This window comes from Streptopelia decaocto, assembly GCF_964273445.1.
Source record: "Streptopelia decaocto genome assembly, chromosome: 7".
Taxonomy (NCBI): domain Eukaryota; kingdom Metazoa; phylum Chordata; class Aves; order Columbiformes; family Columbidae; genus Streptopelia; species Streptopelia decaocto.
The window spans coordinates 66787887-66928244 of NC_138661.1; the positions used below are offsets into that span (position 1 = coordinate 66787887).

Sequence of the window (140358 nt, forward strand, 5' to 3'; positions counted from 1 at the left end):
AATATTTGTCTGTGTGTATATATATATATAATTAATATTAATATTAGTCTGTATAAACGAGGCAGTAATGCCTCAGCCTTGTTTTTAACATCTATTAATATTAATCTATTAATGTCTATATAACATTTATTAATCTATTAATATACATAATATCATAGAATCATTGAATGATCCATTAATATATATATATATTTTATATATATATATATTTTTTTTTTTTTTTAACATATATTTTACTATCATACTTAAAGCCTTGCTTCTCAAGATACTATTCCTTTCCCAGGAATCTTCTGCTCCACAAGAATTGCAGTTCTGAAGAAGCAGCAGCAAAGGAAATGTTAATAATATCCCACAGATAACTAGACCTATGGATGGCACCTATCTGGACTCAGACATGGTCCCCTACACCATTGTGATCGAAGGCTGAGTTTTATCTCGCTGGCTGCCAGTGTGTCACAGCTTCTTACTGAAGGTATTTCCTTTTTTACTTATAAGTTGGTAAGGGCAGTGAAAAGAAGTAGTGAGTTAATAAAAAAGGATTACCAAGTACACTGAGAATCTCTCCTTCATTTTCACACACCCACAGCTCGCAGCTTTATCCATAGGGTTAAGCAGTTTACATCATCACCCCGTGCATTAAGCAAATTTGGGATGCTGCAATATTAAACTTCCAGCTCATGTCCCGCAGCTGACATTTAAAGCTATTCTAATCAGCATTGTTACGAGCTGGACGTGCCTGCTTTGCTTTGCTTTGCTCATTCGTGCTCATGGCTGATGTGTAAAAGCGTTTCTGATTCAGCAAATTGGGGCTTCGTGATGGTGTGTTGAAACGGGGCAGCAGAAATCCCAGCAGGCACTAACGCAAACTTCATCGTTCCAAAATGGGTTGACTCTGCTCGCCCTGACATAACAGGAATAACACAGGGAATCTTAGTTGGAAATCACTTTTTTAATGGCATAGCTCTCTATTTTTAAGCAAGCTCCTGCTGCGATATTATAGTTGAGTGTGCGTTATCTAAATATGCGAGAAGGAAAAATCACACAGAAACAAAGCAGTGATGATTTTTTGCATTGATATTTTTGTTCTCATGGTGTGTGTAGCTCTAGTGACCACTTCAACAAATGTTAAAAAATGAAGACAAATTTCAGCTTCTTGAGGAGCCGCAGCCTGGTAAATCCCCTTCTAGTGCAACAGTCTTAGGTTATTTCCTAATTCAAGAGGAATAGACGGTGAGACTAATACTTGGGACATCTGGCATGAGGGTGGGATTTCAAAGCCCCTAGTGGGAGTGGAATGAGTAATTCCTGAGAAAAGCTGCCCTTTAAATCACTGCCAGCAACAGCATCAGTGGCCAAAGCTGCTCTTATTTTTCTTCTCACATTGGATAAGTCATTGTGTATTCTGTCTGTATATGATAATAAAATAGACATTGTATTGAAATAAACATTCTATTAAAATAGACATTCCTATTGAACCTGGTTTTATATTGTTCTTCAGGCATCTATTTTTTGGACACCATGCTGGCTGGAATCTTGGATCTCACATGGTCTCTCTTGTGCCACCTCATGCCCATTTGTTGTTCCAGGGAGCCCCATAACTACAGGTAATTGAAGCTTTAATCAGCCTGTGTGACACTGATATAAGAGGTTGTAAATGGGGAGAAATGCCCATGTGAGCAAATCCCAGTTACATACTGAATGATACGCAATGGCCATACATAATTCTGTCCACAAAAATGGGATTAAGGGTCAGAGTGAAAATTAAGGTCACGTGGATTTCCGTAGGCAGCAATTCTTGCAGCGTATACAGCCCTTATTTACATAATTAGCAATAATAAAAAAAGGAAAGGAACAGTGCTAAAAAACTTGCCCTTTTTTTCATTTTGCTACTACAACCAGATTGACTTCTAACCCAGCCTGGATTAGAATAACAGCTCTAGTGAACACCCTTATGTCAACACCATTGAATTAATAAACTCGATTAACAGGCACAAAAAGATAGTATGGATCACTGTACATGCTTCCACCAGAACGCTTCCAACATTCTAGCTTTTCAACATATCACAAAAAGCAAAACCTCAAAGACAGCATATTTGCTTACATTAAGCATAACCACCCGGCTGCTAAAATATTTAGATAGTATAACCGGAATGGTAAATACGTTTAAGGACGGGACACTCAATAGGGAGAGATTTAGATCCCCTAGGAAACTAAACCATCCCCAAAACTGTATTTTCACATATATGTACGTGTGTTTTCAAATGTTAGTTGTTACTTCTAAGAAGAAATGGAGGGTTTTGGTTGGTTGGTTTGTTTGTTTCAGAGCATATTACCAGATTTAGTTTAGGGACCAATCAAATCAATAAATATTATTTCACTTGATTCTCATTTTTCCTCCTGTATCCTCAGCCATAGCATCTTTCTGATGTTTCTTATCATCTTAAGATGATGTTTCTTAACATCTTTCTTAACACCCTTAAGGGATCAAGAGTCCAAATGAGGAACATCTTCACAATTAAAAATACTTGAAGCAGAGTGATATAATTCATATTCTGATACAAAACTGCCACAACAGAAACCTCCAGTCCATGGAGGAGATGATGAGTAGAGTGGGAAACATTCTGTGTCTAATTAGAGGCAGCAGAAGTTCATTAGGCTCCCAGCTGGAAATGTTCTGCTGATTAACATTCAACCCGAGTCTTAAACTGTGGAACCAACTCGTCCTTGTTAGGAATTGCTTCATGATTTCTTACGAAGCTGCCAACCTTTTCCTGTGTTGTAATTGTTACTGTATTTATCATACTGGAGTTATTACAGTATTACTGACAGAATTCTGAAAGAATGTGTCTTTCTATTGTCTTATTCTCTTAATTATCCTGCTTGGTTTCCCCATTAAATCAACTTTGGATGAGGGGCAGCTGAGGTTGTGTTTTGTAAAGACCCAATTACTGCTATAGGTGAGACCCTACTTGGTTTAGTCATGAGGAAAGATCATCTCTGACTATTTCTCCCTTCCAAGCCTGGTTTTGCAAGCTATTTCTTGGGACAAAACCAAAGAATTCAAGCATTCAGACACCTTCTGAAAAGCAAGTACCGGTTCTTTTCTTTGCTTTTATTTTAGCAATATTTGTTGGTTTCTTTGATGTGCAAAATTTCAGTGGTGAAAGCAGGTTTTAACTTGCAAGAGCTGATTTAATTCATTTACTTTTTATTGTTATTTAGAACATTTTCTAAGCTCATGCTAAAGTGTTGAGGAAATAAGACCTGTGAGCATAGGTAGCTTTCAAAGAGAGCATATCTGACTTTATCTTTAGCTCTTCTTGTAGTTACATATATTAAGCACAGAGATTACGCTGTTCTTATAGAAGTGCATTTAGCAACACTGTGATGCACATTGTCAGTACAATAACCCTGCCAGTCCTAAAGGCAGGCCTATATGGTGTAGTAGATCGTGTTAACGTAGGACCACCACTCTGGCCTCTTCCCTACTTTATTCCCTGTGTCCAGGTGACCGCTTGACCTCAACAGTTCATTAAAGAACCCATTACTGGCTCTTGAAGATGCTACAAGGCAAAATTGGGCATATTCAGCTTGAAACACATTGTTGAGGAGCAGGGAATTAGCGTGTTGACTTAGTTCAGACTCTAACTTTAACTTGCAGAGTCTAATTCATGTGTGATTCCATCAGCACTGCATAGCAGAAGATATAATTTATTATACCATAATAGATGCTCCCAACAGCTCTTACAACAGCATTATGAAATTCACCACTTCATTTTGCACAAGCTTCTGCAGGCTCTCCAGTAATGTCTCTGGTTCTCATTCCCAGTTTGTCCTGGATTTCTGCTTGCAAATACTCGCCCTCTATTATTCAAGGCATATTATTGTGTTATTCCAGGTGGCAGTAATGAGTGTAGAAGGGGGTAGGAGATGCACTATCCTGGTCTTAAATTGCTTCTTCCTGGTACCCGAGACCCATCAAGGTGCTTCTCAGGCTGCAGTGTGTGCACAGGGCATGTCCCTTAATGGCAATTTCCTCAACAGGGATGGCAAAACCCAACATTTGAACAGTTGACTCAGTCCCGGCACAGCATCTTCTAGTCCCTTGTGGAGTTAGAGCAAGGACAGGCTTGGAAATACAACTTAAGGGCCCAGGTTGCCTAAGACAACAGCTTATATACTGTATCAGTCTTATAAATGCAATTACAATGCATGGAAAATGCTCTTGGAATCACAAGTAGCCACTGAATCTAAGGTGCAGAAAGCATCTAAAACCGGGATTCAATTCCTGCCCCAGAAGTATTCTGAGAACCAGACAAGAAATGCCATAAATGAGAGACCAGTTTTGGCAGTCTTGAGCTCTTTGTTGCACTGTGGGAGGGGAAAGTCTCCCCATCCTGTCCATATGTGGGTGAGAGGTGGGTATTACGGCTTTGAATCACTTTTGCTAGGGAGAAAAATTGAAGCTCAGCAACTACGCTGCCAAAACAACCATATTGGTGCAGTGACATGATCACTGTATTATGAAAAAGTGGAGGATCAACCTCTTCCAGCTCAATTTTATAATCGAAAGAAAACAAACATCAAGGTTCTCTGAAAAGCGCGGTCCTGTCCGTATGTCAAGCGTGTTCCTGTGGGATCAGACCCCTCGGGGGACGTGGCAGACAGGAAAACCCAATACACCCCACCCTTAGGTGGGTGATAAGATGTAAATTGCTCAGGCTGAGGCGGTTCTGTACATGCACGGCAGCACAGCTCAGCATTTAAACAGCTTTAGAATAATAGCAGAACACACCTATGGAGCCAGCTATAGGCAACACCTGAAGAAATGGCATTTTAGGTGGTAAGATGAAGTATAGTCACCTGTGTCATCGGTCTTCATTGTAGATATCATCTCTATTTCTGGTTGACTGTGTTAATGGATATGCATTATATAGATGCATCGTAATTGCCTTCATGTTGGTCGACAACAAGTTGACCATCAGTCGATTATTGAAGAGTTTATGTAATAACATTGAAGAACTCCAGCAAGTTTTTTGCAGGGGTGGGTGTTAAGAGGAATCAGTGAAAGAGTCTTTCATGGGAATAACTTTATTCTTTGGTGGAAGGAGAGAGGGCAGGTGGTAAACTGAGGTCCTGCCACAGAATGAGGCATCGCTAGAAAATTGAGTTGTTCTTTCCATTTCTAAATTCTTTCAGTCAGCTTCCGCCCACACCATCTTATCCAATTGCCTCCCTAAACACAGAAGCTGAGTGAAGAACAAAAGCAAAGATACAAATTTTGGAGAGGGAAATGTAACCTTACATGCCTCCCTTCATCATGAAATAAGCTTTGTTCAGCCAAGCTTATCCATAACCCCAAAGCTTCAGAATCCTTTTTGACTTGTGTAAGAATATATGCTGCAGCAGCATTGACATTACTTATCCATAGAAACAGCCACCAAGTCAGCATCACCCCAAAATTTCAGCAAACCTACAGGGTAAAAAGCCTGGAGTCCACGTAATCATGAGGAGAGAGGAAATATTGACTAGTTGAAGGTGGGAAAGAAGTTGATGGAAATGTCTTTGCAAAAGAGTTAAAGGGGCAATGATTAAAATTAGCCAAGGGGTGAGTGAGAGAAAAGCTGAGAGATGGGAGGAAAATACTGGAGTTGTGTAATATTAGAACAAAGAAGTGGAAGAAGAAATAACTGACTTATGGCGTTCTTCCTCCTTTTACTATAAATATTGGCTATATTTCTTATTAGAAAACCTAAACATCATCAGGTATGTAAAGTGTTTGATGATGGAGTGTCCATTACCAATTTGAGAGAGAAACTTGTGAGAAGTGACCCCGATAAGCCAATTAGAAAGAAGAGATTAAGGAAACAGTAGCTTGAAGAAGTGATTTGGTGTTTGGGATAGAAAGAGAAGGAATAAAAGTGATTTAGTTCCCTCTGCACATCAATTTTAAGAATCCTCTGGAATATTGCATTTCACTCTGGTCGTGTAAAACCAGACAGATTTCCAGACATATGATGTAGATCTTCAACCTGACTTGCACATTCTCAAATTTACTCCTATCTGTAAGATTATTGAAATGGAGGATCCAGGAGGGTGGTTTTGCTTTGATTTTCTTTCTTCAAGACTGTATTTTAGTAGAGGTTGGACTTTTAATTGTATTTATTTCTCAAAAGTCTCTTGAGCATTCAGAAAGGTAATGCCTTGAAACCAACATTTTTGTCTGATAGGCTGACTAACTATGAATTTAAAGTTACATTAAATCCCTGCTGTGAGGCAATGGAACCTTAAGGATGCAGATACAGTTGGGTGTATGAGCTGGACAAGATCAAGGGGTTTAGTTTCCATTATTTCAATTAGAATGAAACATTGAGTGACTGTGAGAAGCTGGGCGTAGGATCACAGCAGAATAAAAAGCATTCTGCATTACTACGTGTGACACGCTATTAATATATTTACATGAGCAGAATTCTATTCCAAATGACTGTCAGTGACTTTACCACATTTATTTTGCTCTTTTTGTAAAACCACTACTAACAGAATCTCAGTATAAAGTCCTGAAACAAGCAGGATTCTGCAAAGTATTTCCTTCTTTCTTCCAAGTATTCCAGATTGCCTATATTATATTTCAGGGAACATTACGGTTTTGAAAAACATGCAGTCTCCAGCTGACTGTTTAAGTACAAAGCCTGTATTTCAATGTTCTTAGTCTCTGCCATGTATGTTTCTGTTGAACAAGCATTCACTGGGCATGTTTTCTTCTCCTCCTATACCAGTGTTATAGTTAGGGCAATTTCCAATTATTATTCATTAAGATCAGGTTATTAGAGACCTCAGTATTAGTGCAAATGCAAAATGAAGTGGTTTGCCAACTTCTCATCAGGTGTTACCCTGAACCCTTGGAGTTCAAACAGTGTTAGAAGCAGATTAATTGTTAATAACCTTTATGAAATAGATAAAGAAATGAATATTAATGCAGAGGAATATTGAACCAACTAGAGAGTTAGAAACCTTTTAATTAAAACGAAGTTGCAAGAAGACAGACTTGATAAATTACTACATTCAAATGAGTAGAATGCAACAAGTAATCAGTTTGATTTATGCGACTGACACCAGAAAGGACCATTTTGTGTCAGTCTTGTATATAGAGGATTTCAGTGGGGCTCAGGATATAATCAGCACAGGTTTCAAGTCTCACCAGTAAAAAAATAGGAATCCTTAATATTTATATTACCTTCACTGAGATATGTCTCATATTACCAAATAGAGCATATAGAGAAATCCCTGCATTCACCTTAAGACATTTAAATGCTTATAAAATGTTATGACTGTTGCACATCATTGTGGATATCGCCATTCTAATCAACCTTGGATTTGGGAGCACAGAATTATTTCAGGTACTAGTTGGAAGGGATTTTCAAATTACATTCAAAGCGGTTTTTAATAACTACTTGTTTAATCAGCATCCGTTTCAATGACATCTGTCAGTTATTATTAGGAAATAGCTAGAACGGTGTTATTAGTACCTGCACTTACACATAAAATACAAATAAATAGATTAAAGGGGGATGTTCTTAAAAAAGGCAAAAATAAAAAGTTCAAACTCCTTCTGCCTTGTGCGTTGGGCTTGATAGAATTTGTTATCTAGAAGAGTGTTGTTGTCTGTAGCTTATAAAACCTGGAAGTTGCTCATCAGTGGGTTGCGGATGGGTCGTGTCATTCATGGGCCATGTTGTTCAAGGTGGTATCTCACTTCAAAACCTTTCACGTTTTCCTCCTTTGGGTGGTTTGTCCTGAAAGCTGGGGCAGAGTGTTCTGGATGTGAATGGTGGAGGAGAAGAACCACTTTTCTTCCACATGGTCTTTGCTTTCATAGGCAAATTATCTAGTTATTTGCCATTAATGCTGCCTTCATGGGTTTAGGTCAGTTAGCTGAATATAGTAGAAGTTTTGCCAGTATGGCTCAGCTGTCTCATAATGGACTATATTAACTATAAATGATTTTAGAAAATGTCATCATTGAATCATCATTCCTTTGCAAAATCAGGAAGATTAATCAGAGGTCATACACTCAATACTCAATACCTCAATACAGGTATTGACTTTCAATCTAAAAATCATGACAAGAAGCTTCATTGATATTTATTGATATTATTTCTCGGTTTGCTGTGTTCCGGTTTTTCCAAATAACCATGTTATCACCACTCAGCTTTTTTTCCCCTTCTTTTTTTTTCCTGCTGTTAATTGATACCCACACATCTCCTTGTTCTTTCACACATTCTCTATTCCTTCTGTCTGCTATTCTATGTTCATGTCTCCTCATTTACAGTTTACCTTTTCCATACAGTTTAAAGCACTTTCTTTGAAAATATCCTACTATAGGCCTACTCCTACCTTCTTCATTTTGTTGGCTCTCTCAAAACCCTATAGAGTTCTTGGAGAGCTCCTGTGCCTCTATACAGTTGGTCATTAGACTTTTCACTGACAAAAACTGTCCTTGACCATAAGCAGAGGGGGATTAGGTCCTTCTTGGGGCCAAACAGTTAAATTGCAGGTACAAAACTGGTTAGATGGAGTTCCAGGAAAGGAGCTGGTTCTCGGGGATGCTGGAAGAGAAAGCTTGCAAGGGTTGAAGTGGTCCATATGGGATGATAGAATTAGGTATGATTTATTTCATTTTCCAGATATAGGAACAGAGCCACTAATGTACTTTAGTTACTTAACAACCAACATGGATTCACAGGTCCCTGGAATCACTGGGAAGTAAGCATTTAGATAAAAATTAATATATAAAAAACCCAATAAAAGCAAGAGTACTTCCTCAGTGCCTTGGCTTCTCTGTCTTATTCATAGCTGGTCTACATCAGAAAGTGACTCAGACAGCACAGACACCACTCAATTAAAATACATACATATATTTATGCATATAAATAATACATGCTACACAGAGTCTCGGGACTGTATTCAAACCAGCTATTACAGGTGCAACACGTAGCATCTAGTTACCTGCCTCCCTATGCGATCCACGAACAGTGCACATACTTGCACAATAGTGTTGGGGACACACTCCAGGCCATCTTGTTCTTCACATACTTATGTTTTCTATTCTGGAATATCCCTTAAAGATCCTTCCTGTCCTAATGTGTCCTGAATTCCTTTAGTTTGCTTTGTCCTATCCCATTTTCATTGACCTGCTGAGCCAAAAACAGTAAGGAGGAGATCTTATTGGAGCCTTTCAGTACTTGAAAGATGGCTACAAGAAAGATGGAGAGAGACTTTTTACCAGGGCTTGTAGTGACAGGACAAGGGGCAACATTTTTAAACTGAATGAGGGTAGATTTAAATTAGATATAAGGAAGAAATTCTTTACTATGAAGGTGCTGAGATGCTTGAACTGGTTCCCCAGAGGAGTTGTAAATGCTTCATCTGTGGAAGTGTTCAAGGACCGGGTTGGATGGGACTTTGAGCAATGTGATCTGGTTGAAGATGTCCCTGCTCATGGTAAGGGGTTGAACTAGATGACCTTTAAGGTCCCTTCCAGCCCACACCAACCTATGATTCAGTCGTCTGGTGAAGAAGTTCCCTTGGAGAGTTGCCAGTGCCTACCCATGCAGATATGCTTCAAGCCAGTGCTCCCCAGAATCCTTCAGTGAACTGCAAGGACAGAAAGTTAAAACAATCACTTATGGGGAGACAGTGTTCACCTTCATGGCAAGTAAACTGTAGTTTAGATGCAAAAAGAAGTACATGGAAAAAATTGATTAAGAACTGCATGGACATCTCATAGCAAAGTCTGACTACAGAGAATGAGTTGAGATGATTTAAGGAAGAAAAACAAATCTTTGAAACGGAAATTTTTTAAAATTTCCAAGTAACTTTAGAAAAATGTAAATGAAGTCTTTGTATGTTCTCTCCATGGATGTTGATTTGAAATGGCTGCTTATGTTCCCCACACGTTATTACAATGCAAAACTATATTGTTAATTGATACTTACTGCAAAATATCTACAAAGGCTGTCAGTAAAGTTTTGCTTTTATACTCAATGCCATGCTTATCACAAAGGGATTTCACCAGAGGAGCTGCTTTCCAGTAGTTGTGTCGAGGCATCGTGGGGAAAAGGCTGCAAATTGAATGAGAGACTTATAGTTAGGCTTTGCTAGCACCAAAATATTTCCCTGCCCTCCCCAAGAACAAAGGGGCTCCTGAGATTGTTTCATGGGAAACCACATGGTCTTTCTCACTTTTAAGTGCCCCATGTTATTCCCACTCTTTTCCCCATAATCATACTCACTGGTGCTCAATTTGGAAGTTCAGGTGCCCGGTGAACCAGTCGTTGAACAAAGATTGGTTCACGTTGCACGTTGCATGGAGCTGAGAGGGGAAAAAAATAGAAGACCTAAGAAACACATGATTTAGCATCTGTCTTTCTGGAAGTCTGATAATTAAACCCCAGCAATTATTACCCACACTTGTACAGCATAAAAGACAGTTTAGTGTCAGGAATTATAGCCATCATTGCCTTGAATAATTAAACAAGGTCTAGATTGAAATGGGTTGTTGGGATATAAGTTAATTAAGTGACTTCTTCACTCATTTTTAGACTCATTTTTATCAGACCTAGCTTTTGCCAGTTTTCTCTTATCTGCAGTAAACCTATAACATATAGGGTAAAAAAATAAAGGTATCAGTCCCACTTTGCTTCTCTTTAGTTGGCATAAAGAGGAGATTGACTGTTAAGCCCTCAGTATTTTTTCATACCGTGAAGGGAAAAGTGGTGTCAAAAACGTCTCAAAACTCTTCAGTGAAAAAATGAGTTTTTTAAATCTAGATATCCCATTTTCCAACTAAAGTTTGAAGTGTTTTGACTACTACTGAATTGCATGCCTATTTAACGAACAGCAAGGATAAACCTCATTAACATACTGTGATACTGTGTAACATGGCATTAAAGCTAAGAGAAGAACAATGTCATCTTTACAGGACAGCAAACTCACTCTTGGAGAAGAAAGAAGGTTCTCACCTGTGTAGATACCCAGTCTTTGTTCTTATCATAATCAATGTGCATTGGAATGTGATTCATCTGTGTCACCCAAATAAACCAGTTACTCTCTAGGTACCTGGGCAGATAAACAGAAAATCACTTCTCATATCTCTAATCCCATCCAGATTTGCCATTAAAACACTTTACTGAGTCTCATCTTAAGTAAAAGAGCATTTTTACATAATTCAGGATTTTCTGTTCCTTTACCTCATAACTTTTGGAATTTCTTTTGAGAACTACTAAATTTGTAGCTGTGAATGGCCCTGAACAACCACCACCACTTCCCAAAATTATGCTCTTCCTTTTGGTCTGACTGCTTATTTCTGATAAAACTAGCAAATATGACCATTTTTCATTTATTCCCCTTAAAGCTGAATGTTGTTCACAAATATTAGCCCTGGGGACTCTGGGTGTGCTGCGTGTTACCTGGCCAGCCAGTAGTACACCATGAAATTGTTAAATCCCATCAAAGGAACATACATCAGACAGACTCGGATGTTGAACAACACTGTCAAAAACAGCTCCTGTAAAAACAAAAATAAAATAAACCAAAATCAGCCTCTGTTAATGAACTTCCTCCGCTTCCCTTTACTTGAACTGCAGCATAGAAAATGTTCTTATTTATTGATCTCTTATTTATGAAGAGAAAGCGCCACACCATCATTCTGCCCCAATTGAGTGTTATCTCTGAAATATTCCCACAGCCCTCACTTTACCATCAGTAACTACAGACCAGCAAACAGCCCTCCCACCTTCTATATCTGGCTCTGATAGCTTTCTATTAACTTTTATTAATATTCAGCTGCTACGAGGCTAAAAAGCCTCTCCCAAAGAAATTCACCCTGCACCCATTGATTGCATTCCTGCTGCAGCAAGCTTAGAATCAGTGTTTTCTGCCTTAAATTCCACAGTCACCTAAGGTGAAGGTAAATAAAGCCACAGCAAGGACATTTTTTGAGAGTCTAGCCAATAAAAGCGATGCTTACCAACCACTTTTTCCTCTTGATTGCAAAGTAGAATACAGAGAGCTGGAAGAAGGGTATCAGTGCAAGTGGGGCCAATACTGAAAATTGAAAACAAATACATTTATAACTTCGTTGCATTGTAAATCTTACAGTGGAATAAAAACATTGCCATCTTCCCTTTACACTAACTTTTCATGTGTCCACGTAATCTGTTGTTCTTTTCACCTCACCTCTCCTTCATTTCTTTCCCATCCCTTTCCTGCTCACACTTGATTCACCCCATCTAACCTAACATTACATAATCCTCACAGAGACAACAAGGGGTAATTCCTGCTCCTGTGATCCTCTTTAACATGAAGGAACCCTCCTGAAGCTGTGACTTCAATGGGAGCATCTACAAAACCTTGATTTTGGGGAGGAGATGCAGTCACGATTTTTAAGTGAAAATCCTACAGCGCTACGAGGAAATGGGGATACTCACAGAAGAAATATTTATGCTGGTAATTGTAAGGCATGAACTTCTTCTTCTTTTTTCCAAGCTGAAAAATGAGAAGATGTTGTAATGAGACAGTTGGAGACCTGAGATGCTTCATAAGATGCTTCTTATTGCTGCCTAATGATCACATCAAGAACTACCTCTTAATGTCTCTAATTCTAGAAATGTACAAGCAAGAACTCAAGAGAGTTCCAAAACAACAGAGAGAAGCAGAGATTTCATTTGAGCCCCTGTTCCCAGATAGCAACATTTTGCTGATGTCAGAACAGAGCCTTATTTTTCCAAGAGATCCCAAACTCACAGTAGGACACAAAAATGCTCACAAGTCATTAGAATTTTGTATGGGAAGTTTCCAGTGATGGCAATGAAAGTCCAGCCTAACCAATTCCACATATTCAACACAGAGTGCTGAGACTATTGGTGCTCAGGCAGGGACAGGTTATTAATATGAAAACTTATGACGAGAAACTTGATGGGTGATGAATGCAGGATGTGTTTGGTCTGAGTGCTACACCTGAATTCCTTTATCAGATGAGATATGATGCAAACATCCCAAATTTTTGCGTAATAGAGGAGACAGTGGCCAGAAATGACCTAAGCATTTGGATGCTATCCTAAAATGACTGCAAGATCCAAGTAGTAAATACACTATGAAGACATCTACCTTATTTGTTCCTGAATATTTTGCCTTCAAGTGCACAAAACAACAAGAGATGAAATATTCACAAAAAGAACAATACATTTAGTTCTTCACAGTGTATTTGTTCACTATTTGCACAGCAGAGTTCTTAGTATTATCTGCAAATTTTGTACTCATGATTCTCCAAAGGACAAGATAATAAGGAGGTAAAGCAAAGTATCTCCAGAGCTCCCTTATTACTGAGAAAAACAAAACACTTTTAACATCTCAAAGATATCTTCATTGGATCAAAATTGAAACAACAAAACAGATGAACTGGACTAAACGAAACCACTGAAATCCATTTTGCCAAGCCCCAGTGTCCCTGACTCTTTTCTGTTAAAATTAGGAGGACATGAGAACTCATTCCTACATTTTCATTTCTATCAAACCCAATATATCACAGCCAGCTCACTCTAGATGCTCCTGTTGATATATAATATTTATAATCTTTCAGAAGACCACCGACAAAATCCTTCCCAGTTGCAGCTAACAGTTTGCTATGAATAAGTATTTTGTATAAACGATCTTTACAGGTGTCTTTCTGAGACGGCAGAGCTGGAATTTTCCACATGCCTCAGAGAGCTGTAGTTTCTTTGTTTATTACCAGTTAAAAGAGAGATATTATTTTAAGGGGCTGGTTATCTAACAAAGAGGCCATTTCATCACCCCAGGAGCAAAATGCCAGGGAAAGACAAAGCAAAAGAGGTCTTATTTATCCTAATGATGGCAGAAGTCATCAGGGAGGGTCTGTTCATGGTTTTTATTTTTATGAAAGCCACAACATTTGTCATTAAGAAATAATGTGCTACGCTTGTGTTTCATGCATAGCAGCTATACTGGTCCTGAGGGATTTAGGTGCCAAACAGCTCCCGCAGCCAAAAGGCCCAAGAGGGAATGTCTGACTCACTGTCTATAGGATCACTAACAACATCTAGCACTCCTGCAAGTGGACTGACTCACTCTTTGGCCTTGCCTTCAAGGTGCTTACCCTGCTCTTCTAATGACACAGAGCGCTTAAGCACAGGTTTTAAGACTTTGCTTCTCAAGATTTGGCGCCTAAACACCATAATAACCAACTGGTACATGAGGCTTGCAGACCTTGTGTTAGAGAATAGAACACTTTGGGGATTATCATGAGTTCCATGCAGAATGGCATGGTCTGGGTTATTATTATACCTCACTACGTAGCTCTCTGTCAATAAAACCTTTGCTTCTCTGGATATCTCCATGCTTACCTCCACGGAGAGTGACTTTCCCAAGCTGAACAGGAGAGGGTGCATGTTGAGGTCGGGGTCTTTGCGGAAGCAGTTGGGTTTGGCGTGGTGCTGGTTGTGCAGGTGATTCCACCAGCTGGCTGGCGCTCCCTGTGGGAAAAGTTGAAGACCAGGGATTCAAACCAGAACAATAGCAATGATTACATCACTATTTCTCCACCATGGTTGCACTTACACTTCCCTCACAGGTGATACTGCATGAAGATAGAATCACTGAATAGTTTGGGTCGGAAGAGACCTTCAAAGTTATCCAGTGCCCCCCTGCCATGAGCAGGGACATCTTCACCAGCTCAGGTTGCTCAGAGCCCCGTCCAGCCTGGCCTGGGATGTCTCCAGGGATGGTTCAGCCACCACCTCTCTGGGCAACCTGGGCCAGGCTCTCCCCACCCTCAGTGTCAACAATTTCTTCCTTGTGTCCAGCCTGAATCTCCCATCCTTTAGTTTAAAACCATTACTCCTTGTCCTATTGCAACAAGTCCTGCTAAAAAGTCCATCCCCATCTTTCTTATCGGCCACTTTTAAGTATGGAACGGCCACAATAAGGTCTCCCTGGAGCCTTCTCTTCTCCAGGCTGAACAACCCCAACCCTCTCAGCCTGTCCTCATAGCAGAGGTGTTACCCCGATCATTTTTGTGTAGGGACACTCCCATTCATTGCATAGGCCAGATTAGCCCCAGAGAATATTCACACCATGAGTCAATCACCTTCAGAGCAGTTATCACAACGATCTGCAGCAATCGATTCCATCGAGGCTTCCTGAAGACAGAACAGTGCCCCAGATCATGTTGGAACCAGCCCATCTGGATCTGGAAGACAAAAGGATCACTGAGGAATCAGAATCACAGCAGCATTGCATCGATTTGCCTCAAAAGTCTCTGTAACTTCATGGTGTGAGTACATCTTTTGGTTTGGGGAAGAAACACTACGTGCTGAACACTGAGAACCTCCTTTCAGTCCTCTAAAACCACTCAATGTCAGATATTGATGTTATTGTAGCAGCTAAAGGGAAAGCGGTAAAGCATCATCACAATTAATTTGACTGTTACTGCATTTGCTCCCACCGCAAATACGTAATTTCCAAGGAACCAGCTAGAAAGCATAAGAATTTCCAAATCCATAGCTTTGTTGCATTTCATATTCTCATGGAAATACAAGGATTCTCTTTGAGGGGTATATGCTTTGCAGATATTAGGCAAATAGAACAGATAATTTTAAAATTGGTTTCTTTGTGCTTGTTCCATGGATGTCTGAGCAAACCCAAGATTCCAGTGCTACTAAAAATTCTTGCTTTCTTCCTCCCCTCACCCTCCAATTTCTCCCACCTAAGGGGCACAAAATCCTGTTCCCTCTTTCCCTATATCAACCCTGACATGTATTTTGCCCTTCTGTGGTTCAGTTTACTAAACCAGCAGATAGTTATTCAGGGTTAGTGAGTGTAACTGGCTCATAAAGGACCTGAAACACATTGGAGCCATCAGACAGTGAACAAAAGGAACATGGAGCCAGAAGTGGAGTAGATAATGAAATATTCTGTCTTTTGCTGGGGTAAGCGATTAGATCAGCTCATCCCATCTTGTGAAACTGCCAGCTCCACAACACCTCACCAACCCCAGGGAGCAGCTTGTCAGCAAAACTAGATTTGCTGGAGCCAACAAAAATCATGATGTGGAACGTGCTTGTTGCCTTCAGCCAGATAACAGGATCTAAGAAGAGGCAGTAGAGCAATGACTGAGATATGAACATGTCATCAGTCCTCTCCATCTGGAAGAACCAAATGCATCTGCAGTGTCAAACAGCTGTCAGCAGTTTACCTGAGCGATGGTGAAGAACGCAATGCCAACCACGAAAGGCACCAGGGATATCCCAAAGTACCAGACGACGAGCCAGGATGCAGCATCCAGTACCAGAAAGTGAAGGAAAATCAGGGAGAAAAAGATGTAATTTGGCATCAGAAGTCCCATCTTCTCAATGGTGCAGCGCAGCTCACGAAAATCCTCTAGAAGTGATTGCTGTGGGTAAAGTGAGTATTAATAGACTGTTTACTTTGAAAATGCAACATAGCAGACCCAGGAACTCCAGTGTTGCCACGGAACTCAGTGGAGATATTCTATCAGAGGGGTCTCTGTGCAAAATTGAGCACAAGATAACACATCTTGGTTATTTGCCACTGGAAAACAAGTTGCTGATAGGCTCTGCTAACTGAGACATCTCAGTGGGAAGAACTGAGCAGAATGTGGGGCTCTGGGGCTCATTCCTCACAGCCAGGTGTGGCTGTGGTGATTCTGGGACAGTGCATGTTTCCATGCGTGACTGCTACCAGCTGCCTCCCCAGCACCCAGCCTATGGCACAACGTCAGGCACGCTGGATCCAAAATTATTTCTGCTATGTCTCTTATCCATCTCCTCCCATGCCGAACCCCAAGCCATTCCCACAGCTGGATTGTAGGACACTCACTTTTTTATTAGACTCAAAGCTGGGTTGATCTGGTGCCAACTCCCCAATCAGCAGAGATTTCAAGTATTTTTTCACCAGGGACTTATCATTGTGAAATGCTATGAAGGCATCCTGAGAAACACACAAAGGAATGGGGTAAGAAAGGGTATGTAACTAAACACCAGATGCTGAGACTCTACTTTTTACAGGTCTTTGATATAATACATAACCCAGTTTCCTTTGTCCGGAGAGTTCTGGATTTTTGCCCCCTCGGTTGCTGCTGTAGTTCTTTGTCATCAGCTGGAGCTTGGCCCAAGGAAGCTGGAGAGGTTTCAAGAAACTAGATTTCATAAAAGTACCTGGGCGAGGCTGGTAACAAACATCAAAGTGTTTGATGAAAACTCTTTGCAGAGACAAACGTGCTCTTTCATCGGCTTGTTTCAGCACAGTCCTTCCCTAGAAGGCTCCAGCCAGCAGCCCTGCCCTATGGATGGGACCCAGGAGCAGCAAAACACATCAATGAATGAGGTTTGTCTTTGCTATGCTTTGGAGAAAAGGATTACGTTTTAAAATCCTGCATTTATTACACAAGGGCCATGGGAAATAAATGCCGAGGGTCCATACACAGAAGGACTAATTGGGCATCTCTTACATCCCTGTAAGTTTTCAGTCTGATGGATGTCTTGGGGAACCGGGTAACACTAGTGACACAAACAAGTCTGTCCAAGAACCATTCAAAATTAAATATCAACTCTGGAGTAAAGGATGAAACCCCAGAACCATCAAGACTCTCCTTTAGCTTATGTCCTCATTGAGTTTTCCAGAGGAAAGGTAAAGAGGCTGAATTACACTCTTTTGTCTCTCAGAAAGAGCAGATATAACAAAAACCTCAGTGTCGGAGCAGCGAAGTACTTGCTGATTTTGGCTTTGAAAATCAAGGTAGGTGATCATGACACACAAAAAAATTCTGCACACATCTGGACCGGATTAAGTCCCTGGAAGAGGACAGAGGACTTGCCTTGTGCAGTCTGACAGTCCTCTGGAGTCTCTCTTCGGACACAGTCTATCTCCGAGCACTTTGGTCTAGAGGAGCTCAGAGCCAAGGTGGCTTCTTGGACAGATGAGCTTTCTACAGGTATCTAGTGGCCCCTTGTCACAGTGACAAATCACTGTCTCTGTTCAGACACAGAACTGGGGAAACCTTTCCATGATGGTCCTGTGCCCCTCAGCCAACCATTTTCTATACATTTTTTACGTAGCTCCCTCTTGCCAGGAGCTCTAAAACTGACTCAAGTTGTAAATATCCATATTGCAGCTTAGAAACAGAAGCCAGAACCCTTTTGAACAGATTTCCTATCCACAATATCACTACCACAGATTTTTATCACAGAAACACAAGCCTCCCAGTCCTGCAACCTGGCCTTTCTCCTCCCTGCTACCTGATTATACCTTACAAGAGATTAACTTTAATGACCACCATCTGCAACATACCTAACATCCAATATTTGACATCACTGTAATGTTCTGCTATGCATATTGTCTATATTTACGATGTGATCCACACAGAAGCAGCAATTCTCATCATAAATATATAATTAAGCAGTCTAGAGGAAAAAAATTCTCACCATATTTATATAATTATGAGTTCTAGAGTAGTCAAGAGTACTTGGGGGAAAAAATGGTAAAGATTAGCAGAATAAAAATTGAGAGTAAGACAGAAGAATGTCATTATAATGCAACATAAACCCACAGTGTACCCACAATCTTGACTACCGCATGTAGTTCTGGTCCTTCTGTCTTCAAAGGGATGTGGTATAACTATATATAGCAAAAAAGAGAGTTCTGGCACAGGTTTCATGATAGAAGGCTGCCTTGGCAAAGAGGTAACAGCTTAAAGAGTTTTGAAAGATCATAAGTAGCATTGAGAAAATGATGGGAAAATTATTCATTGTTTTCATAACACAAGAATGAAATTATGAGGAAGTAGGTTGAAAATGTACAGAAGTAATAATGAAGCTTAATGAGGAAAAACAGATTGTAATATTATTGTAATAATAATAAAGACAACTAAGATCAAAGCTCATTCTTTCAGCTTATTCATACCAGACAAATTCACTGTGGTTAAAACTCCTCAGTGTCTATAAAGCACAATAGTCTAAACGCAATCTTGATCCAGAATTCCTTACACTGGTGGGTGCAGAAGCTGGGAGGACACAGCTTGGGGACAAATCATTCCATAAACTCTGTATTCCTTGACTCATTTCATAAAAGTCCAGTAATGGAAACTGCAGGAGATTATGGGCAGGATTAATGTCCCTTCTTCAATTATCTGTTTGCAACCTCACATCACATTATGTAGATACTACATAACGGACACACAACCCTCTCTTTACATCAAGGCTGTATCTACCAGTTAAAAACCTAGAGAAGAAAACCAGCAAGACTCAGAAAGGTTGTTTTCCTTCATTTGAGAACACCGGGTATTTTTCTGCCTCAGTTTCCAGTGGGGTGAAAGGAATGAAACATGAAAAATAACTCATCTGACCCATTTTGGGCTGTGCGTTGGGAAGTGTTACCCCATTTCACAAATTGAAACCTGAGAAATTAGGCAGGTTAAGCAACTTCCTTGAAGTCAAAAAGTCTTGTCGTGACAAGAATTAAATCGGCGTTTCCCGCATCACAAGCTCATGCCCTAATCTTGTTCACGTTTCCAATGCTCGTATTTCTGACTGTTCAGAAATCCAGGATCTGCTTACAGCAAATAGTCTGTGAGACCTGCTTAAAATTTATTACTTTTGTCAGCAAGCAACAAATTATTTTAGAGAAAATCTATAAATCAAAGAATTTTGCAGGAATCTCTGGAAAACCTATTTTCAAATAGCGATCATTTGTAGAATTTTCCCTCCTCTTCTGCATCCAAATGTCATATTGCTGCTTTCTCATTATTCCTGTATTTTATTTCTTCCCACCTCCTTTCAAATTGCCTTTTTGCTCAAGACCCCTTCTCCTCCATTTGCCTGTGGATATTACTGCTTACAACACGGTGTAACGAGCCCAGACAGAGCTTTACAATCTACATAACAGGTAACTCTGACCTTGACGGTAACCAGAAGATCAATTTTACGAACAGCACAGGCACATCCACCACATTATCTCATCAAGCGCAGTGCCAACTACCACCAGGACTCTCCACCGGAGTCCCACCATGTCATCCTGCCCTGACGACAGACCCACCTCTCTCCACCATCCTCCCACATCTTACCGTAGCATCTTGCCCAGCGTAGTGCTTGATAACTCGGCTGCCTCCAGGGTGTCGCTTGGCAAACTTGCTGACATCGTAAACCTTCCTGTCGATCACCAGCCATTGCTCCTGATCTTGGCCACGGCCGTTGTGGGTTCTGATCTCTTCCCAAGTGAAAAGCCGTGGAAAGGTGGAAACAGGTTGTGTCTCCTTTCCGGTGGAGCCAGTCTGTGGAGCCATTGGTTCCAGTAGGTGTGTAGTCAGCGCTGAGATTTGCTAGTCCAAGCTTGGCAGGTCTATGTCCAGACAGAGTGTGAGCCATCTCAGCCTACCCGTTATACCATCCTACTCCAAGCCACGCCCTGTGCTTCTAGGGCTGGTTGGCTCCCCTTGCCCGAACACACCCTTCCATAGCTCCCTCCTCTTCCACGTTGACATCAGACACTTCAACACACCCTTAAATAAAAGCCCTGGTCCTTCTTGGCTTTTCTGAGCTGCCTTTGGAAGGTCTGGTTACCTGTGAGAGCTGTTTCTTAACTTCAGTGAATACAAATATACATAAACAGAAAGAAAGACTTCGCAAGATCATCATTCGGTTAAATGAGATGGCAAAATGATGGAAAGGGCTAATAATTGAACAACTTAATAGGCCATTAGGAACTGTGTAAAGTAAGCTGTTAATTTGTGTCCACACCACTGAGTCAATATGGGGGTTATCCAGAAGAGAAACCCAAGGAAGGTTGTGGGCAGCTCTTCTGCAGCAAATATTCAGTGACTTTCTTAGAAAACGGTACCACTATCAGCATCCTGTGATCCTTTAATCAGTCATTAACCTCAGGAAATCGTGCATTTGCCATACAGTGGAGCTCAGTCATGTCCTGCAGTGCCAAAATATAAAGCTGTAAAGCGGCTTGAGAATAGAGCCAAGAGCTGCTATTAAATACATTTGCTAACGTCTCTCGTCAAGCTGTAATTCCTGCCTTCAAGTCATGGAGCCAACTCCTACTGTACCCCAGTGAAAACGGCAGAATGCTCCAGGGTCTGCGATCTCCCCATAAGGTTCATCCTCATGGTCCCATCACTACCCAAACTTCAGGTTGTCCTTGGTCCTTGAAATTTTCCACATTATCCCTGACACGCTAAATTCATGTGTTTTCTTAACTAAAAGCATCGTTGATCAAAATATCACCAAATCAAAGAAAGGAGACCTTAAGAAAACATCTCTCTCCAGTTAATTGACCTTGGACGTTGACAGTACTTTGCATACAGTTGTTTGCAGAGTTTTCTGTGTGTGCTCCACTCACTCAATCACCTCTTTGTTCAAGTAATTAATTCATAACTCAACAACAGTAATTAAAAGATATGGGGGTTGAGAATAATAATAATTAATAATAATAGTAATGACAATGACAACAACAACAACAACGTTAACACCAATTTTGGCTGTAGATTAGGAGCTTCTAAAACTATGTTTAATATCACGGCTTACATAACTAACCTTGCTTAAATATTAGTCTTGCAGAGCTGAAGTCAAAATATCTGCGCTGTTCAGAGAGGATCTGCTACAAAATAAAGAGGTTAGAGCCCTCAGCTGTAATAAATAGCAAAGATAAAGCAATGCCATGTTTCCTATGAAGTCACATCAATTTTGCGGGTGACCCAGAAAAGAAAATAAGCTGACATACATGAAATACTGTCCTACTTCACATATAGGATTCTCTTAATTTTTTCTTTTAATCCAAATTTACTAGCCCTGGGTACTTTTGAGGATGCTACAAGCAGCAGGCAGGTATGTTATAGTCTGTCCTCATTAGGTTTTCATCCTATCCCTTTATAAGGCAATACTGAGCTAAGTCCCTAATCACATGTTTTCCACCTTACCCCAATTTGTTCTTTTTGTTTATAAGCACGAATATTGGCAACAGCAGCACCCAGTCCCTGCCTAAAACCTGACAAGTTCTAGGTCTCAACTACCTCTGGTGACATGGAGTTTCACAGATAATTCCACATATTGTGATTCAAAGAAGACTGATGGTTGTGACGAGCTCCCAGTTCTGAGAAGCACTGAACAAAATGAATTTGCAGACTGCAGGGAAGGCAGAAAGATAAGAAAACTAAACTATGTTCTTGATCGAGGGTGAGGTGGAATACTGGCTGTTTTCCCTGCCTCCCGAGCACACGGCATGCAGGAAACTTAGGGAAGAGCTGATCAAAGCAGAGATGATCTGATAGGCCTCTGCATTGCGAGAAAAATACCCTTTCATTTACATACAACAACTTTATTTTTTAAAGTTTGTCCTTAAGGGACTCTGGAATGGAGTTTACATGGTACTCGTGCTATAAGCGATGATGAAGATTCTCAGCTTACCATTATGTTTTCTTAGCGCACTCTGCACAAGCCTCAGAACGCAAATACAGTCGAAACGTGGAGTTTTGGTGGTTTGTTTGGTTTGGTTTCTTTCTTCCTTGTGTTTCCCAGTGAGTTAACAGTAGCCTAAAAACCAGTTGGATAGAGACAGCTGCAATCCCTGCCTTGCCCTCAGACCTGCATGGAGTGGGCAGCCTTGCTGGCTGACAGAGAATTGTGAATTACGCAATTCTAATTAAATCGTGTAGCAGCATCTGGCAAATTAATCAGTCAAGCCCAAAACAACCGTTTAAAAGCTCCTGACATGTGGCAACGGTGGCACCACCCTAGGTAAAAGAGAAATGTGACTATTAGTATTCATTAAGAGGCAGTGATAAAAGAATGAGAGGAATAATTTTCACTGTGCTGTCACATTGCATTTCATAACCCTTTATCTTGCTCTAAATAAAAGTGAAGACTGTCGACAATAATGATGTGTTCGTGTTCTAGTGTGGAATATGTGTAGAGTCTTACATAAATCATGTTCAGTACTTAAGGTGGTTGTAATAAACTACGCAATAGTTGTTGCAAATTTCTGCATATGTGCATTTTCTATATATACACACAAAAAAATTCAAGTTACTCCAAAACTGGCTGAAAATACATGAAAACCTCCCACTGCCCTTTGTTTGGACTTGTAAATGTAGCAGCTACCTGGAGAGGAGTAGATAAAAATCTGGGTTTAGATTCTGATCTACAAAGACCTGGAGAATACAGAACCAGGAACATATTGGAGTGAATAAAGAAATAAATGCAGGATGTCTCTGCCTATGCACACAGTCAGTAATCACGATTTTCACTGGTAATACACATTGTGGGTGCCAGTATCCATCAAACCACTGTTATTAGTTAGGCAATTTGGGAACTCTAAGATACTTGACTTCCATATGAACAGCATGCATAGTATTTTATGTCTGAATTTATTGAGCATCCGGTCCCATCCAGAGGGTCCTGTAGTGCCAATTGATGTTACACTACATGAAAAAGCCTCAAGCAAGTCCTCTCCCAATCTGAAAGCAGAAGCTGCCTCTGTCTACATTATCCAGGTCACCCAACAAATCTCAGAATTACACAGAAAAGCCCAGGTAGGTAGTGAAAGCCACAGTCATAAAACATTGAGAAACCAGTCGCAGTTAATTTACACCATACCCGGCGTTCTGCAACAACTACCCACGCACCTGTCAAAATCCATGTTGTATGCCTCTGGGAGCTCGTACACGTGCATTGAGCTATTGTTCTACATAGTTGGTTTTGTGACTAAGATTTTCCTTGCACAGGCACTTGACGTAGTTTTCCAGTTTTCCAGAAAGCCAATATGTGACTACTGAACTGGTAGTTATTGCACCAAAGATTTTTCACCAGCATCACATTCAATGTTTGCAGTGCACCCTTAATCCACTGGCACTGCACAGAGTGGTCCAGAAAATAAATTTTAACAGATCTACTACTAAGACACACTGAAGTATCTTGTTACTTAGAAAACCTCTTGTTCCAAAGAAGTTCTCTGAGTAATTTTGTCATGCAGGATGCCACCCATGGTTCTCCTGGCCATTTCAGGCTCTGAGCAACCTGATCTGGGTGAAGATGTCCCTGCTCATGGCAGGGGCGTTGGACTGGATGATCTGTGAAGGTCCCTTCTAATCAAAACTATTCTATGATTCTACCATTCTACGATTTCTACAGAAACTAAACTTTGCATGGAGCGTGTCACACGTGCTCTGAGAATGCCTACCCAGTGAGGCTCCTGGGCAAGGCTGCATGAAGAACATCTAATTTATGAGCTGTACAGTCTCACCCAGAAGGAGAACTTAGATATAAGACAGATAACTATGGGTTGTACCCGTCTCCTGGGTTAGGTATCAACAGCACAGAGAGTTTGAGAAGTGTGAACTTGGAGATAGGCATCTACAATTCCAGTTGTGCTTATCTATGTAGACATACCTGAGTGTCTCTGCCCTGCCCTGGTTGGTCTGAAGCTGTGGTGGAACAGCACCTTACCTTAGTGGAAGGTTCATGGAGGATGTTCTGCCCTAAAGTGGCTCCGACATCTGGCAGGGACCTGACCTGCATCCATCTGCTCCCACTCCTGTGAACGAAGCTTCTTGTTCCTTCATGGATTTCATGGACCCTCCTCCAAGACTCTTTCTTCTGTGACTGTAACTCTTCCCAAACACAGTGAGGAAACTGAAATCATTAAAATTATTTTCTCCAAGGCACAAAACTTAATTTGGAATCCATAATTCAGGGCAAGGCTTGATTCTGAAACAGCCCCTCCATCTTTTCAAGACACACCAACTTTTGCAGACTGCAAAATCTTGTTTTGAAGACATATTTTGGAGAAAAAAACCAAACAACAGTAATTACTTGCTTGATAAGAACATTAAACAACACCATGTCAATCAGGAGGAGAACCAGGTTTTCCTTTTCTTTTAATATATTCTGAATAAACGAGATACCACCATGTATTTCAGATGGTGCCACTTTTCAGGAACATCATGTATTTTCAGAAATGGGATGAAAAACCAAAAGCAAAACCAAGCCGCCTTTTTTTCTATAGGGCACAGAGTCAAGTTTGCAATTGAAGCCTTTTTCACTATCTTGAGGAGTTTATTTTGCTCAGATATTCAAAGTCTTGATTAACTTTGTTTCATTCCTTAATCCAGATATCACTAGTAAGCCAACACATGGGGTTTTTTCCTCTGTGAAAGCAATCTTTATGACTTTTGTAAAAGAGGAAAAAACACATGTGAAATACTTCCATTTGGGTTGTGGCAGACGGTGCTTTCACTCCTAGTTTTAGGTGTCCTATTGTGGGTAAACAATAAAAAACAAAAGACAGATGCCATGTTAATTATAATGAGGTGTAAAATTAGGTTCTGTAATAAGCACTGTGAACCTCCTCACCTGAAACTTCCCATGGAACAATCAGTTGCATTAAGGCACTGAACTATATAATATAATTTTTTGGTACTTCTGAGTAAGTTACTAACACCCCGACACAGAAGATGCTGCACAACTTGACCCGAGTTGCTATTGTAATTCTGATGTGACCTTCTCATCCACACACCACCTGTAATTACACACCCTAAATTCTTTTTAAACAGGGCTGATATTAATCTCTTCAACATTCACCATGTACTTTTCTGTCCTGTGTATCTTATTTAACCTGCAATTTCTATGAAATACACCCTCCGACTTCACAGAAGTCAAAACCCCAGGTGCTCTTCTGTGGCTTTAAGATCTAAATTCAGTTGATCTAAATAAAACTATACATTTGCAATTTAATAGCTGTTAAAAAGCCCCTCTCTCAAGCACATGGACAGCATTGGATATTGTTACAAAGACTAAATAAGACACAGAATGATTCAAGCTAAAACTGTTAAATGCCTGTAACAAACCCATTTTGTTTTCCCACTGTCATATATTTGGGGCTGGGTTTTTCAGACTAGTCAGCATTTTTATAGCATTTTCTATGTTCAGTGCAGAGCACCCACAGATTGCAGATGCACTTCTGAAAGCTCTGGTTCTCTGCAATTGTGCATTTACAAGAGAAAAACTCTACAAAAGGTAACCAAGCTTGAAAGCTTTTTTTAAAATACACAGCTTGTGCAACACCAATTAGGAACAATGTGGCATAAGCTTGGATTAAACACCCACGGTGGTTCCACAGCCTACACACAGAACATCTCAGTTCTTCTGTCCTTCCTGTGGGTCTTGGGCCACCTTCCAACTTCTGCAATGCATGAGGCCCAGATCCTGCAACAACTTGTCTCCTGCACTTATTTGACCATAATTCAATTCTCTGCCCTTCACCATCTGCCTCCTACACCGTCCTTCCTCAGGCACATACTACAGGGTATATTCTATATGCATTTTGACTCAGAGGTGTGCATCAACCTTCAACTTCTACATCCTATCCTCTCCACAAGGAGGTCAGTCATATTTTTCACTCATATGGCTGAAGAAGACTTGATACTTGCTTTCATTTCTTTTGCAAAGCTTAATTTTCTGATTTTTGCAAAGTTGCTACCCATTTTAACCAAGACAACATCACACTACATCACATTTTAACTCTGAAACTAAAACACCCTTCCGTCAGGTAGTCAACATCCCAAGGACAGTTAACTCTACAGCCAATGGTTGCATGAGTCTTATTTATGCTGCAAAAGCATGAATAAGAATTTTACTCCCCTAAAAGGGTCTTTGAAGGCTGAGGCATCACCAAGGCAATCCTAATTTCTTCCCAGATTACACGAAGTCCCAGCTCCTTCTGCTCCTGGCTTGGTTCTTCCCGCAAAGTTCTTCACTGCCAGGTACAACAGGCTGGAGCATAACATGGCTACAGCTCCCCCAGTCCCAAAACCTTGAACAAACTAGGACAGAAGAGAATCCCAATGAGTCCTATTGCTCTGATATGACTTCAGTAATTCTGCAAAGTATCTCTTTTTTATTTTCAGAAAAAAAAAAAAATCCACACGTTCTGCCTGTAGTCTTGCATCTGATGACACAAAGTTTAGGAATCTATTCTAGTCTGTCTCTGCCTCGACATGTCCTGCCTCATAGCAGTTGTGGGTGGTGACTACCTTTGTTAAAGAGATGTTGTTCTCTCAGAAGAAAAGGTTTCTTCGAGAATTAGAAGTTGTCTATAAGACAGAGACTATAACATTGAACCAGCTACTCAGAATCTGAATTAAGACTCCAGCAGGCCTTTTCCCCTTATTTATTCCTCGGTTTCAGTAACTCTGGAATATTTGCTCAAGACAGGAATATTTGTAGCTTTGTAGCTTCAAATGAAGTCACACATTTCTGATCTTCCTCTTGGATGAGAGGAGAAGAGGGAATAAAATAGAGAGATCCTCAAAATGACCAAGACGTAACCTAAGCTTACTGGCAGCATCTTATTCACCTTTTCGTTTGCAACATCTAGCATTTATTACTTCATCTTGTTCCTTTTTCATAACTAACTGTAAGATAATCCTGGAGAGGAATTCAGACTCACTTGTTAGGACATTTGCACCTTTTCTTGCTAAAAGAAGTTATTCTATCTGGCCATGTATCCAAACGATTGTTGTAGAAGCACTCATGTTCATCCCAAAAGGTCTACGGTGCAGGGGGTGACCTAATTATGATAATACTGCCCAAAGGACTGCCCTGATCTCTTTCTGAGCCAAACCAAACAACAGCTACAGTTTACAAGGAATCATCTTCTAGAAAATTAAGTCATTAATGAATTATGATATTTTGCTTAGCAGACAATCTATCACTGCTCCTGCTATATTGAACTTTGGGCTAATTTACCTTGGTACTAGGAATCTGCACCATCTGCATAGCTTGAACTGATATTGATTCACATTTCAGCTGCTAAGTATTTCTTTATCACTCCCAAATTGAAGTACCCTATGCTATAAAACTTCTCATTTTATCATCAAGTCACCACCTCTTCTTTTATTTGGCTCAGGGAGCTCCAACAAATTTATTCTTCTACAATAAGAAACTTTCCTAAGGCTCTAGTTTCTCCTGCAGCTCTGCCCTATATTCTCTTTATCTCTTCAACAATGTTTTTGTATTGTAGATACCACACCCCAATAAAATATCCTGATAGCAGACATACCCATGTAGAAGGCAGGAACCCTTCTCCCATCCTTTCCCCTTATAGGTTTTGTACATACAGGTCTTTTTTCGGGTGTTTCAGAAAGCATCATTCAGCTGGGAGATCATGCACAACAGACAATATAAAATATAAAAAACTTCCATGTCTTTGAGATAATGAGAACAGAACAAACATGATTAGGAAGGGACAGAAAAGCAAAATGAATTACATTTCTTGGCAGTGGCTGGTTCTCCTTGAATCGAGTTTGAGATACCCATTAGAATGGGTATCTTGTTATTCTGTCTTTTAGGAGAAATAAAATGTTGTATTTCAGTAACAAGCCCTGCAGACAAGATTATTCATGGGGCCGCTCCAAGGAGACACAGACACTTCATTTACCTTTATGTGCTTTTGACCAGAGCCTGTGTCTGACGGCAAAATCCTGGTTCTTCCGTGGCTTGAGCCATGCGGGGAAACCAGCAGGTAATATCATGAAACAAGGGAGGTCTTGACCAGCTTTTTCCTTACAAAGATAATTAAGCTTCGGAAGATGCTGCCCAAAAAGCCTACAGGACCTGTGCTCCTGCGGGTTTTCAGGACTCAGCTGAACGAAGCCCTAAGCAATGGCCTGAATTCAGTATTTACTGAATTGAGCATGAGGTCAGGCTATATAACCCTGATATATGATATATAAATAAGTGATATCTTTGTTAACCTGAACAATGCTATGATTCATAGGTCCCGAGGCTCTGTCCAAAAAGTCACCGCCTTTGGCATCTGTACAAGACATATTTGGGATGTCCAGACCTCACCTTCAGTAGCTGTAGGAATTAGCAACATCTCTTATACACCAAGAAACATATTTCAGTGAAAACAATCTCCTTCCCATAGAATGGAGTTCTGGCAGCGATGGTCACCAAACCATAGCAGTTTAATACAAAGTGAGGCATCTAATCTGCACTGGTTGTGTACGTTCTTCCTATAGAGCCTGAAGAGCAGCAGGCACCTCCAGAGGCAATTCACTGTATTTATGCTAGTTTTTTAACCAAAACAGTGTCTGGAACAGCCCCCCTTTACCTCCAATGGCTGTAGAGGGATGTATGTATATATACATTAAAACCACAATCCCCCAAAAACCAAACCAAACAAACCACACACACACACAAATAAAACCCCACAAAACTGGCAGGACCCCGAATGATTAGCTGCAAAAATCAAAAAGCCAAGCTAGCTCGTATGGCCAAAGACAAGGTAAACTAAACTACTAGGGATCAATGAGACCTTTGGCAATGGCCTAACAGCTTCCTCTGTATCAGTGATTTCACTTCAATCTCTTGGCCTCTGGGGATCAAATGTTTTGCACTCAACAGGTGAGATGTTTTCCAGTTTTCCATCTCAACAAGACCTGAAAGACTTTGTTACTGACTGGCAAGCATCACCCATTTGCTACCATTGTCTTGCAGAACCCACGAAATGAGGCTTCCAACAGCAATTTTCACCATATGTCTCCACAGTATTCCTAGAACATCTACCGGAGACATCAGACACACGTAAACTTGAAGTTCTAAAGACTCTTCTGCCCTTAGACAAGTATTCCAGTGGTTAAAATTGCACTGTTAGAGGATATTTGATTTATTGTGGTATATTTATAAACTAATTTTCCTGAAAAAAAGGTGCATTGTGCCATTTGATCCTCCAGCTCTATAAAACTACTGCTTTTCACAGAAGAAACTATTTTGCCTAAAGGACACCATTGTAACCGGCCTTTCATACATCTGTATTTCATCCATCAGTGCACTATTTTTTACTGCTATTTCAAAACTTTCATTGTAGAAATTCCTCACCTTTTTTGCGGATATTTAGTATTAGTCTCTATAGCAGATGTAAATCGCACAGAAACCATGTTCATGCCAATGAACTCTCTTCCAGTCTCATGTAATCCTCTTTCTTTCCCCACCCAGGAGTAGCGTTGCATTAATACACCAGTCTTCTACACCTGACCTGTTAAGAAATCTCTTTATATTCCTTATAAAATAAACTATCCTGGGAAACAAGAAGTCAGGCTGCTCCTGAGCAGCTCAGCTGCCTCCATCATCTGTTCTGTTTGGATCTACAATCATCTAGATTTCTCCTTCTTTTCTAAAGATGGAGAAAACCCCATAAACAACACAGTTCACCTCTTGAGGAATTCAGGGTAATGGCAGCGAACACACGTGGGTTTGGCAAGGACTGCAAATCTGGATTATTAACAAGTCAAAACGAGTGGGTGCTGGGAAGGGCAAAACTAGGGCATTTTCCTCTACCAGTTGCCCCATTGCCCTTAACTGTTTTATAATAACATCACCCTAATGTTTTGATAATTCCAACCGCTCCATTGCTGAAAATGTTCCTCCCTGATTTAAAATAAAAAGTAATTTATTCTATTCTCTTTGTCCAATGATATCCCACTTAACTGGATGATCTTCAAAGCCTTGAGAACCTCAGCTTTTAAGACCCCGTGCAAACACCTGATTAATTTGTTCTCCTTTGAACATTTTTGAGGACTATATTTTCTGCCATCATCCAATTTTGTGCCACCATCTCCCATGGAGAGGCTGAAGACCAACAGGTTTCACCTTGGGCGTAAATGCCCTGTCTTTATCCCTAAATAAGCTTTGCTCCAGTGCTATGGGGTTTGTTTTTCTGTGTGTGTGTGTGGGAGGTGTTTTGTTTTTGTCATTGTTGTTTTGGTTTAAAAAAACAAAACCAAACCAAACCCAAACAAACAAGAACCCAAACAAACCAATTATCCTATTCATTTAATCCCTCCTTACACCACCTAACTCAAGTACTTAATTGCTTGACCTGCCGCAACTATGGCAGAAAAATAACGTCTCAGTCCAGGATATACAAACACAACACACAAAACTTCCGACTACCGTCTTAGTGGTCACCTGGCTTTGAACAATTACCCACAGCAGAAAATTAGTGTCCCCGCTACCTCGTGATCTGATTCACCGCAGAGATCTTCAGAGAATTAATTTTATTTATGTTTATTAAATCTCGACTAGATATTTAGCATCCCTTTCATTTCCTAGTGTTTAGGCTGAACTAAAAGACCCAAAAGCAAAAGGCCACACAAGCTACTCCTGCTTACAGGCAAATGCTATTTTAACACCATCTTACCTCTTAGAGAGGGTGAGATGGGCATATAAAGCTTTGGTTTAGAGAGTTTTAAAGAGCTCCATTCTCACATCAGCCAAAAGTCACTTTCAGCCCTGCATTAGTTTCATATTTACCTCCTTCAAGCAAAATTAAAGTAGGATAATAGCAAGACCAGAGCCTTTAAACCCTCGGGCTTCAGTTCCCAGTGAGGTTGGGATGTTCTTCCCTCCCGAGGCCCGACTGCCACCCTCTGGCTATTTCCTGATGTTCAGGTTCCATCTTTCAAGGCTGAACTGTAAAGCCAAAGGGCTTCCACTAAATGACAAATTTGAGGCCAGTGTTGTTCCAAAAAGGTTTATCCCAATGAACATTCAGAGAACCCAAAAGAGGTTTTGGACTTGGAATACAGCTGTAAAAATTCTGTAAGTCTCAGAGTAAGTTGCCACTGTGGACTCTAAACAGCCCAGAGTAATCCCCAAAAATGATGTTGCCATACATTTCATTTCTCCTCCTGAGCTGTCATATGCCTGGAGAACAAGCAAACTCAGCACACTCAGATCTGCTAATGTTAATTCAGGTCCCCTTTCGGTCTTACTCTTCAGGACTGTGAATCAGTTCATAGACATTATTTTTCCTGGTTATTCAGGCAATGGGTTTAGTGTATTGCACAGAAAACACAACAAGAGTCTCCGAAGTCTTAGGCACTAAAGCAGCACATCATTTTTTTCAAAACCATTAACTCCTAGATCATCCTGGCCCAGGGGGTAGCTCTGATTTATATGCATTTTCAAAATTAAACAGGCAGATAATGAATGTTTTTGACTCTGGGCATTCAAAAAAAATAAAAGCCACTTGTTCAGTACCAAGCACTTGAATGTTGCTGAAAATTTACAGCTCGTTTGACCTAAATGGTGTTTTTTCTACTTACCTCATTCGCCATAATCCACCCGGTAAGTACCTTCAAAGCTTCATGAACTGAAGTTCAGTCGTCTTCCCCCAAAACACAATGGAAGTATTTGCACTTTCATAGGATTTTCAGGACTCGAGCACTAGTATCTGTCAACCCGAGAAGCTCAGTTCCCTCTTTTGTCAGAGATGGCTAAAAACTCGTCCTGACAAAAGAAGAACGGCGCCTTTCTTGCCTGTTGAAACCATTCTACTTGCAGTAAAAAACAACCTTTAATTTAAGGTTCACTGGGCACAGCACATGGGAGCAAACTTTATTCTCAAAGCCAGCAATTATAGCCAAAACACGAGATGGAAGAATTCTTGCTACCGGGACAGTCTGTGTGGTTTTATCCAACAGACAAAATTCAGAGTTGTGAAGCTTAAGTTAAGGAGATGGAATGTCCCTGGAGAATTTCTGAAGACTTCCTTGCCTTCGGTGTTTTCTCTTGCCCACCTTAGGTAGTTCATCGCTTGCCCAGCTTTCTCCTGATGGACCTGAGATGCTCAATGACTCTCCTGACCAGCATAACAAGACTTCTGGCCCTTTGTGGAAGGCTATCAACCCTATCAAAGCTATCAATACCACCAAATTTCATCTGAGACCCAACTACCTGTTGAATTCAAGTCCTTACAGAACAGCTCTTGATTCCATCAAACATATGCACCTTCCTACATGTAAAGCAATATAACTTCCAGAAGTCAGGGGTACATTTTTTTCTCCTTTCCTCATTCTGGAGTTAAAAAAGAGTGTATTGTTTATTTTGGTAGGATTTTGGTTAATTGTTTATACTGTGTACTTCACGCAAGCCGATTCCCTTCCTCCAATATATGAATGCTGAGGTTTATGGCAGTTCTCTCTCCACATTTGTTCCACATTTCAGAGAGTGCAGACTCATGCGCAGACATATTTTACTCTGATGACAGCAATAATTGGTGAGATAAGGAATTTTATTATTAGACTTTCCTCCATCAACAATTCTAATAATAAGAGGGAAAGAAATGCAGGAAAAAAAAAACAAGGTAAAAGAGTAACTAAGGCCCATTTCTTTTATGGTTGTTATCAACAGGTATCAATGATTTAATGATTATCTTATTATTCCCATCACATTTTTACTCTGTGCTTAACAACACACTTGGCCTGAGAAGATGCGTTTCTTCCATTACCTCACGAGCCATCCTCCCTTTGGATATTAATCAGAAAAAGCACCATATATTCCCCAAAATCAACTCACCCCTTCTGGAGACTAAACCACCCATCACTGAGGTAACAGGGTGATGGAACCATCTTCATTAGCGCTACACCAGGTGCCATATCCTGGTTTGGCATCTGTAACGTTGGTGTGGTGAATGAAAAGACCCCAGGAAAATACTGTAAGGCTCATTCACACCCCAAAAATCACACAGCATGTGACCTTTTAGGGTGTGTTTTGAAGGCACATCATCCAAAGGAGAAAGACCAGCAACGTGTTGGTTGACATGTACCTACAGGGTTATGCAGCCTGCTGACTTCTGCTGGTTGAAGAGTTAAATGCATTTAACCAGCACCCTAACCCCTAGCACTTTGATATCTTCATTAAATTTGACTGCAGCTCGGATGGGAATACCTCCTGCTCCGTGGGCCAGAAGTCACGAGTTCTCTCTGCTTAACAAATCACTCAAAAAGAGTGAAGCTTCAGGTGACCCTTTTGCTGCCTTAATAACCCTTGTAGGGATCCCAGGCATGGACGTGCCATATTTCTGCCTCTTCTGTCTTTCAGGAACGGGTTCAATAACACCCAGAAGTGGAAACCACGTGCATAGACTCCATGGGAGGTTACAAATGGGCAAATAACCCGGAGGTCTTCACCACAGAGGAGATGTGGAGGGCAGCATTCGCACAGAACATGGCTGAGCTCTCACATCTACGCGCCTGGGGAAGAACCTCCTCTTTCCTGTTGATTAGGGCTCTAATTAGATCTCTTTCCCCATGATTATTTCCTACAGAACTGCTGCCAGCACCTTCTCCACCTCACCCACATATATACAGATTGGTTTGGGCTCTCACATGCTCCTCGCTGCCCCTTGGTTTTGCACTTCTATTGCCATTGTTAATTGGATATAGGTATTTGAACATACTGTACCTACACAACTCCCTATTGCTTCCACATTTCAATAATTGCCATGTGCTTTGATTTCATGCTGTCTCAACTTTCTTACTACATTCATCACGAGAGCCACCTCAGAAAAGTCTACGTTAGATAAGAGATTTCCCACCTATATACTCAGCAAATGAAGTATCAGCAGACAGAAAGGAATCTGCCCCCAGTTCCAAAGCTGCCTCCAGCCTGGTGGAACGTAAACTCCTCCATTCACCTTTTCCCCATAACTCAGCACCAGAGAAGAGGAATGAAAGAAGCACAAGAACTAAGAACATGTCGTTTTAAAAAAAAAAAAAAAAAAAAAAAAATCATATTAATCACATTCATCACTGGAATAAGCTGCACCACCTCCCCACCTCTGGCTTAGCCAGCTCTCTCCTCTGTGCTGTATCTTCATGGTGTTCCCCACAGGAGGCAACAAGGGTGGGGAATTCCTCTGTAAGGATCCACTGCTGCTTATTTATGTAGGTAGGCATCGAGCCAGAGCTCCCCTGAATCCTTCAAAGAGCTGCCAAGGGAAGAACGACATTTCCTTAGACACCAGGTAATAAAATACAGCATCCAGGAACAGAGCCTTGTGTGAAGAATTCCCATCTAGAGATTAAAGAGATGATAAAACCATGGAATGGTTTGGCTTGGAATGGACCTTTACAGCTCATCTAGTCTCAACGCCCCTGCAATAAGCAGGGACATCTTCAACCAGACTCGGTTGCCCAGAGATCTTCAGAGGCAAGGTAATGCAGACAAAGATGGAGAAGAACCACACCACCAGGGCTACCTCAAAGACTGGAAGGGTAAAGCAAACAACTTGATAAGAATGGAAACAAAAGGAGCGAGCACAGCAGAAGCGAACCACGTGACTTTTCAATGGAATAAGAAGTATCTGGGGGGCAAAGAGGCGAAGAAAGGAAGGAAAAAGAAAGAATAAATGACAGTTGAAGCTTAGGAAAACACCTCTTTCCCTGGAGCATAACTGGAGACAGAGGTGCCAGACCTGTCATCCTTCTGACCTCCAACTCTTCCAGGCTGAAGACAAGGAGCTCTCCATTGGGTCCTTCCTACTGACACCTCTGCCTTCTTAATTCACCTGCTACGACTGAAACCAGCCCCATAGCTGAACAGTGTTCCACTCGCTTTCACAGTCAACTGCACTATCTACAGCTCTTCACAGAAGTCCTGTGATCCAAGCTGGCTGCCTCTCCCCCATGTTCCTCACTTGTTCACCCCGTAATGTTGGAAACCCTCCACCCAGGGAAGGCCGGGGGTGGATACATACTGCACGATGTCCGCGAAGGCGGTGAACAACGGCTTGCACTGGTACTCGATGCCGTGTTTGGCACACAGGGACTTCACCAGCGGGGCCACCTTCCAGTAGTTGTGTCGAGGCATCGTAGGAAAAAGGCTGTGGAAAAAGCACGTGGTGATTCAATGGCATTTGTTGTCACCCCAGAGAATTCCTGGCCCTCTTCTGGGTCTAAACCCGAGAATGCCCAACCTCCCCTTGTGCCCGTGGCCATCGGCGCTCTGTCATGGTCCCTCTCGTGTCACTTTAGTCACCATCGTAATAAAAAGGAGGCTCATAGTTCTCACTCTGTGCCACGCTACTCATATCTGAAGTGGTGCTGGTGCTCACGGGCACTCCAAAAAGTTTCTTGGAGTTCCCGTTCCATCACCGTATAAAGAACAGAGAATTTATCCGTGTTATCTTTCGTTCTTGTATTAGCTGACAGAGAGACAGGGACCACGTAGGCACTTCAGACCTGGTGTAACTAGCACTTGAAATTCCCTCACACCCCCAACCCATACTCCAACTCACTGGTGCTCGATTTGGAAGTTCAGGTGTCCACTAAACCAGTCATTGAAAAAGGACTGATGAACGTTACACGTTGCCTGGAGCTGGGAGGAGAAAAAAAAGTGACATTTAAGTGTTGTTTTAGCAATGTCCCTTCTCTCACACGTGCCAAACACAACAGTAAGCAGGGACAAGATCCTCATCAGCACGTGTCTTCTGGCTGAATACAGCAACTCCAAGAGCTATCTCCAATCAACATGAGATGGCCGTGTTGTGATATATGATTGTTAGCAACAGAACTCAGAACAGACTTGAATTCCCCACTGAGATAAACCATAACAACCATAACTTTCAACTCTCTCACTTAAAAGCCTATGTAATGGCTTCAGAACTAAAATAAGACAGAGCACACAAGAGAGATCTGCATCCTCCACGCACGAAAAGCTCTTTTCTACCTGCAGAGCACTGTAGCATCTCTAATTATTTCATTTGAGGCATCTGTGCTCAGCATTTGAAGCCTCCAGCCCACTTCTGCACCTTCTTTCTTTGCACAGTGAGGACAAGGTCCTTCTGTTTTCCCCTCTCAGTTCCTATCATTTCTATGATCAGCTCTCATGGGTGTTACATACACAAAACGATAACTTTTCACCTCCAAAGTCACACAGAAAGATGGTCTCACCTGGGTGGAGAACCAGTCCACGTTCTTGTCATAATCAATGTGCATCGGGATGTGATTCATTTGTGTAACCCAGACAAACCAGTTACTCTCTATAAACCTGTGCATACAAAGACACACAAAGAACAATATCTCACACCTACGCTACAAAACACTCGTACACGTATAAGCTAGTAATTATTTGATAAAATGGATGCCAAGAACCCCGAACATCTGCTCAGAAGATCAAACCTATAGACTATTTTTATTCTCTACAAAGATACTTTCAACCTTCTAATGTGTCTTTAGACACAGTGGACAGGCAACCACGTCTGTCTTGTGGAAACGCATAAAGAGATAGAGGGATAGGGAGCAGATGAGAAAGATAACCGGAGGTTGAAGAAAAGCTGACACAAAAGATCAATAGGATATTGAGAATAGTAGAGAAATGGAGGAATTATAAGTTGAATGATACCTGACTAAGAGGTGAAGCCCCAGGATACCCTTCACCCCCAGCAAGGGCAAGTAGGTGAGAAAAAATCGGATGTAGAAGGTCAGCATCCAGGCCAGGTCCTGCAGTGCAGGGAACAGATACAACTTCATTAAGAGGAAGAATTATTGGCTTCTGAATCTGCCATCCACTCTACATGGCGCTCCTTTTAAAACCTCCCGTAATATCTTCTACTAACAGATTTACCCTCCCCAGCCCCATGACAAAGCAATCTGACACACAGACACAGACATTCCTGCGCTCAGGAATTATCCTGGTTTTATGAGCCAAGCACAGGACAAACACTAGAGAGGACATATTCTAAAGCATCACATTTTCCTCTGGCTACAAAGATAAAGCAAGCAGTGAGAAAAGCAAAAACCCAGGCAGTGAAAAGAATGAAGAGCTCTGCTTTACCTCCACCTCATCCTTTTTTGTCCCTCTTCACATTTCTTGGAATCTCTTATTCCCCTCATGTTTATTTTCTCCTGACTGTCCCACCTCCCAGGCAAGAATAAAGCAGCCAAGCCGCCTTGTCTCCAACCCCAACATCTCAAAACAAAGCCAGCTTTTGATGCATTTTTTTCTAAAGTCACTGGAGACCATGTTATTCCTCAAGGTCCTAAGTTTTCCCCTAACAAATCACATTCTTAACTCCAAAAGTCCGCTACACATCCCCTATTCCACTTCACACTGAACTGCAACCATTCAGCTTTAGCTCCCTGAAACCTTCTTGATTTTTAAGACATCATTTTTCAAAATGGAGGTGTACTTCATACTCCTCCAAACCCCCTTGAATTCTGCTACTTTTCCCCTTTTTCTGTGCCCAAAAGATTCTATTGTACTGCTTTTAGAAAACAAAAACCAATGGCCAGAATGAGCACTTCTCCTTTCAAATAGACACTCATGCCACCTGAAGGACAAGCTCTGTATGAACATCAAATCTGCAGAAGGAACGTTTCTAGACACTCACACACCCTGGACCGAGCCAGAACATGAGATATTATTTCCAAGATCATACATCGCCAACGAGACTCACAGCTCAGCGTTCCTTCCAGTAATTTCTTGCATTGAAAAGTATCCATTAAAGAAGGAGAAGCCACCGTTGGCAAAGCGCAGCCAACTTACCACCCACTGTTTCCGCTGGACCACAAAGTAGAAGACATACCACTGGAAGTAAAGAGGCACCAGAGCTGGAGGACCAACTAGAGTGGAAAAAGAGAGACATTAACCATGTCCTTTTACCCCAGGGAGGTGAACTGGGAAAGGAAAGGGTTGAGTCAATGCTGTCCATACAACCGCGAAAGGGTTGGGTTACTCACTGATGAAGAAGTACTTGTGCTGGTGGTTATAAGGCATGAATTTCTTCTTTTGCACACCAAGCTGTTAAAATAAGCAAATTACTCAGGTTGTGAAGACAGCTAGAGACACCCATGCATACACTCCTACTTATACTTGCAAAGAAACGCATGCTTAGATACCTTCTAACCTTTCAAAGAGATGTCCTACCAGACCACGCCAGCTTCCACCACACCACTGGTTTCATCATCCCCTGGAATTCCAGCCTCTGACTGCTACGATAAGTTCTCAGCCCTGCTTTAGGTGCACAAGAGGCTGGATAGTCCCTTGCACCGCAAAAAGCAGCGTGCACTGGAGGCCCTTTCCCTACAGAGGGCACAGTTGCTTAACACTTAAACCCAAACCCACGTAAGGCACTGAGAACAGTTTGCTGCCAATATAGCTTCAGAGAAAAGAAACACCTACAACGCTATAAATAAAGATAACGGTGTGCAGAACTCCCACCTACTTGCAATTAATCCCCAAAGCGGAGAAACGAGCATCTAGACACTAAACTATGTCCACAGGAACAGGGGTGAACAGATTATCCTCCTCCCGAGGCCACTAATTTGTCAATGTTTGCTGTATAAATATAACAGATCACGTCACTGGCTTCCTTGAGGAACTCCATTATATTCCTGTGCACGTCCAAACCATTTCCGAATCGCAGCCCTTCCTTAATTTCAATGCAAATCATAGCATGTAAGCCAGGTGACGCTATGAATTTATGTAACTATTTTTTTTAAAGGACCGGAAAATGCTAAAGCCATTCCATTAATTTCAGTGTTGTATCAGAAATAGAGTTGGACTCCGGTCTGACAGCCCCTGTCAAACTGAGACCCCTGAAATAGCTCTTTTGATCGGCAATTGTAAATATCACCCGCTGCTTCATTTCCCAAAACGTTACAATTACTCAAAGCTGATCTTGGCAAATACAATTTGGAACCTTATCTTTATGCAAATGTCTCTTCAGGGACATATGAACTTAGAACTGTGACAAATATTTCATCCTTATTTTAAAACACAGCAAAAGTAACTTCAGTTGAAATTTTAAGAAAAACCCCACAAGTATTGAAGTATAATTAAGGAATACTAGGGACTAGTAGAAAGTGAAGTAGCACTATATAAAATAGCAAATCAAACCATTTTCTGGATGTACTTCTCACTTTGCAGAAGCAGTTTTGGTGTTTTTCTTTAAAACTTCAGAATAAATTTGGATAATTGCAATCCACAGCAAGATTGTATTAAGGAAAAACAAACAAACAAAACAGTGTGACATGAAGTATATGGAAGCTAGTGATGCATCAGGATCTTTTTTTCTTCTTGTTTTTCGAAGGTCATTAATGCCACGCTGCACTTTCTCCAAATTCCTGAATTACCGAGAGATCTCATTGACCAAACCAACAAGTCTCCAAGCTCTCCACAGCTTTCCCAGTTTAAACCCTAATTCTGCACCCTCCCAACCTTCGCCAGCTCTCACCTCTACCGAGAGTGTTTTTCCCAAAGCAAAGAATAAGGGGTGCATGTTAACGTCGGGGTCCTTTCGGAAGCAGTTGGGTTTGGCGTGGTGTTGGAAGTGGAGGTGATTCCACCAGCTGGCTGGTGCTCCCTGGAGGAAGGAATGAGAAGAGAGTGTTGTAAAGAAGTTGTATCTTCTGCCCTTAGTCCTCCCACCCCAGTATTTCCTTGAATTTGGTTTCTTCTTGTTACTGAAGTTGGTTTTGACCGCAGAGCATCCCAGGCAAGGACTCGCAGTCCCTTTCAACACCCAATGCCCACCTTCAGATGGCCGATGACGAACTTGTGCACCCAGTGGTTCCACCTGGACTTGCTAAAGACTGAAAGGTGTCCAAAATCGTGCTGGAGCCAGCCAGCCTGGGCCTGCAATTAAACAATAGATTTAAAAAGATCAGCGCTGCTGGGGATAAAAAAGAAGAGTCAGGAGTCTCTGCATGTGAAAAGGGCTTTCAGTTCTCCCACTCCCACGCTCCTCACAACATAACCCTGGACAGCAAGGACATTTCCACTAATTTGCGCTAATTTCCACTAGAACCCAGTCCAAACACTTCTCTTTCACTATGTACCGCTGCAACCCAGACTTTGCCTAATGACTTTTAGTCCCAGATAGTTGTTTTCACGAGGAATCAAAAAATATCATTGCGGGGGGGACGGAAAAAAAAAGGTCATAGAGCTCAGAAACAGCATTTATTCTTTCACAAAACTGCACTGAAGTCGGCAACAAAGTCTCCTTTAAGGAGCAGCTTGCTGCTGCCTCCTCTGAGTACTTGTAATTCCAAGGGGATCGGGCGGGCAGGGAGGAATAGCCGGGGCTTTGAGAGCGGCTCTGCCGTCTCCTCTGACTCGCTGCGGGTTCCCATGGGAACTTTGGTGGCTTGGCCACAGCTTTGGAGTTCTGGCACCAGGGACCTCCGAGGCGTAGTGTGGCTCTCATTGTGGGAAGAAGGCTGGGAATAAGGAGGGCTTTGATGGGCTACGGGAAGGAAAAAGCAGGGCAAAGCCTGCTCTAGCAAAGGAGAGTGTCGTGGCACTGTCACTGTGCCCTTTGGGGAGAAGAAGGATTTGGGGAAGTCCACAAAGATCAGGTTTCTCCTGTGCTTATGGCAATGAGCATCTAAGTCTCAAAGGGTTGGCTCTTGGTGCTTCTATGGCTTCGTTTTCATAGAATGGTTTGGGTTGGAAGAGACATCTAAAGCTCCCCCAGTGCCCCCCCTGCCATGAGCAGGGACATCTTCACCAGCTCAGGGTGCTCAGAGCCCCGTCCAGCCTGGCCTGGGATGTCTCCAGGGATGGTTCATCCACCATCTCTTCGGCCAACCTGGGCCAGGCTCCCACCACCCTCAGGGCCAACAATTTCTTCCTCATGTCTCGCCTGCTTTTTTACCTGGACAGTGCCGAGGAGCAGCGCCGAGCAGAGGAAAGGCACCGTGGACGCTCCGAAATACCAGATGACGAGCCAAGCGGCAACATCCAACAGCAAGATGTGGCAGAGATACAGGATGAAAAAGGCAGGGTTGGGGCTGAGAAGCCCCATCTTCTCCACGGCTGCACGGAGTTCACGGAAATCTTCTACCAGCTTTTTCTGTGGGGAGACCCAAGAGTATCTGCTGGTGTGAAAATGGCTCGGGAACCCAAGGAGGAGCTCGGTTTCTCCTTTCAAGGAGCTTCTGTAGCAATGGGGAAAAGCTGAGGGTCATCTGGAGACAAATCTTCACTAAGACTATAAATAATGAGGTGAAGGGGAAGCTTCAGACCAACATAGTGATCCAGGAGATCCTGTCATTGTATGTACAGGGAATTCCAGCTGCCAGTAAGAGCAGTTAAATTGCACATTTTCATCCCAAATATCAAGCTTTTAAATACTTACATTCTTGCTGGGCTCAAAGCTGGGCTGATCCGGTGCCAGTTCCCCAATTAAGAGTGGGCCCATGTACTTTCTTACTAGTGTCTTGTCAAGATGAAACGCTATGAAAGGATCCTGAAATACAGATACAGGGACAGGCTGAAGACAAATGATCATTCAGGTGGCAGGAAAATAAATACATTTCATGATATCCGGGGCTCAGCAGAAAACAACCCTACTAATGGAGCTGAACCAGATCTTATTGCCACAAACCCTGCTGTTTTCTTCACACCATTTGAAGCTGAATTCTCTGTATAATTCCTTATCTGGATGCTGATAAGTGCATGTTCCCAAGAAATATGGGCTCACTTCCCTCTTCCGAGTCTGAAAATTACATCTCCTGTTGAATCACAAGATGTATTCTCAGCCACGTACTCCTCTGTTTTTATCTTTAGTTTCCATCTTATTTTTCCTCAGGCTCCATATCCTGAAATGAGAGTCTGACTGGGGAGAAGGGCAGGATATTAGCACAAAAACCTGGCCGAACTGGGAAAAATACCAGGAGAAGCAGGACACAGGTGACAGCAGCTCCCAGCGACTCTCTTAAAACCCCCATGTTTTCCCAAACACGCACCCTCAGCAACCTCCAATGCACACCCTGCCACATCTGCCTAGGATAGTTTTATTTCCTCCTGTTTTATTTTCTCTGACAATTCCAAAGATCCCTGTTAGAGAAATCAGTTACTTTTATCATTTCAATCTCACGGCAATCTCCATGGTGACCAGGCAGCCAGCTGAAAAAATCATTAGGTGTTGTTATCACTGTCAACCCTCCCACTATACTTAGATTACAAATCCCCTGAGCACACATGGCAGTTTGACATCTGCTTCCCAGCAAAGATCTCCCATTTACCTCCTTTTACATCTTTCTCTCCTGGCATCCAAACCAGCACGTATTTTACCATCTCCCCTGGCCTCAGGATGCTTTTTTTGAGACAATATTTGCCCACTGCACACCAGTTTGTACACTTCCCACACCACGCGCCATTCAGCGCTATAGTTACTAATTTATCATTGCATGCTTTAAAATAAATTGTCTTTTTGAAAGATCTCTACTGAAGAAAGGGGTTAAAAAAACAGCTGATGTTGCCAGCTCTGGGTCAGGCCTGTTGTATCTTAGTTGTAGCAGGTTTATGTGAATGAGGGGGACAGGAGAAGGGAATGTACATTTGCATTTTCTTATTGAAAAAGGAAGAACAAAATGGGGAGGAGTATGCGGGCCAATCAGAGGAGGATGGTACCACACGTTTAGACCAGTCTTTCCCATGGAGGCTGTAAAACCTTGCAGAGCAACGCTAAGGGGAGCTTAAGGGACCACCAATTGCACCTTCTAGAAATCACGGCGCTCTAGTGGCATTTAGCAAACTAAAGGTGTTCTTTCCTTACTTCTTTCTTTTTTCCTGGTTTTGGGAAGCCTGTTTTATTATTTTTTTTTTTCATTTCCAGGACAAAACTATGGGTAAAATGGGAATTGAGTTGGCTCAGGTTCCGGAGCGGTCAGCAGTTTGGCTGCAGCCTGAAAAATGCAGCTGGCTGCAATGTGACCATCTAACTGTGCTCAGCCCTACGTGCTGGTCACTGCCACCGGCTCGTTCCTGATCGCACAGCAACAGGGCTTCAAAAACGCCTCTGTGCATGAAATGGGTGCGAATTTGTATGTTATCTTCAGCTTTACATTATATGCGTATGATGAAGTGAAAGAAAGCGCTAGATCTTGAGGTCCATCCTTTCTGGGCAGGGACAAAACTGGCCTGAAACATCGCCCTTTAAAAACATTCTCGTGGTAGCTTCACCACCCCACACCTGCCCTTGGGTCTAAATATTTACATTTAGAAAAAAACACGTTTTCTTTTGCGAAAGACATAAGCAGACAAAGGAAGGAAACACAGCGACAAAATTACCCCACACCCTGCTTGTCAATTCAAACAATGTTTCCTCCGCATTGCAATAGTAATTGGCGTCCAGGCATGAATGATTTTTTCTATTATAAAGACTGAAATGCGATTTTCAGCAAGATTTTGCATCTCTTGGAAACGTGGTGCTGAGTTTTTAAAGTCAGAGGAAGCCGAATTCACCCAAATACTTGCAAAAAAGAAAATAGTAAGTCTATGTGCACACACAGTGTCACTACAAATACCTCATGTGTTTCTGTTCAGTTCCGGCCTGTGGCTCACCATGTAGAAAAACAAGAGAATTCCTATTTGCTACATGCATGCAAAAATTATTGTTGGTTGGGTTTTGTTGTTGTTGCTGCTGTTTTGTTTGTTTGTTTTTTCCCAGATTTACGGCCGTTTGCAGACGCGCTATTTGTGGGATGCTTTTGTTACTCCCGCAAAAATGTTTCCTTGTAAAAATCTACAAAATTCAGTAGATATCTTTGCACATACGAGGTCACACTATGTGCAGAACACAGCCCAGCGTCTCTTCATTGAGCAGCCCCTTGCTCGCCCCAACTTGCCACTCGCCCCCTGCTCGTGTTTTGGTCCCTGGTGATCCCCCCCACTCCACGCGTGTCCCCCCTCACGCGGCTTAGGGATAGGGGACAACGACACTTGTGCCCCTGCCCCGACCGTTCCTCCTCCATCCATCCCTCCCCGGGATGCCCCGAAAGAACCGGGGACGGACCCTCCTTGGGACGGAGCCCCCGGATACCGACACTCCAGGGACGGACACCCCGGCGGATGGAGCCCCGGGGACCGACCCTCCGGGAGATGGAGCCCCGGGGATGGAGCCCCCGGATACTGACACCCCAGGGACGGACACCCGGGGGATGGAGCCCTCGGTGGATGAAGCCCCGGGGGACGGACACCCCCCCGCCGCTCACCGTGGCGTCCTGCCCGGCGTAGTGGCTGATGACCCGGGATCCTCCCGGGTGCCTCCGGCAGAAATGGCTGATGTCGTACACCTTCCTCTCGATCACCAGCCACCGCTCCTGCGTCCCCGGCCCCCGCCCGTTCCGCTGCCCGATCTCCTCCCAGGTGAAGCGCCGCAGCCCCCGGCCCGGTTCGGAGTCCTCCATGCTTGGGCTGGGCTCGGTTCGGCTCCGCTTAGCTGGGCTCGGCTCGGCCCTCCTCGCTCCTTCCCAACCCCTTGAAAACCGGCCCGCTGGCTCGCCTCCTATTGGCTCCCCGCTCCCTCAAGCCCCGCCTCCCCCTCCATCACCGCATTCTCATTGGTCCTCGCTCGCGTTGCGCCCGCCCCCTGGAGGGACGCGCTATGGAGCGGGGCTCGGGGCTGCGGGAGCGCGGTTTGGTGGTGGAAATCGGGGAAAAGGAGGAAACTTCGGCCTCCAGCTTGGCATCTTCAGCTGTTCAGGCTGTAATAAATGATGGGCTGTGATATATTTAAAGTTTTGGTTTTTTTTTTTCCAATTGTTTTCACGTATATGATTGATACTTCAACCAAAACAATAGCAAAATACCAAAGCTTATGATAACACTGAGAGCTTAAAATCAACTTTCAGGTTTCTAATATTACAACCTTATATATTTGAGGTATCCACACACTGTGAGTTTAGCATTTAGAACACATTCTGAAGGCTTTTTCCCATAAAAACATAGCAAAAGCTACTTCCGATCCACCAAACAAATGGCCCCCGAAACGTCACATCAGAAATCAGGATCCGTAAAATGCCGACTGAAGTGACGTCAACAGACAAAAGTAGGAGGGAGGAAAACACAAAGACCCAAACAAACCCCCACTACAAAACACAGAAGCAGTAGCATCGACACTCAGAGTTATTCCACTGTTGCGCAAACCATTTTATTGCTAACAAAGACATTAATTTTAGAAGGAAGTATATAAGTTAATGAAATAACCTAATGAAATTTAACAAGTGTAGAGTCCTGCATCTGGGCAGGAACAACCCCAGGTTCCAGTATAGGTTGGGAAATTACATATTAGAGAGCAGTGTAGGGGAAAGGGACCTGGGGGTCCTGGGGACAGCAGGGTGACCATGAGCCAGCACTGTGCCCTTGTGGCCAGGAAGCCAATGGGACCTGGGGTGGATTAGAAGGGGGGTGGTTAGTAGATCGAGAGAGGTTCTCCTGACCCTCTGCTCTGCCCTGGTGAGACCCCATCTGGAATATTGTGTCCAGTTGTGGCCCCTCAGTTCCAGCAGGACAGGGAACTGCTGCAGAGAGTCCAGCGCAGGGCAACAAAGATGATGAAGGGAGTGGAGCATCTCCCGTGTGAGGAAAGGCTGAGGGAGCTGGGGCTCTTTAGTTTGGAGGAGACTGAGGGGTGACCTTATTAATGTTTATAAATACATAAAGGGTGAGTGCCACGAGGATGGAGCCAGGCTCTTCTCGGTGGCAAACAATGACAGGACAAGGGGTAATGGGATCAAGCTGGAATACAAGAGGTTCCACTTAAATTTGAGAAGAAACTTCTTCTCAGTGAGGGTGGCAGAGCCTGGCCCAGGCTGCCCAGGGGGGTTGTGGAGTCTCCTTCTCTGCAGACATTCAAACCCACCTGGACACCTTCCTGTGTAACCTCATCTGGGTGTTCGTGCTCTGGCAGGGGGATTGGACTGGATGATCTTCTGAGGTCCCTTCCAATCCCAAACATACTGTGATACTGTGACACTTGTGAGTCCCTCCCAACTCAGGATATTCTATAATTTTAGGATTCTATACCGTTGGTGCAGCCATAGGCACAGGATAAATTTATTTCAAACATATTTGAGGGCAACCGACAGCCCTCATCATCTTGGCTTGCTCATAAAGTAGCTGGTTACAAGACACATTCCTAAAGTTGTCGGTGCAGGTGCCAGAGTTATTTAAACGCCTTCGCTTCCTACCACGGGAAATGGGATAAATGCAGCTTTATATAGATTTGCTGATTGTATCACACTGTGGGTTTGATACACCGGAGGGCAAGAGAGATGGGCAGGCTGACAAGAACATCAAGTAGATCAGCTTGAGCAAGCGCCAAGTCCTGCTCTGAGGAGGTAAAGAACGCGGGAACGGGGTGAAAATATCGAGTGGCTGGTCCTAGATGACTTGTCATGTGGAAAGGACAGAGGCTTGGTGGTCAGTGTTATATGCCAGGTGAAAACACAGCCTGGAAAATTAGATTGTGAACCAGATATACGATTTGGAGGAAGCAGAAAAGCCCAAGGAACAAAAAAGCAGTGCAGTTCACACCCAAACTGCTTATTTCTAGACCAATTTACAACCTGTTTCTCTTCGCTTCTGGGCTGAGGATGCCTCATCTTCCCTGCCCTTGGCTTTTTTATCCCCTTTCCAACCAATTTCTCCCACTTTTCCATCTCTCCTGCCTCTCCCTCTCAGCTCCCACAGCATCTTTTGCTGCTGTGGCCACATGTGGCTGCTGCTGCCTGATGTGCAGCCAGAGGAAGGGAAGGTGGCACTGCAGGTAAATCACATTGTTGAGGGTGGTCTGCGGATTATCCTTACACTAGACCACAGAATAATGATATAAGAGCTAACGATGCTAAAACAGACAGATTCATCTGCGTGAGACTTCATACACATACATTAAACGTACTTTAAAATGCCTGTCTCCACCTTCTTGCTTTCCCTAGTAGCAAGAGTCTTCTCTCTGAGCTCTCGTCACCGGTTCCAAATTCCTTTGTTTTCATTCACACCTTCCAATCTGACCCAGTTCCAGCAATTCCGGTTGAATGTAACCATAGAAACAAAGAACCGCCAGACCAGGCTGCATCCCTTCTCGTTCTGAACATCACCTGATGCTACATCACATATCGCTGCATTGGAATTCTCTGAAACGCTGTATTGAACGTCTTTTATTTCCCTTCCTTTAGCAGAGCCACAGCTAATGCATCAAATCTCTGCTTAGACACATGGGCACCGTCACCCATGAAATTAAAGGTTTTCTCCTAATCTCAGCAAAAAAACCACAAATTGCTTTGTATTTTGACTGCTGGCCATCTCACAAACATAACTATAAAAGACATAAATAAATAATGTTTTGCATATTTTTTAATTTAACCGTAATTGTAACAATGCAGTAATTATTTCCATTTCTATTTTTTTTTCTGATTTTTGCACAAAAGAATAATTGTAATGAATTTAGTTGATATTTTTAGTTTGACTTTTCACCGTTGATACGAGAGGCACTGTTCAGGTTTCCTTTTCCTATGCACCACATTAAACCACACATTTGGAAACTTGTTTTAGGGGATGGTAACAAAAGCCAAAGAGCATCACTGAGCTTGCCAAACCACAGCCTTGTTCCCCTCATGATTTCACCAGGACCAGAAGCTATAAGGAACGTTAACACGTTATTAACATATTTCCCCAAACAAATTATACAACAGTCCTTGGAATTACCTTCAAAGCTGCTTCTGATGGAAAATCTGTGCTCTGTTCCTTTTCCTCTCAGTAGGTGATTTAACCCAGGGTAAAACATCACGGAGGCTCCTTGAATCACCCAATTCCAAGCAGAGAAGAATTTTCGTGTCCTGCTACAAGCCACCAGTTTTCAACACCAACTTCTCCTACACTCACCATCCTCAGGATCTCAATGGGTCTCACAGAGAACGAGATCTTTGTAATAAAGATTGCAAGGGGAAACAGCTGTTGTTATACGCTCACCACCACCCCACATCCAGCTGTGACCACTGCCGTTAACAGGGAGCGATCCTTGCTGGAAGACAATCAGCATAATTAGCTATTATAAAACCAGACCTGGCCGCTCTGCTCTTCCAACAGCATTTTTTCTTTGCAGTGTTTGACTCCTTGTTTTACCTCTAGTATTCCCGTGTCCATTTCTCTTTATTGTCGTGATCTGGCTGTGACCCAGCTTCCTAGATTAGCAAAAATCATCAAAAATCAGAGGAGAGATAAGAGGAGCTCTTTGATTCAGTCTTCTGATGCAGCTGCAATTCATTCTTAGCATCTGAGATGACTCGGGATCACCAAAAGTCAGAGAAAACATATTAGAGCTCCTTAGGTCACTACCATGATTGGGCTGTAACGTACTTTAAAATACATTAAGTGAGGTGGTGAGGGATCACTAAGTACCCAAGCACCTGGTGACCAAACCAGTAATAGAGGAGATGGGCTGAAAGGGGGGCAGCCTTTATTTTATCATCTTGAAGCAGGAGAAAATGAGTTAGAATAATGGATGGTGAAGTCTGAACCCACAGAAAATAGGAGATTTTAAAGAAAAACAAACACTGAAAAAAAAAACCCTAAACAAACAAACAACAAAACACAGTTTAAAACAGAGAAGTGTGAAAGAAGAAGCAGTTCTTGGCTTTTGTTCAGCTTCGGAGAAGCCTCAGATGCAGAGTGCATGGGAACTGCGGTGTGAGGATTTACAGGAGGATGTCACCAGTGCAATTAAAACCGTTTCGCTGAGGAAGCAAATGCAAGAGGAAACCACTAATTTTAGCTATTGCGAGCTCAGTTCCTAATCTCAGGTTTAGGAAGGTGTACTGGAAGGGTCAGCCTAACACCAGCAAAAGGAGTAGATACTAGAAATATTTCCTTTATTCTTATCAACTGTTGTGTTATTGGGAACGAGCTGTAATAGTTGAATAATTTAGACTAGACAAGTACCTGCAACTATTTAGGTTGCTAACACTTTAATTATACTGACTATAAATTCTTGGGTTTCCATATAAATGGTGTTTCTTTGGCCCACATTAACTGCATGGAGTATTTGCTCTTGTTCTCTGCCCTAACAACTGTCTGTTAAAATTTAGATGCAATAATTGTACTAGATGACAGATGGAAAGAATTAATATATTACGGGCTACTGGAGGAAGATGATTGTGATTTGGGAGGAGTTTACATCTTGCCAGAAAAAAACAAGAACACTGCACATAAGGGATGGAGTTGTTGAGATGAAAATAAATGTATTTTTTGGTATGCAAATTAAGATTAGTGACTTTTCATTACAAATTACTACAAATCAGATTATAGTGACAAGGCACCATTAAGAACAGAGCCTTTCCCTCCTTATTTTTATCCTGATGGGTGCTCACAATGTCTTCTCCTTTCTCTGCTAAACAAGTGGGATTATGTACTCGGGTTCCTTGGCATCCAGAGCAGTTTGTGCCCTGACCCTGATAATCCCACACAACCAACCCAAGACCCACTGTGGAATGTGCCATTCGTGCCAGCGACAGAAACACAATGGGAATCGCTGTTTGTTGGTTGGTTGGTTGCCTTGTAAAGTTAAGTCAGCTTTCCCATGAAACAGAAAAAGCGTCGCCAACTTCCTTCAAAATACCAGAATGTGTCAGGGGAAAATATCAAACTCATCCTCAATTTTAAATAGAGTTGAAATAGATCGATTAATTAGCCAGCTCTAGCAGCACATGTAACAGAGGAAGCAAAACGGCCAGTATTATACAGACTAACTGAAAACAAGATTTATCTTGAAAACTATGCTTTTCAATGGACATTTTTATGATTAAAGTTAGGAAATAAAAAGAGAACAAAGTTCGTGTCTGCCCTTGAGGGGTGGAGGAAAAGTTTACTTTGGTTATTAAAGTGATGCTCAATGACATCTCTACCCAACCACTGGGTTCCTCACCCCAGGCTCCCTTGCTCTCAGGATCTCATGTATCTATTTCCCATTGTATTTCAATTAATTATTCCCCCATCTCAACTAGCATCTGAAGCTCCTCAGCCTTTCCTTCTAGTGAACATCCAGAGCTCCTCAGCCTTTCCTTCTAGTGAACATCCAGAGCTCCTCAACCTTTCCTTCTAGTGAACGCAAGGGACACCCTGCGCTCCTTTCTCTCCTTACATGTGTTTGTCCTTAGCAGAGTAACTAAAGGGAGTTAAAAGCCTAAAGTGCTTGTTAAACTGGGGAGAAGGAGGATTTTCCCCACAGCTGAAGTGATTTCCATGTGCTGGTGCCAACCTGGGTGCTGCTATCAACGTCATCCAGGTATTAATGGAGACACTAATCCTTTCTAAAAGGCAAATTAAAATAATACTATGCTATCTTACCAGATTCCACAGGGAGAAGACAACAAACTCAAGAACTGTGATTTCTAACACATTTTTAAAACGCTTTTCTCGGGGTCTCATTTTTTTTTCTTTTACATTAACAAATCAATGCAGGACACAGAGTAAAGGTACCTGAACTACCAATTCTCCCTGTTTTTTCCCTGTTCCACACTAACCCAGCAAGATATCCTTCACTTAGCCCAAGTTATGGCACATATTTCATTTTGAGAGCAGACATACCCCCCTACAAAAACTCTCACACTTTGCACTTCTTTATATATATATCTACATATATACATATATATATATATATATATATCCCCTTTTCTGTGCTTTCTTTCCTGACATGTTTCTCACCTTTTTCGCCCCTCATCTCGTGACTACTCGATTCAACTCAGGACTTTTCTGTCCCTCACACAAGCTCTTTGTGCCGTTAAATCTACACCACGCAACAAGCGCAGCCTTTCACCTACTTGGCCACAGAAAAGAGTCTGTTCCTCTCTCATTGCCATGGCTGGGTTGCGCTGCAGGAGCCAAAAAAAACCTAGAAAAAGAGCCGCAGAAAGCCTTGACGGGATTACAGGCTGTGCTGCAAGAGAATAACGCTCTTCTTTTTATATAGGAACCTTTCAATGACTTGTCGTTAAGCTATTACACAATTCTCCATGTGAAATATCCAGATGAGGAGTTCTATGCGCAGCTTTTGCGTCTATCTTGCAGGTATAAGAGCCAATACCAAAGTTGATCCCTCTCTTCAACAGTTCGTTTCCCAGGAGGGAGGATTTGCTCAAGCAAATATACCATTGAAACCCAACGTTTGCATACGTAACCAGCCCTGCTTGGATTATCCGCTGCTTAAAGTCATCAGCTCTGAATTATGAACTTCCATGTGTACTAAATAACCCCCAAATTCAATAACACAAATACATTCCCTTTGTGGAGAAGTCGCCTGATGGACTAGGACTGTCAGCTAATACTGTGAGTTACCAATAATAGGTATTTTATCTCTACAGGACAAAAGAAGTCATGTATTTGACTCAGACAAGATGCTCTCAAATGCCTAAATTCACACTTCAGGCTCCTGTTCTCTTTCCTGATTTCTCAAGATGTGCTGCCAGCACACAGGCCAGGTTAACATGCCCACATCTTTATTATATATGTCATTACCCTGACATAGTTTTCTCTGTTTGATGTATTTCCTTTTATTAAACAGAAATATTCTGAGTATGGTAACGTCTAAATGCAAAATGAACACATCCGGGCTGCTCCTGTTTGTCCCTCTCATTCAGCTCCATTTTCAACCGACAAATTCCATCACTCTTTTTTTTTTTTTCTATTTTTTTAGCTAAATTAAAAGCTACAAGGCAAAGGGTAAAAACAATAGAGTAAGAAAGGATGATTCACTTACCCATGGCGATCAATATTTAATATATTGATTAGAATCATAGAATCGAATCATAGAATCATTTCAGTTGGAGGAGACCCTGAGGATCATTGAGTCCAACCAGAATCTAACTCTAGCACTAAATTACATATATATATTAGGAGAAACCAGGCATAATAGATAGAAAAACACATCCAAGTGCATCTCTGCAAGGCCCTGAGGATAAAGGGACTTGGGTACCACAGTAAAAGCACCGAGACAGCAGCTCCAGGTGAGTGGGTACAGATTAATGCAGGATATAGGGGGGACACCCTTGGCATTACAAAGTTTAGAGCATCCAACATGCTACACAGACATGCCAACAAGGTTGAAAATCCTGAAATGCAAAGAACTGAGCACAGAAAGTGTCACGGTGAACTTTTCCCACACCACGAGCAACGAGCTTCAGGTCCACCTTAATGGAGTGTCCTGCTGGCATTTATTATTATCCTTGTCGGAGGTCTATTTTGAACCGAACTAAATAAAACTAGCAAGTCTTAGGAAAACATTCCTTTCGTTTCTGACTTCCATCATCCCACACCACAGGGAAAGGCTGGTTACTAGCCTCAAGTCCTTGTGCAGCCATAAGACTGGGGAGAAACAGAGGAAACCTATAGCACCTATAGGACTGGAGGCATTTCTTCCTTTCACTGAAGGACATGGTCTCTTATCCCATGTATAACCCCCCTCCTTCAACAACGAGATAGCAAACAAGCATTGGGAATTAAAACATTTGATGGTAAACCATAGGGGTTCCTTCCCCAGGAGGTCAGAACACAGTGCTATGGAAAGATGAGATTAATAAAGGGCCGAGTTACGGGAAGGCAGTGTTGCTCCAATCTTAAATTGTTATCATACAACACAATTCTGTATTTTAGGGAGTGCAGTCTGCACCCTAAAACATTTGAACTGCTTGTCTATTGAATTTGCTCAGGCTCAGCCAGCGCCACTGCAGAACGGGTTAATAAACCTTCCACTTTTTAATGCAAAACGGTCACAAGAAAAGATACCCAGATACATCCCCAGGAAAGCTGTGGGTGACAGATACCCAGATACATCCCCAGGAAAGCTGTGGGTGACAGATACCCAGATACATCCCCAGGAAAGCTGTGGGTGACACATACCCTCAGGCACAGAGACACAGTGGTGAAAATGCTCTGCTATTGTTACGCGCTTGCACCACAACAATTTGCATAACTTAATGACGGGGATTATTTTATTATGAAGTGCCCCATGGCAAAGGGATGGTGGCACCATCCACCTGGGAAGAAAGCAAAAGCCTTGCCCTGTGGCTGAGCCCACTGGCAGACAAAGGGAACTGGTCAGGCTGACGGGGGGAGTTCAGCGGGACCAGATAGAGCAGAACTGGGCTCATCTCAGGCAGTGTCAAAATCTCCTTTCAAAACCCACCACTAAGAAGGGAAAGAGAAAATGATGAAAGGGGGGCGGGGGGGAAGGAAAAGAAAAAACAGGGGGGAATTTAAAAAGGAAAAAGGGGGAAAAAGAAACAGGCAAAAAAGGAAAAAGAAAGGGAAAAGGAAAAAAGGAAAAAGGAAAAAGGAAAAAGGAGAAAAAGGAAAAAGGAAAGAAGGAGAAAAAGAGAAAAGGAGAAAAGGAGAAAGAAGAGAAAAGGAGAAAAGGAGAAAAGGAGAAAAGGAGAAAAGGAGAAAAGGAGAAAAGGAGAAAAGGAGAAAAGGAGAAAAGGAGAAAAGGAGAAAAGGAGAAAAGGAGAAAAGGAGAAAATGAAAAGGGGGAAGAAAAATGAGAAAAAAATAAAAAAGAAAAAACGAGAAAAAAGGTGGAAAGGGGGGAAGATGAGGAAGGGAAAAAAAGAGAAGAAAAAAGGAAAAGGAGGTAAGTGGAGAAAGAGAAAAAAGGAGGGAAGGGATAGGAAAGGGGGGAAGTGGGAAAAGGGGGGGGAAGTGGGGAAAAAGGAGGCAAAAGGGGGAAGGAGGGGAAAAAGGGGGAAAGAGGAGAAAAAGGGGGAAAAGGCGGGAAAGGGGAGAAGGGAGGAAAAAGGGGAGGGGAAAAGGGAAAAAAGGAGGGAAAAGGGGGGGAAAGGGGAGGAAAGGGGAAAGAAGGGGGGAAATTAAAAAAAAAAAAGAGGAAAAAATAATAAAGGAGGAAGAAAAAAAAAAAAAGAGGGGGGGAGTGGAGCAGCTTTTGAAAGCAGGAGCCAAAGCGCCGAGGCCAAGGCACGGAGCCGGCGGGGCAGCCGAGGGGATGCCCGCCCGGAGCGGGCCCCGCGGCGGGGGGAGCGGGCGGAGCGGCGGCCCCGCCGGGCCCGGCTTTGCGCTTCGCAAGATCGCGGCGGCCCAATGGCAGCGGCCGTGGCGGCGGGGGGAGCGGCGGGATTGGTGCAGGAGCTCTGCTGATCCCGGCGGAAACCTCGGCGGGACTGAATGGAGGAGGATGCTGGGGGGGGGAGGATGCCGGGGGAGGGGGATGATGCTGGTGGGGGAGAGGGAGGGGTGGGAAGGGGCCGAGCTTCTCACAAAACAGGGTTATGTGCGTGGAGAAAATGCATCAGTGCGGGGAAAAACCAACCTAGGGGGCACTTCCGAGCAAGCGACGAAGCGATCGCAAGGGCCAGGCAGCGGGAGACAAAGAGAAGGGAGGACATGAGCGAAGGCAAAGGGATCAGCTGAGTTAAATCACGGAAATAAAAAAGCTCTTCCCCTCCGGCACATCCCGAAGAAGCGCAGCGACAGGTCCCCCCCTTCCCCTGCTTTGGGCAAGAAGACAAAGAAGCGAGTTGGCCCCATGGGGAAAGGGGGTGAGAAAGGAGGGGAGTCGGGGGAGCCGGAGGCGCAGATCCGCTTCTACACCTGGGAGGAGATCCAGAAGCACAACCTGAGGACGGACAAGTGGCTGGTGATAGAGCGCAAGGTGTATAATGTCACCACCTGGGCAAATAGACACCCGGGGGGTCAGCGAGTGATCAGCCACTGCGCCGGCGAAGATGCCACGGTAAGGACAGACACACAGACACACACTCACGCTGTCACCCAGCTCCCATCACCAACCTCTGGTGGCCCTGCTGGTTCCTGAGAAGCGAGCCAGCTTTTGGGCAGCCTCTCCCCATCTCTCTCTAACACCTGCTGCACACCCAGCTCTTTTTCAAAGAAAAAGGGTTGATCCAAATTTGATGCAGCTCCTTGGCGATCAATTCCATTGAGCCGTGGCAATTCGCGGCATCTGGAAGATGGGTTGGTGGAGACTGCTCGGCTTGAATCCCGCTGTTTTTTGTCTTTGTGTCTTGTTTGTGCTGTGCCTGGAGCTGCGAATCCATGGGCAAAGTGTCCCAAATCTTCCGTTGTGCAGCGTGTAGCTTGTGACACGTCCCAGCAGCCAAGCACAAGAAAGGGTTAACGAGAGGCCTCTCTGTGGTTCAAAGTTGCTTCTGTGAGGGGAGTGAGCCTGAGGCTTTAAAACAAGGAGCCTTTTAGCCTTTGGGTTTTTTTCTCTTCCCCCCAGGAGAGGATTCTCTAGAGAATTTAGTTACAGGTTGCTACAGAAAATTGAAACTAAAAAAGAAACCCAGTTGCTGCTGCTCCAGCTGCTCCCGCACTTCATAGCCGGTTCAGCTGCCGCTCATGTTTCAGCAGCTTTAAAATATAAATAAATAAACAAAAGAAGCAAAACCAAACCAAACCTCGAAAAAGGAACAAATTGCCTCGGAGATTGTTATCTGTAGTTTGTTATGTGCAGTTTCCCCCCAAGCCACCCTCTTCGGAAGCGCACCCAGAGAGCACGTTCTCACCCCCGGGGCATTAGCCCATAGTTAACAAATTTAAACCGCTTCAGAGCTTTTCCGAATATGTGCATGGGAAGAGGCAGGAGAGACCAAGCTGTAACTTTAACTCTTTGTCTCCCACGGCTTTTAACACCTTAGCGAGGAGGACGCTCTGCGTGTGGCACAGTCCCCTGGCAAGAATGACTAACCTTTCCTTTTCCATCCGTCTCCATTTGTCTGTGGGCTGTGGCTATTTTCCATTCCTTTCCTTGAAGCACTGAGCTGCGTTTTGGTGTTCCTGTCCCCTTCCAATAAATCCTCTGAATGAATAGCTTTCTCTGTCAAAAAGATGGGCCAGGTTTTACTTTTAGCTGCTTAAACACAGGCCAGAGGAACCAGAGGAATTTGACTCCTGTCCCAAAGAATTTAACTCAAATATTTCCACTAGAAACCAAAAAGCATCTGCTCTTGCATTTGTCTCGAATCTTTACAGGGGAGAGTGAAACGTGGGTTTGGGATTCTACTGCTTGTCCTCCTCCCACCTCCCATTGCATCCCACTATCCTCTTATGGACTTATCTCCATGAATGCTCTGAAATTGCTCATCACTGCTCTGAGCACTCAAACAGAATTGACATCTGGTTCCAGCTTCCCCTGTGGTGAATAGCAGTTTACTGCCAAAAATATCTCTCTCTCATTCAGGGTGAGAAAAGCCTCGGGCTTGACACTGTCAAGGTTTAACTACCACATTTTTGTATATCAACTGGGGGAGCTCAGGAGGAAAAGATGATGATAAAAATTCAGTTTAACATGTTTAGATTCCTAGTTTGCACGTGGCTTCCGTTTTTCTCAGGTTGTCCTTAGCACCACATGTATTTAGGAGCTCCAGCCCAGCAAATATGCACCGAAGGAACCTCAGCATCTTGTCCATTTATCCCGGACCAGTCCTTTAGAGGACCATGTGTGTCCATCTACCACCGCACTCCTCAGCTCTGCCAGGCCACTCTAAAGATACCTTCTTGGCCATGTGTGAGCTAATTCAGCTCAGGATGCTCACAAGACATCTAATTGAGAAGCTTCCACGACATCTGTTATGTTGAGCATGCTCAGCTCATCAGGTTAGGAGCACCCAGGCTTGCTGATGCACAAATTTTCCCCACAGGTTCTAACAATACTGAGCATTTATTAATTTTAGGCCATACTTTAACATGCTGAGACAACATCCTAGTCTGAGACAACCTGTTCTGGTGTCACATCATGCACAAAAATGTTGCAGAGATGTTCAAGGATGTGAAAGAACATCCTTGGCTAATGGCACTAAGCACTTCAATGATCAGATACTGCTCATGCCTCAGTAATACGAAGCTTTTTTCACCGAAAGCAGCTGGAATAATTCCCACTTGCCCAATCCCCATAGGACACTTCAGCCTATTTGGCCAGTAGGTGACAAAGCTGGGAGGTCAGGTGTGACTATCACACCATACATCCCATCTTTTGCCTTTTGCTTTTTATCTCTAATACAGAACTGAAGACGACTCCAAAATTCAGGCAGTATCTTACATTCAGGACCTATTAGTAAAGGAGATGCATAAGATATAGCTAATAAAATAATCCTTCTATTACTATAGCTTTCTGTGTGATGGTGGTAAGAGTATCCAGGAGATGTTATTCTCTCTGCTGCTTGGCAGTTATCCTGAAAAAAACATTCTCTACGTATGCCAATGACATATATATGTATTATTTCTCAAATGAAGGTAAAACTTCCCTGCTGCCAGTATTTCCTTCATGGCGCAGGCTTGTGGGAGCAGTGGAGTGGAAGACAGGTGGTGTGGGTTTTTAAGTAACAACCGTGTTTTGACATGTGTTTGCATTTCTGACCTGTTCCTACCTTTACTTTTTGTCCCATCCGGTAAGAAGTGAGGCTAATAAGTTCAGAAGCAGAGGACAACTCATGGAAAAGTCATTAAAAGCATGTTTAGAAAACAGAGAGGCTTCTGGCACGGAAGCCCCAGGTAGACGAAAATACCTTTTAGGTGACCAGGCAGAAGCTGCTGTTGTGAGTCACCCCCCAATTAATACAACACAAATCAGCGAGATCTCCAGCACGGTGGTACCCGGTCAGACCTCCAAAGACTTGTTTCCCCTATTAGTTTAAATAATATTGAGTTGATACTCAATACTCTTTGCTTCCCCACTCGTCCTGCTCTCCCCTCTTCTTTCACACCACCTGCAAATTGTGCGAGGGAAGGAAACTAGAAACCAGACCGAACATTTCAGGGACGCTTTTATGGGTCCAAGAGCAGAAAATGCTACAAAAACTAAAGCACCGGTAAAAAAGTTTTAAGACTGGTCTGCTACCAGTTCTGCTACAGCCCTCCACTGTAACCTTGGGCAAATCAGCTCTTTAGTGCATCCTTCCCTGTCTGTACAAGGGAAAGAATGGTATTTTTTAAGCTTAGGTGGGCTGGGAAGATAACATGAGAGAGGGTGAAGTATGCAGAAATCATAGTAAAGCAAATTCCTCAAATTAAGGAATGAAGAAATGACCTCTTTTCCCCACCCCCCTTACTTCTTCCCCTGTAGCCTCTGGCGTTTTATGGCTTTTATAATCTTCAAGTCATCCCACAGAGTTTTGTTTCTCTCCTGCGCCTGTAACTCTTCTCTCCCCCCAGCCCCTCTGCCAATGATGTATCTCTAACGTCTCACATATCATTTCTTTAAGTTAAATGGCTCAGATCAGCTTTCACTCTCCTTCTTTGCCTCCCACAGCAAAGCCTCTATGGTCAGAGTATTCCTTTGAAGCTCAATCCAAAGTCTTGGAATCAGGTGAAAGTTTGTGTTGATTCAGGTGGACTTTGGGGCCAAGGTTGTTGGCTGGTATTTTTGAACACCAGCACTAGACTTTTGATGCAGGTCAACTCCCAGAAGGGTCAGTGAGCACTTCCCAGCCTGCCCTTTCTGTTTGGGCCAGAAATGAGGTTTTAGTTGGTCCTTACCATTGTTAGGCAATGGGACAAAGGTGGAAAGGTTCAAGTATGGTACTCATGACTTCTATTTTTGACTATTCTTTCTCCGCCAGCCTTAGCACTTCATGTAATTATTTATATCTTTACAGCTCTCCCAGGTGATTTCCTAGAGTTAACTCCAGCTCTGTGCAGTAAGAAAAGGGCAAGGACAGAGTAAAAGTTCCTGACCTTTATCAACTTTCTGTCCCTACCACTATTTTGGGGTTAAAATTCAAGCCATGCCATGGAAAAGGAGGGGTGCGCAACATCCCAGCATCAAATATATGGTCCCACCAGGCATCTGTAGGACATGGGTAGAGAAAAACACGTGCAACAGGAAAGGAGTCCAGATAACAGTAAAGCCAGGCAAAGCCATGGGCGCCAGGATCAAAAAATATTCTACAAACGAGGCTTTGTCCTTCCTTATTGGAAAAAGGCTTGAAAATATGTAAGAAAATGATTATTCCAGATGGGTTTCCTGCTTTCCCAGCCTCAGGAGTGGATGCGATAGAGTCCGTTGCTGAAACTTAACAAGCTATTTATGTCTATTACCACATGTTTGAGAGGATACAGAAAATGTAGCCAATGCTCACAGCATGTACTGAACAAAAAAATACACAAACAAGCTCACAAAAGATTAATGGGCCTCTTACAAGGACAAGCAGCCACATAACACAATAGAAATGACCATTAGTCTTATCAGAGGTATTGGTAACTATCAGGTCTTGGAGGCTGTTAAACACAGTAGCATATTTCAGGGTAATGAATAAAGTTGGTTTTTGGTATAACTGCTTTTTTGGCCACTAGAGAGTTTGATAGTTAGCACTTCAAAGCAATTGCTTCAAGTTCTATTATACAACCCAGTTTTTGGTTTGGTTCCTTTCTAAGACATGTTTCCTGGACTTGCATGGAAGTAGAATTGCCTGGTTGTAGAATCAAGAAGTGTCAAGATAGCACTCAGTTAAAAAAAAAAAAGGAGAAACACAGTCTCCAAATGAAGAGTCACCACTTTCTGCCCAGCTGTGTTAGTGCTGGCATCTACAGGTCTGGCCAGAAGACCTATTTTTTGTATCTGCACTCATGTCCAGGTTCAGTCACCCCCTCTCCTGAACTGCCTCCAGCCAGCAGACTCCCAAAGGGTATTTATATCCTGCTGGGGATTTGCACAGACTCCTCTCTGCCTGCCTTCTAAGGGAATTAACAGGATTGGGGTATTTAGTTGCTTAGGAAAAAAGCATTTATTGAGGTGCCTTTCACCATATGTCTCAACAGCATCCCTCGTCTCACCATTCGCTTCCCATAGATTAAAAAAAGAAATCAAGATTCTCCAGTACTGACCAGTGACCGCGGAGATGGAAGTCAGGCTGGCACCCTCTTTCACAGCGACACGGGGGGACAAATACACAGAAGGACAGTGCTGGAGATGGATGGGAACAACCCAAGGAGCGGGAAGCAACAGTTTATTTCTGAATCTCACGCTGTTACTCGTATTTCCACTCCAGGATGCGTTCCAGGCCTTCCACATCAATCCCACCTTGGTGCAGAAGTTTCTCAAGCCGTTACTTATTGGGGAGCTTGCTCCAGGGGAACCCAGCCACGACCGAGATAAAAATGTGAGTATTTCTTTCTGAGTTGGGGCTTATGATGGGTATATCCCATCATTTTTTTCCCCTCTCGGGGTGACCTCCAGGCCACAGGGAGATTATAAAGGTCTCTTCACTTCTCCAAAGAGGGAGAAAAGTGCTCAGTGAGTGACCACCTCTGTCTAGCAATGTGCACATCCCAGTATAGATGAAAATGCATGTGGGATGGGGTGACACATTCAAACTGGCTGTACAAGCCTTTCCTTTCCCCCAGAGCCACCAACAGCTCTGTCATGGTCCTTGTGTCCCATCTCTAGCAGCCCATTCCATGTGCTCAGGATGGACGGGTCCCATCCTGGTGGGAAATGTCAACTGAGACACGTGGGCTGGGACCTGTGTCCCTCCTGCTATTCCTGCGCTGGTGACCAACCTCTAAAACACATCATCGCTTGTCTGTTGTGGGGGGAAGGAAAGGAGTAGGCGAAGAAGTCTGAATAGACTTCTGAACAAGTTCCTCACCACCTCAGCAAGACCTGAATCTCTTTCACTGCTCTGCAGCTTCCTTTGACAGATTAACTCCCAGGGAAAATTCCTCTTTGAGACTCAAACTGGCTTATCCTGCTAAGCCCAGTAGGAGCAAAGCTCTGGAGAGCAGTCACATTTGTGCCACGAGCAGTAGGTACCTATGGGCGAGGTGAACCAGATGTCTTGTTTTGGTGGCTGTATTTAAGGAGCAGCAACCCAACAAGTTCCTTTTCCACCTGCTCAGCATCCTCGGTGCAGCTCCGCATCCCTCCCAGACACTCCGCTCATCCATTATTCAGGCGCTGTGCACGGCATGACGAGATCTTGCCACGAAACTCAATCCCGTCCCGTTGTTTGTGCCTGGCCATGATTATGATATATCTGCCTCACTCACAATAGAGGAGATGACTCCAACCCGCATTAACCCAGGAATGCTCCTCGTGAATGATCGCACGGTAGCTGACCCAAGTATTAAATAGATGACGGGAGCTCTGGTATTGGGTGAGCTCCAGAATGATGCATAAGTAATAGGACTGAATTCTCTTTCTCCAGCTGCCTTTTTGATACCTGTAAAGCTCATTCAGAGGAGAGTCATCAGCTGATGTAACTCTCAGCGGAGCCAGGTCGTGCCGCTGATTCACAGCAGCGAGCTTGAATTACTCTCCTAGCTCAAGGTGCAAAAGGTCAGGACGTGGGCTCGGGATGTTTATTCATAGCAAAGTGCTATGAAAACGTGGAGGAATTTCTGGAGTGGTCAACTAATGCAAGAACTAGTATGGAACTTAACCTTCTTTCCTCAGACAGATTCAGACTCACGAGCTGCACGCTGTGTCTTGTGCACCTATTTTGCAGTCCCAGCTGGTGGAGGATTTCCGAACCCTGAGGAAGACGGTGGAGGACATGAACTTGTTCAGAGCAAGTCCTTTGTTCTTCTCTCTTTACCTGGGCCATATAATTGTAATGGAAGTTTTGGCTTGGCTGATGCTTTTGTACTTCGGTACCGGCTGGATCACAACTCTCATCCTCTCCTGCATCCTTACAACTTCCCAGGTAAGAGTGGTAGGCATGGAACGTACTGGCTACATAAATCACTTAGGAGAAGGCCAGTGTGTGCTAAACTTTTCATGTGACTTTAATTACCAGTACAAAACATTAATGTCAGTGAAAAATATTCATGACATACCTGCCACTGTGGTGCTTTCTGGCCACCCCTGCCCACTGCTGATTGTGGCTCATGTATTTTCCTCACCTCTTTGGCCTTTCCTTGGTGGATTTGGTAGTGTTAGGTTTGCAGTTGAACTCGATCTTGATGGTCTTTTCCAAACTAGATGATTCTAGGATTCTATGTTCCCCTCCCAGAATGAAAACAGAGATCTTCGCCTTCTCACTTCAATTAATTCCCTCTCTTCCTCACGCTCAGAATTTGCCTTCTATCTCCATTTCCTTTTGTGCCTAACTCTGATTTCAAACACCTTCCTAACTACTTTATTTCCCTTCATCCCAGGCGCAGGCAGGGTGGCTGCAACACGATTTTGGACACCTCTCTGTCTTCAAGAAGTCTTCTTGGAACCACATCCTCCACAAGTTTGTCATAGGACACCTGAAGGTAAAGGGGGTAATGGACCCAAGGCACTGTGGCAACTATGTCGACGTAGCAAACTGCAGCATTTCCACAGCGAGCAGATGCACAGAGGAGAAGTTAGTAGCCATTGCACATGGAGATGTTGTGCTGAAGAGAGCACAACCATAGCTGGTAGAGAACGCAGCAGTTCCGCAAGCTTCAGTGGAACCACGCCAGTTTATAGCAGCTGAGGACAAAGCTTATTAAATTGCATAAAACCCAATTTTCACATCACATTTTTGCCATGCCCTTCACCTCCTTCACACTGAGGTATATTAGTCTTTCAAATGTCCCATCCTGCTACATCCCATCCATTCAAGATGCCTTCAGAACTTCTATCCTGGGCAAGGTCCAGTGCAGTCCAGGCATCTCAGCATCCACCTGCAGTAGGAACTTATAGAGGTTGGGACATGACTTCATCCATTCTCCCAAATCCATTTCATCTTGCCTGCCTCCTTATGGGCACAGGTAGCAGATGCAAATTGCTATAATAATCAATAAAGCAGCAAGAGGGTTCAGGGATGGACCTGGTAGCGTTAGACTTGACAATCTTAAGAGTCTTTTTCAAGCTAAATGATTTTATGATTCAGCCACTAACAACTTCACATGTGGGAAGACATGGGGACATGCAACTCACTCAAGATATACTTATTCCCTGATCTTTCCATATGGATGATCTTCAGTGAAGGCAAACCAGCCCTCTGAAACCAGCAGTCTCATAGCAACCGACAGCTTACACACTTACTGCTCATCGCTATTTCAAAAGCAAATAACGGCTTGGCCATAATCAGAGTTTTGCTGGTTTAGTTTGTATAAATGAACGGGTGATCCTACCGTCAGAGGAACTGTACTTTTCCATGGGTTAACTCCTTATCCCTGTATCTGCCCAGGGTGCCTCTGCGAACTGGTGGAACCATCGTCACTTCCAACACCACGCCAAGCCCAACATATTCAAGAAGGACCCAGATGTGAACATGCTGCATGTGTTTGTCCTCGGAGATACGCAGCCTGTTGAGGTAAGGAAAAGTGGGGAAAATGTGGAAAACGGTTGTCCTAAAGGGCTTCAGAGAACACTTGTGAGAAAACAAGAGTTGGCTGTATTGGTAGACGGGAATTACACAGCCAAGACCTCCAGGAATGCTGAAAAAGGAAACGTTTCATGCAGGGATTTCATCTGTCTGTGTTGTCTGACAGGAGTTTGGCCATCACACCCTCCCAAATCTTGGGCTGCAGAGCAGGATTTGTTGTGTATTTCCCGATCCATTTGCTGTGTTGACCGCAGGAGAAAAGAATTTGGGGGTGGCTTGGGAAAAGCGATGAAGATGGGACTGGAAAGAAGGCAGAAAGCTGTTTATGACAACTTCATCCTACTGGCTTGAAATAGAAAGAGGAGAAAATATGGCATTCCTCAGTAATTCATCACAAACATTTCAAAACTGATCTTCTGTTTCCACTGAAAAATGTATTTCAACCTTAGTCCAGCTGTGCTCCAGATAACCTGGACAAGGTTCTCTCCACTGGAGCCCTTGCCGTGCAGTTGAGGGGATATTGCTCGCATAAGCAACACCTTTTTACATTATCTATATATTGTGATGCTGCACATGAAATACCAGGCTATGTTAAGGTATTTTAATTCAATCTGTCCTGCTAGAGCCAAAATATTTACTGTCTATTGTATAACCACCTACACAAAGGACATAAACCGTGCACCATCCTTGGTCTTTTTTACAAAGGAACAAGTAGTTCTAGTTTAATAATAATAATAATAATAATAATAATAATAATAATAATAATAATAAATATATATATAATCTGCAGTAAATACAGTATAGGGGAATACAACATTAAAAAGTTAATGGTTTCTCAGCCAGCTTTTGTGCCACTAAAAAGTAACTGCAGACACATGTAGGGGACATACATGCCGGTATATGCACATGTATAGACAACACCTTGCACACACAGAAGTTTCAAGAGGCAGAAGGGCTCTTATATTTGACTAAAGTGTAAACCTCCAGGAGTATAAAAAAGCCATTATCTAGAAGATATAAATCAATATCATGCTCTTCATTGCGGAAAATCTTCTGCCTGATGACTGAGTTTAAAAGCAGACAGTGGTCCTGCCACTTACAGGGAAAATTAAGAGTGTAGATATTTCTGACAACAAGGAAAACTGAATCTCCCTCCTCCAAAATATCTGAAATGTTAGGCCGGCATCAGTTTCTCTCAATCCTCATACACACTGGTATATAATCCTTTTCCGAGTGATGCTAAGCACAGTTTCAGAGCTCAGACCAGAGGGAATGATGTAGCTGATTTACTGGTGCTACAAGAGTTACCTTCATTGGGAAGTTGCTGTGGTAAAGGAAAAAATGCAAGTTCACAGCAATCCAGATTCCCCATGCGTTACCTCCCTGTGCGAACATTCCTGGAGCTCAAAAAGAAGACACTTGTGTACAGCTCTAGATATTTCACTAAGGAGATGAGGTTAAGGGACTGGGTGTTCTTGGCTCCTTTTCACTGAAAAGAAATGGGAACCTGCAAAAATGCAGCAACTCAAGGTCCAAACCTGTGTTTGGAGAAACTCCTCTGCATCTGCTGTAACAGGAATAGTAACACAGGAATCAGTGCAGAACAGCTCTCAAGTAATGGAAGTTATCTGAATATCAAGCAAGAAGACTCTAAAACAGAATTTACATGTAGCACAATTACAAAGTCAAGGCATTTAACCACACCAAAGCACTTTGTACCTCTACTGGTGAGGGAATTTAGTTAAAACTCCACAGGCAATAAATATTGCAGGGAATCTTCTCTTACATGTGAGTATCATAGTCCAAGCCTGAGCTTTCTCTGTGTCCTGCAGTACGGCAAGAAGAAGCTGAAGTACCTGCCCTACAACCACCAGCACGAGTACTTCTTCCTCAGTGAGTATCTGCCCTGCACGTTTCCTTTTTCCCTGAATGCCACTCAGCCTTTTCAGGAGTTCAGCTCCTTAAGTCTCAACTCATCCTCCCCTTCATCAGGACCACCAGCCCCTGTGCAAGCCCCAAAATCGGTTCCACAGATTCTTTCCCTAGAACCAGTCCTAAGTCGCTGGCTCCTCTTTCCAGCCCTCTGATGGCCAAAACGTTTCCCTTTGCTTTGCAGTCTTCCCGCCTCTGCTCATCCCCGTGTATTTCCAAATCCAAATTATCTCCACCATGATCAGGCGCAGGTTCTGGGCGGTGAGTGAAACGTTCCCTCAATCTTCATGGGGTCCGGCTGGCTCGTAAGAGTTCACACTTGAGCAGGGAGGGAGGGTGGGCAGGGGTCACACTTTGCTCTACCAGTTATCCAGCATCCCTAACACGACCAGCAAGGACACGTTCTATGAGACAGCCAAAGTGATGCCTGATGTCTCCTCTCTTCCCCTAGGACCTCGCCTGGGCCATCAGCTACTACATGCGTTACTTCATCACATACATCCCATTCTATGGCGTTCTGGGATCCCTGTCTCTCCTCACTTTCGTCAGGTAGGAGATAAAGGGCATCCCCATTGCTGTCCACTCCCTCCAGAGCCAGAGGAACCAAGCGTCAGCTTGGCCTTCCATCTTTTAGGTTCTCTGCAGTCATTGAGCTCATTGTGCGTTACCTTGGCTATTCCCACTGCTTCACTCTCCTCTGATCATCTCCCAGTTCCAGCTCCCTCTGCAGAGCTGGTTCTGGTGCTCAGCACCATCCCTGGCCCTGCTGATGGCTCAGCCAGGATCCTCCTTTCTTCCCTCATTCCCTGTTCTCACATGCTGCCTGATCCCAACACATTTATGCTTTTGTTTTTCCCACTTTGGTCAGTATTGGACCTTTTTTGCGCAAAAAGAAAAGGCATCAGACATACAAAAACCTTCACCATATTAGAACTTTTGCCTCCACAAAATTTAACGTTGCCGTTCCTTATTTCAGTTTGCATATTTTCAAAACACTTCGGACCTGAGGAAAACAGGAGATTCAAAAGACATATATTTGTCTAAGAGCCTAACCAACCTTTTCTGTCTGAAATCATGTTGAAAAACTTATAGAATCATAGAACAGTTTGGGTTGGAAGGGACCTTCAAAGGTCATCTAGTCCAAACCCCTTGCAATGAACAGGGACATCTCCAACTAGATCGGATTGCTCAGAACCCCAACAACCAACCTGTTATTTCCAACACTTCCATATATTAAACTAAAAGTGAAATAAGGCAAAATTGCAAATTCAGACCATCTGTTCTTTCAGAAAACAAGCCTAAAGGCTAGAGGGAGGATGCTTCTGCACAACTGCCTTGTCAACACCCATCTAAGTCTCAGCACAGAGAAACTACTTTGGGTAAATAAAGAGAAGAGAGTGAATTCCTGTAGGGTATCATACAGGTGCTGAAAATGCAGTTATACACCATAAGCAATAAATAAGCCACTCCAAAGCAATACCCAGCCCAGTGCAGAGTTGAGACTTATAGTAAAGGTACTGAGAAAGAGAGGTATTTAATTCCATACCTTGGAAAAATACTTTCCTCACAGGTTGCATCTCCTATTGCTCCTGGAAAATCTGAGTCTGTTCACCTCGTATCCCAATCTGCTGTATCAATTATTGCGCTTTTTACTTGTTTGTTTTTGCAGGTTTCTGGAGAGTCACTGGTTTGTGTGGGTCACCCAGATGAATCACATCCCAATGGAGATTGACTCTGAGAAGCACAGAGACTGGCTTAGCTCTCAGGTAACCTGGGAGGGAGAGAAAACCCCTGGCTCAGCCCCAAACCAATTACAAATTTACTTCAAGAGTGGGTCGGTTACCACTATCCCCAGGTATATGGTCTCTGTCCATGACCTTTCCCATAAAGACGTTCTCCCCAGAGCCAGCAATGCTGAGTTAAGATATGGAAGTCCAAACTCTGTTAATTAATTTTACAATAAAAAGATTTGTTCAGATTTGAGGCAGTATCAGGTTCAAGCTGCTTCTCCGTGTGATCTATTTTAGCTCATACGTACAAGCAAATAGAAGAACCCCAATGAAAATCAAAGCTGAAAAGAGAGCTTAATATATTTCTAAAGTTTATATTTCAGCAATAAGGACTGATATTAAAAAAAAAAAAGCTCCTTTCTACATCTTTTTAATGCCTGGTCAGACAAATCTGCCTTTTATTTACAGTGGTCCAACCCTAGAGGATAATGAGAGCAACTATGACACAGGCCATATGAATTTGGTATAACTGATCTGAGAGAAGAAATCATCTCGTGTTAATTAATATAATTAGTATCTGGAGTTGTAATGAGTCCTTGAAGTGAGCTTTCAAAGTCTGGTGGTCAATTTCTCTCCCTTTTGCTAAAAGCACAAAAGCACTTAAAAAAAAGTGCTAAAACCACGTCTTTGTGCTAAAAGCACTATCGGGAAAGCACCTGTTTTAAATGTAACACATGAATAGAGTCACTGAAGCCATGGGAGGGTTCAGATGTTCACCTTAAGCTTTTGCTTAAGCACTTTATGCAACTGGAATTTGTAGCCAGGGAGAGGTTGTGAGAATGAGAGAGTTGGGGAGGGGGATTATAAGAGATATATTGGGTGGGAGGGAGAGACAGAAGAAAATGTGTGTGATAAAGAGGTCAATCTCTTTGACACTGATGTGGTTTTATGATGCATCTTGAGGGGGTGAGGAGAGCGTCTCTCCTATGGTTACTATGCAGAAATCACAGTGGAAGGGGAGTTTAAGCAAGACTACCTAATTTTACAATTATCAATAGCAAGACTAGCTAAGAAATATTTCCAGAATATTCAGATCTTGCACTTCAGGCAAACCGGGCAACAACCGGGTGGGATGGGAAAAGCAGGTTTGCTCTGTCCGTACATTTTTCCTCCCCTATTTTCCACCTTGATACCATTGTTAACCACCTGATCTTCAACAGGAGAGCTGAGATTTAGTCTGTACTTGGACTGACATGTGACTTGTCACCAAATGTCCAAACTGCCTCCTTATATTGTCCCCTTAAGCCCTGAAGGAGGATTAAAGTTCCTTTTGGTGCAGCCACCCATCTCAGCGCAGCAGTTTTCCGCACGGTAGCGCAGTGAGATGCACATCGGCCCCAGCCAGCGGCAAGAGGAGCTTCGCTCTGATTTGTAGGGTGAGACTTAACTAATTGTCACCGCTGCTTTCCCTTCCCCACAGCTGGCAGCCACGTGCAATATCGAGCAGTCCTTTTTCAACGACTGGTTCACCGGGCACCTGAATTTCCAGATCGAGCACCAGTGAGTATGGACCCAGAATCATTTGGCTGTTACCAAGTTGTCACAAGACTGGACTTGGGGGCAGGGAAAGTTTCTAAGGGCACATGTGTAGGAGGGGGCAGGATTTTTGGAGCTCTACAATAAGGCTCCCAGACTACTGGGAGTCATAGTCTTGCTTCTACTACAGGCATGGCATCTCTCTTGCTACCAAATACTTCAGCTTTCACTCCCACAATTTTAACTTGGGGTTTAATTAGGAGTCAGTGGTACAAATCTACCAGTTACGATGGCTACAGACTCATATCCTCAGCTAACGACTTGAACTTGAGTAGCCATTGCAGAAGTCTCTCCCTGAAGCTCAGGACACTGTGTGGGTACCGTGTTCGAGGAAAGATATTAAAACCAGGGCCATATGGACCATTAGTTTTCAGTGACAACAAAAAATGTAGAAGAGGCTAAGGGGTAAAGCTGACTGGTTTGGAAGTCAGCTTAGGAAGCCTCCATGGAACAGCACAGGGCAAGGTGATCCCAAATTCTTCTTTACCTGCTTCGCTGTGTTCCCTGAGCTTCCAGAGATGGGAAATCAATGCGTTTTCACAAGCCTCCTAGAAGCAGAGGACTGTGAATCACAGACACCTCTCTGTGCCTCTCTTGCTTTTGTCTGCTTGTAGATCTTGAGGAGGAGGCTTCAATAATTAACCCCCGTGAGGAGGCAGACGGAGATGCTCATCCCTTGGGGTTAGTCTCCAGAGTTTTCTCAGGTTTGTTTTCTCTTCCCGTGCTCCAGCCTGTTTCCAACGATGCCACGGCACAATTTCTGGAAGGTGAAACCTTTGGTGAAGTCATTATGTGCCAAGTATGGAGTCCAATACGAAGAGAAGCCTCTTGGAAAAGCATTCGTAGACATCGTTGGGTAAGGCCTTCGTATCATCTGCGCCTTGCAATTCCTTGTTAGATGAACATCCTGTATTTTCTAGCACAGAGAATTCAGGATACTATAGACCCTTCAGGAATACCACGTCGATGCGTTGTCATCTGGTGTCACCACATTAATAATCTTCATGTCGCAGCCCAAGGAACACTTAGCGAGCACCTAGATGGGTACTAACTTGATCTAATAGGGACCTTTTTTATCGTACCTTTTTTAACATGCTCTATTTAAGATTACCTTTTTTGAATGCTGATGATTCTTGCTTTCAGGAGCTGGCAGCATAAATTCAGTCTGTAAACAGATACATCAAGAGAATGAGTCAGGTTGCAGCATGTGCGGTTTCCCATTTGAGCCCTGCCAGCAGAAAAAGGTTGTTCCCCGTGGGTTTAGTTGAAGACTGGTCTAATAATCCTTGTCAGGCAGCCTCTGCGTTAATGTTTCTGTCTCAGTTACTCCAAGGAGAATAATTCATGACAGGGAACATGAGAAAGTATTGTACAGTCAAGAGATCTCCACTCTCAAACCATCCTAAGCAAATGCAAATTAAAGCAGGTTTTCCCCAACATGCAGAAAAGGCTGAAAACTGGCTCAAAACCTCCTTTAGTCCTCTCAGCACAGGAAAATAAACGCAATACTGAGACCCAGGGCCCAACATCCCACCATGTGGTACCCATCATAAGTTCTCAGGAACCATCTTGGCAATTATTTGCCCTCTCAATAGAAGGATCATCTCCTGTAAACAATATAAAGCTCCAGATCATATTGTGTTTGTCAGGAGACTTTTGGGCCCAAAACCAGCTCAGATCTGACACAGAATATTTGGGGAGGTGATACAGATGGGGAAATTCTGCTTGAGAATTCCTGGGGGGGAAGTGGGGAGCCCAGGCAATTCTGCTCTGCTCTTTATTCATGGCCAGAGGGGCTACACAAGTGAAGTTCTCGCTCACTGAGTCTCAAACTGGTCACTTTGGGGGCTTAAAGAGCAAAATAGCTCTTGCTGTATTTACTATACCAGGGAAAGACACTCAGTGTCCTAAGGATTTGCATTGAAATTCAGTAGTGTGTTTCTGTATAGGAAAAAAATGACAGAGAGAAGATTCACAGCCAAAAAAAAGCCCCTTATGTTTATTTTCTTTCCACAGGTCCTTAAAGAAATCTGGAGATCTATGGCTGGATGCTTACCTCCATAAGTGAACGTGAATCTTAATGGGGAGGTGTGAGTGACAGGGAGGGACGGGTGGGTGCGCGGGGGGGAAATCACACGCGTGTCTTTTACTCTCAGATTTCAGTCTATACAGATTTCGGTCTCTATCTACGGGCACAGTTGGAGGGGACCTTCCTCTCTTGTCAACTGCTACTGGTATGGGCTCAGGCAACCTGTTAAATCCAGACAGATTTTCAATGTTCTTCTGAGGATGAGAAGCGATGCCAGTCTTGCACAAAACAGAAGGTTGGGAGAGGATGGAGAGGAGGAGTGTTTAAAAAAATGGGCATTAATATCCCACCTTGACCTTCTCTTCACAAGATTCAGTCTAGTCCTACCTAAACCCCTCAAGGCCCTGATTCCCAGACACAACAGACTTGTTAGGCTTCAGTGACTATTTACAATCCAAGGACACCCCAGTCGGTTTATGCCTTTTTCCCATGTTTGAGTTTCATTTTGTTATCAAGCAAAGAAATAACGTGGCTCCCTCCTTTCCCTCCCTCCTTCCTTTCTCTAGTCATAGCATCACTTTAGGAAAAGCTGTGATACTGACCCTGGACAACTAATGTGTAACCGCCTCTCAGGAGGGTTAATATAGCTGTATTTTTATGAGCAGCCCCTATTTCCAAGGGTCCGTGGAAGATCTTTGGGCTTAAAGAGCACAATGTCTCCTTTAGGAGAGGGTCTATTTTTAATGAGCAGCGGGTCTGGCATAGCAATGTGGTTGTCAGTAAATTCCACAAAAGACCAAAATAAGGCACATAAGCAAAACTTACTAATTGCTCGTGAGTGCTCCTGTGTAACCACAAACGGTCTTTCCAGCAGAGCGGTCGGGCCGCCTGCTGCAGGAAAATGGCATTTCTGCCTGTTTGCACACGCCTGGCAGAAACCAAACCTCTTTCTGTTTGTCGGAGGCCAGGAGCAATGGGACTGTTTACCCTTCTCTTGGGAACAATCAGCAAAGAAAAGGGGTTCTCCCTGCAAAAGGAGGAGCTGCCCGACCATTTGACTTGGTCCCCCGGCCCTTCGAGGGCGCAGCTGAAAACAGAATTAACCAGGCGGTGCTGGTGCTATGAAACCTTCTGGAGAACTCTCTTACAAGTTTTCTAAAACTCCATTTTTTCTGCCTAACACCTAATTACCGAAATCCATTAATGGCTTATCGGGAGATACGGTTGAACAGCTTCCAGGTGCTCCTGTATCAGGCAACCTGATCCCAAATAAATCAAGGGCTTTAGATTGAGTTGTAATACAACCGAAGAGACCTACCTACCTTTTAGTTCATGCTAAAGGGCTGTGGTTTCCAAAGCAGCCTCTGGTTCCAGCAGCTGCCTCGTTGCTCGCTCAGCACACTCAATACTCTGGTTATTAGGCAATGACTTTGCACGCCTTGTTACTCTGCTCCGAAACTGGATCCTCTCTGGAAAATCCTTGAATGCTCGTAGAATGTCACAGAACCAGCGAGGTTCTTCATGCACAGAGACAACCCTAGGACTTAGAAAAAATGAATGTATCCCACCACCCCACACCCTCTTTGGAGAATGAGAATGTTTCTTTGCTTACAGATGGGAAAGTCATAGGCAGGACTGTAGTTTAAGCCAGCGAGTAATACTTAAGGTTTGTAAAGGGCTTATTCTAGTGTTCGTGCCCATCATTAAGATGGCAACACCTGAATGTCACTATGAATGGTTAGGATGAAAAGCTACTATCTCCAGGGTGTCTGAAGCTCAAATGGACTTTGAGCAAATTTTATAGTTGGTTTCTAATAGCATAAAGAATAACATCCTTCCACCCAGGTAGTAGCGGGACTGTGGCTAACATTGTAAAACTGCCTTAATACGTGCATCTCTTTTTCTGACTCCTTGAATGTATCTGGCTGTCTCTGCTCCAGCAAGGACGACCACAAGCACTCAGTAGCATCAGCACTGCAACCTTTTCAATACCCAGCTTATTTTTCTGACAGTTTGTATATTTTCAGCCCTCCAGTTCTCATTTCCAGAGCAAATATTTCCTCAACTACAGATGCCTCTTCCTCCTTAGAGCTGTCCCCTCTTCTCTCTCTTACCTTTCATCTTGGGAAACTGTTTGCTTTTTAACACCTAGAGAAACTGCAGCAGACTGACAGCTCGGCCTAGGTAAATAGTCCAGGTTTAGCAGCTTGGCTTTCCTGCTTGCCACTGACCGGTCTACTGGAAGGACTGTTTTTCTGCTAAAAACCCAAAGTACTGCCAACACAACAGCCTGGCCTAACAGGAGGCAGCAGCTTCTACTGATGGTGAACTTGAAGCATTCAAGGAGAACAACCATGCTACAAGATCCGCAGAAGGAAAGACCAGCTCTTAGGCAAATGGGCATTTTTTCCCCAAGATCTTGGCAGAATATACAAAAGGGAAGAAAGGAAGGACAGGAGAGATCTTGATATTAACTCTTCCCCAGGGACTTGCTTCTTTCAGACTCCCAAAAAATTCCCTTTTCGTGAAAAATGTTCAGTTGCTCAAACCCAGAAATAAAAACTGTGCAATGCTGTAGTCAGAACCGATTTCCAAGTGTCATGCATTGTCCTTGCTGTTGCAAGGCAAAAAAGGTCTGTTCCGCAAAGAATAGGTCACCAGCCCTTCGTAACCTGCAGTGTATTTTTCTCACTCATTGTACTTCCATGCACAAAAAGTTTGCCTGGTGAAAATGTAAGACGCTGGTTACTTTTTCAGGCAAAGCCTCTCTGGTTCGTATAGTTTCTTCCCCTCCCTCCAAAAAATCCCAGCCCTCTATTTTGGAATTCAAACTGTTTCGTACACGCCTTGATGTACAAGTTCATCATTTAACCAGAGCAGGTCAAACAGATCCCTGAGAAAAAGCCCTCAAAGCCTGGAGCAATCTGTTACAATTTTAATTGCACTTTGGTGCTTCTTAGGTTTACAGGAGATATTCCAGAAGTTTCAGTAAAACTGTGAACTTAAGTGGATATAAAATTCACATGACCTTGCTTGGCCTTATCTCCAACCTGGTCAAAACGCAGCCAATCCATCACACATCAGCATCCCTTGCAGGTTACAATTAGCCATCAAAATAGTTCAGACACCAAAATTCAAGCAGAGCTTTGCCCAGCTTTCTGAGGACCGCAATTAACTAGTTTCTCTGAAAATAATGAGGTGAAATCTTGCATGCATTGCCTCTCAATAAAGGTCATTCATTTGCGCTGTATTGAGACACAAACACAGAAAAAAACAATCCGTAACATGCTGGGAGCCTGCCAGGGTTTATTTAACCCGGTGTCTAAACCACGTCATTGGCTCCGTGAGCACTTGGCAACAGCGAGAGGCCACGAGCTGGAAACACAGAAACACAGAGTTCGTTTCAGGCCAGATAATAAAACAATAGGCAGGAAAGTACCGGATTTGCTGCTTTTCAGTCATTTGTTATCGCAGACTGGAGTGAAAACTGGAGGACCAGGATGGGCAAAGAGAGTTGAGCTGAAGCGGGAGAGAGACGGGCATGTGTTTTGGGAGGAGTACAGAGATGGGAAAAACGTGAGAGCAGAACCAGCTGGGGAGGGATGGAGAAAAAATACCATTGGGGTGGAGAGAAGAAAAAGCAACTTGAAATCAGGTGTCCCATATTCTCCCCTTAATGGCTGTTATTAATATCTGCCTGGACAGCAGCTTATGCCAGAGACAGGAGGCAGGAAAGGGCAGAGCGTGGGCTCGAAGGTGATGGCTGAGGTTGGACACGTCCTGGGGAGCTGGATCTTGCGTTGAGCTGGACCTTGTGTTGAGCTGGACCTTTCGTTGAGCTGGACCTACCCAGCTCTGGGAGCAGGGACGGCGCAGGGTGACACACACAGTCCCCTTCAATAGAGCATCTCCACCCCCTGCAAAGCTCGTGCTGGTCCTGCTCGCTGGCTTAAGTAGGTTAAAGCTGCAGCCCAGACCTTCAGCAACAATTCACTGAAGGCCGTGGGTCTGTGCCAGGTTTGGGAGCTAACACGAAATCTAGCCCTGTGTTTCCAGGCAGAGGTACAACGGGAACTAGGGCATTTAAACATGGAGATTTTTTGCCTCTAAGCACAGATTTGAGGAGTCTAAGGTCCAAACTGCTCACTGAAATAGGGCCTGGGAAGCTCAGAGCATCAACAGAGCCTCATCAGGATGTCTCCTTGCTACAGGTGCTGATTACTGGCTGGATTTTAGGTCTTCATTAGGGCAAAGACACCCTTTTCTTTCTGTAACAAGTTGCCATGTCCTAGCCATGGCCTCTTCTACTAGATGCTTTCCTAAGAAAGCCTTCCTAACAGAGTCCTAACATGTCAAATGTTTCTAGGAGTTGCTAAAACATCAAAAACACATTCATTGTATGACAAGCTCCTGATTATCTCCTTCTTACTATATATATATATTTCAGTAACTCAGAAAGAACAGTTTTGTGTATTCTGCTGCTCAATAAAACCATAACTATTTGTTGACCATAAAAATGCTCTATGTATTTTTTCCAGTCACAATCAGAGCCACCATGGTGCTCAAAGAACCTGTTTCTCTTGGAGTATCTTCTGCAATGCAACTCCACTAGCAGGTAGCATGGAGAAGCCAACTAAGCTGTTATAGCGAGGACATGTCACCATCCAGGTCTGGCCCTGAGACCAAGAACAAGTGTTCAAATTCAGAATTCTTAAAGGATCAGGGTAAGATTTGGCAAAAAGGGTGACTCAAGTCTGAATTTCAGCTTTAGTCTTGGAATTGCTGCTCTCATCAGTTCCAAAATCAGATCCTATAGCAAGAACTGTAAGAACATAGTGGAAGAAGCTCTAGAAAAGGATTTGGGATGAGACTTGATGAAGCCTCTTAGAATTTGCCTAGACCTCAGTTTTCTGCCCATTTGTTGCTCATCCAGAGGTGTGGTGAGCAGTAGAAAAGCAGCAGCTTTTCTAACCAACAACTTGACCCAGCACTTCAGCGGGCTTGAGGTCACCAACACCAGTGGATTGAGGTCACCACCACCAGTGAAACTGAGGTCAGCCCAGAGGCTTTAACAGAGCCAGGAGAGTGTTAGCTCTGGCAAATAAACCCACTTGTCCCATATCACCAGTTAGAGGAGCACACAACAATGGACAGAGGCTGGGGGTGGGAAGCACATAGGCTGTCCCAGGTCAGCAGACAAAATGATAGTCAGGAAAGGCCGGTTGATGGTTATCTGGTACCTTAAACCAATACTACAGTTTTTCAGAGTACGCATTAATAGCTTCATAGGTGAAGTCATCCTGCACAGAAAATGCTCCATGAGAAGTCACAGAACAGAAAATGACCCTACCTTGCCCCATTATTAGGACTTTTATTTGATCCTAGAATAAACACATTCCCCTAATACAAACACAGGAAGCTCTTACACAAAAACAAACAGTTGGAAATTGATATATCACCTGGCTTCCTTCCCTGGGAGCACAACTCTTCCCAGAATATCTGAGCACCCAACGCACCGTGGTTCAAAAGGGAGGAAGGACCTGATAGTTCTGAGTCCACGTGGATTAAGATGCCAACGCTCCAGCCACATCTCACAGCTGTGCCGAAACACTCTGCTGGGAATCCGCAGGTATGAGTTGAAATGGGGCAAATCAGCCAGTTTTATCTTTCACAAGCTTAGGCTCAGCTTATCCAAAGTCCAGCTCATCCATTTTTTATTTACCTGACTTGAAGTCTGTCACCAGTCGTGACAGACTAAATCTCCCATGGGGTAGCTGAAATTAAGCCTTTTCAATTCCTTCCCTCCCTTGAAATTAGCACAAGGATGGCAAGGAATTTAAGGCATGAAAACAACATAAAATACACCTAATATTCTGATGTTAAATACTTATAGACTGGTCATGGAGCTCATCAGTTCCAACTCTATTTTTAGCTACTTAGTGGTCTAAAAAGTCAAGACTTCTGATTGGCAAGCTCTAGAAAGAAGCCTTCATCCATGAGCAATATTGCTTAAAAAAATGAAGAATATAAAATCTGTTTTACTTACTCTGCAATGGCCCAATTGCAGATGTCTCAGGAAACTCTGTGTTTCACAACACACCTGGATGCAGCATCAACATAATAGGAAAAGTGTTCATGGTGCTCATATAATACAGTTTTTCCCAGATAGTGCCAGAAAGTAGCTCCTTCCTTGCAACAGGGGTTTAAATTCTGTCCGGAAAAGTCAATGACAAGTTAAGCCTCTGAAAAAACTCAGTTTTTAGCTCAGTCTTTGAGCTGGGGTTACATCATATTATCTTATATTTTATTGGGCGGCTTGACAAATCTGTCTGAATTCCTCAAGCATAATATAGAAACATTTTCATAGTGCATCTTGCTTATACTGTCCCTCTCTCCTGGGACCTGCACCCTGTTCTACATTCATTATATTGATGTTCTATAGGGTACAGGTGAAGGTGCGAGCCTCTTGGAAAGCAGATATTTCATTCACATTCGCAGACAGAGAATCATCTGTTTGAAATGCAAGTTATAAACAGTATGAAGAGAATAATACAAAATTCCAGAAGTCAAAAGCAAGCCGGAAGGTGAATCATTCCCCCATGGCAACCCTAATGCTATCCTGGGGCAGATCTATTCATATTTAATAAAACATCATCTTCCTTTGCGTGGCAAGAAACACACCCAACCCTTCCAGCATCCCAGAAATGTCACTGTTCAAGCATCCTAAGGTCCAAAACAAAACAAAGACATTAAGATCCACCAGGATCTCCTGAAGTCACTTTTTGGTGAAAGCGGGTGATTTTAGAAGGACCGCAATGCCCGGGCAGTGCAGGAATCCAGCAATGGAAGGAGACGCCGTCTGAAGGACAAGACACACGAGGAATATTTTGCAGAATTCTGACCAGAGAAGAGGAAGCAAGAAGAGGAATTGAGAAGAGGAAACAAGAAGAGGAAGAGCGAAGAGGAAGAGAGAAGAAGAAGCAAGAAGAGGAAGAGAAAAGACATTACAAAGTCCTTTCAGAAAGGCCGTGAGAAGCCTTTCAAAGAACACAAGTTTTACGATGCTGCCCAGCCTCTTGTTGATGAATGAGATGGGGAGGAGGGGATAATGGTGAAAAGGTGTCCTTTGTGTACAGAAGTTATTATTTTCACAGTCCGCCTGCTGACAGAATTAGGATGGGTGTGGATTTTATTTCCCAAACACTGCCCAGAAACAACATGAAAACTATTATTCCAATCAGAGCTACAGAACGAGCTCATTTATTTCCCAGTTCAGACTGAGAAATCCACTGGGTCTGAATACAGATATTCTATGGAGGCTGCATATTTATATATCTTTCCTATAAAGAAATCTTTCCTACATGGATTATGGACTGGTTCATGAATTGTCTAAATTCACCTTATTTCTTTGAGCAACTCAAGCTGAGAATCGGAGAAAATAATTAATTTAAAACCAGTCTTCTGTAATTCCAAATAAAGATATGTAGCAGATAGATACCCATTTCAATGGGGGTTTATAGCAAAACACAGCGCTAGTAGCCCAAAAGTTCACAGATCCAGAAAAACAGCTTGAATATATTTACCACATACTTCTATTTTCCCTATAAATGTAAAGCAAAATGACCAAAGTGTCAGTCCAATTATTACTGTAGCGTATCAGTTATATTATAATAACCAACACATAAATCTACTTGTGAGCATTATCAAACAGGGTATTTTTTAAATGCATTTTTTGGATAAAGCTTCTCCAGCTCCTGGCAGAAGAACATTCAGCCCTGTGCTAAGAACCAGCGCTAGAAATATTGCTGCTGAACAGTAAAATTAACGCCTGGAAATGGGAACAGAGGCGGAAAAGCCTGTTGGCAAGGGAAACAAGCACCCAAGTGCATTCCAGCACAAACAAACCGCAAACACCCAGCTGTGACCAGCGAGATGAAATGCAGAGAAATCCTCAGCTCTGGGGTGCTATTCTATGATATACAGGGAATGATGTACCTGGAAACTTAAAGTTATTTCCTGACGTATCACGGTGCAAGTGGGGTGATTATGGATTGTGCATTATGGATTATTGATGATAAATTGAGTTTCATGGTAAGGAGTGTCGACAGCTATATCAAATTGAACCATTAAATTAAAATGTTTACACTTTTTACCTTCAAGGCGCTGTTTTTCTAGTCTCAGTGAGAGGATGGGCTCCTTGTCAACCAGGCATTAAATTCAAAGCCTCCTCTAGTTGCTGAACAAGTCCCGAATCACAGCTTTCCTCTGTATTAAAATGCCTTTTCTAGCACCCCAAGGAGACAAACTGTCCAGCAGCCCCCTGCAGAATTCATCAGCGTGCGGACCCAGTTCCAGATGTCTGGTGAGAAGCCCAGTTTTGTTGGGGAAATGTCTGCAGAAACTCGCAATATTTTCTCTTGCATTGCTTGGTCAGAATTAGCCAGTTGGTTTGGGATGAAAGGTGGGGTTGGTTTGGTTTGGAGTTGGGTTGGTTTGGGATTGGTTTGGTTTGGTTGTTTGGGTTTATTTCGGTTTGTGGTTTTTTGTATTAGTTTTCAGGTTTTTTTCAGCCTGGGTTAATTGTGAGCTACCAAAAGATACAGGCACCATATACTCAGGATGCCAACACAAATGGCAATATCCTGCTACAGCTACACTGATCCTGAGACAAATATGTAGTTTTTAGGCTGTACCTATACTTGGGGACACCACCCGAGCCAGCAAACTGTGTTATAAATAAAAGCGCTAATTAACCCCCATGGAGGTTGCAAATATGAGCCTCGCTGATGCTAATGACGACTTTTATTTTTTGTAAGAGAGCTCTTACAACTGGTATTTAAATATCACACACAGGTTACTCAGGTCAAGCCAAAAAAAACCAAACAAGCAAGAATTCAGCAGGAATTCCAAATTATCAGGAAATTAGTGGGGAAAAAAGTCAATGAGCAGGATCCTGGCATGGAAGCGCCACCCTTGCCCGAAGCATCGTTCTTAGCACAATTAGACAACTATGCAACTCATTGGCCAGGTGCTGAATTCGTAGATGACAATGAGAAGATTAATCACGGTAATTGCTTGTGACTGCACACATCCTAATTGAAATGGGTGGGGCTGGTTTCCTTGTCTGATTAATTTAATTCAATTATCTTGTGCTCAGATCTGTGTTCCTCTGCTGTATTAAGCAGTGACCCGTTTTATATAAACCACAGGAACCGACCTGCACTTTCTCCTCTGTGATTTTTCTCCTATTTTCACAATGACCAGCATAAAGCCAGAGCCCACACGCATGGGTCTAATTGTAAAGAATGCCTGAGAGTCTTTAGGTCCAGCTCAAATCAACTTTCTTCATGAGTTTCATGTCAGCCCTTGTTTGTGCCGTTTCACTGCCCTTCGACCAGATGTTGATATAGGAGTTTCGGAAAACGTTTCAGGTCCCTTCTGTTCCAAACAACATCCTGGGTCAGGAAAGGGTGTTTGGGAGATTTTGGGAGTCCCTGCCCATGAAAAGGTGAAAGTGTCAGACCAAAAGAACATGCCTAGCAGAGTAATTAAGCTGATGATAATACCATGAGAATTAGCCCTGAAAAAAAACCAACAACTTATTAAAAACAAAAACATCCTTACTTACAGATGCCTCAGAAAGCCTGAAAACTTGGTTTCTGAGTCTGCAGAAGATGCTGTTGGTTTCTCAACTGGAGCCAGTTCCTCCTCCTGCCTGGTCCTATGGGTAACTCCAGATCAATCACTTCCAGTTGCAATTATCACCTTTCACAAGTCAACTGACCTTTAGGCCACACTCATGGCCCCAAATGGACCTAACGAGCAAAACCTGTTCTTCACCATCACCCAGGAGGGAAAAGAAAATATCAAGCTTAATATAAACGAAGGTGTTGCTGCCAATACCAATTGCAGTCCCTTGCTCATTCTTGTCTCCCAGTCATGCTGAAACTCACAAAGTGCTAAAATTAAATATCTTATTTAGTAAAGGTATGTAACCGAAATGCAATCCAACATCACTAGAGGGCAAGGTATCGTTAGGATGACTTTAAGGCTATGATATTCGTGTTGTGTAGCAGCATTCCAACGTCATGATTCCTTTCACATCCCTGATAAAATAATCAACAATTTTTCTAATAACAAAATGTCTGGGCTTGAATATTACAACATGAGATTCTGTCTCTCATCTTGCACAAGTCAGGAACTAGAAGGTCTTTAAAAGTCCCTTCTAACCCAAATCATCCTATGACTCTATGAAATGTTATGTCTGCATAACTGAAAAAAATCCATAAATAAAAAGCAAAGAGAAGTTGCATCAGTCGGCTCTGTGATGCACAAATGAATCACACACAGAACGGGGGATAGAGATTAAGAAGCAATTTCCTTTCCAACGTCTCTGTAACCACCTCTGAGCAGAAAGGGGCAGATTTCAAGGTCTCAACTGAAATATTTTGTAAATGTACCCAAGTTTCAGATGTGCTGTTGCCAAGACAGTAAGAGGGCAAGTGGGAGTGTGGCAGCACATGTGCTGCAGTAAGAGGATTCAAGATATTTGTGCATTTTGAACGTGTAAAACCAGGCTTCTAAAAATCAGCATAATGAAGAGAAGCCAGTGACACAACTCCTGACAACAGCAAAGTTATTTCTGGATTTTCAAAAACGAGTCAGATAAGGCACTGACCAGCCTGAGCTCACATGTAGCCCAGGAAGTTGGACTAAATTACCTCCAGAGTTTTCTTCCTTCTTTGCAAATATCCTGTGGAATGAAATAACCATCAGTCATGGGCGCAGTAACACCAGCCCTAAGCCATGACATTTGGAGGACTATGAGCCACAAGGAAATTCCCATAACCTCACAGAGTCACTGAGGATTTTAAAGAGCTTGTTGTAGTGTCTGAGGTGTGCAAATGAGTTGTTAGACCAAGACACCCTCTGCAAACCAGGAGTGAAATTCATGGACGTGCAACGGTCTGGTCAGACCAACTTAAACAGGTGGTTAAACATGAGGTTTTCTCTCAGGTACATTCATATTTTAGTGCTAGACCAACACGATTTGGTCCTCGTGACCCCTCTGTTAGTGTTCCTAGCATAGAAAAGCCTTGGGTTTAATGCAAACCAGAGCTATCAGGCTTTTTGTGTGGTCCCAACACTTCACCAGCCCCAAAGAACTCACGTCATCGCCCCGTGGGACCATCGGGCACTGCTGCAATTCCCACCGAAATGTTATTTCTCAAGCCCAGTTTGACTGAAAGTTGGATTAAGGCTTCATTCCTTATCATCTTAATTGTCTGGCATTGAGCGGGTGGCAAAGGGGAAGGTCACCAAAGGCAATGGACAGGTCACCTCTCCCAGCCCCAGCTGCAATTCTGACGCAGGAAGAGCAAAGGTGTCTTTGAACCGTGACTGACATACATGTACATTGGCATGAGGCATCTCAACTTGACTCTAAGGTGATTAACAGGGCAGAATTAGCACAATGAGCCAGAGGAATTAAGGACGAAGAGCTGTCCTTGAGCCAATACTATGTCTATGTCTGCCAGAGGAAAACCTGCCGCTCCAGACTCAAATGGAAGCATAAATAGGAAAAATTTGAAGTGTCTGGTGTTGTACATCGAGTTAAAAAGCTCATGAGGTTCTGTGTGCCCAAACACGTATCACCAAAAGCTTTCAAAGCAGCACATGAATCAGTGCTAGAGCTTTCCCTGCAAAGCTTTCTAGAGACCACCTCCCATTTCTCTGTCAGCTTCCTTTTCACAGCCCCATAGGGAGCTGGTTTGTCACTTACTATTAATATAACTCCAGCACAAATTGCTGTGAACTGTGTTTCTATCACTGAAGTTACATGTGTGTAACCAGACATGTACCAATGACTCCACTTACCCTGCTCAGCTAACCCAGTCTGGTATCTCCTCCTCCAAGGTGAAGTGTTTCAAGTTCAACCTGGCCAAAAGGAAGTGAAGAATTACCTTTTCCTTCCCAAGCTTGCCCTGCTGTCTCTGCTCCATCATCCGAGCTAATGGTATCACATCTCCTGAGCCAAGGAATCACTGTCAATTCAGATTTGCCTTTCTTCCCCTCACATCCAGCCCACAACTAGACCAAGCCTCATTTTCTTTATGTTTTCTTTCCCTTCTAATCCACCCCCAAAGGAGCTCTTTCACTTCTCTCTTCTTCACGTTGTGCACTGCATACCTGTCATCTCACCAGTGAAATCATCCTGAGCCCCTCTGAATTGTCCCATCACCTCCTATCACACCAGCAATCCAGCACAAATTCCTCTCCAAGGGTCTGGGCCACTCAGTCTTCCTTCTTCTCTCCAATTTCATAGACCTAGTCGGAAGAGACCTTCAAGATCATGGAGTCCAACCATTAAACTAACACTGCCAAGTCCACCTCTACCTCATGTCCCTGAGAACCTCATCTCTGTCTGTCCAACCCTCCAGGGATGGTGACTCCAGCACTGCCCTGGGCAGCCTGTTCCAATGCCCCACAGCCCTTTGGGGAAGAAATTGTTCCCCAGATCCAACCTCAACCTCCCCTGGCGCGACTTGAGGCCATTTCTTCTCATCCCATCACTTGTTACTTGGGAGAAGAGACCAACACCCTCCTCACTACAACCTCCTTTCATAAGGAGATAAGGACTCCCCTCAGCTCCTGTTCTCCAGGCTGAACCCCCCAGGTCCCTCAGCCGCTCCCATCACACTTGACCTCAACGCGAAGTAGGCACTGACACCCCTTCTGCTCGGCTTAACCCCCAGCAACAGGTGCGCAACTATAGCGTTTCGCTGCTGGCCACAACTTGAAGGGTATCATCACAGCAGGGCTAGGAGGCACTTTGGTGTCTACCCAACTCATCTTGTGCAAGCAGGACTCCCTGGGGACCTGTCCTGGCTTCTGACAGTCCTGCAAACGTTACGTTGACCGGTACAAAGTCCACCCGCCTTAACAGACTGGCTAAAGTCAACGTTTCAGCTCCTTTCAGCTTGAGCCCGATCGCCCTCATACAAATGTGGAAATATTGACCTGATAAACAGCAAAATGGGCCACTTGGCTACCAGCACCGGTGGCACCACTGGGGCTGCTCCTATAAGGAACGTGCTGCCTTGGCAGAGCTGCCAAGCCCCAGCTCGCGGTGACACGTGCGCGTGGTGACTTGTGCCAGGACGTTGACTTGGTCCTGGCAGGGCCACGCTCCCCGAATTTCTGAAAGGGCTGGAATTTCCCCAGCGCTGCCTATGTGTCTCTTTGTGCGTGTGGGGGCAGCCTGACCAACTGTGCAAAGACAGCCTGATTTACAAACCTGTGCAGACCTGGAGTAACACTGAAGGCAGGGCAAAGGATGGGACCAGCAGACCCAGGGAATTGCCGTGAGCAACCAAATCTCTAGGTCCCTTATCCTGCTTTCTCTCTTCTTGCCATTCAAAGTCTCCTAGATTCTGCACTTAAACATCTATTAACATCTAAGTGTCTAAAATCTTCTCTGATGGTTTTGCTCATTGTCCTTCAGGCAAGACAAACACATCTAGGAAGGCAGATGTTTGAACCACCACCTCTTTGAAGCTCTTTTTTTGGCCTAGGACAAGCTAGCAGGCACTACCTTGTGGGACAAATCCATGGAGAAATGCTCTTCATCCAGAAGCACAGACCAAAAACCACGGAGAATCTGTTCAAAGAACACGGAGAGGTTCTGGAAACTGGACCATGGTTTATTGGTGAGAGGGAGGACAGCAGAAAAAGCTCTGGTGGCCAAGGTGGGCAGATGGTGATAATGGACAGGGCTGATGTCTTCTCAGACCATAGAAGCTTTGGAGCCAACAACATGGTTCTTTTACCAGCCACAGAGAAGCTTCTAAACCACAATCCCTATGGACAACAGTGAGGAGGTGACACCTACAGACCCAGACATGAGGAGACATTCACAGCCTCATCCCTCTGCAACGTTCCTCAGGCTTAACCAAGAATCCCTTCGAGAAATCCAAATCCTTCCTTTTCTTTCCACATCAGACCCATTCCCCAGTCGCCCAAGGAGACTGGTACCCATCTAACCCCAGTTCCCATTGCCTGCAGCGGTGGAGGCTGCAGAAACAGCCCTGCAAGGGGCTGCAGGAGCCAGGGCAGCTGTGACGCCAGGTAGGGGACCCTGGAGATGCTCCGTTCTCGCAGGGTGGACAGTCCCTGCCTGGTCTCTCTGTGCCCTCTTGTGGCTGCCAGACATGCTGCACAGGGCAGGATGAACCTGTGAAGAACTATTACGGGCTCTGTAGGGTCCTAAAGATACAAATAAAACTGACATCCCACTCCGGAGACAGCTCTCCAGACAAAATGTAGTTGCTTAGTGCAGGAAAACAGAGGAGCTGAAAAGCACAAAGCAACTTTAGACTCATCTGAGCACAGAAAGCAGCCGATGCCGGACGCACCAGGGAAGGGATATGGAGACAGAGGGGTGAGTTTGGCAGGTCACTCCTCAAGGTCCAACTTGTCCCAAGAAACACTTGGGATAAAACTCTGTTTGCTACCAAAACACCATCACTTAGTCCCCTGGCAAAGGCAGAGAGCTACAGAAGGGACAGACTGAGCAAGAAAAGCATTAAAAATCCATTAAAGCTTTAAAAACCCTTAGGACACGCAGTGGCAAGAGGAGCACGGTATCAAACTTTTCTCTTGGCTACTGAACCCACACCCCCCAACCAACCCAACCCCAGAACGGCAACCAGACCTTTGAAGAGGTTAATAACAAATGTTTATTTTCCTTTTAATAAAGAGCAGGGTGCAACCATCCCGCTGCTAACGGACTGACTCCATATTCACTTACAAATTGCTCTCTCTGCTTTGTTTGAAATGCAAGACGACCTTATACAACACACTTCTCTAATTCCTTCCATCTCAAAGTGCTTTACAAAGTGACACTGGGGCGGGGAAATAAAAACCCACAAACCGAACCATCTCATCCACAGAGAGACCATCTCATTCCCAGCGCTGCGATGCAGCCACCTCTGTTGTGCAATGTTGCAGCTGATGGCACAGGACATGTAGAGATCAGGGGGAACAGATACAAGGATAAACTGCCACAGAATCAAATTTACCTGAGCTGAAATTTGCAACTGGGCAAAGACACTTCTGTTTTCCCCTCTGGAAAAATTGGTGTCAAATTGCCACAATTCTGCAGCCACCACCACAAGAGATGCAGGTTTATCACCAGCTCAAGACCCAACCAGACTCTTACCCAAAGACTCATTGTGCAGGTTTTTACTCCCCATTGGAAACCTATTCCTTTGGTGAAAAGCAGCAGATGTACATACCTCTCTATTTAGGGGGAGCAGCATCACTGAGCTGTGGGAAGTAACGGCAGAACTGAGGTGTTAACGACTGGGACTCAGCCCTTTCTGAGGTGGATTCAAAGCTTTTGTGTCATCAGGAATGTGTTCTCCCAGCTCCGGGGATGATAACTCATACTTCACGTAGCTACTAACCCTCAGCAAACAATACCATGTGCCCATATAGCCATAAGGAAAGGATATTTTAAGTGTGCTCAGGGACAGAAAAGCTTGTGCTCATTGGGGTCTTCCACAGAAGGTTCTCAGATCTGCTGTGGAACTGTCCTTGTATCAGGTTCCCAACCAAAAACCTTTGTTTCCCCCATCTATTCCTCCCTCCCCTGGACAAGAACCCAGCAGCTCTGTTGGTTTCCTTCCACTGAAGACACAGAGCTCCTACTGCAGCATCTCCCAGGAGAAGATGAAACTTAATGGAGATGGTGATGGGGTTCTGGGCACTGACTTGCTAAGATGATGGCAGAGGGACAGGGTGACAGGCCAGTCAAGAGCACAGAAATGTCACACGAGGTCAAACCTCCAGGGTGGGTTGTGGCTGAGCTGGTTTCACAGGGGCTAAATTGGCTATAAAACACTGTCGTGGCTTTAACACAGTTTGGTAGAAAAGCCTGAGCCTGAGCTCAAGCTAGAGCTGACCTCAGCTTTAGGGACATCCTTCCCAGCGCATTTTGAAGCCGACAGGAACCACAGCAGCCCAGGAGACACTGGGTTTCCCAGCGGATGTGCATCTCTAGGTCTGGTCTAACACTGGGGAAGAAAAATCGGGGCTTTAAGACTGCCCAGCCTGGGCACGCTCCTTCTGGAGACAAAGGAGCCAGCCTGGGATCACGGTTTCTATCTAAACAGTCAGAACAATACTGTCCAAAGCTCCTTCGGAGCAGAAACAGCTCAGAAGCATCTGTTTGTGGGTGAGGTTTGGATGTGAGAGCACCACGGGGGATGCACCAAGGACTGTCGGAATCTCTAGACCAGGAGAAAACACCCTGCAGCCAGCTGTGAGTTTTGCAATATCCCCACTCATTTTCTTCTGCCCAAGGCCCCAGGTGCAAAGCTCCGACCTCTGCTCCGGCTGTTCCCCCGGCCTGGATTCCCCCAGTGCCAAATCGCAAGCTAAAAAACACAGAAACAAACCCCTCTTTGTGACTCGGTTGGCAGAAAGCTTCTCTTGCTGACTCCTTTAAAAGGAGCGAGTACCTGCAAACAGGCTGCTCATGTCTCTCCAGAAGATTATTGTGTTCTGCTGGTGATTAAAGGGTTGTTAGGGGAGTAAGGTGGCCAGCAGGACCTTGTGTATGGCTGGACAGACAGCCAGCGTCTGTCCTGAAAGAGTTGCTTACAAAGAGAAGGCTCCAGGACGCCTGCCTTGCACAGGGCTGGCCTCAGACTACGCCAAAGCAGAGTGCATATAAAAACAAAAGGTTTGAAAAAAGAATAAATGGATATACACTGCATATAGGAGACTCTGTAGAGCAGAGTCCATTGGCGGCCACCCCAGCGCATCCAGGCCAGCCCAGCTGCCAGGGCAGCTCCGGTCCAGTCACAGTTGGACAAGTGGGACAGCTGAAGGTGGAACTTGTGCTGCTTGCTCCTTCATCAGCGTCAGGCAGAGGGAGGATGAGGAGGGAGCGCAGCCCACGGCGGGAGAGGCGCCGCGTTCAGCTGCTTGGCAAACAGCCTTTGACCAGCCGTTCGTCCAGGAGCAGTTTCCCTCCACGCTTACATCTCGCTGGGATAAAACCCGAGTTTGGCCAAGGACATCTCCCTCCGGAGCCGCATGACCTCCCAGAACATCAGCTCCACTGCAAAACAAGAAGCGGGGAGAGAAGAAGAGGAGAAAAAAACCACAAAATAAAATGAATTGGTAAGCAAGGCGCAGCTGGACACCCCCTCATGTTGGGCTGTGCGCTCAGTGCAGCCCAGCCAGGTGCATCCCCAACTGGGGGAAACAGAGATAGAATTGCAGAATCATGGAATAGTTTGGCTTGAAGGGACCTTTAGAGCTCATCTATTTCATCTATTCCAACCCCTGCCATGAGCAGGGACATCTTCACCAGCTCAGGCTGCTCAGAGCCCCATCCAGCCTGGCCTGGGATGTCTCCAGGGATGGTTCATCCAACCTGGGCCAGGGCTTTTGTTCCAGTATTTTACCCTCATTGTGAAAAATTCACCCTCACTGTAAAAAATTTCTCATGTCTAGAGGAAGACACGGAGGGTCCAGCAGGACAAGCCCATCAGGTCACCCCTTACCAACTTCACCCCAGGGAAAAACCTCCCAACAGGCTGATAAGCAAAGAATAAGCGCATCAATTCATGCCTTTTTTTGTCATTTAACTGTTTCTCAAAGACACAGGGAATACCCCAAGCCTGTCATGTTGAACAGAACCTCTTAATTCCTCCCAAATGTCCCACAGAAAGCATCCCCTCTTACCATCCTGCCGCACCAAGCCCTGCTGGATATAGCGAATGTAGGTGAAGAAGTTGCACACCGCTGTGATCTGAGGGAGGGAAGGAAAATCAAGGAATCAGCAATATAACCTGCTTTGCCTGTCAAGAGGCTCCCACAGCACCCAGCAGGAGAGTTCAGCGTTCAGCACCCAAGAAATGAATTATTATAGTACCACATACCACCAGATGGAAAGAAACAGGAAGAAAGTGGGTTAAACATAATAAAAATCAAAGTTCTAGGCATCTGCAAGCCCATCGCAAGATATTACACGGCCCATGAGACACACTGTGGAAGAACTGCAGCCTAACGGAGATTTGAGATGTAAGTGATCACCACTAAATGTGGGAGCAAAGTCCATGGTCTTCCTTCAAGGAGCACAGTTCCCTGACTGCATTAAAGTCTCTGGAGTTAAAGGTTTGTGCAGAAAGTGTGTGTGCAGGGAGGTAAAAGGGTTCACGACACATTAGAGTAATTCGGTGCAAGTAGCAAAAATCAGTCAACTTAAGTTCATGCCTAAACCCAACTTTTTGTCTCAGAATAGTCACACGTTGCAGGATCAGCTCTTCTGATGTGCATCTGGGGAAAGAATAAGCTTCTACAATGCTCCATTGAATCAGAGCCCCAACAGCAACATTAACAGATCATTCGCCTTCTCCCTTCCCTCCAAAGAAAGGACAGCTTGTTCTCAGAGCCACCCGAGTTACTGATCTGTACTGGAACGTAACCAGAGCCAGCACTTAAAGAGCAGAAAATTACTGTGTTTTACAAAGGAGGGTTAAAAAAATAATAATAAAGCAAAACAATCAAAGCCCTGTACTGAATCGGACCATGGAAAGCGAACGCTCTGAAGGAACGTAAGGCAGAGCTGGAGATCATCAATGAAGAGTCACCTTGACTTCAGGAACAAACCCAAGTACCACAGGTCTCTGTGTGTTTGAGGGCTGACCCAAAGGCTCCTCCACCTCGGGGTTTGGGAATGATTTTGGGGGGTTGAGGCACCCTGGGAAGGTGGAAGACTCACCCTGGCCCTGCAGGATGGTGAAATGTAGTAGTAATTCCCCGAGTCCCCCAGCATGATGCGGTGCTTGCAGGTCCTGGGGAGGCCGCTCAGAGCACATTTCCTGCAGAAAACGGAAAGAAACACTTCAACCCTCAGCAATCTAATGACAGAGCAGAGCACAAGTGGTTCAACAACCTCAAGACTGTCCCCAAGAGATGGAAGGGGGACCTCAGAAGCCAGATGCTGTGTCATTTCAGCACGAAGAGGAAAAAACCTTGGCTTGTATGAGCTTCTTCTCAAAAGATCCCATACACGGCACATCTAGGAGACCTCAGGCTAAATATCTGGACCCAGTAATCACTCCATGCCCAAGCAAACCAAGGCTGTACCCTTTCCCTGACCAAACCTGGGCTCAAAACAGGTAAATCCAGCACCTGAGCAGATTTGCTGGCGCTGAGAGCTCAAACCAAGCCGCACTGCAGCCTTTTTAGGCTCCTATTAATTAATTTGAGCCTGATTTGAAGCTCACCTAGTTGAGGCCACATGGAGTGGCTTTGCACTGACTTCAGGGGGCTTTGGAGAAGTGCGGCAGCTCCTCAGAACCAACCCCTTTTTATGCAGACAGGGAAGAAATTTGGCTTCACAACTGTAAGGAGATTGAAGACAACAGACTTTTCAAGACAGCTCAGCCCCCAGGAAATCCACCAAAAGACATAATGAGTAAAGGGTGTGGCATGCCTCTCATTTCTTGCCATTTCCTTCCACTATTTGCAAGCCGAATAGTGCTTATTTTCCACTGTTACCAAGGCAAATATCAGCTAAGAGCGGAAGCACGGTCTGGAAGTGTTCAGATGCAAGAAGTAATCATTGCCCGAATGTTAACACACCTTACGGGGATCAAATCCTCAGAAGGTGCAGGATAAGCGATGCTTTTGTCAACAAGATGCCTTTAAGAGGTCCTGAATTTGAGTACACCGCAGAAAAACAGACTCCTGCTGGTTGCTCTTGGCTTGGTTGGTACCACTTGGTGTAACCCTAGTTATTACAACCATAGGTAGAAGTAATCCAAACCACAGTGCTTGGACACCTGCCCTCAACACTCAACATACCGCAGGGCACTCTTCCAGACATGTCATTGCGAATATCAGATGTCCCCAGCACCTCCTGGCCAGCATTTCGCTCTGATTCTCTATAGGTAACATCACTTAGCGGTCAACTCAGTCCCTGCCTGTCTAGAGTCCTCAAACTGTTGCAAAAATCATTGTTTTGCATCTGGGAAACAAGAAGGAGCAAATTCCTTTTGGGTCCTTTATTGCCAAGAGCAAGATTTCCTCACCATCCTGTCTGCGTGGGTTAAAAAGTTAGTCTAGTTCAGCTCTAGCCTCAAAGCTGCTGAATTATGCCAAGTTAGTAACTTGTTAATGGATTAGAGATCTTTGATCACTGACTGAAAAATAAATATCTCACTTACGTTACAATTTGTGACCGGAACCCACTGTGAAGACATAAAAAACAAATAAAAATCAAAAGGAAACTGGTAAGGATAAACACAGGATGGGTTGTTCTTGGAACAATCTGCCTAGAGATGAGACAAAATGCACAAGAAAGTGGTAGGAAACCTGTACGTGAGCAGCTTTTACTGTCATAGGAACACTGCTTAGAAGGTGCTCTGCTTGAAGGCAAGGGAGGAAGAACAAAGAGAGAAAACCCTGATTGAGCTTAAATTCAACAGCTGGATAAAATCCCCTGTCTTTATCTGGAATGTCACATCGCTCCTGCTTGTGCTCCTCATCTCTGAGGCCACCTCAAGTTGTCCGACAGCTCTGGAGCAGCGACAGCCCCGATTCTGATGGCAAAGTGACAGTGTGGGGTGGGGAAGGTGACACACAGCAGCAGGACATCCCTTCTGGCCTGGACTCAAACCCACCCGCTGCACCAGCAAGGTCGGCAGTGCAAGGTGAGCTTCCAAGCTGAAAGAACACGAGATAACGTGGCTCCGACTTAATCCTTTAACCTGGGTTATGTACAAACACACCTTCGGAGAACATTAAACAAGTTGCCACCTTGAGGGAGAAAGAAAAATAACAACCTTTCCAAGGCAGGCGCACTAACACATCACTGGGTTATTCCCCAAAATAATCAACCCTAGTGCATCAGCTGAGCTGAGCTAATTCCCCTTCTCAGCTAACGAGTTGAGCTGACCCAGCACAGGTCAGATGTTAAGAAAACGCTCAGCTAAGCCCCCGGAACAGTTCAACTCGACTAAGCGAGGCCTGGCTGAGCTCTGCCAGATGGTACAAGAACCAAAAGAGAGCAGAAATATGTATTGAATTAATTTAGAGGGGATTTGTAATCTTAATGATGACTCTGGAAATAAATTTAATTTATTAACTATATGACCAGAAGTATATAGTTAATATAGTCATTTCAGCACGAAGAGGAAAAAACCTTGGCTTGTATGAGCTTCTTCTCAAAAGATCCCATAAACGGCACATCTAGGAGACCTCAGGCTAAATATCTGGACCCAGTAATCACTCCATGCCCAAGCAAACCATATATAGTTATATATGCGGCAGGAATAAGGCTTCATGCACAGCACCTCTGCTCTTCTGGTGCTATTAGGATATCTACTGTGGTGTGAATAAGGCCGTAACAAGCTCTTTGCTTCCATTTCAATTCAGGTGAGACTGTTAATGGGTAACTGAAGCTGACTTTTGTATTCCAGAATCAGAAATGTCGATACATTTACAATAAAACTGGAATACATTGTTTCAGTTTTGAAAGCACCTTATTAGGTTATTCAACATAAACTATCCATAACCTGAATTTCTTGGCATTTGGTATAATGAATTGCTCAAATTTATAGATTGAGTCCATACTATTGAATTTACTCTAAGCACACCGCTTCTGGCTTTATGCTGCTCCAGTTTGATACACTCCCCAGTAAACAAGTAACACACGCAAAGCTTGAACTTGAATGGTTAATGTTTGTGTAGTGACGTATAGAGGTATTCTAGACATATCAAACTGGAATACTGTGAGCGCCTTACTTTGGTCCGCCGCACTCCTCTGCCGCCACCTTCGCCACAGGCAGCGCCTGGGAAGCCACCGGCTCGATGGTGAGCGTGTTCTGCTCCACGGCCACTCGCACCAGCTCCGACAGCTGCGGCAAACACAAATTATGATGGATATGCAAAGGTCACCTATAGAAAAGCGCGACTTGGGTGCTGCCAGACCGCGTGGGTTTGCGTCCTCTTTTTGCAGCGCTCACCTCCTGCTTAGTGAAGTCCAGACAAGGTCCTACGTCTTCTCGGTAAATTCTGTCCAGGAAAGAGCAGGATTTATCCAAAGTTGGAGATTCCTTCCAGGCTTGGAACTCGGCAAATAAAATGGAGTCGACCTGCAGCAAGAGGAGCGGGAAGAGGGAATGTAGGTGGAGGGAGAGATACTATATCAGAAAATATCTGATAGCCTAACCATGAAACATCTGGAAGGCTCAGACACCACAGAAGTGTCTGCGGGAAGCTGGCTCTCCAAGGACATTTCCTCTCCCACCCATAGCAGTTCTGTGCCACCGACACAGCCATTCTGGGCTCATTGTGCAAGGAAAGGATTGCTCCAAAATATGATGAATTGGAAAAAGCCACTAATAAATAGCCATCAATAAACAGCCAGCAGCAGAACTACCTTCAGCGAGCCCAAGTGTGAGCTCACAACATTACCCAGCCCGTTAAAACCCACTCCAAGCCCAGAACTCTGGTGTTTCACATTTTGTAAAGCGGGAAGATGTTTATTGGTTTAAAATGCCAAAGTACATATTAGGAAAGATATAAGAGAAGATTTTTATTAACCTGCATTGGAAAACATTCCATTTTGTTTCAGTGGGAAATAAAATCTTGTTTTTAAAACCTGGGGATTATGCCAGTTTAGGATAATTATTAAAAAAAAATCTATCTTTTTGGAACTAGCATATGGATTGTGACAAAGGAAGTTCTCAGAACAGCTTATAAGTGTTATCGTTTTCACTGTATAAAACAGTATACTGTTATTTTGCTGATTCTTCAAACTAAAAGAGCAACAGCTCTAGTAACTGGAGTTCTACTTATTTTGTAGGATGCTGCCTTTAAAGTCTAGTTGTGATCCGGTATGATTTAAGCGCAAATTCAAATTCACTATAAATAGGAATATAAGCGCAAATACAAAACCAGTTTTAGATAAACCTGATATAATAGAATTTACTAAACTTTTTTTTTTTTTTTTTAACTAGGCGAACTCAGAACCAGATGCAGCAATTGTAAAGAGAGCAAAAGGTGAAATGTATTCAGAGTAGCAGATGTAATGGAAGGCTGGGCAGCCCCACAGGCTTGCAGAGGTAAGGTGGGGTGAGGAAAGGAGGTCTCTCAAAGGGAACTCCAAGAGCAGGAACAGCCTTCCCTGTTAACAACATCTACTCATCTTCCCTGTTAACAACATCTACTCATCTACTTTTACAGCTGGGCACACAAGTGTTATCGCTGCTTGGCAAAAAGGGACTTGGGGACAGAGCTTGTTCCCATCCCTGAGCTCCCTCCATCCCCATCCGGCTGAAAATACTGCAGCCCTGGAGACTTAACAATTAAACCTGGATGGATCATTAGCCAAAGCACCAACCTGACTGATGGGGCATCTCCTGGTAAAGCTGCCGAAAGGAAAAAGAGAACTAAAAGAAACCCCCCGGAGCGACACAAAGAATGTGAGTGAAGGTTTGGGTTCAAGCTATGGAGACTGCTCACCTGGTACCGGGAGATGGCTTCAAGATGGGAAAACAAATTGAGAAAGAAAAAGGAAACCCACAAAACCAAAATAAATTAAGAAAGGGAGGTTAGCATAAAAGGAAGCCAGGACTGAAAGGCGGGGAGTGCGAGAGGCGGCCGGTCCCACCCCTCCCCGGTTACCTGCCGCAAGGAGGAGGAAGCGTCTGCCCCCACGTCCTGCCAGCCGGGTTCATAGGTGATGTGGATGGACTTCCCAGGGAGGAGACAGAGGAGCAGAGAGAGGAGAGCGGGGAACCCAGACTTGGAGGGCAGAGGAAGAGACAGACAGGGAAGGAAAAGGTTTAGAGAGACCAGCAAGAAAGGGAGGTAAAAAACCATGAGACAAAACAGAAGGTACAAAGAAAGGCCCAAGTCCTCCCTTGCAGGGAGCTAAACCTGCTGCTCAAGACATCCCAGGGCCACAAGCGACGCTTCAGCTTGAGGCGCAGAAAGGGAACAGAAATCCTGGCATTTTAGGCTCAGTTCAGGATGGGCACATTTTTTTCCACAGAGCACCAAGTCTCTAAACGCCAGGTTCCCTTTCATCACCTCCCACACAGGCCACTAAGGAATTCAAGGCGGAAATTAACAACTCAACCCTTGATAATATAAAATTACTGGTCATTTTGGAAGCCGTAGCCCCAGGATTTTAAGCCCTGGGATATCTGCACCCACACAAAGAAATGCCAGGTCCAACTCCTTAACAAGTGACTCACTTACAAGAGCCAGCGCTTCTCTAAAGATCGTCAACACGAGCTTTGCTGAGACTGAGCCCAGAACAGCAAAACGAGGGAAAGGTTTATTGTAGGCACAGGGTGACTTCTACAGGGTGGTCAGGGCTCCACCAAACCGGGTTCCCAGTCTGGATGAATGGTCAACGTTGGAGAGGTCACCTTAAAATGATCTAAACCTTTTTCTCCCTGGCCCTCAAAGCAGCTCCCAGCTGACCGCACTTGATTCCAACTTGCAGAGCATCTGGACTGTTCCCTGCTTGGCCAGGAGAAACCGGAGCACCAGGCCTTCCCGGATACTGATTTTTTCCTTTGGCTTTCTTTTTGACACATCCTTTGCTCCTCTCTGGCTGCAAACAGAGCTACACAACTTCATCTCTCGTCGCTGTTGCTGTCTCAGGACAATGGCTACAGCCAACATTGCCTGAAGCATTTGGTCCAAACTCTGGCAAGAAGAACACTGTGCAGAAGCTGACAAGGCACATTCATTGAATCCACCGCCAAAAGCAGATGTTACTGGTGTTTCCCGCACAGCCCTGTTCAGTCAGAGTATTAATCTCACAATTCCTGCATATGTTCTCACACAAGCCAAGTGACCAGGTACCTTCGTGTTCCCTCAATAATTCTTCATCACAGAGGCTGCAGCTCCCTGAAAAATCACTAGGGAGATGTATTCCCTCAGTCATTTTCATTCTTCCTGACCAAGTGCCATAAGCTCCTTCCTTTTTGCTCCCCAGGACAGCTGTGCACACATCTGGCACGGGGAATGTTCCCGGACAGAAAGGTTGTGCAAGCAGGGAGAAGCGGTTCTTACACCATGGTCACAGCACGTGGGGATATACCAAAAGATCAACCAAAGGGAATTAAGCAGGGTTTGTCTGAAAGATATTCAGAAACGCTCCGGGTGTTTCCCTGCCCAGTTCCCTCTGATGAAGAAGGAATTAAATGTAATTAATTAACCATGCGCTCTGCAAAAAGAACAAGAGGGGGAAAGGGACCTGGGGGTCCTGGTGGACAACGGGGTGACCATGAGCCAGCACTGTGCCCTTGTGGCCAGGAAGCCAATGGTACCTGGGGTGTATTAGAAGGGGGTGGCCAGTAGGTCAGAGAGGTTCTCCTGCCCCTCTACTCCTCCCTGGTGAGACCACACCTGGAATATTGTGTCCAGTTGTGGCCCCTCAGTTCCAGAAGGACAGGGAACTGCTGGAGAGAGTCCAGCGCAGGGCAATAAAGATGATTAAGGGAGTGGAGCATCTCCCTTATGAAGAAAGGCTGAGGGAGCTGGGGCTCTGGAGCTGGGAGGAGGCTAAGGGGTGACCTTATTAATGTCTATAAGTATATAAAAGGTGAGTGCCATAAGGACGGAGCCAGGCTCTTCTCAGTGGCAAACAATGATAGGACAAGGGGTAATGGGATGAAGATGGAACACAAGAGGTTCCACTTAAATTTGAGAAGAAACTTCTTCTCAGTGAGGGTGACGGAGCACTGGAACAGGCTGCCCAGGGGAGTGTGGAGTCTCCTTCCCTGGAGACATTCAAACCCACCTGGACATGTTCCTGTGTCACCTCACCTGGGTGTTCCTGCTCTGGCAGGGGGATTGGACTGGATGATCTTCTGAGGTCCCTTCCAATCCCAAACATACTGTGATACTGCGTAACAGCGACATGCCCAAGAACACAGAGCAAGTGACAGAGACTGCAGGTCCATGCGATGCCCTGGCGCCCAAGCCAAACCAGGCAGAGAGGAAAAAACCAACAGCAAATCACGCCAAGACTCAACTGCCAAGGTGCAGCAGAGAACCAGCTCCTGACACATCCACCCCCAGCACTCCCGGACCTGTCCATGCACCCCAGGGATCCCCCAACTGCTTCCTCTGGCCCTTGTCCTGACACGGCCTTCAATGTGCTCCCCAGAAACCCCCCCAAACGGAAACCCTCCAGCGCCTGCCTCAGCACAAATTTAGGGAACAAGCCACATCGCTGCACAAACAGCTTCTCCCAACGCTGAAACCTCAGAGCTCTCCAGGAAACCCAAGTCAGACTCAGCTCCCGGTGACGGTGGCGGCTCCAGGGCTGGTGCTGGGAACGGTGCTCACCCACCTCCTTGCGCTCGTGACTGACGGGCTCTGGGGTCACGTTCTGGCTGATGGCCGAGACCGTGGCGCTGCTGGTGCTCTTGTTTCGCCCGTGGCCCTTCCTGAAGACGGCTTTAGAAGGGCTCTGGAGCTGAGGGTGCAGCTCCCGGTTCGGGGAGGAAGGTGTGGATGTGATCACCAGTGTCTTCAGAGCCGTCACCTCTGCCTGCAGCATGTCGATCTGAGGAGACAAGGCCAGAGCCAACAGCGCCATCAGAACCTGCTGAGCTCGAGCTTGCTGCACCCCAAACACTAAAGCCATGGGGAACCAGCTGCAAGCGCAGTCATGAATCCTCCACCCCACTCTCCCAAACACCCACCATCACCCAGAATTTTAAACAGGGCTGAACAGCAGCTGTTTGGGAACCCGTCCCTCTGCTCCTCTGCCTGAGCACATTTTGCCCCAGGCTCCTTTTAGACCCCAAAACCCAGAGGAAATTCCTCTCTCCTCAAGAAGGAACCAGCTGAGCAGCCCTGTGACGCAGCCTCGCCAGGAAACCCCAGCTCTGCTCTATCCATCCCCACAACTGTGGCAATTAAACAGCGAATTGCTCCTCTACGGTTTCCCTGGCATCCACTTCTCAAAGGGGAGCTGGTTCAGATGCCTTTTCCCCCTCACTCAGTGTCCACTGGAGCGGGAACAGAGTGAACGCAGCATCATAGAGCGACCGAGCTGCAGGTGCTTTACCCTCCTCCAGCCACCACACAGCACCGGGGCCAGGCTGGGCAGGGATGGTACCCAATTAACACAAAAATAAAGTCACAGAAAGTGCATTTCTCACCTTCCCTCGTGCCTCCCTCAGCTGTTTCTCCGACGCCGCCTGTTTAGTGTTTGCTTCTCTCACCATCTTGTGCGCCTCCTGCACCAGAGAGAACTTCAGTTTGCCTGTTCCAGCACATCACTCCAGGCCAGAGCTCTGCCGAACCACGGGCTCCGGGCAGGGGGACAGACACCACTGCCACATCCCAGGGTTTAACTCTGCCAGCTGGGGAGAGCTTTCCCCCCAGGATTGCCCAGAGAAGGCTCTGAGCGCCAGAGCCTGGAGCGCATCCCCCTTCTAGGAGTGGAGTTGGCTACATTAAAGAGTTTAGCTGGCCAAGTCCAAGGTCACCTCTTCCACTGATAGGGGCTGCTATGGAGAAAGCCAGAAGCCAGGGCCTGCCTCTCCTTGCCCTTAGGAATCGCTTTAAAGCGGAGGTTTTAACACGAGCACCCACCTGTGCTATATCAAAGCGCTCAGTCCAACACCTCTGGACTCTGACCTCGACTCAGCCTCACTACGTTGCCTTCCCGACCTGACCTCAGTCCTGCGCTGTCGCTGCAGACTCGCTGGTTGATCACTGGACTGTTTTCTGACCCCTGTGGCAGAGATCCCGATGCAGACTTGCTCCCTGGCATCTTGGTTCCTCACCGCTGAGGTCACTGCTCTTGCCTGACTTTGTTATTGCACTTTGCTCCCACTTCCCTCGAGGAGCAGCCGGCCCTCCCTGTGACACAGCAGGAGCCGCAGCTCAGGCGGGGACCAAATGGTAGAGCCTGGCTTAAAAAATATCTCCCATGGAAGAGGGAAGCATGAGAGACCCAACTTGGGCCTCCCCGCAGCGCTGTCTGGAAACCATCTGCCCAAGGCCACCAAAGGAAGGGGACAGCCCTCGGCTGCGTTATCTCTAGGTTCAGCTTATCTTTGTACAGCCAAATCTCCAGGAGGGGGATGCTCTCTGGGCCCTGCAGGCACAGACGGCCTCTGGCTTTTCTCACTGCCCAGTGTGATCCAGACATCAGAGCTGCTGGTTAATGGGATTTTGCCAGGATAGAGTTTGGCAAGAATCACTTTAGGAAAAAAAACAAAACAAACAACCTTCTGAACACTCACTGGAGCAGAGGAGTATCCAGCTTGTTCCGACCCAAGGAAAGGCTGACACAAGCCAGGGAATCATCTCTATTACAGAGCTGGCATGGGAGAGGGACCGGGAGCTAAGCTTAGCTCCAGCTACAGGCATCCCCACATGTTTTTGCTGCCAGATGTGCAGACCCATAACTGCTGTGCTCTTTATGCCATCCCATGGCTGCTAAAGGGGAAAGAAAAGCACGTAAATTGCTCCCCAGGAGCAGGTACGAGCCCCTGCTCGCGGCTCTGCCTGCTACACTGCCCAGCTCTGCTTCTCCAGGGGGGAAAGAACAGGGAAAAGGAGGAAAATGTGGGAGGGGATGGCTGGAAGTTCAGGGAAAGCCTGTCTTAAAGGAGTTGGATGCAAGCTTAGCTTAAGAAAGGATGGGAAAAGGAAGAGGGTGGTACCTCAAACAGGCTGGCTGTTAACTCCTCGAGCTCCTGCTCCAGTTGTTCTCTGACTTTGGACAATCTCTCACATTCTTTGTCCTTCAGCTTCAGCTCCTGTTGAGGAAACGGAGAGGGACGCGTGAGCTCGGAGCAGACCCCCACCCGGCAATCACCACCTTTCCCCCCCATCACGGCACGGATCGTGTCACCAAAGCCATCCCTCCACAAGCTGCATCCGGCTTTTCAGGCTGGAATTGCTCATTTGCCATTAGCAAGGAGGCTTCACAGTAAGCAGTGATGCCTCAAGCCGTTTTGCTGCAGCGTTTCCAGGACTAATTTGGATGTTGACACATGTCTGGGTCAACCTAGCAAGCGATGTCCTGCTCCAAAGCACTTTACGGCCACCTCAGCTCAATCTCCCCCCTGTTGTGGCTGCTCCAGACTGCAGCACAACCAATTTCAGACCCTGCTCCCCTCAGCACCGCCTCTAAGAACCCCCCCTCCCCGCTCAAACCCGCGCCACCACCCTCAGGTGTTCTCACAAACCCCGGGCTTTACCTTTTGTGCTTTGTGCAGCTCCTCCTTCAGGAATTCAGAGCCCTTCTCACGGATCTCCACGGACGAGCTGCGCAGCCGGGACACGTTGAGCTGCTCAGTGGACGGGATCTCATCCGCACCTCCAGCATCTTGGCTCCCCGTCTCGGGCTCCTCCTTGCTGCCTTTGGATGGCATCAGTGTCTTCCAGGGTCCCACGGCCAGTTGCTTCTGGGTGTCTTCTTCAAAACTGACCTGGCTGTGGGGAACCAGCGCAGTGAAACTTTATATGGTGGCGATTCACAGCTTTCCTCTAACGTTCACAACAAATCCACGTCCAACCTCTCTTCTCCAGGACAAACACCCCAACTCTTTCAGCAGAGCTGTTCCAGCCTCGGATCATTTCTGTGGCCCCTCTCCACAGACTAACACAGCCCCCGGAAGAGGCTGATGAATTTAGGAGGCTTTGCAGCCGTTGGGATCTTAAGAAAAGAAAACAGAGGCTTGAGAGCCTGCACGGTAGGACATTGCAACGTCCTGGAGCACGTGCATCATCCTTTATTCATGCAAACTGTCCCCACATCTACAGCTGGAGGAGAACACACAAGTGTGAACCACACGGTGTTCCGAGTGTGAACCCCACGGTGTTCCGAGTGTGAACTGTCCCCATGTCACTCGCCATTTGAAGTCAGCGCGAGGATGATCAAGTGGAAGCTTCCTATCGTGTCCGGCCACCCCATGGGACACACACAGCGCTGCGGATTGACCTGCTGCAGGTTATCTCTGGGTCAGCAGCCTGGGCTGAGCCGTGGGGCTGCCCCCTTGAACCCACAGCACCGACCCCTCGTCCCACACGCTCCTTCTGCCTCCTGCTTCTTGCCTCTACCTTCCCCTGCAGAGAACCCATCACCTTCCTCCGGTCAGGGTCACCCCCTGTTCTTCTCTTTCCCCAACCTCTGCGTTTTCCTCTCCGAATGCACCCTGCGTCCTGCGTTCCAGCCTTGCTCTGACTCCAGCCCCACACTGGGCTTATCTCCTCAGCCACGTCCAGCTCAGAAGAGCCTTGTTCTTCTCCCCCATCTCACCCAAACACAACAAACAGCCAAACCAACAACGGACAGACCTTCTCCTAGGCTACACAACCCAGCAACAGCCTGGTGCTATTACACTTTTCCCACTCAAATTGCCTCTTTCCAGCCCACCAAAGCTGCCACAAGCAACAGTTGTCCACAGCCGTCTCTCTAAGAGGGAAAGAAGCAGCATTTAGCAGTTAATTTAGGTCAGGTAGCATAGGAAAGCAGGTGGAAAATCACATGGGGCAAACTCTTGGTGACACAACTAAATTTGGAAGTGAGAGAAATAACTTAAAAGGGGAAAGGGCAAGAAAATAAAATTCGGTTTGGCCAGAGGTAAAAAGGACAGATGGTGCCTCCAAGCAAAGATAATTCGTCTTGAGCTACTCAGCATGCTGGGACTGCTTGATAAAAAGCCATTTGCACAAACACGGAGGGACACGCCTGAGCGAGCGAGCCAGGACCAACAGGAACCCCCGGACATCTACAGCTGGAGGAGAACACACAAGTGTGAACCACACGGTGTTCTGAGTGTGAACCCCACGGTGTCCCGAGCGTGCCGGGCTCCAGGCTGCTCTGTCTGGTTAAGCACAGCAAAGGCACAAGTGCACAGAAGAAATGAAATGGTTAAGAAAGGTCAAGGATAGCTAACATGGCTCGCTTACCTAAACAGTGAGATCCCTAACAGGATGGGGAGGTCTCCAAGGGCTCCAGACACTGAGGAAGGGGAGGAATTATGCAAGAGAATGACCCAAAAGAAGGAATTAAACCCATAGCAGGTAGGTGGGCACCTAATGAGACCAGTTCATCCCTGCCACTGGGGATCAGGGGAAGTTCTCTGCAATGGATTTGCCACGGAGCAGGGGAAAAACACCAAACAGAGAGGTTTGTTCAACAGCCAAAGCGTTTTTCAGGTGGCGGAGTGGGTGCCCTCTCTGCTGTGACTTTTGAGATTAGATAAAGTCGCAAAGGACACATTTCTCCAGGTTCTCCTGCGTTAGAGGGGAAAAAACAGCAGAAGGGCCCCAGCCAGTCTGAGCACCTCCAGCTTCTGTCATCAGCACAAAAACCAAACCCAGAGCGTGAAGTAAAATCCAGATTCAAACCAGGCAGCTAGTAAAAAAATGTAATAAAGCAGCAGCAAGGAAAAGGAACATTTCAACAGCCCACTAAACTATTAAGACAGCCAATCTAATCTGTATGTAACAGGAAAAAAACCCACAGTGTTGTTTCTCTATGATTCTCAAGTTCTCAGATGAAAGCTGTTTGTCTTGGGACAGGTATTCCAGGGTATTTCCACACGCTGCGCAAGAAAACTGGAGGACACGGAGGAATGGAACAGTCCCACCCACACTCCTTAGTGCCAAGGGACCTCAAAACCCATCCTAAAAATCATCCCATTTTTCATGACGGAATAGTACATTCTCCAAGCCGTGCAAATAGAATCCCTACAAATGCCTCGGCTGTGCTGGCTTCTGCCCAGAAAAACCCCAATCTCAAAGCTGGGGTTTGAAATAAACCCCCCCAAGGACTAAAATGCCACCACATTCGCTCGTACTCTCTTGCTATCGCTGCTCTGACCGGCGGCTTTCTCAGGAAAACACATCACATCCTAAAGGTCCCAACGCTGACGTGAGAAATGCAAACCTACACAAAAACAAACCAACTTTCTAAAGTTGGATTCTGTAGAAAAAGCAAAAAAATGTGCAGGATCGGCACTTTTTCCAGCGGGCCCCACAAGTTTCCCGCAGGGCTGATGCTGCAGAGTTATTTCCCGTAGCGACAGCCTGCGGGTCTCTCCAGGTTCATCCCTTGAGCTCAGATTTGCAAAGAGGACCCGGCTTCTCCATCCCAATGGCGACAGAATCCCCGTCATACGGCACTGCTTGCAAAACTTTCCTGCAAAGCGTATTGTCTGCTCTATTATAACATAAATCACAGCTTGTTTGGTCTGCTCTATTATAACGTAAATCACAGCTCCTGACTCTTGTATGCGTCTCCATCAGCCGCCGTGTCCTGATGTCTGCTGGTGGACACGGGACAACCTTATAGATCCTTAATTGATAGGACAAATACAGGTCTGGGGACCGGGGTTTGCAGCTGCGGGGACTCAAGGTGTTAAAAATCAAAGAAAAAGGAAAAAAAAAAGAAGGAAAAGAAGCAAAAGCAACGGGAGCCCAAGGGGAGGCTCAGCCCGGGCTGCTCCCGGCCAGACACCCCCATCCCCGCCCCCGCCGACGCTCGGGGGCCGCCCAGCCCGTTTCCCCCGGTTCTCCGGTCCAGGTCCCGGTATCACCCGGTCGCCCCGCCACCGGCCAGACCCCGCCGCTACCGCTGCCTCCCCGCCCGGGGAGCCGCGCTGCCGGACCTACCCCCGCCGCATGCTGGGTCCCGCTGCTGCTCAGGGCGGAGGAGCCGCCGCCGCCCCCATGGCCGGAGCCGGAGCCGCTGCCGGGGCGGCGCCGCAAGGACGCGATCCCGCCGCCCGCGGGGGGAACGGCGGGGGCGCCACGTGATACCGGAGCCGTGCGGAACGCGCATGCGCGGAGCGAGCGGCCGGTTCGGGACCGCGGTTCGAGACCGCGACCCATCTCAGCGGGTCCCGGGACGCGGTCCCTCTCCCGCAGCCCGGTGCTGGGAGGGTGACGGAACACGGGGTGGGTTCGTACCCGCGGGGCCACCCGTGATCCCCGGACCCGGTGTCCCGTCCCCTCGGCCGGTCCCCCGGTGCGATGGTTTGATCAGCCTGACGGTGCTTTGGGTTGGGGGCGTTCAGCCTGGAGAAGAGACGGCTCCGGGGCGACCTTACTGCAGCCTTTCCGTGATTAAAAGGTGCATACTCATCCTGAAAACTTTTTCCTTGCTTGTTTTGCTCTGCTAGCACAGGGGGGCAAAAAGCATCAGCCCCAGGTAATTCCTGGGGTGTTTGGAAATGACTGATCCACCCCACAGCCCACCACACTGGACCAAAAACAGCCTCTTCCCTTGCAGGGATGTTTTCCAGATCAGTCCTTCCCCATATTTCCCATTTTCCTACCTTGCCCTGGGGTTTGCTCCGGGCAGCGCTGTCCCCCCCCGAGCCTTCGCACACCAGGACAGCTCCAACCCCAGTCTCAGCTGCCCCATCCTCTTCCTCAGTGCCAGACACAATGCCAAAAGCAGGGAAATTGGAGCTGGTGATCCTTGTACCCATTGCAGATCCCAAGCCCTGTCCCAGCTTCTCCTGGGTATCCACGTCATCTACAGCCCTGCTCTGCCCCATGGCCAGGACCCACGGTGACAACAGCGGCTGACCCCATGCCCTGAAGTCTCAGAGGGGTTTGTGTCGATGGCTGTAACCTTGATTATCTTCAAGGAGCTTTTGGGAGGAGGGGAAAGACCTTCAGGTTTGCAAGACAGCACCAGAAAGTCATTAGTCTTTGTAATTATTAACTCCCAAGTCCCAGCTGGCAGGGACAGAGGGTCCTCAGATAAGAAAGGTAGAACTTCCAGGATCCAACAAAGGCAGGAAGAAAAGAGACCAAATAATGCAGACAGGAAGCATTAAGAGAGGATGTGGTGGGGATGCTGAACCCCAGCTGCCTGCAAAAAATGACTGGTCACAAGGTGAGAGGGGCACGTGTTCCCCCTTGCTCCCAGCCCGAAGGACAGGCAGAGCGATTGAGGAAACCTGGGCAGACCCAGGTGTCTCCATAACCTGATGGATGGGTGGGCTCAGCACACATCACAAGTGAAGGTTTACCATGCAAGCTGCTGCCTTCTCCGTGCCCTCTGCACAACACTACTTGTCCCCCAGGCCATAGAATCATCAAATCATAGAACAGTTTGGGTTGGGAGGGACCTGCTCACTCCCCTCCTCTAGATCCCGAGCAGGACCCAGAATCCCGAGTTTGGTTCAAACAAGGTGCAAGACTGAGCTGCGGAGCAAAAGCGGCGCTCAGCTGGGACACCCTGCCCAGCACACGTACCAGCCATGGGAGGGGGCTCAGGCCTGCCCGGGGTGCCTCGGCTGCTCAGGGGGCCAGACCCTGCTGCAATGGAAACAAACCACACACAAACACACACAAACACACACAAACACACACACACAAACACACACAAACACACACAAACACAAACCAAACACAAACCAAACACAAACCAAACACAAACCAAACGCACAAAAAAAACAACCCAATAAGAACCCACAAACAAAACAAAAAAAAAAAGGAGGGAGAAAGAAAAAAGGATTAAAAAAAAAGACAGGAAAAAGGGGGGAAGGGAGAGAAAAATAATAAAAGAAAAAAGGGGGAAAAGGTGGGGAAAAAAGGGGGGGGAGAAAAAGGGGGGGAAGGGAGAAAAAGGGGGGGAAGGGAGAAAAAGGGGGGGGAAGGGAGAAAAAGGGGGGGGAAGGGAGAAAAAGGGGGGGGAAGGGAGAAAAAGGGGGGGAAGGGGGGGAAAGGGGGGGGGAAGGGGGGGAAAAGGAAAACAAAGAAAAAAGGGGAAAAGAAAAACAAAGAAAAAAGGAAAAGACAGAAGAAAGAAAATAAAAACCCAATCCAGACCCAGGCTGGGAAGGGAAGGAGTAACAGGGCTTATCTCAGATCTTGGAAAGCAGGACTGCAGCCCTGACCCAGCAAATTGCCCAGAGCGGATGTTATTGCCATGAAAATGAGAATGAAAACAAATGGCCTAAAACCCTGGGGCTCCATCCACCCACTCGCTCCCCTCCTGTGCCCCGGCCCCGCCAGCTGTGCAGCGTTACTGAACCAGCTGTACAGCTTCAGCAACCGCCCTCTGCGATCTCCGGGGTCCCAAAGCTGCGGTTCATGGAGGGGATCTGCCCTGACCCCCCAACAAAGTGCAGCTCCTCCTCCAGGGCAAGCGGTTGGAAGGAAAACACTGATAAAGCGTAATTCTGTGCTCCTGGGGCAGCAGCGCTGGGGTGGATGCTGCTGAGAGCGATCGCATCACTGGGCAGAGACCCAGCAGAAACGTGGCTGTTCATGCTGGTTCTCAGCTGCGGACAGACAGCAGAGAGCGACCTAGATGAGCTCTGAAGGTCCCTTCCAACCCAGACTGTCCTATGATCCTTGGAAAAAAGGGCTCAGCCTGAACCCAGATGGAAAAGGGAGAAGAGCAGCTGGAAAGGAGCTCCCTCAGTTTTTTAGGAAGATCTTCCTTTCTCCTGGCTGATTTGGTCACTTTATCCAACCAGAAGCTTCTCAGCCCCACAGCCCTCCTGCAACATCTGTAGTGAGGCAGCAGGTGGTACCTACAGGTGACATCTAGGACCAACACATTTGGCCCTGGCTTTGGAACCTAATCCCCACCATAGTGGCTAAAGCATAAAAAAGAGGACCTCAGTGAGGATTCTGCCCTCCTTTTTGTGTTGGTATGAACTGAACTGAGCAATATCAGAGGGAAAAAGAGGGATATGTGACCCTCCAGGCTCCTGGGAGCGGAAATGCGGAGGGTCAGGCAGAGATTGGCACTTGGGTCGCAGGGAAATACGGAAACATCGAAGCAATAGAGAGGTGTCACGCTCCCTCTCCTGGGCAAAGATGTGTCAGGAAGTGATGGCAAAAATAAAAACAATAGAATCCAGTGATGTGCGGTCAGTTTGTCCGTTTTCTGAGCTGTTTGGCCAGGATTCGCAGACATCCTGTGGTTGGTCCATGCCATCCCAAATGAACGCTGTGTGAATACACACACGTGCCAGCTCCACCTCAGAGCTGGAGCTTACAGGTACCAGATGGCTCTTGATTTGCCACAGAACTGGAAAAACAACCCAAACAAAGACACTTTTAAAAAAGCAGTAGAGCTGGCAGCAAGTTATCCCCTCCCTATGTCAGAACAGCACATAAGTAAATTAATGATAATTAAAAATAATAATTAAAATTAACTACCACACCAAGGCAAGTGCTACGCAGGGGGCAGGCAGCACCCTTAGTGTGAACCCAGCTCTCCGGTCCCCCCCAGGATGTGCAGAATTAGTGATGAATCCCACAACATAAGGGAAAGAAATCTGGGCATCCTCACAGGAGCACTGATGGTCACCGCATCCTATTCAGATATTCACTTGTTATTTTCTTGGAGAATAGAAGAAGGGCACCGTGTCTTCCCAGAGACACCTGGAGATAACTCAGCACAGGGAGTGGCCCTTTGGGCTTCTCAAAGTGGGGATTTGCTTCCCGTCATGCTAACTCCATCTCTGCATCTGTAAAATGGGGAAAATGAGCATGGTTCCAGGGCTGGGAGGCTGAGGATGGATGTCAGCACCTCCTTATGACTTCCAAAAGTCTCTTCCAACCCAAACTATTCCATGTTTCTGCACAAAGTCAGGCTTTCCGACTGGCATCTTCCACAGGGACTGAGGCCAAAAGGGACATGAAAAGAGATCCATGCTGCTAGACCTTGAATTATCTACTTTCATATTAAATTGCATAAATATTTCAGGCTGTCCCAAAAGCAGCTCTGAGCCACAGGAGCTGCCAGCAGAGCTGCTCTCAGAGGAGGGCAGCAGAGTCCCCCAGATGGCACCACAATGAGCAGGACACTTGAGGTTTTGTGCTTCGTGTTAGTCCCCAGGAGACACCTGAACAGCCCCAGCAAATGTCTCTCCCAAACCATTTGTGTCCCGCTGACACTTATTGGGATGAGGACTCAGGCACTGAGACCCTCAAGAACTGCCTCAGCCTGCTTGTCTGCTAATTCTGGATACCTTCCCAAAGGGGAGGACCAAACCATGGAGCAGAGCCCTTGTGTGGACTACCTCACCTTCAGAGGGTCCATCCCTGTGCTCTCCCAGCTCTTACCCCCACTTGCAGAGCTCTTTGGTGTTTCAAGACATCATTATGATCCTGAATCACTTGGGGACCCCGGCCCAGCCTTGCAATCCTGGCCATAAAAGGGCCCCATAACAGAGCAGATGACACAGTAGAATCATAGAATCATTTTAGTTGGAAGAGACCCTCGAGATCATCAAGTCCAAGCATTCACATATCCCTGGCACTGCCCCATGTCCTGAGAACCTCATGTCCGTCTGTCCAACCCTCCAGGGATGGTGACTCCAGCACTGCCCTGGGCAGCCTGTTCCAATGCCCCACAGCCCTTTGGGGAAGAAATTGTTCCCCAGATCCAACCTCAGCCTCCCCTGGCGCAACTTGGGGCTGTTTCCTCTCATCCTATCCCTTGTTACTTGGGAGCAGAGACCAACCCCTTCCATGCAACAAAGCTACGTGCTCCTTCAGTCAGTATGATGGGTTTGCAACCCCATACTCACTAGCCCCCAGCCGTTGATAAGAACCCTTATCTAGTTCCACACCTTGAATATGGGGCTCCCCCAGGAGCCTCCATGTGCTGTGCTTCTCTCGGGTCTGTATCTCACACTGCAGGAGCATCGTGCTGCCTTTTCTCTGTGTTGCTCTGTCATCTACCCAGAGCAAGTCAACCCAGGGATGCAGAAAGTCCATGCAGGAAGGTCCCTGGTAAGTCCAAGTGCTCCAGGTCCATCTGTTTCCCCTGCAATTATTCCCATTCTAACGTATAGTGTGGCAGCCTCCCAATTGCATGGATGGATGTGGTAACTAAAAGAAGCAAAGATTGTTCCTTTCATTTATTGTCAAAATGAATGAGGACCGGAGGTAATCCAACACACTACAGCCCACACCAGGATTAACACCTCAGATGCTGGCACTGAATCCCGTGTTTTAAATTATCATCTTCCCACCGTTGACAGCAATTCCCAGAACTCTACCAGAAACTCAGCATTAGACACATGCCAGGCAGCATCTGCTTCAGAAGAGTCAAACAACACCCTCTGCTTGTCTGTGCTCAGCCTCACAGAAAGGAAAAACTTCATTTGGACAAATTAATCCCCGCTGCTGCTGATAAACAAGTGTCAAAGACCACAAGAGAAAGGAGGTTATTAAAAGAACTGGCTCTTAGCTTAATTTCACTGGAGACTTTGCTGCCTGCTTGCTGGAAAGAGCAGTGGAAAAACCACACGTGGCAACCCCACAGAGCTCCACCGAGGAGCCCAGATCTCCTCCTGCTCTCACCTGCAGCAATCAGACCTGAGTTGACCCTCCACAGTGTCCCACCGCTTAGAGCCCACTCACAAAGCTGGGTCCAGGGGCTGAGACAGGGCCATGGCTTGGCTTAAAGTTCAGAGCAGCTCTGCAAGAAATATTGGTGTTTAGGGGGCAGATGCTGTTACTTTGGGCAATAGAAACCGCTTCCCAAAGGAGATGGGAGGACACTGATGTCCACCTGGAGAGCCGTGGGCTGTACCAAGTCCTGTGCTGGTGGGGACACAGTGGCCACCCAGGAGCTCTCTGTGAGTGAAGAGTTGAAGATGAATTTGGTAAGAAAGGATCTTGATTCAGAGCGTCATGGAAGGGAAAAGATTTAACAGGAGAGATTGCAATGGAAGGGATGGGTGGTCACGATTGCAAGGGACAGCTTGGCAGCAGAAAAGGGACTGGAGACCTTGGAGAGACAGAGGCAAGGAGGTGTCTGCTTTGGTGAAGGCTTGAGGACAAGGGCAAGCGGTGGTTCCCAGAGCGGGATGCAAGGAAGAGCAGGGACAGCCCCAAGTGCTGCTGGAGAAGCAAGAGGGAAGGAAAGCAAACATACAGAATGAGTCTCAGGAAACGGGTGGCAGAGTAGAAGTCCCCAGCATCCAAACCACAGCTGGAAGAGATGGCAAACTCATCCAGGGACAGCAGAGATGGTGAGGAGGTAGAGAGAAACATCCAAGAGCCAGGCAGAGCACGGGCCAGGTGCTTCACCCACCCAAGGGCGACCCATTTTCCAGCCTTGGTGGAAAATTCCAGCCCTACTTAATCTCCTGGGGTTCCTGTAAGATTGTGACGGGAGAAAGGGACAAAACAGGAAAGAATTAGAAGGAAAAATGCCTCTCTGCTGGCAGCCACCATGGCTGTGCCAGGAGTTTGCAGCAGCGGTTGCGGAGCAGCCAGCCCTGCCTCCCCCTCCTCCGGCCGCCTCTATAAACACGCAGGGCTTACTCAGAAGATTAGAAGGGAAACGGGGCAAAAGACAACAGAGTCTCTTTTGTAATGGGGAGGGATTACGGCATCAAGTGACCGGCTGCAGCTCCCGAGTGGGTTTCAGGCTCCTTAGCGCACCGTGCCTGTCAGGTTCAATCCCTCCATCAGCCAAGGGGGCACGGGGAGGCGGGGGCCACAAAGGAGCCAGCGAGGACACGTGTGGGACCAAACCTCCACAGCCCCAGCGCAGCGCGGGAGCCCATGACTGTGAGTATCTCATCCTCCCAGAAGCAGATAGATTCCTCCAAAGATCTCCCTTCCTATCCGTGACCTTCTCTCGCTCCGTCCGTGCGTCCATCCGCTCCACCTGCTTCTTCTCCGTCTTTGCAATGGCTGTTCATATCTGTCTGCCCGTTTTCTGCGGCGGGTGATGCGCCCGACGCAGGTGTGCCCTTGTGGGATCTTGGTCGCTGTGAATTCCCACGGTGTGATGAGTCAGTCGACCTCCGAGCGCGATGGTTTGTGCGGATGGACCAGGCGGGGGATGCGCGGGCATCGCACGGGGGGTGGCTCTCCCTGCGCACACCGGCTCCGGTGCATCACCTCCCACCACACACCTCCTCCCCAAATGGTACTTTGAGTGTCCCAGCTGCCGAGGGACATCCCAGGGCTGCCCCGCACCGGTGGGCAGGGAAGTGCCATAACCATTCCAAGCTGGAGGAAAAAACAGTGGGAAAAGCCCCATATCCCGCACCGGAGCAGAAACGCATAGAGGTGGGTGACATCCATTATTTACATGGACAAGAGCTGGAGTTTTCCATGTTTGGTAAAAAGTGAATGTGTATTTGAATTACGCAATGGAGAATCTCCCTAAGAGCTTTCAAGACCCAAAGGATCGAGAAAACAGGGGGTTTTCTGTATGCAGCCCTCAACAAATTTCTGGGTGTTTGCGTACACTTCCCACCTGCAGAACCCAAACGTGTGCAGGCTCTAGGGCAGTGAAAAAATGCACCTTAAGTCCTGTGCACTGGCCAGAAATACACACAGAAATCACATCAATGTGCATGAAGCTCTAATGAAAATGCATTTGTGCAGCCGGGGAGCCCGTGGCAGGGCAGGTACCAGCTTTACTCCTCCAATATAACTCTCCCCAAATCCCTTCTCACAGGTTATGACAGGGAAACCCAAAGCAGGGAGCAGCACCGAAAAGCCAAAGCCAGGACAAAGATGCTATTTAGTTGCGGAGGCCAACAAGACAGTGTTTGCTGGTTTTATTTGCAGACTGGGACCCGAGTTGTCCCCACCTCACTGAGATGTTTAAAAGAGAAGCATAGACACAAACTTACCTGCAGAGCGGGAAGGTCTGAATTGTCCCTTGAAGTGCTTCTTCATCTCCATCATTCAGGGAGGAGCCCAAGGCCCCATAATTATTAACATTATTGCCTCTGTTAGACAGTGTCTGTAGCATCCTGGTCACAGGGTAGGATTTTGAAATACCAACAGTTTCACACTGGATAATCATTTATAAACCAAGGGATCGCTTGCTTATCTGCCTGGCATGGATTACACTGCTCTGCTTTTTGTTTGTTTGTTTACAAATTTAGTTTAGTACACATGCGAGTCTGCCTATTAATGGATGATACAGAATAATTTATCCAGGGTTATGCTAGAAGAAGTGGCAATGGGAATGCTGCGCTGCTGGGAAACATTTAACAAGCCTGAATGCCTTTTTTTTTCCACCCAGCGTGATTTATTGTGCAACGTATGGTTGGAGAGGGAGGTGGAGTTGCTGGAACTTGTGCTCTGTGAGCCTGGCAAATGGCCCTCAGCCCAGATTTAAAGACATCTGTGTTTGATGGGCAAGCGCTACCAAAACTCAAATCTCCAGGGGTACCTTCATCTGGACCAATACCAAGAAATCTCTCCTTCCTGGGTTTTTTCCTTTCCTTAATTATTCCTGAACAACTATTCTGTGGGAAGGCACGTGGGCTCTGTCCGTTCCGACCAACCGGCTCCACTGAACACTGGGAATCAAACACCAGAAACCAAGGGGGCTCCACCAGAACGTGTGTCCTCTGCCATTGTAACCAGCTCACATGCAGCCTGAAGACAGCAAAAAAGGGGCGAGCTCATCAAATTAATTGCCTGCCATGAAGTTCCTCCTGGTTTGCTGTGTCAATGACTTCATCTTAACCTGTCTTTTGATCTCGACCTTCCTTCCTCCCTTCCTCCCTTCCTCCCTTCCTCCCTCTCTTTATTTCTCACTTGTGGTGTCCCCGTCTCCTCCCTCTGTGCAATCTTGCCGGCAGCTTCAACATCTGCTCATTTTGTGTCCCCAGGAGGACCCGCGATGACGGTGACATACACCAACCGGGTGGCTGACGCCCGCCTGGGCACCTTCTCCCAGCTCCTGCTCCAGTGGAAAGGAAGCATCTACAAACTTCTCTACTCCGAGTTCCTTATTTTCATCTCCCTCTACTTCACCATCAGCCTTGTGTACAGGTAAGCATCACGACATCCTCACACAGACCATCACTCTCAGGCTGTCCTGGAGCAGAAGAACTGAGCAACACAGCATTGGGACAGTGACCCTGGTGAAGAGGAGCTTCCTCCTGTTCGCGGGAGGAAAACAAAGGTCCTTCCTCACTGCTCTGCTATGGCTTAGCAGCTGATAAATCTCCTTTTTCTGTCCTGGGAAGCAGCACAGTTTCTCTTCTTTGGGATGAAGAAGGGCGGTTGATGATTGTCTACAGAAGAACAGCATGGAGATCAAGTCCTGGAGATGTCCCACCATGGGGAGTTTTAGGAGAGAGTTTCCCTTGTTACACAACAGGCGATGCCTTGGGTAGAATCATAGAACGGTTTGGGTTGAAGGGACCTTCCCAGCTCATCCAGTGCCCCCCCTGCCATGAGCAGGGACATCTTCACCAGCTCAGGTTGCTCAGAGCCCCGTCCAGCCTCCCTGGGATGTCTCCAGGGATGGCTCATCCACTGCCTCTCTGGGTACATATTTGGGAGCAGACATCAGCTCTGAGACCTTTGATAAGGCAGCTCTATGGCTGTTTTGGTGAGGAAAAACAGGGAGTCCCTTTAGCTGGTTTAATCCCAGATGCAGCACAGAAGTAGAAAAGAAGCTCTAAGACCCAGGCAGGAACCCACACCATAAGAGCAGAGCTTGGACTGATATTTTGCAGGATATTAAGTGTATCGTGGTGCACATCCAAGCTCTGTGGCAAACCCTGATAGAATAATATAATCATTTTAGTTGGAAAATACCCTAAAGATCAAGTTCAGCCATTAACCCACCCCTGTCCCTGCCCCATGTCCTGAGAACCTCATGTCCATCTGTCCAACCCTCCAGGGCTGGTGACTCCAGCACTGCCCTGGGCAGCCTGTTCCAATGCCCCACAGCCCTTTGGGGAAGAAATTGTTCCCCAGATCCAACCTCAGCCTCCCCTGGCACAACTTGGGGCTGTTTTCTCTCATCCTATCGCTCACTACGCTTCCCTGAGGCTGATGCTGCAGTTTTTCCCTTTTAGGCTGATCCTGACCGAGAGTCAAAGGCTGATGTTTGAGAAGCTGGCGCTCTACTGCAACAGCTACGCTGAGCTGATCCCCGTGTCCTTTGTGCTGGGTAAGGAGCTCTGTCTGCAAACACTCATGGGTTTTACGTTCATAGAATCACAGGATGGTTTGGGTTGGAAGGGACCTTCCCAGCTCCCCCAGTGCCCCCCCCGCCATGAGCAGGGACATCTTCACCAGCTCAGGTTGCTCAGAGCCCCGTCCAGCCTGGCCTGGGATGTCTCTAGGGATGGTTCATCCACCACCTCTCTGCCCAACCTGGGACAGGCTCCCACCAACTTCAGAGTAAAGAATTTCTTCCTCATGTCCAACCGGAACCTCCCCTCTTTCCATTTAAAACCATCACCCCTTGTCCTGTCACAACACGTCCTTCCAAAAAGCCTGTCCCCATCTTTCTTATCAGCCCCTTTTAAGTACGGAACTGCCACAATAATGTCTCCCTGGAGCCTTCTCCAGGCTGAACAACCCCAATTTTCTGAGCCTATCCTCAAAATACTCCTTTATAGGAATATAGGAACAGGATGGCTAACCTGTCCAGCTCCCCTCCAGGTTTCTACGTGGCTCTGGTGGTGTCCCGCTGGTGGGCTCAGTACGAGAGCATCCCCTGGCCCGACCGCATCATGAACTTGGTCTCCTGCAACGTGGACGGGGAGGACGAGTACGGGCGGCTCCTGCGGCGCACCCTCATGCGCTACAGCAACCTGTGCAGCGTGCTCATCCTGCGCTCCGTCAGCACCGCCGTCTACAAGCGCTTCCCCAGCATGGAGCACGTCGTGAGGGCAGGTCAGTACCTGCACACAGCAGCACCTTGCTGCTGGTTTTTGGGGGGTAAAGAGCCCTGGAAATGGCCAGATGACCTCCAGAGTGCAGATGGGGTAGCACTGCAAGGTGCTCAGCTGATGTCTGCAGCGGGTGCTGCGCATCTGCTCTGCTTTTCTGGGATAATCAACTGTTTGTTTCCCCATTGCTTGTTGCTACTAATGTTTTGAAGGCTTGTTTCAAAGATGAACGGTCTCTGCCCAAATTTTTTACTTAAGGAAAGTATCACAGTCTAGTTTGTGAATGCACATATGCTGCAGGTCACTGGTTGATCAGAGGAGGGTAACTGGGAGGTAACTGCTCGCCCTGCATGGGAAGAGAAAAGCTCTCTGTAGCATTTATAAATAACTCTGTGCACAGATCTGTAACGCAGCACAAGCAGATCTGTGCACAGTGGTATGTTTGTCCTCCTTCAGAGCAACAGTTTTCCACTGGGCAGGTGGGAACTGGAGCCTCAGACCAACCTTAACTCTGGGACTCCTAAATCCTCCCTGGAGATGCTCCCCAGGGTACAACATTTCCCAGTCTGCCCAAAAGGAAACGTCTGCACCTGCCATAATCAACTGGGTTCCCTTTGCAAGCCAGAGGGAGAAACAGGCACTTCCAGGGCACAACTTATCCCGTTCTCAACACATGTCTAAGTGCACCAGGCAATTGCACTTTATCTCCCTGCTGACTGTGATCTGATCAGATATGCTGCAGACATCCAACATTAAATGAGATAAAACCTGCCTCTCACACTTCTATAACTCAATGTTTTAACCAGAGGACTCACTCTCCCCTTATGTGTCTTCCAAAGCCTGAATGCCTTAGTCTTTCCTACGATTTTTAAGGAGAGCTAAGGTGACCACCTGAGATTTAGGTCTTATCAGACCGGTTCATTTCTGCCCTCCATGGCCATCCCTCTCCCACCTCGTCTCTCCCACCCAGGCCTCATGACACCAGAAGAGCACAAGAAGTTCGAGAGCTTGAATTCCCCCCACAACAAGTTCTGGATCCCGTGTGTGTGGTTCTCCAACCTGGCTGTGAAGGCGAGGAACGAGGGCAGGATCCGGGACAGCGTGCTGCTCCAAGGCATCCTCAACGTGAGTGGCAGAGGCGATGGGCACCTGTTTGACATCCTTGTCCAGTCCTCTCGGTGGAAATAGAGGCATTTCCAGAGGTCGGGCAATAGGGATGGGGGGGTAAGACAGTGAGCCAGGCTTGTCCCTGGGGATATTACATTAATTTTGATGGGAAATACCTCCATTGCCACTCTCCAGATCAGGACAGAACAGAGGTTTTCATGGCTTACTGACACGGTAGCAATGTCACATTTACTAGAGGCGAGGAGAATGTGACATTTTTCTCAAATGTGGTACTGGAGGGACCACAGGACTCACATCCATGTGTAGTGATGGGAGACACCCATGTAGGCTGATCCAGGACCTGCTTTCTCCAGCCTTCTCACCCTCCAGAGCAGCCAACGACAGTGGCCAGCGGAGCCCTCTGGGACACAGACAAAAAGCTGCGAGGAAGCGTGTACCTGGAGGAGAGCAGGAGGGGTTAAAAGCCTCCCAAACCACCAAGGTCCTTGCAGAAAACTTCACTATTGGACACTCTTAATCCTGGGAAGCAGGCCATGCTCTGCAGGCAGAACTGGCAATGAGCCCTGCCCAGCTGCAGAGAAAAACCATTCAGAGCAGCTCGTCCTTCCTTGGATTCATGTGCAGAGAAAATCACTTTGTTTCTGTTGCCTGGAGTGAGATTCATGTGCCCAGAGAGAGAAATCTCCCTCTGGGCTACTTATCTAGACTCACTGTATGGCGAGGAGAGCAATGAATCCTCCTGAGAGGTTCTTTGCCTAAACTGTTGGCTGCTCATTTTGTGAAATGAAAAAATGCTGCTATGAAGTGAGCAAAAAGGGATCGTGGGCTCGGATGGAGACACCCAGCAGCTCCTCCAGGGTAAATGTGGGACCCTGAGGATGGTCCGGGGCACCAAGGGAGCAGGAGGCCCGGGTGAGCTGGAGAAATGAAGCACAATAAAGCCAGAGAAGCTCCGTGTCCCCAAAAAGACGAAAACTGGTGCTGACAGCCCGTTTCCTTTCCCCGCTGCAGGAGCTGAACACCTTGCGCAGCCAGTGCGGGCGACTCTACGGCTACGACTGGATCAGCATCCCCCTGGTTTACACGCAGGTGAGACGGGATCCCCCACACCTCCTGCTACAAGGAGCACCCCATTACACCCATAACACAGACCACGCTGACACGAGATACACCTGGACCCCTGAACCCACCTACACTCTTGTATATGGAGCTCATCCCTTATTTCCACAACTCAGACACAGCCACCTCTACAGAAACACACTGCCCAGGGATAACTAACCATCACTTATATATGTGGAAAACACAGACATTTGCAGATCCACTCCCTGCACTGCTTTATGGTTTCTCCCTGCTCAGCAGAGCCCAGATCTCTCCAGCAGCTCTGATAGATTTGTGCCACTTTAATATTTATATCATTCAGCTCTTTAATATTAATAACTCTTCCAATACAAACCCAGACAGACGCTTCGGCACCAACTTGCCCCTTTGTATCGCACAATCCAGCTGCTCAGATAACACCAACGCAGCCCCTGTGAAACGGGAACCGTTTCCCTTCCTGCAGCGCTGAAGGTTAATGGGGAACAAACACCTTGGGAAACTATTCCTGCACAAACCAGCATCCTGCACACAAAAGCAAGATCATAGTGTGTCTTCACCCCCTCTGCAGCACATAACCCATTTTTTTTAATAGGTGCCCATCCACAATGCAAATTCTGTCATTCCAAGCACTTTATCTCCTGCCCATCACAAAACAGCCCTGTGCATTGCAGGGCTCTTGGGACACCAGGTGTTTGTTTTGAACCCCCTTGCATCAAGAAACCACACGAGAGCCACAGCTGCTTTTCATTTGAAAAGGGGAAGTTCCCAGTCCCGTGATTACAGAGAAAAAAGCCAAAACTCTTTGTAACCTGAAATCTAGGCAGGCGAGCAGGCGAATATAAAAAAGGCCCAGCGTGAGGATGAGGAGAGAGCCAGCTCAGAGCTGGCAGCGCTGCCGAGGTTCCCATCCCCGGCTTGGGAGCGGCTGCCAGCACAGACGGAGCCATGAGAGCCGATGGCAGGAATGGAAAGAGCTCACAGACCCCTTGGTTCAGCAGCAGAACAAACCTGCAGCCACATGTGGGTTGTTTAAGCTCTTTCCATCCAGCACATCACATGTTTTCTCCTGCCGCCGTCTTTGTGACACCTACGCAGATGTCATTCCATGGGCAGCGGGGAATGACATATGGTGTATGTAACAGCTAAAGGGCAAAGGATGCATTTAAAGCTTTCCGCATCTTACTGCAACAAGCGGACAAGCCTGTCATAACTAAATCCAAGGCTTTCAAAAGGCCAGAGGGATGGCATCTCTGCAGCAGATCGCTGCTGTTTGGAGGCGTGTGGGGCGGAACTGAAAAGCGATGCTGGGAACTCAAGCTCCTCTGGTGTGTCCCCTGGCGTCTTTCCCAGGTGGTGACCGTGGCCGTTTACAGCTTCTTCCTGGCCTGTCTGATCGGGCGGCAGTTCCTGGACCCGGACAAAGCGTATCCTGGCCATGAACTAGATCTCTTCGTGCCCGTCTTCACGTTCTTGCAGTTCTTCTTCTATGCTGGCTGGTTAAAGGTAAGTCTAAGAAAATACGTCAGGAGCTGGAATCTGACCCAGCCAAGGGTTTTTCCCAGTGTGTGCTCACCAGGGACCCAGCTACATTCTTTGGCCCGTGGGCAACATGCCCGGTGCTGGCAGACAAAAGGATATTGCCGAGAATTCCCCAAGTTTCTGAGCATCTCACCCCGGAGATCAGCTCCTAAAAAGCTTTGGTCCTGGCTAGTTCGGGGAAAAAGAGAGACAGTGGGCTACGCTTTGCCTGCAGTGATGGTCTAGGGCTGTGTGAGCAAGGGGCCTTTGTGTCGCAATGTCACCCTGCCAAGCCTCCATTAACCCATCTCTTTTGGGGAGGAGCAGCAGATTGAAGGGACATCCCACTTCTCCCTGCAGGGAAAGGGGCAGGTATGACCGTGATAACCTTTGCGACGCGCTTCTCCACGTGCAGGTGGCCGAGCAGCTCATCAATCCTTTTGGGGAGGACGATGATGACTTCGAAACCAACTGGCTGATCGACAGGAACCTGCAGGTAAAGCCAAGGCGGGACCCTCCAGCTGGGCCTGACCTGCAGAGGGACACTGAGGCAGGACCGCACCGGAGGGGTGGGGGAGTCGGAACAGTCACAAAGTTCTCCTGCAAAACCTCTGCCAGGTCCTCCCAGGCCTGCGATGGGGTGGAGGAGCAGCCCTTGGTACCCTTGAGCTTTCCTGAGGTGTTTCCTGCACATTAAGCTCAGGATCTCCAGAGGGAGAGCAGGAGGAGAGCATAAGGCTCGTGTGATGGATGCAGACTGTTTCATACCCTCGTTAGCTTTAAATTCCTGCCTCTCCTGACCTTTTTCCACCCTGTTTCTATCCAAAACTGCCTCCTCTGCTTTCTCCCACGCAAGAACTCTCCACCTTCAGCCCTTCCTAACACCGAGCACACTGCTTTCCTGTCTCCTTCAGCATCACTTTTCTTTCAATTAATGAAATCTGTGTGAAAAACAACCCAAGTGACAGGAAACCACAAAGCAAACCCAGCCACTCGCTTCACTTGCATGCTACGTTGCTTCCTCCTGCCCTGCCTTCCTTTTTCCACCGATAACCATCGCATATAACGCCACTCACCCGGTGTGACACTCCTGCTGTCCCCTGCAGGTGTCCCTGATGGCGGTGGACGAGATGCATCAAGATTTGCCCATTCTGGAGAAGGATCTTTACTGGAACGAGCCTGATCCCCAGCCGCCCTACACCGCAGCCACCGCCGAGTACAAGCGCCCATCGTTCCTTGGCTCCACTTTTGATATCAGGTGAGTGCAGCCACGGGGTGTCAGGACAACCCACATTTACACCTCAGATCAAGTCTTGTGCAGGGTATTATACTCAAGGAGTAAGTCTTTCCACCAGAAACCACCACCTTTTGCAGCTGTGTAACAGCCCCTTTGCCTTTCCCCAGCATGCAGAAAGAAGAGATGGAATTCCAGCCCCTGGAGCAAATTAAAGAGAACGAGGAAGCCAACCACTCCACACCGTTACTGGGACACCTGGGCCGCCTCCTTGGTGTCCAGTCACCGAGCTTCTCCAGGTCCTCGTCCCGGATGAACCTGCTGCGCCGGCGGGGAGACCCCACGTCCCCCTTCTCCCATTACACGTACCAAGACATGGGCAAGCCCGGGAGCCCTTGCAGCATCAACCGGCCCAGAGAAGACTCGAGCTCGCAGGACCAGTGGGACAGCGAGGAAGGAAAGCTCAGGGAGTTCGACGCCTTCATGTCGACCCCGTTTTACGAAAGGCCGGGTTTCTACAGCGCTCCGCAGACGCCCATCAGCTCCATCCCCATGATTTTCCCTTCTAGACGCCAAGGCCGCAAGAAGCCGCCTGCGCTCTCCAGCATCGCTGCGTGCTCGACTTCTCTTAAGGATGTCATTGTCAACTCCTCGCCTTCCAGAGCCAGCGATACGTATAAAAGCCAGAGCTCCATCGGCTCGGGCGCAAAGGAAACGTTTATTTGGCCAACAGACCGGAGCAAAGGTCCTGAGTCACTGGTTGAAACAGCAGAAGAAAAGAGCAGCTCTAACAGTAAAAGCAGAGAAGCTGCCACCACGGCAAGTCCGGGAGCTCAGTCCACAGCATCAGGCAGCCCCAAGTTCCCCTTCCTGGCAGAGTCCCCAGAGCACGAGAAGCAGGGCAGCTTCAAGAGTCTGAAGAGTCTGAAAGCTTCCCACCCGCCCTGGTTAAACCTGGAGAACGCAGCATCGGCCACCCCCAATTCCGAGCATTCGAGTGCCTTTCACACCCCCAGTAACAAAACCCCCGGCGGCAGCACCTCCTTCTGCTTCTCCTTCACCCCCATGACGTCCCCGGTGCTGCAGAGATCCCCCATGGGGAACACGGGCCCTGATGCTCGCAGCTTAAGTTTAGAAGACACGGCCAGCGCTCCGGAGCATCATCCAGCAGAGGTTTCCAGGACCACCAGGGATACTGGAAACGGAAGCGCTAATACACCGTCTACAAAAGAAGCAAGAAGAGCAGAAAGTCCGTCCCCCAACGACTCCGGCATCTCTCTGGCCGAAGGTGACTACGTGGGGCTGATGGAGGTGATCATGGAGACCAGCGAAAGCACGTGTGAGGAACAGACAGATCAGCGCAGCTAGAGGAGACCAACACGCACAGTTCTGTTGAGATACCTGCTGTATTAGTGATATTGTGGTATCTTTACACCTGGCCACACTGGCACTCACCCAAACAGAAGGGTAGTGCAGCCAAACTACTGCTGGAACACACAGCTAAAGCCCAGCCCAGGCTAAAGCCAGCACTAATGACCCACTGCTACTGGGCTCAGGTATGGTAGCAGGCACAACTAATGAAACCAATAAAAAACCCTCCAATGTAGCAAAGAACAAATCAGACTGCGTATTAAGTATTGCAGATACCCAACAGAAGAGAAATAGCTCAGCAGGTAGCAGCCTAAAGGACCTGGAGGGCAGGTGCAGCCCAAACCTGAAGAGGAATATAGTTATTAATGATCACTCCCCCCTCATCACCACAGCAAGAACCAGAACTTGAGCTTTATGGTAACATTTGGCACAAGGCCCGTCACAAGTCTCAGGCGGGACACGCACCACTGCCAAGATACCCCAGGGGAGGGAAGGGACTGCAGCACATCACGTCATTTGTGGTGCAGACCCACAGTGCTGCTTCAAGTCACACCGAGCCCGTGTCGTCCAGCTCTGGAAATGTGATGGGATAAGGCAGGGCAAGCGTCTATTAAAAAAGCAGCTGCAGCTCAAAGATTATTTGCCCAGCACATCGCTCCCTTCTGAAGTTCCACATCACATCTGCCATTGATTTGACAGTGCTCAAAGTCATCTGGATGGCAGCAAACACCATACAGCTGAGTTTATACTGTCTTCCCTAAGAAAATAAAAGCAAGGCTGAAGTCCAGGATCATCTGTTTAGTTTCTTCATTTTAGTTTCCACACAACAATTTAGAGAAACAGCAAAACTTCTCCTGCTTCAGAAGCAGGTGCAAATCTCCCTTCACAACAGCCACCCGCCTGCTCTGCTGTCCTGCTAGACCCAGGCAGATGTCACCACCCCTTCCACGTGTCCCCATAGCGTCCTTGGGGCAGCTCCTGCAGCACCACCGCTTCAGCCCACCCTGCTCACAGAGCACCGCTCCAGAACCTTGGCTTTATTTATTAGAACAACACCTAGTGAGGCACCAACCCCCTCCTCCTTCAGCAGCCTCATCTCAGTTCAGAGACTAAACCAGCAAACCCAGATACTCAAGCCTTTCTTTCCTTGCACATACATTACAGCAACACCTTTGGTGGCAAAGGCATTTAAAACACAACTTGAATCACTAAGCAACTCCTGCAGTAGAACCCACTGCACCAGAAAAAAAAATATTAAAATAAGTAAAACCCAATTCCCCTAATATATTCCTTCATTCACATCCCATTTAAGGTATCTTGACTATCACAACAGAGCCAACAGCACAATCCTCTCGCATCCAAGAGAAACACAAAAAGCCAGCTTGAACCAAGTCACTTTATTGGATGGAGGGCAATACACAAAACACAAGAGAAAAGAAGGGTGATATTTGGTACAGAGTATTAGAACTGTTTAATCTCAATAGCTGAAGATGCATGCACGGCTGGACAGTAACATCAGAGCCCCGCTGCAAGGGCAGGGCAGCTCTGGGCCAGGCTTCAGCTGTGGTTGTCGCAGTCCCCGAGGGTGTGCTTGTCGAACAGGTACTCGGCCATGCCGTACTTCGGGGCCCCCATCTTCCGCAGGTTGGTAACATGGTCACCCAGCTCCTTGATGGCTTTCACCTGCTCATCCAGGTAGTGAGTCTCAATGAAGTCACACAACTGAAAGGGAGACAAAAGAAGTTTAAATTTAGGCCAAACACAGGTTATCCCGCTAAAGCAGTGGCTGAAATCCTACCACTCCTCTCCAGGGTCAGGAGATTATACAGAAAATAACAATTCTAAAGCTGCAGGAGATACCCAAGAGGAAGAAGCCTTTAGTTTTTCCCTCAGCAATGCTAGAACCAAGACTAAAGTGAGGCAGGCTTATCTAGGCACACTTGCCTCAGAGCCCCACAGTACAATGTCAACGTCAAGTCCCCTCTCTTCCTCACTACAAGCAGCAAAGTCCCTGAAGACATTCAGAAGCCCCCACTGCACAACACTAATTCATGACTGAGGATTTACACGTCTAGAATGGTCCAGCCATATCATTTTTTATTTGAAGAGTCACTCTAATTTATCCAAGATGCTTTCAAAAGTACTTTGATTCAGACAGATGCCAATCTCTTCCTGATCCTAAGCAGCCTCAATCCAGCCTTGCTAACAACTTGCACCTGTGAAGAAACCTGTGTTTTCAGACACTGTATTTACTCTGAAGTGTCAGGGCTTTTACAACATTCAGAAGCAACTTAATCTTATGACAAAGGCCTTACAGGCACGTATTGGTTTAAAATTAGAACTCAACCCCACCCAGAATCAAGCCTTCTCTATATAGAGCTTAATACACTTATTTTATTCAAAACACTGTTCACGTGAGTGCTCTGTGCTCCAAAGAACAAGAGAAGGGTTTGGGGAAAGCTCTGTAAGGCAGGTCTCAGCCACCCTAACACACTGCAACTCATCCTCCTGGAAAAAAAAAATGGCAATAACCTCACCAAATGGCAAAGATACAGCCTGAGACCTGGGTCTGCCCCTTTGGAAAGGCTGCACCCCTTTTTCCCCACACAGAACTCACCCCTAACCCCCACATGGTTACACACATACAAGCCCCCTCGTTGCACAGTCACATTCTCAGCTTCATCATTTACTTACATGTGGATCATTCTTTTCAGTTGCCAGTTTGTGCAGCTCCAGCAGTGACTGGTTCACATTCTTCTCCAGGTGCAGGGCGCACTCCATTGCAGTGAGGCCATTCTCCCAGTCATCACGATCTGGCTTCTAGAAGCAGAAAGCACACGGCCACATTTTCTGTAAGTACTCACAGACCATTAGGGAATAAAGTCTTTTACATCAAAGTCTGTTTAGATCAAGTTCAGCCATTCAGGTACCTTCAAATATTTGGCAGATACCCAGTACATGAACAGAGCAGAACTGAATACACACTCCAAGCCCCAGACCTTTCCCCATTCCCCATGTTTTCTTAGTTTTATGTTCTGAGCTCTGGTAGACAAAACAGCTAACAAAGCTGCTGTCTTCCTCCTCCCATTATAACCTAATGGTTTAAACACCTGTCTGTTTAAGTAGGCAATGGGCACAATCTTAGAAATTAAGCAGTTAAGACACAGGTACAGGTGAGTCTGATCTTCAGCTCAAACTGCCCAGTACAGTCTGGTGTTTACAAGTACTCAGACTTACCAGTGAGCAAGTGAATTATTCTCAAGTACCCACCACTTGGTTTGCTATTTTCCCCAGGAAGAGTTGTAAACTCTTAACTTTTAAGCTGGCCCTATGACATTGTTCACTTCCCGCTGTTCCAAATAATCTAATTAAGCAACTTGAAGAAAACAGTGCTATGAAATCTTGCAGTGAGCCACCACAAGCAACTGGAAACTTGTTTGCCATGGGAACATGAAATACCAAGTCAAGAGTTTTCTACAAAACAGCACAGAGAGCAGAGAAGGCTCTTGCCATTGAATTTAAGACAAATGAACAGGTTGTGTGGTAGCTACCCTCACCCCACAGCAAACCACCTAGCGCTGGGCATCTTCTTACACAGGAAGGACTTTTTATTAATCAATCAGCACAAATTATCGAATTACTATGCATATCTAGATCTTGGGCTGAGCACCACACACAAATCACAGGAATGTGTTTATCTACTGTCAGCTGCTGCTCCTTTCGGGAAGAGGAGCCACAGGGAAATTTATCCCCTTCCAGCCCAGAGACAGAGCACAAGTCTAGTTCTGCAACAGACAGGACAACCCAGAGCTCCGCTCCTCACCTTGATGTCCTGCAAGAAGATGCGCCCACCCCTCTGATTCTGGAGCTTCATCAGTTTCTCAGCATGCTCACGTTCCTCGTGGGACTGATGCAGGAAGTACTTGGCAAAGTTCTTCAGGGCCACATCGTCCCGGTCAAAATAGTAGGACTGAAAAATAAGAATTCATATGTTCAAACCCTCAGGTCTTGCTCCAGCAGCCACACAAAGCCAAGTCTGTGCTGTGATCTCAGGTATGTCTCCTATCTGAGGAGGTGGCCGGAGTCCAAGTTCAGGCTGGCAGCAGCACCAACAACAGCAAGGCAGAGCAGCAAAACTCTTCCCTTAGTCACAACTTTCCTGACTAGGATTAAATGTTAACCTTTATCCCTACCACAGACACCAGGGGCACAAATACTTGTGGTTCAGCTCTGAAGATAAAAAAGCCCACAGCTCAGATACCTGTTCACCTGAGCATCAATCAAATGCCTCAAGCACAACAGACATGACAAGTCTTCTTCAAGGATAAATCTTCACTGCTCCCTTTGTTTGCTTGAGTTTGTTGACAATGATCACAAGTCAAGGTTCTGACTTGCACAGTTGGTTATGGGTGACCAAGAACCTTAAGGTACTTCAGCAATAAACCTCCCAATGCTTCCCTGGGCTTATCAGGGATTAGACTAAGAAGCACACTTACTATTTTTTTTTCTTCAAAAGTAGTATCACATTAAAAAGACAAAAGATACGTTGAACTAAAATACATATTCAATAGTAAACACAAAACCATCCTTTTTGAAAGCCAAAAAAAAACCCTGTGGCAGCAGTTAGAAGCCATCACACAGCTGGTTTGTTCTGTGGTCAGAGCCACCAGGCAGGATTCAATGGGAAGCTTTGTATCAACTGCCAGTTATTTACCAGACAAACTGCTACAAAATTCTCTGCTCTTCAAGCAGCAGCCTGGAGGTTCAAGGCAAGACAGTGGTGCTTGTATGCCACTGTCATCCATCAACATTATTACACCCAGCTCGTAGCTGAGGTTCAGACCTCCATAGTAACACAGGAGCAAGTTCTACACCAAAGTGCCACTAGAAAGTCTCAAGTTAACCTGTACGTCTAAAGAACTAAGATTGCTGTGCAGAGGTCAGAGCTGCTGTTTGGACCAAAGTTACTCATCTGCTTATGGCTAAAATAAGACTTTTGTGCCAAGATAAACATGTAAGCGCAGCACCAAGGATACTGCGAATTCATTTCATGAACAAGAACGAAAAAACCTCGCCTCAAGAGACACGAGCTCCTGCGGGCAAGGTGCCAATGGCTTTGTTAGTCAGGTCCTGCTATCCAGCCCAGCCCCAAGGGCAGAGCCGCCTGGAAGCTGCTGAGCTGTGCTGATAACGAGCCCGCCAAGGGCAACGGGCAGAGAGCGGTTAACGTGTAACTCGAGTTCGCCGGCGAGATAAGAGTCTCACCTATAGAAAACAAGCGGCCGCCCCGCCCCGGGGGAAGGCTCAGAACGGCCCGAGGCGAGGGGGGAAGGAGGAGGGGAAAGAGGAGGGGAAGGGGGAAAGGAGGAGGGGAGGGAGCGCGGCTGCGCCCGCAGGCACCGCCCGGCCCGCTCCCTGGGGCAGCGCGGGCCGCGCCAGCGGCCCCCCAGGGCCCGAACACAGGGCAGGCCGCAGGGGTGGGCCCGTCCGCCCCCCAGCCTGGCCTAATCCCCCCTGAGCCTGGCCTAACCCCACCCCTCAAACGATGGCCTAAGCCTCCCCACCCCCCGAACACCGGCCTAACCTGGCCTAAACCCCCCAACACTGGCCTACAGCCCCAAATCGCGAACCTCCCACCTCCTTTCCCCACTAACAGGCCCCACGCCTCCCCCTCGCCTTACCGCCGTCCCCCACAGCCCCCCCGCTCACCATGCTGAGATACACGTAGGACGCGTAGAGCTCCAGGTTGATCTGCCGGTTGACGGCGGCTTCGCAGTCCTGGTGGTAGTTCTGACGCACCTGGGAAACGGGCGCTGCCATGGCGTTACCTTAAGGTGTTGAGTCGGTAGATTCGACGGCGGATTAAGTGTTGGTGGTGGGGGCGGCGGGCCCGAGCGCGGCCGGTTCCGTCCAAGCACTGTTGAAGCAGGAACCCGCTCTGCTCGCCTCGCCGACGCGCTCTGACCGACGGCAGCGCCGCGACGGCCCTTTTATAGTCCACGCAGCGTCCGCACGCAAGACCCCGCCCCTTCCCGCGAGCTGAGGGGGCGTGGCCTCCCCGCCGCACTTCTGCTGGCCCAGCGTGACTCAGCACACCCCCCAGTGGGCGTGGCCCGCGCGCGCCCCTTCCCTCAGCGACAGTTTCCAATATGGCGGCCGCTCAGGGCTATTGTGGGGGGGTCCTGTTACCCACCCGCTTTCCACCCCAAAATTGTCGCCAGGTTGAGCCAACCCCCGTCCCAGCGGAATCCTGGAAGCCGGGGGTGGCCTTCTGCCACAGCCCGGGGCTGCCGGCCCCGCAGGGAGGGCGCAGGCTGGGGGCACAGGCCCGGAGAGCAAAGCGCCTCGTGGGCCTGCGTGACACACGAGCGATTTGTTCATCAAATAAAACCAGCCTTAGAGCCTTTATTAGTAAACGTTCGAGTTGTTTAACTCATACAGCATTGGGAAGGGAGACATTGATGCCGTGATGGATGGTATTTTTTGTCCTTCTACTTAAAAGTGGTACTAGGTACAAAAGCTCGGCCGGGTGTCAGTGGCAGCTCTGGTTTGCTGTCTCAATAAAGCAGCTGGTGACCCAGCGGTGAGACCTGGTGGGTTTGCAGAGTCCTTTTCAGCCCCTCCGTTGGAAACTGCCTTTAAAACGCTCCTAAGAAATACAGCAAACAAAGGGCAAAACCCTCGGTTAGCCTGATGAGCCGAGCAAACCTCAACGAACAGACACAACTGAACTCTTCCAACTTGCTCCACGTTATTTACAGGCACCAGCAGCGATGGCTCGTGGTGTTTGATAACAACCCGGGGAAGGAAACACTGGATTTTAGTACCCGTGATGACTAAAGGCACCATACGCAAGAAAGCTGGTGAGAAACCGACATTTCTGACCCTCCGATGTTGGATTTGTGTGAAGGTGAGGTTTAGGGTATGACCTTATAGTCAGTTCAAACATCATAATAAAGAGGTAATTGAAAAATCAAAGGCCAAATGGAAAAAAAGAGCCTTCTGATAACGAGGTGATTATTTCAGCAGCTTTTGTCACTGCCAAAGGCATTGAGCTTGTGTGGTCATTTATGTTCAATAAACATTGGATTCATTTACTTTCTGGTTTCTGAAATTTTAGGAAGATGGTGAGTGCAGCCTTGAGGCTTAAACTGAGATCATCCCGCAACATTGGGCTCCCAAAGTTTTGACTAAGACAACGTTAGCGCTGAAATTCATCTGAAATATTAGAAGTTACTGAGCCTGTAAACTCAGATTAAATTAATTTTCCTCTAACCAGATTTTTCTACTAAGTTTCACTTGGTCTTTGCACCTTCTCGGCAATGTGGGATTTCCCATGCGTGACTGCAGAGGTGTCTGGCTGTGAGTAAAGGGCAGCGCAAGGCTCGTGGTAGCACAACGGCGCTTTTCTGGGTGCCTGAAGGGAACACGCAGCCTTTGGCTTCCCTTGTTTTAGTGTTTTCTGTCGGTTAACTGTCAGAAGTCATTAAGATCTGTGTGTTAATGTGGGTCATACCTATTGCTTCGGCAGCCTGCCAGGTACATTTGAAATCTCATGTTCCCCTCCCACATAAACGCTTATGTAAAAGCAAAAAACTTGTAACTGCTGGGCAGACTTGTGTTCCTGTTTTCATTCTGTAGTGTTTTCACCACCATTTGGCTGAAGAGGTTTGCCAAATGTTGTCCTTGAACCTACAAAATACTAAACCATTTATTTGATATGTTTGCTGTTCGTTCTCTCTTTCCACCAAACCTTTTTGCCCGTGACTAAGCCACGCTTGGAATTATCAGAGTAAAGTCGCCCAGCAGTTTATAGATTGCAAACTACTCCTTTTTAATTTTCCCAATCTCATCCTGACCAAACCAGCATAAATCCTCATGACATTGTTTCATGAAAAGGCTGCACAACAGCAGAATTTTTAAGTAATTAAGCAAAAAGTCAGTGAATAAAAGAACTATTTCCTCTGTGCTTGGACAGTCTGTGCCACTCATGATTAAATGCTAGTAAGATCAGGGAAGTTCTACATTTTGCTTCCTGGATCAAATGCAAGTTGCACAAACACGCACATTATTTTTGATGACAGCAGATTTCTGTGGCCAGAATGGGAAATACTGGGTTGCACAGCCACGCATCATGAGAACTTCGTGACCAACACAAAGGGTGTTTAACACACTCTGTTCTCACAAGAGTTTAAGTCCAGCTTGTACCCAGACCTTTTCTGTTGATTGTGCAACTACTGTCACACTGTGCTTTAATTTTGACTTAATTTCATTCTGTTTTCTTATGGCGTGGTTTAAGCCTTCTTTTCTCTAGTCCCTTTCTTCCTGAATAATGCCTTTCCATACTTAGGCTCGACTTCGCATCAAATGACATTCAAGTCATTTTTTGCATCTGAAAATGTTTCACACACTACTTTCTATCGTATTTTCAGTAGCTAATAGTTAATTGCACGCCTGACCATTCTTCATTAAACTATTTGAATCGGAGGGGAGATCCTGGCCTTTCTCATTCAAATCCAGTACATTAAAGATGTCAGTGTATGCAGGAAAAAGAGCCTGGTAATCCAAATTACTTTTTTATCAGTACACTTTACACACTAACATCACAGCTGCCCAGGGACTGCTCCATCCTCTGCATGTGCAGCATTATTTTGAACTTATGTCATCGCTCAACTGCGTCATTGGTCTGAAGTAGATGCCCACAATCAAAAAATCAATGTATTGTCTGCCTACACAAGCTTCAAATTGTTGAAGACAATCTTTGTTTTCCCTTGGACAAGATCCCACCAGAAACATTGGAGCAAACTCTCTTGTTGTTTACAGCTTGGCTATTACAGACCTGAACGTCAGCCAGTTTAGGGACAGCAACGCTCAGCTTCTTCATCTGACAGCTGGAGAGGACAATTTCAGTGTGTAAAAAATAATGAGAGCTTCTTTGAGAAATGTTTCCATAAATACACAGAAAATTATTAAGTCAAAGAACTGGTGGATGTGGTCAAGATACACCTGGATGCAGAAAATCCACCAAGATTCGCTTGTACACACCTCACAGTATCTCAGCAGAGTATCTCATACATCGTGTGTGTGTGTGTGTGCATCTGTCTGTCTGTCTGTGGAATAAGGGGTCCCAGCCTGGGCCAAGGGGAAAGAGTTGTCAGTTTGGGAGCCCACAGTGGGTTTGTAAGAGGACATGACACATGGTTACAGCAAGTTTGTGCAGACAGGGCCACGCGGCGCATCAGGCAGCAAGAGTGGGTGATGTTGGCAAAGACTTTGCACGGGGTGAGGCCTGGGGAACGCTAGAAATAAAGTAGAAAAAAAAAAAGGAAAGTTTCCATGGCTCTTCCACCCACTGTAATATCAGTTATACTGACCCTGTGCGTGAGCTTTGCAAATGATGGCAGTTAAACACCACTTGTAAAACAGATACTGGACAATATTTGCACGAAGGAAATTCTGGGCTTGTAAAAACAGAAGCCAGATTTTTGCTGATCCAGCCCCTGAGCAAAAACTCAGCATGTGACTTATTCACCCAGCAAGACCTTCAGCGAGAGGCCTCCCTTGGTGCGAGCAGAGAGAACTCGCTGTAGTTGGACCAGGCACAAAGTTCAGGAATGCACAAAGTTCCATTTATCATCCGTAGAGAGAGTTTTAAAACGCTTGCTTTGTGCCGTGCTCATTTAATGGCTCGAAAAACAACAGATCTGAGTTAAAAAGCAACAACTGTTCCAAATCCAGTGAGTGAGAGCTGAATATTCCTTGAGTATTATATCAACAAAAATACAGTCACCTCTTTTGTAAAGCGCAAAGTCCTGTAAATAAGATAAATGGTGAATCCAGTCAAATATTTGTTATGGAGAACTTCCATTCCACCCCCAAACTTCAGTGTCATTGGGCTGCCAGACTTTCTGTAAACACAAAAGCAATCCTAAACTTGGCTCCAAGGCTGATCATGTGGCTGGAAATTTGACACTAATCTCAACTGTGGGTTTTCAAAGCCGTTTATTAAAAACATCTGAGATGCATTTGTTCTGAAGATACCCTAAAAATGGAAATGCCGTTAACTGCAAACTCCTCCTCCGGCTCCTTGAGTAAAACATTGTGCACGTTTTTCAGTCATTTCTTTTAGGTGCCCAATTTTCTACCTGTGGGAAATCCAGGGTTTAGGCAACAAGTTTTCACTGAGTCCTAAGGGCACGGAATTCAAATTATTGGGTTACACAGAACTGCTTGTTCCTGGAAACACGCTCCTAAGCCAGAAAGTCAAACGATATTTGAACTTACTCTAGGAAATTGGCTTAGGAGACGACTGAACAATGAGCTGATCTGCTATAGGGAGAAAAGTCTTAAAGACAAAGTAATTAATAACATTCTGTCCTACAGGATTTTGTAGACAAGTAATAGAAAACTCACTTTAGACAGACAAACACACCCCAAGTTGTGTTACAGGTTTTTTTCTCTCTCTGGAATAGTTTCGCACACAGTCAGCCTAAACAAAATGCCCCAGGAGATTTCGATTCCCTAATTTGTTCCAAATGTCCCTTAATTTAATTTTTCTTCTTTGACTTGCCTCTAAAAATGAGCTTAAAGGCAAGAACAGCAAGGAAGAAAAATGTTAATAATACAATAATTCTGCCTGGCATGGCCAGAAGCAGAATTTGGTGAATTTACTCACCTGTATCAGCCCCATTTAACCCAATTTCAAGCCTGACACCACGACCTGTGACTGAAAATCTCTCGCTCTGATCCCAGGGACAGCCTGGGCACTAAATGGACACAGTGCAGCCTTCACAGGATGGATTTGTCGAGTTGCAAAAGCCACAACTAATGTTGACATTCCACTGCAGGCCACAATCCACAGCATTTGCTGTACTGGCATCATCCTCTGGTAGCGTGATCCACTTTTTTCCCCCTCTCAGATTTACAAAGTCTTAAAGAGGTGGGTGCGATTCTCATTCCTTATTTCTGTTTTACTTGATATCTTTTTCCTTAGATACTGAAAAGCTGGGGCGGGGGGGAAAGGCGCTTGCAAATAGAACTGCCCAGCTGAAGTCAACCACCATAGGGAAATTCCTGAATACACCGAAAATTACTTCCTTTCCATCATGAATTCCCCTGCAAAACACTGGTAAGGGCTGGTGGGAGAAATAAGGCAGTACAGCAGTTTTTAAAAGCTTCCCTACCCCACAACTGTGCCCATAATCCAGATTATTCATCTGCCAACGCATGCTCGTATTTGTAGTTATTGCTCATCCCCAAGGTGCCGTTGTGACGGTTTGCGGAGCATCAGGTTTGAACAGACGTTCTACAGCATTAAGCCTTTCGGAGTAGGTGGTGGTTGCTTTTATATTTAGCCACCCAAAAAGGGGTAAGTAGGCAAACGCTTTCAGGCATGATGAGAAGAAACAAGCTTTTACAGGGAACTGGCAGTTAAACACCGGCTTAAAGAACATGCACCAGCCCGATAAAGCGCTGGCTCCACCACAAAAACAAACAGCGCTCCATGTCTCAGCCTCTGAGGTGCTGATGGAGGCACCTCCAAACTGCTGCAGGTCTCTCCAGGAACTCATTTCACGGCTAATTTAGAGGAAGTGGAGAGATTAGATAATCTTTGGTGGTTTAGAAGAACTGGAGGGATTTTCTTTATGAGGGTGAGGCATAAAGTTGGTGAGGGCAAGTAGAAAAAGGGAGTTTTCTCAGAATCTGCAGAAAAGCTGGTTCCTGCTCCGTTGTAAAGAGATGCTGAAAACCCCCCTGTGGTTCATGCAGCCACAGCTCCGCGGGCTCCACACGCACACCACCTGCACACCCTGGCTCTAATTTCCTCCTGAACCGTGTCCAGCCCTTTGCCAGCAGGGTCAAAATATTTAAAAGCAGTTGAAGAGGCTCGAGGTGGATCTGCTCTGCCATGTGCTCCCCACCGAGCAGCTGGTGTTGAGGTGTGGAGTATTTGCCACAAAAAGTCACCTCTGGATGAGCAAAAAAAAAACCCAAACAAATAAAAAGCAATGAATTTGGACAGAGAGAGAAATAAAGTGGGGAAAATACTCAGCAGGCTAGATTGGACCTTGATATTAATACATAGGATGGGATCTAAGGACCATGTATAAGTTGTCTTCTCCAGCTCAACAGATGTTGGCCCGGGCCCACAGATAGTGACATCTCAGCAGCCACTAAAGCAGCTACAGAACAGGCCAGCGAGATAACATGGAAGGGCAGCTACAGGAGGACATTCTGCTCTAGTACACAAACTCCGCAGCAATCACATCTGGCTGGTTCAGACTGTAGCAGATGTTGGCAGATGTTCTGCTGAACAGACTAGGCGGAATCACTAAAGCCAGGCAGACCCCCAGCCTCTTAAACCGTGGCCATCGGTTCATGTCGCCCTGTGGTTTTTGGTCAGCATGCTGGGAGGATAATCCCACCAAAAGCTGTTAAATTATCAGTCTCGTTTGCTTTCTGACTCCTCTAGGACAGCACCAGCTTCAGTTCAGGTTGAAGACAGCAGAATGCTCTGCCTGGCCTAAGGAATCAGTCCCTCCCCTCAGTTGCTCTGTGCTATGAGTAGCTTGCTCAGTCATGCGTGGCCGTGCTGCCCAAAACCTGTGTAAATAGGCAGCGATGACCAAGACTGAAACCAGTCAAATCAGGAACTTTCCAGTCCAACAAGAAAATAAAGATTTCCGCTCCGTACTTATTTAGCACGGGCTGGACTCCTTGCCTTTTGTTTAATGCTCTTGGTTGCTTCTAAAGGCCATCATGAGAGGGACACAACACATAGTAGACTCAGAGTAAAGTTACACCGTGCAGCTGAAACAATCACACAGCATGAAGATGTCAAAAAGAGGAGACTCTGCTCCTCACACACCCCCACAGACCTTATTTGCCTCTTTTCCCTGTCCCCAGTGCTCTGCTTCAGTGTTCATCAGGGTCTCTACGGGCCAGTTCAGCTCAGGAACCTGGGAGAAAACAGAAGAGGAAAAATCAACCATTTTTAGGCCAGTTTCTAGGCTTTGCTTAGCCAATGGATGGATCTAACAAGCTCCAGAACCAGGTGCTGGGTGGGAGGGTGGTGGGTTGCTCGATCAACTCAACACCTTCGCAAATGAAATTAAAGTTTCCAGTGTGTGTGGAAGCCAAGAAAGGAAAAAAATAAAATATGGGAGGCAACCACCTTGCTCACAGGGGTCAGTCGGGGCAGGATTGATACGGTCTGACGGCAGCGGGGCACTGGGCAAGCTGAGGAGATGAGACACAGTGAGGAGAAAGCTCCTGGAAAGCCATTCCTCACAGAGGAACTCGTGCTGAAAGGCAAAAGCTGAAACATAGGATCTGGACATTAAGAAGCAGTGAAGATGTTAAATCAGGCCCAAAAGGGAAGCGGCTGTAACGAGTTCTCTCCCGAAGCAGTTCTGCAGTCAGGAGGTGCAGATTGAGCAACAAGCTGACATCAGCTAAAATAACAGGACGGTGGAGGGAGTGGCTGGGATGGTAAACTATGCGGATGTTACTGAGGTCACCATGGAAAACATAACTTCTGACTGGGAAGAAAAAATAAGCCAGAATTGCAGCATTGTTACCTAATCCGGGAAACTCTGGCAGTAAAGTTCAGCTGTATGATGGCTTAGCATGACCACACACACAAAAAAATCAGCCTTTTACCAGAATTGATCAGTGACTGCATCCCAAGCCCTAGCAAGACTTAACCAGCTGTGAACACCACCCGATGTGGGTAATTCCTCCTTCTTTCTCTGCCCCTACAGCCTCACTACAGCAGAAGATGTTGTGTCAAGCACAGGCCCTTGCCCAGCGAGGAACACACACCCCAGCCCTGGCTCACCCGTTATCCCAAGTCCCTCACTTTCAGAAGCAAGAGACAAACAGATTTATCATCACACCTCCTGCTTATTTAACTCCTGATCCTCTTTGATCAGTCAGTTCAGATCCGCAGACGAGAAAAAAGGTTGTCTCACTGCCCTGTTAAACCATTAGTTTGGACTTAAGATACCCAGTGAGCCAGAACTGCCCATATATGCTTTGCCAGCAATTATGACTGGTCTAAAAGGTAGATAAGTGATATTTGCTGATGCTGCTGTTGAGCTATCGAGTGGCGTTCAGGCAGCACAAGTCTCTGAAAAAGATCCCCACCGTCCCTCTAGCTTCTTTATTTGCCCAGAAGCTCACTTGTTAAGAAAAGCCTGTGTTTACTCTCTGCTTTCTTCATATTTTCATATACTCTGGAGTCACTAGGTCTACCTACCTCCCCATAAACATGAACATTTCATGATGAACAGGGGGGACCGTGGCTGTCAGCTTGGTAAAGGAAAGAAGAACATCCACTGCCAGTGTCTTCTCCTTTGCATCACCATCACAAACTTCCTCAGGTGGGAAGGGTTCAGTATCTTCTTGCTCTACTGCAGAGGCCAGAAAAGCAGCTCAATCCAGAAGGGGCTCAGTGCAGGAGAAAGGAGTATTTCCTAAACTGGCCCAGCCTCACATCACAGTAACACAACCCCACAGAGATCGACAGTAACAAAGCTGACAAGTGAGAACACAGCTGGAAACTGAAGAGACTGAAAAAGAAGATGGAAGGGAACTGAGAATCTGTTCTTTTCTACAGCCACATCCAGTGTAAGAAACAGCAGGGCATGGAGAAACTGAGGAACGGGAAGGGAAAGCGACACCAGCGTTACTTTAGATCAACTAGAAACTTCTTTTCTCACACTAAGTCCTTCAAAAGTGCCTCCTGCCAGAAACAGTTGGTAGGAGACAGTTCTACCCCTTTTCCCATGTCACCGCCAACCCTAATCAGTCAGATCTCTTTGTTTCAATGGGTTTCTGCTTTCCTCTTAGGGGGGAGTATCGGGATGGAGCAACAGCATGTACGAGAGCAAACAAATCCCAAGGGCTCGGAACTGGGAAGCAGACACAATCTCTTCCCGACCAGCACATGACCTTGATTCATTTTCCTTCTTCAGAATGAGACAGCATTTTGTTTTCAGGCAACGCGTTTTGTCTGATACCCGCAGTAGCCAAACTAAGAAAGGCACCATTCATTCGCCAAGGCCACGTTTTAAAAGCATCTTTCTTCGCCTTTGAAAACTAGCAGATTGTCCTTGCGTTATACCGCGACTCAGGAGATATGTGAGAGGTTACAGCACTTGGCTTTAACTTCAGAGTTCAGTTGTCTTGTGAAGAATGCTGCCCTTTACAACTCTTTCTAGGAAGGTTAACTTTGTTAACATTTCCACCCGGTTTACAGCACCAGTATTGTGGTCAATAACTGGCACACTGCTAAGCTGGTCATGACTCCTGGTACCCCTCCTCCTCCCATTTCAACCCCTTCCCTCCAAAACACACCGATTTAATAGAATTTTGGGGAGGAAGGGCAACAGAAAGCTGCCAACTGCCAGTGGCGCCTTCCGGTATCATGACAATTTGCACCACACCTGCCTAATCCTGTCATGGTAAAGCAAGAAAGCTCATTTTCCTATAAGTGCTTTCCACTTCGTTGGTCTTCATATACATTAGCTCTGCTTCCTCAAGCCGTACAGCTGTGTCATAACTCATCCGAGCCTTCTTACTCGTAGCAGGACCAGCCCGAGCGGCACTTTCCACCTCACCTGGCTGCCCAAGGCTGATTGTAACACCAGGGCATCTCAATCCTGGGTGATCCAGAGCCCCTCCAGCTCAGCACAACCTCTGCTCGCTATGACAGCGAGCAGGGACGCTTGGGCAGAGCACGGGGACAGCGCAGGTCACCACGTGAAGAGCTGTTAGAACCAGGCGGCCATCTAAGTATTTGTACAAGATTTAGGCCTCTGGTTTCAGTGTCAGTGCAGCTCCAGGGAGGAAGGAAACAACAGTGAGAGACAGGCGGGGTACAGCACTAAAATGCTCTTATAGAATCATAGAATGGTTTGGGTTGAAGGGACCTTCCCAGCTCATCCAGTGCCCCCCCTGCCATGAGCAGGGACATCTGCACCAGCTCAGGGTGCTCAGAGCCCCGTCCAGCCTGGCCTGGGATGTCTCCAGGGATGGTTCATCCACCGCCTCTCTGCCCAACCTGGGCCAGGCTCCCACCACCCTCAGGGTCAAAAACTTCTTCCTCATGAAAATCTGTCCCCCCTTCTCCTCTTCCCAGCCCTGCGGCTCACCCCCCGCACCAGAAACCAGCACCCACCTCGCAGGCTCCTCCTCACCCAGCAGGCCCGGGAGCGAGAGGGAACAGGCGAGGGAATCCCCACAGCACCGGGGCGCGTTACCAGCCCAGGTGGCTCGGGCCAGGCCTCGGCCCGGGCGCTGTGGGGCGGACGGGGGCCGGGGGTCCCGGGGCTGCGCGGAGCCGCCACCTGAGGGCGCCCCAGCCGCGCTGCCGCCGCAGGGGGGCGCTGTCGGCGGAGGAGCGCCCGGCTGAGCCAATCAGAGGGCTTGGTGAGAAGGGCGCATGCGCCGCCGCCCCGGGGCATGCTGGGAGCTGCAGTCCGTGGCGGTTTTGGGGGAGCGCGGAGCGGTGTCGTCTCCCCCATCAAGTGCCGCTCTCAGCGGGGTCTGTATGGAGATACCGGCTGGCTGGGGCGGTTCGCGTAGAGTTCCCTCCTCAGCGTCATTGCGGGGTGTTTTCCGGCCTCCCCCAGTGCTGCCGCAGGCTGTGCGGGAAGCGCCGGGCCCCTCAGGGCATGCCCGCTGTTGCCATAGAGATCAGGCGCCAGCGTCGCGGGGTGATGACGTCACCGCGACACGCTGGGAAGCGTAGGCTGGGGCGGCAGCGGCCGCTCAGGCTCATGGAGTCCACCCGTTCCCCCACCCCGGCACTGCCCCGTGTCCTGAGAACCTCGTGTCCGTCTGTCCGACCCTCCAGGGATGGTGACTCCAGCACTGCCCTGGGCAGCCTGTTCAATGCCCCACAGCCCTTTGGGGAAGAAATTGTTCCCCACATCCAACCTCAACCTCCCCCAGCCTGCACAGCCCAGGGACTGGGTGCTGTTTGTCTCTTGTTCTTTGAAAATCCTCCAGTTTTGGTGCATCCTAAAACCAGAATAATCCTCTGCATGTAACCATTTACTCCAGAAAGTGTCTGGGCTGACTCGGGTCCTGACATACATTCCCCCAGTTACATTCCTAGAACAAGGTGACAAGTTCCACGAAATTTCAGTTGTGTTTAATTTTTATCCAGGACCCGTTAAACAGCGACGGCGTAACATCGCTATTTGTTTTTGAAATAAATATCTTACACTTTTTTCTACGGATAAACAACATTTAATCCAATTCCTTGTATTCCTTAAACACGTGTTCATTAGAGCATAAGCAAAACAGCACTGGGTGCGCGGGGGATTCACTCCGCCCAACACACACACCCTTAACAATAAGAAGTGTGCTTAAACACAGTATGGTATGACATATTCATAATGACCCCAGAAACGCCTGTACATATTCATGACCTTTCCCGCTTTTTATTAAAATGTGTCTCAGATAACCGTTTACATATTCCCCTCCTTGCCCCTCCCCTGTTGCGCCTGCACAATGTCGCTTGGTGAATTTGAGGAAGGGTCTTTAGGGGTCTTTGGATGAAGGCTCCTTCAGCTTCATCACAGTGAACTTTCTACCTTTGGCTCATTAGGAGGAACTGGCTGGAATCCAAGCTACCAAACCGACTGGAACCAGACTGGTGCCTCCTTTTTGCTGTAAATCTTGGCTATCTTGTCTCCTCAAGGTTGCAGCTGGTGCTGTAAAACTTCTGATCTCGGCATTTAATGAAGTCCTGGCTTTTTTTTTTTAGCACAATTTGTTACATACAGCTCTAAACTAGGTATTAATTATGTGGTTTAAAATGTTAGCTTGTTAGTAGGCCCTTATTATATAGTTGCTTAACCCTTAAAAATGTTGGTTCGCTCTATCAATATAAATTCCTAAACAAGTTTCGTAACTTTTTACACAGAACTTAACCACCTTTCCCTTTTCCAGTTTCAGAGTCCATGCCTCATTTGGCTATACCTGTAAACATTAAACATCTTAGCATGAATCACAACTGCATTTTTCACATTTTGATACTGTCGCAGGCAAATTGAGAGAGGTTTCTGGTGAAAGTAAAACAGAACCTTTCTGCCCTGGAAAATATTCCACGGTTACACACGTGGCTGGTTCTTCCCATTTTCAGCTGCTGATCAAGTGCTGGAATGAAGGCACGGAAACCCTCGGCACTTCTAACAATTCAGGGGACTCTGATGAAGACCCGCAAGAGATTTCAGTTCCCAGATCAATATTTCAGGTGCAAAAAATTAATAAAAAACAAACTCCCCCCTTTTAAAAGACATATTAATTCTTTTTCTTTTGTTGTATCATAGTGCAACAACTCCTTAGTGCATCTGAAATTCATTCAGTAAACAAGGCAACTGACTTAAAACACTCTCTAAACAACTCCCTCAATGGAAGGACATTTTACTCATCAGAAGACTCACCTGCTCGGGAAATCTTTGGGTGTTTTCCTGGATGCAGGAAATGTGTATTTTGGGGAATGTCACAGATTTTGCATCTTCCTTTTGGACACGGGAGGGAAGAGCAGAACAAACAATTAAAACGCTGCTGGTGTTGTCTCAGTGTGGAAACGTCACTATTGAAAACGCTTCTATTATTTTCTTTGACTGGAAATCCATAAACTGCATTTTTTTTAAGGCATGAAAACAGAGTCTCAACCTGTGATCTGGAGTCGAGGCCATATAAAATTAAAAGGTTCTCAGTAGCTAAAGACCCCATGTAATAGAAGGATTATACACCCAGAGGAAGATTTAGAGCAGTTTAACTTATTTTGCTCATACTCAGTTAATATCTTTCATTAATATCATTTTGAAAAAAATTAGAAGAGCTAATCATTGTTCTTTCATAGGAGACCTGTGATATTAACTGACCTAAAGGTACTAGTGAATAAAGAATACCCATGTGGACAGATACAATTAAAAAACAGCTTTAAACTCAACCACCCTTCACTAGGAGATGTTGAACTTTGTGTGCAGCTGGTTTATTTTTCTGTGAGGGCACTTGGGTAACTCTTTCAATGGTTTTATTCTCTGACTAACAAGCTTTAGTTTCATTTCTTGCCTCCTCCTTTCTATCTGGTTCAT

The 140358-nt window shown here is 46.0% G+C and overlaps 6 protein-coding genes and 2 long non-coding RNA genes across 11 annotated transcripts; 2 read left to right on the forward strand and 6 right to left on the reverse strand.

Annotated features, from left to right (window-relative positions):
• Positions 1-9127: 9127 nt before the first annotated feature.
• On the reverse strand, positions 9128-20519 carry LOC309442366 (acyl-CoA (8-3)-desaturase-like). Of its 2 annotated transcripts, XR_014184595.1 has the most exons (13): positions 20156-20519; positions 16915-17025; positions 16271-16468; positions 15164-15265; positions 14421-14549; positions 12489-12546; positions 12029-12105; positions 11469-11566; positions 11022-11118; positions 10293-10372; positions 9996-10121; positions 9553-9654; positions 9128-9194 (listed from the first exon to the last, which is right to left on the reverse strand). XR_014184595.1 is itself a non-coding variant. In XM_082058145.1 (12 exons), exons 1-12 carry the CDS (start codon positions 20372-20374, stop codon positions 9603-9605), a joined length of 1347 nt encoding a protein of 448 aa, XP_081914271.1. In that variant the 5' UTR covers positions 20375-20519; the 3' UTR covers positions 9483-9602. The 2 variants fall into 2 exon arrangements, 1 of the variants encoding a protein (XP_081914271.1); XM_082058145.1 differs by lacking the exon at positions 9128-9194 and having other exon boundaries at positions 9483-9654.
• Positions 20520-33152: 12633 nt separating this feature from the next.
• Positions 33153-45163, reverse strand: LOC309442368 (acyl-CoA (8-3)-desaturase-like). Its single transcript, XM_082058147.1, has 12 exons — positions 44882-45163; positions 42022-42132; positions 41539-41736; positions 40416-40517; positions 40117-40245; positions 38621-38681; positions 38427-38503; positions 37284-37381; positions 36833-36929; positions 36178-36257; positions 35638-35763; positions 33153-34869 (listed from the first exon to the last, which is right to left on the reverse strand). Exons 1-12 carry the CDS (start codon positions 45074-45076, stop codon positions 34818-34820), a joined length of 1326 nt encoding a protein of 441 aa, XP_081914273.1. The 5' UTR covers positions 45077-45163; the 3' UTR covers positions 33153-34817.
• A 9764-nt stretch (positions 45164-54927) lies between these two features.
• On the forward strand, positions 54928-75735 carry LOC309442367 (acyl-CoA 6-desaturase-like). Its single transcript, XM_082058146.1, has 12 exons — positions 54928-55404; positions 60677-60787; positions 62135-62332; positions 62787-62888; positions 63794-63919; positions 65764-65824; positions 66048-66124; positions 66315-66412; positions 67533-67629; positions 69074-69153; positions 69920-70045; positions 71206-75735. The coding sequence occupies exons 1-12, from the start codon at positions 55198-55200 to the stop codon at positions 71255-71257; spliced, it is 1335 nt and encodes a 444-aa protein (XP_081914272.1). The 5' UTR covers positions 54928-55197; the 3' UTR covers positions 71258-75735.
• Positions 75736-85938: 10203 nt separating this feature from the next.
• Positions 85939-104060, reverse strand: RAB3IL1 (RAB3A interacting protein like 1). 3 transcript variants are annotated; one of them, XM_082057435.1, is made up of 11 exons: positions 103910-104060; positions 100489-100723; positions 99949-100044; positions 98434-98511; positions 97617-97832; positions 93265-93393; positions 93044-93156; positions 91465-91488; positions 90015-90114; positions 88976-89042; positions 85939-88346 (listed from the first exon to the last, which is right to left on the reverse strand). In XM_082057435.1, the coding sequence occupies exons 1-11, from the start codon at positions 103918-103920 to the stop codon at positions 88264-88266; spliced, it is 1152 nt and encodes a 383-aa protein (XP_081913561.1). In that variant the 5' UTR covers positions 103921-104060; the 3' UTR covers positions 85939-88263. The 3 variants fall into 3 exon arrangements, with proteins under 3 accessions (XP_081913561.1, XP_081913563.1, XP_081913562.1); XM_082057437.1 differs by lacking the exon at positions 103910-104060 and adding an exon at positions 101351-101482; XM_082057436.1 differs by lacking the exon at positions 91465-91488.
• LOC309442026 lies at positions 100798-101334 on the reverse strand. Its single transcript, XR_014184528.1, has 2 exons — positions 101140-101334; positions 100798-101053 (listed from the first exon to the last, which is right to left on the reverse strand). It is a non-coding gene; the product is annotated as an uncharacterized lncRNA (long non-coding RNA).
• An 8582-nt stretch (positions 104061-112642) lies between the features above and the next one.
• BEST1 (bestrophin 1) lies at positions 112643-121957 on the forward strand. The gene is made up of 9 exons (XM_082058782.1): positions 112643-113032; positions 114070-114164; positions 114662-114895; positions 115862-116016; positions 117031-117108; positions 118468-118620; positions 119051-119131; positions 119742-119893; positions 120040-121957. The coding sequence occupies exons 1-9, from the start codon at positions 112881-112883 to the stop codon at positions 121235-121237; spliced, it is 2298 nt and encodes a 765-aa protein (XP_081914908.1). The 5' UTR covers positions 112643-112880; the 3' UTR covers positions 121238-121957.
• Positions 121958-122617: 660 nt separating this feature from the next.
• On the reverse strand, positions 122618-127210 carry FTH1 (ferritin heavy chain 1). The gene is made up of 4 exons (XM_082058035.1): positions 126950-127210; positions 125064-125210; positions 123935-124060; positions 122618-122962 (listed from the first exon to the last, which is right to left on the reverse strand). The coding sequence occupies exons 1-4, from the start codon at positions 127058-127060 to the stop codon at positions 122798-122800; spliced, it is 549 nt and encodes a 182-aa protein (XP_081914161.1). The 5' UTR covers positions 127061-127210; the 3' UTR covers positions 122618-122797.
• A 410-nt stretch (positions 127211-127620) lies between these two features.
• On the reverse strand, positions 127621-137740 carry LOC309442345. Its single transcript, XR_014184591.1, has 3 exons — positions 137424-137740; positions 134119-134199; positions 127621-127889 (listed from the first exon to the last, which is right to left on the reverse strand). It is a non-coding gene; the product is annotated as an uncharacterized lncRNA (long non-coding RNA).
• Between the last annotated feature and the right edge of the window lie 2618 nt (positions 137741-140358).

What these genes read in the sequence shown, in the direction of transcription:
- LOC309442366 (XM_082058145.1), bottom strand. Translation starts at nt 20,374, where the DNA reads ATGGCTCCACAGACTGGCTCCACCGGAAAGGAGACACAACCTGTTTCC. An exon ending in GCTTTGAGTCTAATAAAAAA is followed by an intron (nt 16,469 to 16,914) that starts GTGAGTGTCCTA and finishes CTTTACCCACAG; the next exon opens with CAATCACTTCTAGAGGATTT. An exon ending in AACTTCCAAATTGAGCACCA is followed by an intron (nt 10,122 to 10,292) that starts GTGAGTATGATT and finishes TTCAATTTGCAG; the next exon opens with CCTTTTCCCCACGATGCCTC.
- LOC309442368 (XM_082058147.1), bottom strand. Translation starts at nt 45,076, where the DNA reads ATGGAGGACTCCGAACCGGGCCGGGGGCTGCGGCGCTTCACCTGGGAG. An exon ending in TCGTCATCGGCCATCTGAAG is followed by an intron (nt 40,246 to 40,415) that starts GTGGGCATTGGG and finishes TCCTTCCTCCAG; the next exon opens with GGAGCACCAGCCAGCTGGTG. An exon ending in GGGCTTCACCTCTTAGTCAG is followed by an intron (nt 36,930 to 37,283) that starts GTATCATTCAAC and finishes TTGTATGCACAG; the next exon opens with GTTTATAGAGAGTAACTGGT.
- LOC309442367 (XM_082058146.1), top strand. Translation starts at nt 55,198, where the DNA reads ATGGGGAAAGGGGGTGAGAAAGGAGGGGAGTCGGGGGAGCCGGAGGCG. An exon ending in GCCACGACCGAGATAAAAAT is followed by an intron (nt 60,788 to 62,134) that starts GTGAGTATTTCT and finishes CCTATTTTGCAG; the next exon opens with TCCCAGCTGGTGGAGGATTT. An exon ending in TCAGGCGCAGGTTCTGGGCG is followed by an intron (nt 66,125 to 66,314) that starts GTGAGTGAAACG and finishes CTCTTCCCCTAG; the next exon opens with GACCTCGCCTGGGCCATCAG.
- RAB3IL1 (XM_082057435.1), bottom strand. An exon ending in TGAGGGAGGCACGAGGGAAG is followed by an intron (nt 97,833 to 98,433) that starts GTGAGAAATGCA and finishes TTGTCTCCTCAG; the next exon opens with ATCGACATGCTGCAGGCAGA. An exon ending in GGGCTTGGTGCGGCAGGATG is followed by an intron (nt 88,347 to 88,975) that starts GTAAGAGGGGAT and finishes CTTGTTTTGCAG; the next exon opens with TGGAGCTGATGTTCTGGGAG.
- BEST1 (XM_082058782.1), top strand. Translation starts at nt 112,881, where the DNA reads ATGACGGTGACATACACCAACCGGGTGGCTGACGCCCGCCTGGGCACC. An exon ending in GGAGCACGTCGTGAGGGCAG is followed by an intron (nt 114,896 to 115,861) that starts GTCAGTACCTGC and finishes TCTCCCACCCAG; the next exon opens with GCCTCATGACACCAGAAGAG. An exon ending in TGATCGACAGGAACCTGCAG is followed by an intron (nt 119,132 to 119,741) that starts GTAAAGCCAAGG and finishes TGTCCCCTGCAG; the next exon opens with GTGTCCCTGATGGCGGTGGA.
- FTH1 (XM_082058035.1), bottom strand. Translation starts at nt 127,060, where the DNA reads ATGGCAGCGCCCGTTTCCCAGGTGCGTCAGAACTACCACCAGGACTGC. An exon ending in TCTTCTTGCAGGACATCAAG is followed by an intron (nt 124,061 to 125,063) that starts GTGAGGAGCGGA and finishes TTCTGCTTCTAG; the next exon opens with AAGCCAGATCGTGATGACTG. An exon ending in CTGAAAAGAATGATCCACAT is followed by an intron (nt 122,963 to 123,934) that starts GTAAGTAAATGA and finishes TCTCCCTTTCAG; the next exon opens with TTGTGTGACTTCATTGAGAC.